The 144,179-nt window shown below is 41.7% G+C and overlaps 2 pseudogenes; both read left to right on the top strand.

Annotated features, from left to right (window-relative positions):
- The first annotated feature begins 35,508 nt into the window (after window positions 1–35,508).
- Window positions 35,509–117,753, top strand: LOC150047305 (elongation factor 1-beta pseudogene; annotated as a pseudogene).
- Window positions 117,754–120,353: 2,600 nt separating this feature from the next.
- Window positions 120,354–121,314, top strand: LOC150047304 (large ribosomal subunit protein uL18 pseudogene; annotated as a pseudogene).
- Window positions 121,315–144,179: the final 22,865 nt, after the last annotated feature.

Genomic DNA, 144,179 nt, shown 5'->3' with positions numbered 1-144,179 from the left:
TCGAAGACAGTTCAGGCAGGACAGTCTATGAGACATTTTTTTTGCTAGTCCTCAGGCTTGAAGTCAGGGCCTGGACACTGCCCTTGAGCTTTCTCAAGGCTAGTACTCTACCACTTGAACCACTGCACCCCTCCAACTTTTTCTGTGTATGTGGTACTGAGGAATTGAACCCAGGGCTTCATGCCTGCTAGATAAGTCCTCTACCACTAAGCCATGCTCCTGGTCCCTGTGAGACTTCTCTACAATTAACCACCAGAAAACCAGAAGTGGCAATGTGGCTCAAAGTGGTATAGCACTAGCCTTGAGCAAAAAAATTCAAGGACAGTACACAGGCTCCAAGTTCAAGTCCCACAACAGGCAAAAGGAAAAAAAGCCATGCAGAAAACACCTTTACAATGATCTATAAGAGTCTGCTTTGTGTCTCAAACTGCCCCATAAACACTGTATTCTTCTCACTTGTTCTCACTATTGAAGAATGAGGTTGTGTGGCCTGGTAGGAAAAAGAGTCTGTCTTATATTTCTTCCCACATTCTCTGTTCAAATGGGGCGAGGTCAGGATGAAAGAAAAGAGCTACCAAAAGGCTTTGATTCTGACGGTGTTCCAGCCAGGAACCCCCGGGCTGCTGAAACCCTTTATAAAAAGTCTGGGATGAGGGGTGTTCTGAATTACATAACATTATCCCATTCACAGCTCCATCTGCACTTTTTTTTGGTGAACTTAGGATCTGAGCACTATCCTTGAGTTGGCATCTATTCCTTGAGTCCCAGCTCAACTTTCAGCTTTTTGCTGGTTCATTGGAGGTAGGAGTCTCATGGACTATCTTGCCCAGGGTGTCTTTAAACTGTGATCCTCATAGCTCAGCCTCCTTAGTAATTCGGCTTGCAGGTATGGGTTGCCATTCCTCACTTTGCCTTTCTTTGCCTAAGTCTGGCTGCAGGTCTCCTGAAGGTAAGGACAGGAGCTGGATATTCAGGATGCTCCGGTGTTCCCAGTTCAGCCCCAGCTGAAGCTGGAATGATGGAAACTTCTAGTCCGTGTCTGACTCCAGAGCCTTCAGCCTGGCCCTTGCCGACTCCCACTGCTCTACCCCCCTTTTATTTGCTTCCTATATTTTCGCTCAGATGTGGTTTCATGTTTTCTTTCCAAGGCATAGTTTGCATGGAAGAATGCTTTCAGGGAGCTGAGGCCCTAATTGCCAAAGAACGGTTGCCAAAACATGTTATTTTGGCTCAGAACAGTACAGAGCAGGAGGCATTTTCCACCCATGAAAAAGAAAGACCCTTCCTCAGCAGCCCAAAGGCCAGAAGACATTGGTGCCCATGACCCTTCCCCTCCACAGGAGAAGGTGGCTCCACTCTAGTCCTCCCTTCCCTGCCTCCCTGAGTCTTCTTGGAGTCTGTGGGAGTGCCATGGGGAGGTTGGATTGTGAGTTTGACCCCTGGCTGGAGGCGCTGGGCTGAAATGAAGCTGCTGAGACTTGCCAGAAGCCTCTGTGCCTAGCCAGAGCTGCACACTAGAAAGTGTCTGCCAGCAAACTGCAAACACAAGCCGCCCAACAAGCACGGGAATTCCAAATAGAGACGAAGCTGGGGCCCTGAGGGGAAGGGGGTGGGGGGGAGATGGATGGAACTGATCAGTATGAGAGATAGATCGCTGCTAATTAAGTCCTGATCCCCTGGCTCCACTTGAAACGAATCAGGGAGGGATCAAGTTTTGAGAGCAGGTGCTAACTGGTTGGAGAAAAAAATAAATAAATAAAAAAGATCCATCACTTTAGAAAAAGATTTTTTTCCATGTAGTTTGGAAAAGAACACAACCCAGAGCCCAAGGCTTTTCTGAGAAAATTCACTACTGGCCAGAGCCATGAGCTCCCTATTTTGTCTTAGAACCTCAAGAAGCTGGTGCAAAACAACAGCAACAAAAAACTCTACTGCTACAACAAAGAACTACGTGCCTCGTGTGCACATTCCCTTCCCTCCCTCCTTCCTCTAGCTGCTGTGTTTTCCTCTCAAATGGACAATGGATTTCATTTAGAGGCAAGGAAATACTTTCTTGGCCATGCCAGAAGCAGTATCATTAGGGCCTCAGCAATATGGGATTTTTTGTGTGTGATTCCGATGCTGCCCCAAAGTGGACACCGCCACCTCATCCACACTACTTTCCCAGAAATCTCAGGAAACACATCTGTGTACACATGCATACATAAACTCAATGGTAAATATTTACTTGAAGGAAGAAGGTGTGAGGTCTGTGAGAATCGTGGATGCATGTGTGAAGAGGAAATATGTTCAAGTGAATAACCAAGTCCCTAAGGGGTTTGAAGGCTTGGTTCTGTTGGTAGAGTACTAGCCACCATCGAGAGGGAAAGCATCAGATACTGAATTCAAGCCCTGGTTTTGGAAAGGAAAGGGGGCAGGGGAAGGGAAGGAAGGAGTAGAGGGAGAACAGGAGGGAGGCAGAGGGACAGAAAGGAAGTAAGGAAGGGAGGGAGGAGAGAGAGAGAGAGATTCACAAGACAAATCCTTCTGCCATCTGGGGTGCTGTGGAGTGTTTGACCTGGTTTATCTCATTTCATTTTTATAGTGATCAAAGAAACAGTAAATCCGGTGACTAGCCAAAGACTGGAAGGCCACCCCAGCTCATCTTTATAAACAGGATGTGATTTAAAAATACCTTCTCTGTCTTCAGGCTCTACTACTGTGTGCATCGTAAATGCCTTACAAATACATTGAATGAGTGAGTGAAAGGAGTGAATGAATGAATGAGACTCAGGTGATCTATTCAGGACTAGTTCCACTGTCATCTGAGCAAATGGCCTCCTCATACATGCTCAGTCTACCATTGTGGAGAACTCCTGTGTTGGGGATGATATTTTTGTTGACTAAAAATGTTATTTGGAGGGTCTTCCTTTGATCTATGTAAAGAATGTTCTTAATCCTGACAGCCCTGGGCCTACATTTGGCACAGGTCTGTGAACCTGCAGGCAAGTTGGCTGAAGTTGTTGGCAGTGACTCCAGGAACCATTATCAACCTAATTTCCTTTTTCTTCTGACATGTAATCCTTTCCCTCTCCTCACACCCCATTCTTCCAACTCCTCTGGATAGTAGGAGCCTGCTTCCTTGAATCAAGTACTGAATTCGGGGCTTAAGCTTTCTCTGGAATGTATCCTGGGTTTATTGCTCTATTTATTAGTTTTATAGCAACTTCTTTGAGAACTTCTTTGTCTGTCTTTGGACTGTGCACATTATTCAACCCTAAACAAAGAATAGTTTAGAGCCTTGTTAGCACCTGACTGGCCTTGAAAGAGAGTTGAGAGCTAAATGTTTATATAGCATATAGATGTGTCTGGGAATCATTGTTTTACATATGTTTATGAAAAGAAGCTATAGATGGGGGCTAGGAAAGTAGCCGAGTGGTAGAGTGCCTGACTATCATGCACAAAGCCCTGGGTTCCATTTCTCTGCACCACATACACAGATAGACAGAAGTGGTGCTTCGGTTCAAGTGGTAGAGCACTAGCCTTGAGAAAGCCCAAAGACAGTGCCCATGCCCTGAGTTCAAACTCCAGGACTGGCAAAAAAAGCGATAGATGGTATGAAATGACATACCGCAAGTGTCATTAGTGAAAACACCCTCTTGGAGGTGCTCAAGGGAAGTTTTAATGGCTGGATTTGGGTCTAATGGAGGCTCTGGGTAGACTCCATTGTCCTTCTGGTTCATCTTGAGGCACTGATAAATTGTTCTGTGGCTCTCCTGTTGCTGTAATGAAGAAACAGGGCTGTCATTCAATTGAAAAGAAATATTGTGTGTCTGTCAGTACTAGACCTTGAACTCGGAGCCTGGACCCGGTCTGTTAGCTTCCACTCAAAGCTGGTGCTCTACCACGTGAACCACATCTCCACTTCTGGCTAATTGGTGAGAAGAGTTTCATGGATATTCCTGATATGGCTCGCTTTGAAGCATGGTTTTACATCTCAGCCTCCTGAGTTGCTAGGATTAGAGGTGTGAGCCACTAGGCACTTGGTTATAGTTATTATTGTTATTAAAGATATAACACAGGGCCAGGAGCATGGCTTAGTGGCAGAGTGCTTGACTAGCATGCATGAAGCCCTCTGTTGGATTCCTCAGTACCACATACACAGAAAAAGCTGGAAGTGGTACTGTGGCTCAAGTGGTATAGTGTTAGCTTTGAGAAAGCCCAAGAACAGTGCCCAGGCCTGAGTTTAAGCCCCTGTGAGATATATATATATATATATATATATATATATATATATATATATATATCTCACAGGCAAAGAGCAAGGATGAAAGGTGAATCTGAATCTGGATATTCACTGCCTCTTTACTATTTCCTGGAGTATGATTTTGCCATGTTGCTTATTAAACTCCTCTCTTGCTTTCAGCCCTGTGCATTCTTGTTCATGCACATAGATTGTCTCTACTCTGACAACTTTGCCCTTTACAAGTCTGCCTAAGCAATGTTAAGAGAACTGCGCATTTTACAAAATTGATGTAAGATTTGTTTAGAACCTCTGTTTAAAAAAAAAAAACCACAGGGGAGGAGTGCACATTGCATTTTTACAAGAGGCCCATTCAATAACACAGGATGTGGTGAAAATAAAACAGGATTGGGTGGGATGCAGGTTTAGGGTCTCAGGGGGCTGAAATCAAAGGGGTGCACAAACTATTCTGCATAAATCCTAGCTATCCACTTTGATAAATGAGATTATGGACTTGAAGGTCAATTAGATATTCTCAAGGCGAAATGCCAAGTTCTTGTTAATGTTTGTGCTGGACAGGATCTTAAAATAGTCTTCAGTGAGCTAATCAAATTGATGACCACATACAGTAGTGGGTAAGAGCTTAATACAATTTTATTACCTCCTATGGGCAAATATTTGTCATATGAGACACACCCACCCCTTCTAGAATAGTCTATTGTAAACAGCTGGCTCTCCTTTATAAGAGCTGGAGTCTTTATTATGTTTGGGAATGCTGAAACCAAAGGTTAAACAGCTTATTTGAATCTTGTCTTGCAGCCAGGAAAGCTCACCAGTTGATTTCCTCTTCATTTTCTTTCTCACCGACAATGCCCAAGGCATGTTCTAGAAAACTAACATTGGCAAATGTTCTATTCGCCTTTCCCAGTTTTATTTGCTGTGAAGACAAATGGTGGGTCTTGTAGAATTTCCCAGGTGGTTTCTGCAGACAAGTGTCCTTCTACCCTTTTCCTCCATCTTCCAAGTCTTACATCTCTCAAAGAAAGAAGAGTCACTTCTAAGATTTTTGCTGGCAGGATTTAAGCTTACAAGGCTTAAGTCTGCCTGCTTGGATGTCTTATGGAAATGTCATGAATTCCAAGCTTTATTTCAATTGAGTATATACAAGGTAGTTAATCTGACTCCTAATCTGTATTTGTCAGCCATGGGAAGTATTTGATTTTAATTATCTTCACTTGATATAAAAAGGGTCAGATAAGAAAACTGAGTATATTATCCTTATTAATAAATGCATATTCATGTTTGTATATTAGTTATATTAATAGTCATTTATAGAGTTATATTTTAGAGTTATTCTCATGGTCAAAATTGACTCACTCTACACCAAAATAAAACAATTTTGACCCCAAAATAAATAATCTGTGTGGCAATTTAGGGTTTACTAAGAAAGAAGGCCTCGTTGATTCACACGTAACTTCTAAAAATTACTCTGGCTTATTAATCATGCTTCAATTCTATCAAAGGAAACATGGCTTTATGCACTATTGTAATTGTCATTACACAATGTTCTCATACTTTTAGAGCCTCACACATTGTGCTACACAGACTATTGAATTTAAAAATCTAAATTGAAATAGGATCTTCTCCATCACTCTGAGCCCTCAGAACCCACCTAAGGAGGTAGGTATGATAAAATGTAGTAGGTGCTTTCACCTAAAAGGACAGGTGAGCCAGGGCAAAACAGAGGCAGGTACCCAGCAAAATTTGCTGGAAGTTTGTGCTGAGCTTTGGAAAGATGTGTAAATGTTCAATGCTGGAAAGGAGCTTTGCAGCAAGACAGAGCTGGATCCCGGTCTCCTTATTACTTTCCCTTACTGTGTCACTTTGAGACAGCCATTTTTATTATATGTGCCAAGTTTCCTTAGCTGTAAATTTGTAATACCTGCCTTGCAACAAAAATTCTGTGTTGAAAATGAACTATACAATTTGGGAGGTGAGTACGGGACAGAAAACTGAGAGAGAGAGCAAAGAAAGGAGTGACATTGTCCAAAAAGAAATGTAGTCTTTACCTGACTGTAATCCCTCTGGACGTTACTTTTATCATAACACTAAACAATTAAATATAAGAAATTAAATGGTAAAACAAGTTGTTTTTAAAAGAAAACAATTAAAAGGTTAAACAAATGGTCCCACGATGACTCCAGAATGTCTCAAAATAAAAGAAAAAAATTCTTAGCGCATATGAGAATATATAAAACGTCTTTGACCATGAGACATACTCTTCAGATGCTCTATCAGAGCACCAAATGTGCTTCTAGAAGACCTTCCTGATGATGATTAAACATGGCTGCTAAGGGGGGTGTGTGTGTGTGTGTGTGTGTGTGTGTGTGTGTGTGTGTGTGTGATCTGTTGTCACAAGTAGAACCAAGAAGATATTAGAGTTTGGACAATAAGAGTAGAGTTTATTTTTGTTGTTGTTGTTGAAATAAGAGTACAAGGTGAATGTCTTTGGTCCATGAGTATCGTTGCTCCAAGGTGTGTCTAGCCTATGTCCAGAAAGAAAGAGAAAGCGAGGTATGGTAAAGGTCTGGCATTACTATCACTATGGCAGCTGTTAGCGTGTAACCTAGAACACAGGTCAGTAAAAATAAACACATAGACAAATACACAAACAACCATGCCAGTTCTTCTTTTCCTAAAAGCAGTCATGTGTGTTAGGCTTAGAGATGGAAAAAGCCATTGACAATTCCCTACAGCGAATGCCTTGATGGCACTGAATGATGGTGGTTAAAGAAATGAATGTCCAAGCCAGGCACGATGGTTCACACTTGTTATCCTACTTACTCGGAAGGCTGAGCACCACAGTTCAAAGTTATCCCAAGCCCAAAAGACTAGGAGACTCTTATCTCCAATTAACCAGTGAAAAAAATAGAAGTGGAGCTGTGAATCAAATGGTAGAGCACCAAGCTTGAGCCAAAAAGGGACAGGGCCAGCCCTGAATTCAAACTCCATTACTGGCACAATAAGAAGGGAGGAAGGAGGGAAGGAAGGAAGGGAGGAAGGAGGGAGGGAAGGAAAGAAGGAAGGAAGGAAGGAAGGAGGGAAGGAAGGAAAGGAGAGGAGGCCTTCTGTGTCCTGTCTTGCAGTCTTAGGAAAGCATTCCCTCTATTACATCAGTTTCTCTTTGCTCAGTGCCTTCTACTTCAAACTTTCCTGGCCCCTCGGGGGCTTCAATGACAAGAACACAACCTGTAGTTCCTTCCTACATGATAAACATGCCACAGGAACCTAGATTTCCAAGAATATCATTGGTTTAAAATCATTACAAGATAAGTAGGTTGAAGACAAAGGATACTGTTAGAGGTCTGGTCATGTTGTTATTGTTGTTGTTTTAAAATTGACTTAAGTTGTGGCCAGTTGAAAAACCTACTACATTCAGTACTTCTTATCTTTAAAAGAGGCTCTAGTTCTTTCATGTTCAATCCTTCAGACGATATTGAGGGTGGAAAAGAAGCCGAAAGCCTCAGCTGGTAGAAGAAAAGGGGAAAACCCACAAAGAAGCCAACCTGACACTGAGTAGTGTGAACTCCTTTGTTTTGGTGACTTAACATACCATGTCAGTTTCTGGCATGCTCATTTTCTGGCTTGCCTGAAGTAACAACAAATGCCAGTTACTCGAAGTACAGGAGCTATAAATGGTAACTGATAATATTATGCATATTTTTAATGACTTGAAAACTGTCTTTCAGGAAAACCGCCTCAGAGGCTGCAGCTGGAGTTCTGTAAAGTCAAGGAGTGATAAGATGAAGCTGGAGTCTGTGCTTTCTCATCTGCCCAAGTTTTTGGTACAGTGCTGGGCCATCTCTGGCCTTGCCTTTGAAACAGAAGTTTGAGGGAAGCCCCAGAGGGAGGGGGAAGGCTGGATTAGGTCTGAATGGCGGCCAGCCTTCAGCTGCAGCTGGTCTTGGCTTGTACCAACTGGATCTGATGGGAGATTTTTTGGCACAGAGCGCTGAGATGAACTCAGATCTGGAATAAAATCACTGACCCCTCTACTTGAAGATGAGCAGTAACCCAGTGAGTTTCCACCTCCAAATACAGCATCTAAGATCCCCAGAAGACTGACAAGGGAGAAGGTGGGGTTGGAGGCATGGCTCAGGTGGTAGAGTGCCAGCCAATGAGCAAAAGTGTCAGATACTGAGTTCAAGTCTCAGTCTCGGACAAAAAGATAAATAAACTGTACCAGTGAGGCCTTGCTGCTTGTTAATCTCACAAAGTATTATCCTTATTGGGTTTCTCCAGAGTGTAGAAATATATACTTCCTTCAACAGCAGAGGCTTATAGAAGCACAGAAAGCCCAAATCTGTGAGCTGAAAGTGAACAGAAAACACTAGAACTCTCTGTCCTGGACCAACCCAGGAAACCTGATTTCCTTAACATATTTAGCCTGGATTGAGGTGACATTAATCAAAACAACTGGCAGATATGGTCTGTTTCTCTGTGCCTACCTGTGACACAGTAACATTCAAGACACATGAGAATAATGAGTCACAGTAGCAGCTATAATCATGATGTCATTGGATGCATTTCCTAGCCTTATTTCTTTTTAATAAATTCATTTTCATGTGTATATACACATATGGGGAGAGGGGTCATTTTTCCAGTCCCACAGGAAGGGAGACGGGTTCCTGGGGCTTGAACTCAGGGTCTGGACACTGTCCTTGGACACATTTTGCTCAAGGCTAGTACTCTGCCACTTGAGCACCACTTCTGGCTTTTTCTGAGTTTGTGGTACCAAGGAATTGAACCCAGAGCTTCATGCATACTAGGTGAGCATTCTACCACTAGGCTATGCTCCCAGTCCCATGGGAGGGGTCTATTTTTATTGCTCACAATTATACGAACAGGTTTTAATGCTGCTTTTGTCACTTCTGAAACAATGAAGACATTTGGATTTGTATTATATTCCATCATAAGAATGCATCATAATTTTTCACCCATTTTTGGCTCTAGTCAACTCAGCTTAGCAGAAGCAGAGTAAGAAATAAAGTTATGCCAGTTGCTGGTGGTTCACACCTGCAATCCTAATTACTCAAGAGGCTGAGATCTAAGGATCAATGGTTTGGAGCTAGCTCACTCAGGGTAGTCCATGAGACTCCAGTTAACCACCAAAAAAAAAAAAAGGAAGAAGAAGAAAAGAAAGAAAAGAAAAAGCCAGAAGTGGAGTGGTGGCTCAAGGGCTCAAGAAGTAAAGAAGTAGTCTTGAGCAAAAAAAGCTCAGGGTTAGTGTCTAGGATCTAAGTTCAAGCCACAGAAACCCCTCTCCCCATCTCAGGAACCCCGACACATACAAAGAAAAGAGAAAAGGAAGGTTGTCTAGTCCATGGTAAGGTAAAACATGACATAAACTAGTATCATTCCAGATAGAATGTAGTAACTGGAAAAATCAATTCTAGAGTGACTGTATAGGTTTCTAAAGACAGACTGTCTCTGTCTGAGACCTATGGCTTCATAGGAGAGGTGGTTATTTGATCTGTATACACGAGAGCCGTAAGCTGGGCACAGTGGTTCATGCCTGTAATTCTAGCTACTCAGGAAGCTGAGATCTAAGATTGAGGTTCAAAGCCAGCCCGGGCACTAAAGTCTGTGAGACTCTTATTTTCAATTAACCACCAGAAAACCGGAAGTGGTACTATGGCTCAAGGGGTAGGGCCTTGAGCTGAATAGCTCAGGAACAGTGCGTAGGCCAAGAGTTCAAGTCGCACAACTGACAAAAAAATAAAAGAGAGAGAGAGAGAGAGACAGACAGACAGACAGACATAAGTGATGCTGACTGACATTATTTCAAGTATTGACCATGTACAACTCTTAACTAATCATTTAATATGTTTTGTTTCATTTATTCTTTAAAACCTTTCCTGTTTTTGCTTAACATTTATAATATAATATTTCCCTCACATTCAAGGAATTCATTTTATTGGGCACTGGTGGCTTATGCTTGTAATCCTAGCTAATTAGGAGGCTGTGATCTGAAGATCTCTGATCTCAAAACCAGATCTCAGGAAGTGGCACTGTAGCTCAAAAGGTAGAGTGCTAGCCTTAAGCTGAAGAGCTCAGGGACAGTGCCTAGGCCCAGAGTTCAAGCCCCATGACTTACCAAAGAAAAAAAAATGCCAGATCTCAGATCTCTGAAGATCTCAGAACTAGTCTGAGCAGACAAATTGAAAATACTCTTTTCTCCAGTTCACCAGCACTAAGCTTGAAGGGGAGGTGTGGATTGAGTAAGCCAGCCTTGAGCAACAAAGCTAAAGTACAAGACAGTGAGTTCAAGACCTAGTACTGACATTAAGCACAGAGAGAGAAAAAAGAGAGATATATGTGAATTATACTCTACCATTAAAAATCATTATTTATTGATCAGATTCTTTTAAATTGCAAATCCAATCTAACAGAGGGAAAACCAGGTGATGACCTTGATTATAAGTCATTTTCACTCCCACATCACAGATAAGGAAACCAAGATCAAAGATCATCTTGTCTGTGTTTGGCTAGGATTTGGCATGCAAAGAGTAGGAATAGAGGCTGGATGGGCCATGAGAGCCAAGGGAGCCAATTTGCCAAAATGAGTCGGCTCCCAGAATGCATCACTAGCCACGTGACTACACAGTGTCAGCATGAGTCTGCTCCTTGGGGGTACATTTCGTTAGGAAGAGCCAGCTGGAGAAGACAGAAAATAACTACCTTTCACAGTGGCTCTTTCATGTGGCTCCTTAAACAAGCATCTGTGCTACCCATTGCAAAGAAGTATGGATCTCAAAACTTCTGGGTGACCGTTTCTCTCCTAACGGCTCCTTGAAGATCAAAGACCACCAGCCATATGAGCATCAAGCCCATGTTGACTAAATGACTTCTATAGAGGTAAATGATTGCGGTGGGGAGGGACAGCAGAAATATATTCACACATATAAAGTTAAAAAAAAACATTTAATTCACTTCTAGGTCTCACAGTGTAGTATATAATCTGTCATTAAAAAAAAAGAAAAACAAAAACACTGGTCTAACTAAACTATGACGACAGAGTGATTCTCATTATCAACTTAAGACAATAAAAGTATCATTCTGAAGCTGGGCACCGGTGCCTTATGCTTTTCATTCTGACTACTTGGGAGGCTGAGATCTGAGGATCAGGGAAGTCTGAAACTCTTCGGCTCCAATTCAGCAGCAAAAACATGTGTAAGGGAAGGTATCGTTCCAGTGTTAAAGCACTTGTCTTGAAGGAAAAAGCTAAGGGATGACAGGCCCTGAGTTCAAGCCTCAGTACCAGCGCGCTTGCTCGCACACACACACACACACACACACACACACACACACACACACACACAGAGCATGGTTTTGCAGACGTATCTAAAGATTCTCCCAGCTCCTTCCTGCCTTCTTGCATCACACATGCTCAGTCCATAAGACAAAGGCCTTCTTCCCTCCTTTGGTCACAGGTTGAACCCAGGGGAGTCGCCCACTAGAGGCAGCAGCCTTGGCTAGTTAGAATGGGTGCAGTGGGTCTCTGAAGTCAAACCCTGCAGTTATCTCCCCTCCCTGCACCAGGAGGGCTAAAAACAAGCCCATGGCCTGCAGCTGTCTCCATTTAAGCCAGCAGCAGGCCTTTGAAGATCTCCCCTCCCACCCTGGAGAAGCGAGCTAGAATAGAACCAAGTTGGGTTCTCATGAAATCATTTGAGAGCCTGATAAACATCTTTCCCCCTTGATGGCAAGAGGTGGTGGGGTGGGGAGGGAACAAAAATAGCGTATAGGAGTCATTGATGACAGCAGTGAGAGGGAAGGGGAGAAAGACGGGGAAGGTGGGGGTCTCACAATTTCCAGTGGAGGCTGTTAAAACGACACAACTCAGTTCTAGGCCTCACAGTGTAATATAAATCTGTCATTAAAAAAAATATCTCAGCATTCTGGAGACTAAGAAATGAGGATGGGGAGTTGGAGGCTAGTAAGACCTTGCCTCAGAAAGAAAGAAATGGCTGGGCGCGGTGGCTCACACCTGTAATCCTAACTGTTCAAGAGGCTGACATCTAAGGATCTTGGTTCAAAGCCAGCCTGGCACTAATGTCCACAAGACTCTTATCTCCAACTAACCACCTGAAAACTGGAAGTGGTGCTGTGGCTCAAGGAGTAGGTGGTAGCCCTGAGCTGAAGAGCTCAGGGACAGTACCCAGGTCCAGAGTTCAAGTCCCATGACTGACAAAAATAAATAAATAAATAAAAAGAAAATAGCCAAGCACTTTCATCCTAGCTGCTCTTGAGGTTTAGATCTGAGGATTATGCTTCGAAGCCAGCCTTGGGAGACTCTTATCTCCAATTAACTAGCCCAAAAGCTGAAAGTGAAGGTATAGCTCAAGTGGTAGAGTACCAGTCTTGAGAGAAAAGGCTAAGCAAGAACATGAAACCTTGAGTTTAAGCCCAAGATATGGGCACCAAATAAAATAAGATAGAATAAACAACAGCAACAACAAAAAAAAAGAATAATTTTACAGGATGTCCTGTGGGGCCTCTTCCAGGCAACTTTTCCCACGTCTTCTATGTGTTGGCGCAGGTGGGAGAGGCCCAGCTGAGCTGCAGTCTTCATGCTGCTGCAAAGGCTCATGAGATAGTGTGGCAGCCGTTGAGGCCCTCAGCCTTGCCTGGGCTGTGGTTTGCAACTTCCTCCCCATGTCTTTATCACTTGATGAGTGCGTAGGTTTGTTTTACCCCTACAATGTGAACTGTGGGACACATTTCTGCCACCTCTTCTCCCTCTCCCAGGCCTCCTTTTTTAAAAAAAAGAAAGACCTGTCATTTTACAGGCTCACACCTGTAATCCTAATTACTCAGGAAGCTGAGATCTGAAGATCGTGGTTTGATGCCAGCCCAAGCAGAAAAGTCCCTGAGAGTCATCTTCAATTACCCACCCAAAATAAAAAAAAATTTAAAAGCCAGAAGTAGAGCTGGGGCTCAGGTGACAGAGCATTAACTAGCTTTGGTCACAAAACACTCAAGGAAAGCAGCGCGCGCGCGCACACACACACACACACACACACACACACACACACACACACACACACACACACCTGCCTGGAAGGAAAAGGGCACTGCCTGTATACAAACCTCCAAAGTATTTCATGCAGCACCTCTTCCTTCCAGATAGATTTCTCTGAGGCTGTAAGGTCCACACCCACGAGCATGGGCACTTGGCTTCTGCAAAGCAATTTTGTGTGACAAACAAAAATCTCAGCACAAGGGTCAGATGGGGAATCAGAGAGTGGGCAAGCTCAGGCACTCTTGCTTTTACTGACCAGCTATCCAGCTTGGTGATCTACTCTTGAAGCCAACTTCCTAGAGGAACCATGCAACCAAGCACAAGTGACCTCTTGCACAAACAACAAAAAAGCTGAGGATAGTTGGAAAGCCCATGTAAGACCAGTTACAAATTGCTGTCAGGCCTGGGTGTGTAGCTGGCAGTCAGAAATGGAGCCTCAGGTTGTTTGCTTGCTGAGGAAAAAAAGGGAAGAGCCCTGTTGCTCCCACTAGATGGGCCCTGGAAGAATTCCTGGTATGAGAATGGTCTGCCTGCCTTGCCCAGCCCCTGCGTGTGCAGACACCCTGTGACTAGCTCCTTGGTGGCCTGGGAAATTACATAAAGGGCTGGAACATTTGCAGTCTTTGTGAAGGGTAAATTTCATCTTCCTTCTGCCACCAAAGCAGTGGCAATTGTGGTTCTGAGATTGGAGGCTTCAAAATAAATAGGCTAATGCTTGTTGGCCATTGCATCGCCTTGAACAAGATACCATCAGTTCTGGTCAGAAACTAGGTTTCTAGCTTGTGGATTACCCAGATCTTTACTTTGTCCTGCTATACTCTGGAAGAATTGATAAAAGGAGAGGGCATTTAAACTGGTGATTTAGTGCTTCCTACAAAAGGTTTGGCAGCAGAAACGATTCGCGCCACTGACCAAAACTAAATTTTCCAATTCTGTCTATAAGTGGCTCTGCCCACCTTGAAGAGAAGTGTGAAAGTTGTGAGTCTGGGCCAGTCCTGCCCCAGATCTCCCCATTTCTTTCAGCTAAAACCACTGGAGGGCCAGAATAGTATGAAATCTGTTCCTTTTTGGCTTTTTTTTTTGCCTTAAAGCTCTGGACAGCATGAGGCACTGATGAAATCTTTTGCCACGAAGTGTGTCACAGACTTCACAAAAATAATCTTCAGAATTAAGAAATACTTGGAGGCCAGGTGCCTGTGGTCTTGCCTATATTTCTAGCTACTAGAGAGGTACCGAGTCAGAGCATTATGCTCAAGACCATGGTGAGTAAAAAGTTTCAAAGACACCACCTCAATGAAGTTTAGCGTGGTAGTTTGAAGCCTGTCATCCCATCTATCGTGGGAAGTGTAAATAAGAGAATTACTGTCCAGGGTAGTCTAGAGCTGGTGGGAAATGAGACCTTGTCTCAAAAATAAGCAGAACAAAAAGGGCAAGAGGCATAGCTCAAATGAGAGAGTACCTTACTAACAAGCATAAAGTGCTTTACCACCAAAAAGGAAGTACTTTGATGATCAGGAACTCCCAGGAAAAACAATTGAGCATTTGCTATTTTTTTTTTGCCAGTCCTGGGCTTGAGCTCAGGGCCTGAGCACTGTCCTTGGGCTTTCTCAAGGCTAGAGCTCTACCACTTGAGCCACAGCACCACTTTTGGCTTTTTCTATGTATGTGGTATGGAGGAATCGAATCCAGGTCTTCATGCATGCTAGGCAAACACTCTACCACTGGGCCAAACTTCCGGCCCCATGATACCTTTTTATAAGTAAGAAAATGAGTATAATTCTTGTCAAACTTTGTTATCCCCTCCCTTGTTTTCTCCTGCTCTCCCTCCCCCTCAAGTTGTAAAGTTTAACTGTGACATAGTGTCTTGTGAGGGTCACTGTTGAATGGGTTCTCCCTTCGTCTTTTGTTTCACCATTTCTGCGATTTCCTTTCCTATCCCCAAATCAGGTAAACATATACAAGCAAAGAGTACCAAATAATAAACAGTGACAACAGGGGGGTAAACTAAAGAGGGAAAATGAAAGAAAAAAAAGAAATAATTGCATTCAGTATATTTTTAAAAATCCTCTATTTCCCCTAACCTGTAGTTCATTGATTAGCATCATCTTATATGGTCATATATATCTAGCTATTGGTCTCTTGTGATCCTTTGCCAGAACTCTCCTAGACATATAGTGCATTATTTACCATAGCCAAGATATATAATCAACCCAGATGTCCTTCAGTGGATGAATGGATGGAGAAGATGTGGTATTTGTATACAATAGAATTCTGTACTTCCATCAGAAAGAAGGACATCACTCCATTCAGAAGGAAATGGAAAACATCATATTAAGTGAAATAAGCCAGACCCAAAGAAACATAGGCTCCATGGTTTCCCTCATTTGAAATAATTAGAAGTTGAAATGGTTATGAGTTGGTTTCTTGGGAGAGCTGACATGAAAACTGTATGTCACTTGTGAGATTCTTTATTGTAATGCTGAAAAGCACCTCCAGGCACAGTGCAGCTTTCGCAGGTTCACCTCTCCAGATCTCTCAATTATCCATCCACTTGAGTTCCATTAGCCAGGCTAATGTAAAATTTGGATATGAATTCTAGATTCTCCACTTCCTGCCTATTGTTTCTCTTTTCTAAGGTATGGTTGCCTCATTCCTAAAGTTGAGACAAATACATTTATCACAGCTCATTGAGAAGGGTGATTAGATAAAGCTGATCATGTGTTTAATAACATTGTTAGACTTATAAACTCCCTCACCCAGCAAGTGTCATCTATCCCTTTTTGTCCCCAATTATTTCATATCCAAGATCATTTAAGAAAATGATCAATGCAATGACTGTATCTTTGTTTTTTTTTTTAAATTATCAGAGGTATAAGTCTGTTGTTGAACCAGCCCATCTCAATCTGAGTGGAAAGCAATGGAGATTGGCTATAAATTCATCCAGTAACCTGGGTCTGCACCTGTAATGGAAGCAGAGACTAGACAGGTGACATAGAAGCAGATGGTTTTCTTTGAGCATGGTTGCTGTACGATTTGGCAAAAATTCAGAGTAGGTCGACCGGGTTACCCAGGGGTGAGGAGTGTGGATTTAGAGTAAGAAACTAACCCTTAGGGAAAAAAAGGTGTGGGAGATAGGGCTTATTCATAGGACAAAAACTGCCAGAATCTAATAATGGGAGAATTTGGAATCAGCCAAGACAGATCAATCCTGACATTGTAGGATATCCAAATTCAAATGCACATAGGAAATGAAGGGAATATGGTTTTATATTAGTATGTCAAAAAAAATGGACTAGAGATTCTCCTTGATTTGGCTGTGTGTCCCTGATAGGTTGGATAAAAAGAACCTAAATCTAGATCTAGAAAGAAGATGCTTTGTTAGCACATCCTGAGACAACTGAGCTTGTGGGTTGATGAGCCACGTAGGGAAGAGACAGGAAACCAAAGCATGTGGAAAAATGCTGAAGAAACTGCGGGTGGGGTGAGGGGCGTGGTTAGCCTTAAAAAATAAAAAGAAACAACGCATGTACTAGTTATCTCCAAACGCATGAAAAGAAAGTGCATCCGTTGGGTCTGGTGCATACAACAACAGAGTCGGGCTAACTTCTGGGGGGGGAGGTTCTGGGACAACATGTGGAATTGTCGGAAGACAGAAATCCAGGTGGAGAAAGCATGCCGAGCCAAGTTAGGTTGTTGGCAGCAGAAGGTAGAGCTGTGGTTCCACCACAAGAACCAACTAGCCAGGATGCCACCCTGGCATGGCATCTTCCACATACTTGTGGTGGGCCTTTCTCTGCTTCCACAAATAGCCTTGGGCAGTGTCTCCCCACTCCCATATTAAAAACCCCACTCCAAGCTTCCAGTTGGCTCTGAGATTATGCCAGTGACTGTCAGAAAATGAGCAGTAAGGATATCCAGTCCCTTCTAGTCTCCATCATGAGAAGCAGGGCCCTGCTTCCTTGGTGACATGTGGGAGCCAGCATCCTGGGTAGATATAAACAAATAAGATCAAAAAGGCAAAGCCAGCAAACATGTGTACACACCAAGGAAGCAATGTGAGATCACACGAGTAAGACTCTAAGAGGTAAGAAAAAGATTAGTGGAATTAGGAGGCAGATCTCTGTTTGATATGCATATGTATAATTATATACATGTATATGCATATTATATTTGAGATAGCCTTGTGCAGTTATTGTTGTTCTAGTACAAGGACTTGAACTCTTAGCCTTGCACTGTTTCTTAGCTTTCAAGACTGGCATTCTACTACTTTGGCCTCCTCTCAACTTCAGTTTGCTTGTTAGTCGGGGATAAGAATCTTTCCAGACAGATACTAGTAGCTCATGCCTATAATTGTAGCTATTCAAGAGGCTGAGAACTGAAGATTGAGGTGCAAAGGCAACCCTGGTAGGGAAGTTCATAAAACTTGGAAAAGACTCAGAAAAAAAATCATTTTAAATGAAGTAAGCCAGACCCAAAGAAACATAAGCTCCATAGTTTCCCTCATTTGCAATAATTACTGCACATCTAGGATTCTTCTAGCAAAGGACCACAATAACTCAAAAGCTATGTACATGTAGCCATATAGGATGAAGCTAAGCGAAATGAACTCCAGAGTTGGAAACAAGAGGTTTATCTTTGTGATGGTTGTTCTTAAAGTACTTGTATTTTTTTACTTTTTCCAAAATAAAAGTCCACATCTAAGCCACGCACCAACTATAGATGTGGCACCTTGTGATTATTACTTAGTTCCTCCCTCCAAAAAACTGGCAGAATGGTGTGCAGGGGCAGTAGAGGGGAGGGAAAAGGTTTCTATGGTTCTGCAAGTCCTTCCCCCAGCTGGGAAGGACCCCACTGTAGCTAATGTCATCTGGTGCCCAGGAATCCCTGGTGTCTGACCATTCCTCTGTTGACTTCCATTTAATGTTCATGGGTCAACTTCTTCTCTAGCACCCATTACATATCTACAGCTACATTCCTTCGAAAATTGAATTCATCTTACCATATCTCTGGAACAGAGACATTCCTTCCAATGTCAGTCCTGAAGACTAGGCAAAACATGATTTCTAGCTATGAAGTCAACTCACGAAGGGATGGTAGGAGAGAAGGAGGAGAAAGGGGAGAGATAAAGAGATGGACAGAGAGAAACTGGAAGAGAAGGGAAGGAGGGAGGGAAGGAGAAAAGACAGAGAAACAGAGACAGGCCTAGAGAGAGAGCAGAAGGGAGGGGAGAAGAGGGGAAAGGAAAGAAGGGAGAAAGGGAGGTAGGAATGGAAGGTAGGAAGAAGGCAGGGGGAAGAGAGAGAATAAGGTTTGCTGCAGGACAGTATCAGTGTTCAGATGGGCTGCAGAGACTGGAGTGAGTGGAAAAAAGAAATTGTACAATAATCTGAATTCCAGAGATGAATGTCACATCTATGAAGCCTTCCCCAGGTAAGAAGGCCATGTCTTCCTTCCAGGGCTCTTATCCTGTGCTAGAAGAGAAAGCAATAATAAAGAAGCACCCAAGCAAGGTTATTAGTGTGGGTAATTACTATAATCATTGGGGTTTTATTTAGATTCACACGGTACCTTCAGAAAGGGAATTTTAAATCAGTTGAATGGCTAGGCATGCCTTCTGTGCGCATTTTTAGACTGCCCAAGTTTTCTATGTTTTCCCATATTTACCATTTTCTGTTAAGAAAATGCCTTCCTTGAAACGTTGACTGTTAAGGAAATTGATCTCTCCTTCCTGTCTCCACAGGAACGTAGGTGATTAGCCACAGAGCCCTGCTTTGATTAGTGCACTGCATCAGATACTCAGCTACACAGAGGCCATTTGAATAGAACTGTGGAATAATCTCCAGAAGAAAAAAGCCAGCTCTTGAGGGAACAGTGGCAGTGCATTGTGTTGAGTTAAACACACGGGCCAGAGGAAGGTAAGCCATTAACAACAGCAGTGAGACAGGGTCTGTGGTGGTTGAAATCAGCCTAATGGAAGTTTTGTAATGAATGGTCACCATTACGTCCTGGCTAAAGACCCTGTATGTCTGAGTATCTTTGTTTGGTTAGAAGCAAGAGTCATTTAAACCTTTAAACATAAACATGATAAGGAATGCCAAGTACAGAAAACTGAGAATAATATCTACCAGTTATATGGAATGTTCCACATACCTGATTTGATATGGATTGATTTCTCAACACCACCCTGTAAAGAAATACCATTGGGATCTTTATTGCAGGGAAAGACACAGAAAATTAAGTAGCTTGCATAAGATAATGCAAGTAGTAATAAACAGGAGTGCTGGGCTGAGAACACAGAAGATTCTTTGGCCTCTTTGAGGTGGTGGGTGGACTCTGAGCTCCCCTTACTTGACCTTGACCCTTCCTATTTAGCTCTATAAAATACCTTGGGCTTTATTTATCTTTTGTTGTTATTGTTAGTTGTGCTGGTCCTGGGCCTTGAACTCAGGTCCTGGGTGCTGTCCCTGAGATCTTTTGCTCAAAGCTACCACTCTACCACCACAGTTCTACTTTCAACTTATTTTGGTGATTTAATTGGAGATAAGAGTCTCACTGACTTTCCTACCCAGGCTGGCTTTGAACCTAGATCCTATCTCAGGCCCCTAAGTAGCTAGAATTATAGGCCCCAGGCTCTGGGGCTTTGTACAACACAGCTCAGAAAGCTATTTATCCAGTTCAACTCTCTCTTTTTAAGGATGTGGAACTTAAAATCTAGAACGATCTGGCCTAAACTGTTACCATTAAGAAAAAGATGGCCTTTATAGCTATTGTTATCCTCAGGTAAAAGACCCATCTGACTCTCTCCTTGGCTTTTAGGCAGATTAAAAAAAACACAAAAAACCCATAGCAGGCACTGGTAGCTCATGCTAACTTCTTAGGAGGCTGAAATCTGAGGTTCTCCATTCAAAGACAACCCAGGCAGAAAAGTTCATGAGACTCATCTCCAGTTAACCACCAGAAAAGTGGAAGTGGTGCTATGGCTCAAAGTGGTATACCACTAGGCTTGAACAAAAGAGCTCAGAGATATCACCCCGGCCCCAAGTTCAAGCCCCACAACCAACAAAAGAACTTTAAAAAGCCAAAAGTGTAGGTGTGGCTCAAGAAAAAGACTAGCCTTAAGCAAAAAAGCCAACCAAGAACACAAAGCCCTCAGTTTAAGTCCCAGTACACACACACACACACACCCCACAGTAGTGTGCCATTACACAGAGAGGTCAGAGATTTTATGCATTTCAGAATGCACACTGGAAGGATCACTGGGAGACTTTATAGATTTTTTACCCGATTCTGTTTCAATTCTTCTTTTCAATGAAAAGCCATACGCTTCCAAACAGAAAGGATGTATTTAAATATGGAGGTCAAGGGAAAGTTGATCCAAGTGACTGCACTACGTGTTAAACCCAAGTGTTTAGCAGGCTGGTTTTGCCTGGGTGTGACAAAGCAGAGAAAGTAAACGGTGCCACAGTTATGGCCGGTAGAATGAGAAGTATAGGGCTTCTATTCCACCTTCCTGACAGAATGGTTCAATATGCACACTAACCCTGAATCTTACTATCTGAACATTCATGATCTGCATTTTTTAGATTTCTAAGTTATACGATGCTATATTATCAATGTTGACCTTTGTCTTATTCGCAGTCTTTTTGGTGTGTGTGTGTGTGTGTGTGTGTGTGTGTGTGTGTGTGTGTGTGTGTGTGTGTTTCACTCTTGCTTGACTTTTTCTTTTGCTTAAAGTGAATGCTTTACCACTTGAGCCACAACTCCACTTCTAGCTTTTTGATGGCTAATTAGAGACAAGAGTCTCATAGACTTTTCTATCCAGGCTGGTTTCAAATTGGGATTTTCAGAAATAAGCCGGTGTAAGCCACCAATGATATTCTAGGATTACATAACATCAAATCTTATTTAACAAGGTTCAGTAGTTCCACCTTTAATCCATTATTACAGTCATGATGCTCTTCTAAGAAACACAAATTGTTTATCCTTGAATTGGTGATTCTTAATTTCAAGAGGACTATAAGCATGTGAAAAATTAGATATTTGAAGTTGAAAGGGAAGGAAAATAAGTTTTGTCTTGAATATTTCTTAAATTTAGCTTAGACCAAACTGTGCTTTTGTTTTTTCCCTTTTAATGAATCATTATTATAAAGTAGACAATTTGGTGTAATGTTCCCTTTTACTGACAAAAATAAGCAAGTGGACCTCAGATGACTCCACGTAGGAGAAATATTCTCACAGAGGAAAACAAGGTACATTTCACTGCCCAGTGAAATACAGGCTGTATTTGTAATTCTGTGTGGCTCATGAATGATGCTATAACTGTGTAAATGGTCTTTGGAAAAAAGATTTCCCACCCTTGCTGGATAATGTGACTGCAAATCCTCTCACATGCACAAACACCACAGCATTCTCCTGTGATCAATGTACTTTGGTATTAATCTAGAACTTCTTTGTTGCTATCCAATTTCAAAACATTACAATTAGGTATCTTTGAATAAAAAAGAAACAAGGATTCATAAGGTGTTCATCAGGGCTTTTAAAGCCATGACTAGGTACTTGTTCAAGGTACATGGGTAACATGATTCTAGTTCAAGTAGAGAGGGTACAATAGTCCCATTGGAAGTTGTACTTGTATGAAATGGGAAATTTGTTTGGGGATTTTCGGGTGGGTAGTGTGTGAGTGTGTGTGTGTGTGTGTGTGTGTGTGTGTGTGTGTGTGTGTGCCAGTCCTAGGGCTTGAACTCCAAGCCTAGTACTTTATCACTTAAGCCACAGGCTGGCTTCGAACTGTGATCCTCAGAGCTCAGCCTCTGGAGTACCTAAGATTCCCTGCATGAGCCACTGGTACCTGGCGTGGAGGATTTGTAAGAAGCTTCATTTTGTTCTTTTTGTGGTGGTGGTGGTGGTTGTTTGTTTTCCTTTTTCAAAATAAATTTTCAGCGCAATCGCTTTAGAACGGGGCAGTGGGGAGGCAAAGTCGGGTTAACAGATTGACCATAGAAAGTTCAACAGGATCTCTCTGCAAGGCGAGAGGGGGCGTGTGGCTTGCCCAGGTGGTCCTGCGCCTCCACCCTGCTCGGCCTGTTTTGCAGGGGTTTGTGGTGTGTGTTCACCAACACTGGCGGCTGACGATGGCTCTTTCTTGGCACACGCTCTGCTCTGGGAAGTCCGCAGTGTTTTACAAAGAGCAGGTGGGTCCAGAACGCCCAGCACTGCAGGGCAGATTGCACAGCTGTGAGAGGGGGAATTTCCCCTCTCAGGATCGGCACTGCTTTGAAAATGAATTCCTCATTAAAACGGAAGGATTTCCGAAAGAGTGGAGGAGCGAACCACAGGGCTTGATTGGGTTTCAAATTAACTCTTAGCGTTCAGCTTTCATTCATCCTTAAGGAGACCAGTCTCTGCTTCTTTCCAGAGTAACACAAATAACCCTTGACATCTTTTCCAGGACAGTGAAGTGCTGGCTCACTTAATGCCTCTACATCTGCTTTTCATTCTGCCTACATCTTGCTGCTAAAGAAGCCTGGCAGAGAGGGGCCCTTGCTGGAGTTCAGGTACTACTAAACAAAATCTCTGGTCAGGTTCCATATTTACAGAAAGGAAGAAAGAAAGAAAGAAAGAAAGAAAGAAAGAAAGAAAGAAAGAAAGAAAGAAAGAAAGAAAGAAAGAAAGAAAGGAAGGAAGAAAGAACAGGTTCCATATTTATAAGAAGGAAAGGAGGGAAGGAGGGAAGGAAGGAAGGAAGGAAGGAAGGAAGGAAGGAAGGAAGGAAGGGAGGAAGGGAGGGAGGGAGGGAGGGGACTTGATTTCCCCTGGATGAAGGGTCTTTACTTCTGGGTGACTTGAGAAAAAGAAAAGGGTGACATGCCCGTTTCTTCTCTGTGTCTCCCCTTCTGCCTGGATCTTGGTCACCCTCGCCCCTTCTTGAGCAGTTTAAAAAAAATGGCCTCCCTTCTGCTCTTGGTGCTGGGAATGTAGAGCCCTTTACTATCTATTGAAAGTGTCCTCCATAAACCCCATAAACAATTAAAGGCATAGCCCACTGGCCCTAAGAGAGCTTTCTGGCTACTTAAGTGAAGTCCTCTAATCCTTTTCTACAGCAAGCCAGCCTGGAACAAGTGAGCCCGAGCGCTGGGACCATTCATCTGCCCTTGCTTCTCTCACAGTACTTTGATCTTCGGCCGTCATTACAGCTCATTTCAGCGTTGAGGATGATCTGAATTCATGAGCTCTTCCCTTCCTAATAAGTGTCATTCAGAGCCATCCTCTGGAGCCATCACTGCTCACAGGAAACCGGTTCAAACCACACACACACACACACACACACACACACACACACACACACACACACACGAGAGAGAATAATGGGTGAGCCTCACACACAAGTGAAAATGGAGGTTTTATTAGCCTGGTGAACCTCTGAATGAAGTGCTTCATTAAACAGAGGAGTCTCATTTTCAGGGGCACCCACCAGTTGCCACACTGAGATTTAATAAGTATGATTATTTCATCCCCCCCGCCTTCTCCACACACGGAAATCCTGAGGTAGAAAAGGGATGACTGCAAATGTTCAGTTGAGTCAGGGCTAGAGTTTATCTGGGGCTGACTGGTGCATGGATTTGGTGAACCATTGATATATAGATATATATAATAAAATATAAATATATAAAATGTAATGAATATATATAATAAAATGTAAATAAAATAAAAATATATACACACATTAGTGGTTCTTTAGACTTTTAAAGATATATATATATACATATACACATTTGTATATTTGTTTGATTGATAGGAGTAGAGTATGCTATTCAAAATAAAATCAGGTCCCCTCCACCCTTCTTTTGTCATTTCCTTTAAAACCAAGGCAGTTTATCTGGATTCAAATAATAGTCTTCTATCTTCTAAGGCTTTCAAGCAAAGGGCTGAATGGGTACTTAGAAGGTGAGAATCAGCATCACATTGAATGGCACAAGGCAGGCACATATACCACCGTGGGGCACCAAAGCTACCGCCTGATCCATAGTGGCCTTTGCTATAATTATGTTTTGTGTTGGCATTAATCTGGTGAAGGCACTATTAAAGTCTTAGTGATCACAAAAGAAAGCCCATCCTGTTAAGTGCAAGGATTGAGTGTATACTATGGCAAGTTTTAGTGCAGGCCTTAATAGTGCATTCTGCAACAAGGCAAAAATAAAGGAGAGGAAAAAGTAGTTGGGGTTCCTATAAGGTGCTTTAAAAATTTTTTTAATTTAATTTAATTTTTTGGTAGTTATAGGGGTTGAACTCCAGGCCTGGGAGCTGTCTCTGAGCTCTATTTGCTCAAGGCTAGCAGTCTAACATGTTGAGCCATAGTGGTGCCACTTCTAGTTTTCTGGTAGTTCAATGGAAATAAAAGTCTCATGGACTTTTCTGCCTGGGCTCGTTTCCAATGGAGATCCTCAGATCTCAGTCTTTTGAATAGCTGGGATTATAGATGAGAGCCACTGGCAGGCAGCTAATGGTTCTTCTTGACTCTTGGTTCACTCTCCACCTCCACCTTTCTCAATTCTCACAGTTCACCCATATCACCCGCAGTCACAATCTCTCCCCTCTCTCCCACCCCAAAATGAAACAGTGGGTGCTTGGTGTTCCTGAAAGATGCCTGTTCTTGCTCCTCTAGTGGAAGGAGGGGCAAGCAGACCAGGGAAGGGAGACGGGAGCCTCCCGACAGAGCACCTGGGTGCACAGGGACTTTGCAGATTTCAATGCAGAAAGCTCTGGAATCTTTCCGTGAGACCACATGACTGAAAGGGCTCCCTATCACCTCTCCTGTCCATCCACCCAACACAAGAGGCTTAAAATTTAAATTAATGGCACAAAGGAATGCTTCAAGATCCCTTTCACTGAACCTTTCAATTAAGACTATTGATGAGATTTTAGATTTCCTTACCACATTACAACAACTAAAGATCACTAATGTGATTTTTTTTTTGCTCTTTCCCTCTCTCAAGTTGGCTCAGCTTGCTGTTTTTAATTTTTGGCTGCTGCGTAAGCGAGTATGGATGCCTCGCTGCTGCTGGAACAGACCCAAAACCACCAGATGCTCCAACTCTCCACATCTCCCAGGCCACAGACCGGAAGCCACCACCTCTGGGCCTCTTGTCGCTTACTTCCTGCTCAGTAGGCCAAGATCTACACAGCCTTGTACTATATGTCAAAAGTGGAAACAATTTCCCTTTTGACAGCTGCTTTAAGAGACATTTGGGTATCTTTCCTGACAAATCACTGGACCAAATTGTTGTGTCTCTGTAAGTCTTAACAATGTGACTGCTTGTAGCAACTCTTGTTTTCTCTAAATTCTTGTCCTTGAAAAGCAAAGACTCAGAAATAAGGGGGCCACTCACAGCAAGTATTAGACCACGACCTCAGAGCATAATCAGTGGAGTTGGTCCTGAGTAAAAAGCCAGCTCACTTTGGGTGTAGTGGTTCATGCCTGAATTCTCAGCTATGTGAGGAGGCATAGATAGAACGTTCATATTCCAAAACTATTTCTGGAGGGAAAGCACAAGAATGTTTCTAAAACAAAATCTAACAAACAAACCCCACAAAGCATGGAGAGGATAGTTCAAGTGAAAGTGCCTACCTAGAAGGTCTTGAGTTCAAGCCCAATACTACTTTAAAAAATCAAAATTAATCTAATTGTTTAGCAGTTACTCCATGGTCTAAATGTTATACAGTTTATAACATGAATGATTCCCAATTGCTCTTCTATTTTTGCTACGTAACCTTGGTATATTATACCTGAATAATTCAAATTGGTCACAAGCTGAGAAGGGTTTGGGGGCAGCGGGACTAATAAGCTTACGTGTTTGTAACTTGTGATGTTGTTCATAGTCTATAGGCCTTTTTAATCTCCCCTAGTTAGTTTTGGCTCTATCACCTCTAAAGTGATGAACACAATTTACCATTAATTTCCTCCCCTTCTGTTGACTTTTATAGATGCAGAGTCTCAGAGGTAAGGTGGGTGGGTATTATTATTGCTATCTTAGAGATAAGCTATAGCAGAGCACATCAGCTTAGCCAAGTCTCCTACCTTTATATGAGGGTTCAAGATAACAAGGATGTCAGCTCCACTGCCAGGTGGGCCTACTGAATTGTGAATATTAGTAAATATGTATGTAGAATTACTATTATTATATTAGCATTGTAAATGAGGAGATTGAGTCAGAGGGTTTGAGGGACTTCCATAAGAAAGGCCACAAAAGGTTAGACTCACTTCCTAGCTTTTTTGTTTCTCCTCATGTGTCAGTACTGGGGTTTGAACCTAGGGCATTGGTGCTGTTCCTTAGTGTTTAGCTCAAGACTGGCACTCTACCACTTGAGCCACAGCTCCACCTACAGCTTTTTACTGTTTAACTGGAAATAAGAATCTCACCCATTTTCTTGTCTGGGACTGTCTTCCAACCGTGATTCTCAGCTAGATCTCAAGTAGCTAGGATTATAGGCATGCATTACCAGTGCCCGGCCTAGCTTTTGAGTTCTCTCCCTAGCAAGAGCTCTGATTTCTTTTCCAAATGCAAATATGAATTTCCTCTGAGCATCGTTGTTATTCAAGTAAGTATTTTCCCTCCAAAAATAATGCCTATATTAAAGCATTAGAATCAATTCTAGAAGCAACCAAGTAAAGAACTGACAGGATTCACCCAAATCCTGAACCAAACATAAATCACACATACGAAGAAGGAACTCATGGTAGTACAAGGGCAATATTTAGTTGGGTACAAATAAAGTAATTTTAGCCAGGACATCCAGGCCAATGCAACTCCAGTTTCTCTCAAACACTCTACCATTTGGAAACAAATGAGCAGCCAGATTTGCCAGTGTGTATGTCTGCACTTCCAGAACCGTCCTTCTAGCTGGACTCATCAATCAAGGCCCAGATTTATTTTTCCACTCAGTGTTTGTTCTGTTCATTAATTATATTCATATCTGCGTCTTTGAAGTTATGGAGACTATTGGGAAATGTAAAAGCAAGCTGTATTGATTTCAGTCTTAATACCCTTCCATCTTTATTTCCTTCATCTAGGAACTCTGGTCTGTTGAGTGACATGTGGTGCTGGGGATAGTATGTCAGGCATGGAGTAAGGCATTATCAACAGAGCCCAGGCGCCTCCAGATCTGCAGTCTCTCTTTGGTGAGAGGGTTTAGATTTAGAATGTCTGGATTGTATTCTACTAAAATCTCCAGAGCCTTTCCTTTCAAAATCAATTTCAGTTGTCAAAAAAAAAAGGCATGGGGGAGGGGTGTTGGTGAGTCACTTTGAAATCATATAGCTTATTATTATCATCATTTTTTAAAGCTTATTACTATAATTTTTCCCCCAAGGGAGCTGAGTTGATTTATAACCCCAGCCTTCTTATCTCAACATGTGGTTGAGTTCAGAAAGGAATTGAAATTGGGGGATTTTTTTCCCCCTTCAGGGAAAACTGTTAGAACATCCCCTAACCAGTTTTTAGGTTTCTTTTTTAAGTGTAGCAGGAACTATTTTTTTAGCCCTTTGCACTTAATTGGTTTTGGTCATGGGGCTTGAACTCTGGGCCTAGGTGCTGTCCCTGAGCTCTTCAGCTCAAGGCTAATGCACTACCACTTGAGCCACAGAGCCACTTCCAGTTTTCTGGTGGTTATTTGGAGATAAGAGTTTCAGGAACTTTCATGCTCAAGCTGGCTTTGAACTGTGATCCTCAGATCTCAGCCTCCCAAGTAGGATTACAGGCACGAGCCACTCGCACCCAGCTTGCACTTAATTTTTTAAAATGCTCTCCTCAAATTTATGGATTTTCCCTGAGGAAATAAAAATTTGGAAGCAAAGGCCTACCTGACTGAGTGGCCAGGATTCACATTCTGATTTGTCCACTGTCATTTCCCAGGCAACCTTAATACTGTCTGGCTCATGACAGGTGGTCAGTAAGCATTAGGCAAATAAATGAATGAATGAGGAGAATAACAATTGTAAAAAAATGAGCCAGGGGCCTGGGGATGGGCAGACAAAATTGGGTTCAGATGATGACTTTCTACAGTAGAGAATGATAAAAGAGTTGATATTGATCAAGATGCATTGTATTCACAAACAGATCTGTTGAACTGAAACCCCTTTGTACAACTACTTAAAGATAACAATTTTTTTTTTGCCAGTCCTGGGCTTGAGCTCAGAGCTTGAACTCTGTCCTTGGACTTTCTCAAGGCTAGCACTCTACCACTTAAGCCTCAGCACCACTTCCCGCTTTTTGCTATGTATGTGGAGTACCGAGGAATCGAACGCAGGTCTTCGTGCACGCTAGGCAAGCACTCTACCACTAGGCCAAACTCCCGGCCCCCAAAGATAACAATTTTTTAAAAATGGCGGGGGGGCAGCGAGAGCATGACCTAATGGTAGAGTGCTTGCCGAGCATGCATGAAGACCTGAGTTTGATTCCTTGGTATTACATACATAGAAAAGCCAAAAGTGGTGCTGTGGCTCAAGTGGTAGAGTGCTAGCCTTGAGGAAAATTCCCAAGGATAGTGCTCAGGTCCTGAGTTCAAGCCCTAGGACTGGCAAAAAAAAATGGACCAGTACTGGTTGTTCACACCTATAATCCTAGCTACTGAGAAGGTCTGAGGAGTACAGTTTGAAGCTAACCCAGGCATGAAAGTCCATGAGACTCTTATCTCCAATCACTACCAAAAAGGCTAAGGTTAAAGCTGTGATTTACATGGCAGCATGCTAGCCTTGAGACAAAAAAAAAAAAAAATTCAAGGACAGTGCCAAGACCTTGAGTGAAAGCCCCCCCACAGCAACACACACACACACACACACACACACACACACACACACACACACACACACACACAATGGCCTTTTACTCATGAGCTTGATGCCTGCCTTCCTCAGCTTGTTCATTTGCAAAGTCCCCGTCTATTAACTAGTCTGAAAGCAGTGCCCCTGCTTGAAACTGTTGTGACCTGGAGTCAATCTGGTGGGCTTTGGGGAAGCTATTTCTCAATACATGATTTCCATTATTCTTGTGAATCCCCTAAATTTGGGTTTGCAGGCGTTCTGGAGTTCAAATAGTAGGCGTTCATGAAGCAGAGCCTGTCTTCCCAAACCATTCATCATATAAACACCTAGGGAAGTGACCTCAGTCTCTGGAAGATGTTCCTGTCCCTATCAATGTCTCTGTTAATGGTAGAAGCAACTTCTTGGGTATCTGGGCCAGATTCCTACAGGCTTGTGTCACATCCTCTCAGGCACGGTGAAGGAGGTGGAAAAACTGTTCTCGGCTTGGATGACTGACGACCTACGACCATTGCATGTGAGCCTTCAAAAACACATTGCTCTTATTATTCCCAGAAAACATTCCTTTATTTTCTCAGTGCAGAAATCTCCTGCTAACATGGTTGTCTAAAAGCTCAAGCTGCATAAATATGAGATGGTCTGAGTTTGTTCTTTCCCTTACACAGGGTGCTACTGTTGCAGAAAGGAAGTTCCAGGAGTAACGATTGCCCTGGATGACTCTAATGTGGCCAGCAGAACAGTCTAATGCAAAGTAGGCTTGGAAAAGACTTTTGGCTGAAACCTGGGAGCTGCCATTTCCAGCTGGCTTGTGTGTTGGTCCCAGCCATATCCTGCTTCTCATCAATGCCAATGGCTAATCTCCCAGAAGTAGGCAGATCTTTTCTTGAGCTCCCTTTCTTTCTCCTACCTCTGAGGCCCTACAGGAGAGAGGTATGAAAAAACCCAAAGACTGTTTGATGGAAAAACCACAGCACTGTACATCCTGGAGATACCAATCGAATAAAGAAGGGTCTAGTGATGTGTATATAGGACCAAATGCTGAAAAGAGCAAAGGAGAGGTTCGTAAATGGATGAGGAATGCAGGATATAGGGTAAACATACATGGGTCAAATCTAGCAAGTAGGGCAAATCTTTGAGAGACTGTCAGCTATTACCCAATCCAAGTTGAGTAGGATTCAAGTGTAGAATTCAAGTCTAGTGTGGTTATCTTTCATTTTTAGGGAGGCAATAATGTATTCTTTATTGCCTTAATCTCTGAAGTAGTAATAGATAGTAAAGTTATTGTTATTATTATTATTATTGGCTTTTGTAGGTGTGTGTTTACCAATTCAGGCACTTAACTTTAGGACCTGGTCACTATCCTTGAGATTTTGTGATAGCATGCTATCACTTAAGTCACAGATTCACTTCTGGGTTTTTTGTGTTGTTGTTGTTGTTTGTTTTTGCATTTAATTGGAGATAAGAACCTTACAGACTTTCTTGCCGGGGTTGGCTTCCAAAGCTGATCCTCAGATTGAGATCTCAGCTTCCAAGAGTAGCTAGGATTACAGGCATGAGCCACTCATGTCTAGCCAAAGTCCTTGTTTTTAAATGGCATGTCAACTAAAGACAACATATGTAAAGGCCTTCAGATTTCTCTGAGATAAAAAGTTACAGCTAACTTATTGAATACTTGCAATGAACCCGCCATGATGTCAGGCATCAGCACCTAGAAAACTGTAAAAGAAATAGATCCTATTTTTGAATGCTTCGAGGGAAAAAGAGAACAGAGAGAGAAGAAATGATAAATGCTGGAACAGAGCTGGTAGACACAGACCAAAGTCCACAGCGAGAAAAAAGATTGACTTAGATTGTACAGTTGGAGGTCAGAAATCAAGAGCACTGTTTGCCCTGCTTCAGAGAGCTGGGAGAAGGACACTCAGGAAGGAGAGAAGAGCTTTACCTGAAGGGGCCTGCCCAGTGCATCTGGAAAACCAAAGAGTGGTTGGGCTGCTGGGACACAAGACAAGACCATCGGGGTGATGCTGAATATCCTTCACTTTCCGGTACAGTGCAGTCCCTACATCCTGCACTAACCTGTGCAACCTGACATTTCTGAGTCTCAGGTTGATGCTGGAATGGAAGAACAGATTTCCATTCACCTCCAACACACATTATGGAATGTGAGAGCTGAGGCTCTGTGGAAGACAGAAGGTTGGCTGGGGAAAGGTACACCATGGGTACCCTGGGCTTTAGTTGCGCTCATCTGCAGCTGTTCTGTCTCTCCCCACATCTGCACCTCTCATCCCATTGTAACTGCATCCACCCAACATCTGGGTGCATCAATATCTACCCAGGGCCTCCAGCTGTTGAATAAATTGAAGGGCAACAGACCTCACCAGTGGCTGAGATGTTCACGTTTCCTTCCAGTTTCTTTTAAAGCACATAGTTGCCAGATTCATAGTAGATATCCTAATAATCTGTGTGCATGGTTCCATTTTAAGGATCTCGTCTAGTGATGTGTTTGTTTTAAAAAGATTACCTTTATCCTCATAGTTGTGTAGGGACTTGAGCATGAGACTGATTCTATTAGACATAATTTGCCTTTCTTCCACACAAGCTATGACCATACAAGTTACCTATGGATGGTGGCTAATCATCTCTTACTGGTGCGATGATTTGAACCCCAGTTCTATGATGTTCATTTGTCTCTTCACACTTGCCTACTACAGCCAGAATTTTTACAGAGACTAAAAACAGTCATATAAGGAAAACACTTAGTAGTAACACGAATTGAATTCACTATTATTACTGCTAATATCATTTATTTTTACTGGCATCAAGTTTATTGAGAATAGTTCCTTCAGAATTATATCTACAGCCAGTCCGTGTCTCTCTGTAAGCTCTACATTTGAAACATGTAATTTTTGAAGGGGGATGGAATAGATTTTTTTCTTTAAAGGTTAAAAAATATCATTTCAGTTGCCAGATATTCATAGGTTTTCAATCTTATTCTTTTCTTTTGTCCCCTTTGTATTAACTGCTATGTGTAATTCTAGAATTTATCCTCAGATTGGTTAGAATAGGTTTTCCTCTCTAGATTGAAGTAATAATAATCTCATTTGCCCCAACTCCAAAGCCCTTTGAAGTTAAACATTGAGGGAAAGAATGGCAGGGCCACTCAGCAGAGATTAGATCTCGTTTTAAACACTCGCTGCTCTGAGAATAATTTCCTTAATTAATATTCACAAGATATCATGCACTTGAGACCATATTTTCATGTAACCTACTTGCATGTAATTGTTCACTGAGGCCCCTCTGTGCGTTTGTATCTTCCCTTTGTGTCAGTATTCAACAAAATCATTTCCATCTAAAAGCAGGACTGGAGGGCCTGAAGGAGCATGGGGTCTCTCCTTCTGTGTGGAATCGAGCACACGTGGGCTTTCATCTCATTTCTAAAGTTAATATTGTTCTGTGCTTACTCCTATTCTTAACTCAGCACACATGGCTTTCATACGCCCTCTCTTTGGACTCAAGCCCTGGTTATATTCAAGGGCTGCCCTCTTGACAGTCTCATGTTCCATGAAAAGCACTGATCAGAGATCCTGCACTTTCAACTGGCCAGAGTTGCCAAGCGTGAAAGAGTCACATTGGAGACAGTATCAGAGTGGATCAATGTCTATCAGGCCAGTGATTGATCAACTAGTGCAGTCACCTGAAATGACCGTCAATTGATTTGTCTAAAGGTCAGTAGGGAGAACTAAAATGGCTTGGAAAGGAATCTTTCTGCACGTTGAACTTCAACACCGTGGCAGGTTTATATATTTCTCTGAGTAAACTGAAAAACTTAAAAGGCTAGCTTTGAGACCCACTTTAAAAAATTTATATAAATTGGCTAATTGCTTAGGATCTCCAGTCCGTGACTTTTCTACAACACTGACAAGCAATGTCTTTTGTTGTAAAATAAGCCCTTCTCCTCCCACTTCACTGACAGAAAACCCTTTAGGGTTTTTGCGGGGTTGTTTTTGGCTTGTTTTGTTTTTGCATCATTTTTGAAGTAGTTGACAACAATTCTACCATCAAACAATTGAATACTGAGTTAAATTATGCTTAGTATTGTACAGTTGAAGAACACACACCTCCTTATATATGTTATGGTATATATATGTATATATCTTTACATGTGATAGATTGTATGGTATAATTGTATACATGCCATTTGTTATGGTTTGAATATGAAATGCACCCCTCCTCTGCCCGGCAACAGGATCATGTGTTAGAATGCTTCTTCTAGCTGGTAGCACTATTTTGGGAGGCTCTGGAAACTTTAGAAGGTGAGACTTAACTGGAGAAAGGAGGGGCCTGAATGTTATATATGGTTCCTGAGCCCTTTATCTATCGCTCTGCTTCCTGTCCACCATGGGATAAACAGCTCTCTGTAGCGATGATGTTGTGTCTCCCTAGAAACCCAGAATCAGTGAAGGCAAGAACAGTGAACTGAAATCTCTGAAACTCTGAGCTAAAACAAACACTTCCTTCTTTTACTTGTTTATGTCTGGCATTCTGTCATGGTAATAAAGAAGATAACTAGCATACACATTCACACAATACATACATACATACATACATACATACATACATACATACATACATACTGATACTTCACTCAAATTTAAAAGTTGCCTCTATAAGCAATTCTGTTTAGAAGATGCAAAGGACAAGCTAGAGACTGGGGAGGAAAAGTTTTCAAACTACACAGCCAACAAAAAAAGATCAGCATACATACAAAGAACTCTTAACACTCAACAGTTAAAGCCCAATTAGAAGTAGTCGAAAATTCTGAAGAGCTATTTATTGAGGAGGATCTGCACACACTTCAGTGGCACACGGACACATAAATAAGCTGTTCCACATACTTTGTCATTAAGGGAAATATACACAAAAACACAGAATGGCCACCTGAAAGGATCTTGTGCATGTGGAAAGGGTGTCTTTTGACGGTAAGAGGCTGGTTGCAATGCTCTCCAGCAAGATGGGACTCTTGGAGAAACAGAGTTCACAAGTTCTGTCTGTGTTCATACAACATGCGTGTACATCTATAATTATCTAAAATAAAAAAAAATCTTGCTAGGAGTCCGCACATGTGAGGTTGTACATGCCACATTAGCACCAAAAATTCTGGAGGACCACATGCCCAGCTTTAATGCCAACTGAAATAAAGAACTGTCTGACATATCTTTTTCAATATGAACATGCATTACTTTTCTAATCAAAAGGAGACAAGTTAAGAGAACTTTAAAGACAAATAACAGTATATTTCTTATTACATCGAGCGTATTTTTTTTTTTGCCAATCCTGGGCTTGAGCTCAGGGCCTGAGCACTGTCCTTGGACTTTCTCAAGGCTAGAGCTCTACCACTTGAGCCTCAGCACCATTCCTGGCTTTTTTCTATGTATGCGGTACCGAGGAATCAAACCCGGGTCTTCATGCATGCTAGCCAAGCACTCTACCACTAGGCCAAACTCCCAGCCCCGAGCATATCTTTTCTACAATTCTCCGTGGAATGTGAGTGGGATGTTTCTTCAGTATATAACAAAGGTATATTTCTGTCTAGGAAGTGTATTAAGAAGAAGCTTTGCTTTTTATGTTGCATTCAGGAAATATATTAAATTCAGTCTTTCATAGGAGGAAACCTCTCGGCTTGGTCTTTCTAAAGAGAAACTCACTCCAAAGCCTTTGGCTCACAAGATCTATGCCCGATACAAGGTTAATTGTATTCTACCATGTGCTTTTCAGGTAGTTATCCCCATCTCTCACACAAAGTGCAGAAAATGACGTGACAGAGAATGACACCCTTCCACTTGTCTATTGGTGGCAGTAGAGTAGAAACCACACAGCAATCCAATCATCCTCCATGTGCCAAGTGACACTGTGCCCAGCTACCTTTGCCCAAAAACTGCCACTCAGAATGATCCAGCTGAATTGTTCTGGAATGAACCTATAACCAAGCCATTACACCAGAGTGACCTGCCATCAAAGAAGTACATTCTAACTGGGGCAAAAAGATGGAGGAAACCCTGGAGAATGGGATTGGCAGTGATCAGGGGGCAGAAGAAAGGGACAGGCCCATGCAAAGGTGCAGAGGCTCCGCCATGAGTGAGAGGAGGCACATCACCCTGCTATCTAGGTGTGGTTTTCCTTAGCAACTATTCTGCCAGCCCCCAAATGCCAACCTGCCAATGCAGGCCAGGGAAGGCATTTTCCAGTTCTTCTTGAATGAAGTTGGCTCACTGTCTGTCTATGGAACTTTCTTCTTTGCAACGGAGTGTTCTGAAAAGTATTTTGGGGACAAACACTCAGCAAGGTGGCAGCTAAGGCACTTGGGCACTCAACAGAGGGCTCCAGAGCATGCAAGGGGTGGTTGCAGAGGAACCAAGAGTATGGCGAGGCACAGCACCTCTTTTAGGACTAGCATGGAAGACCCCAGCCCACCATGTGACAGAGCAGGCCTTCCCCAGATACCTGGATGCAATACCTTACCCAGGGCAGTCACCTCAAAGGTATGTTTTTACCATTAAGTACTAGATACTGTGTAAGTCATCATCTCCTTCAATCCTTCAATCACACTATGAATGAGGTACTCCAGTGAAACCCACTTTAGAGATTCAGAAACACTAAGGCTCGGGAAATAATTTGTCCAAGGTTGCATAGCCCTTGAGGGGCAGAAACCTGCGAGACCATTTGCCTAACTGTTGTTGGGAGGAAAACCATCCCTGCTGTCAAGTGAATCCCTTTCCCCTCCACTTCCCCCCCACTCTGCTCCCCTTCTTCTCCTGTCCCCTCCTCTCCCCTCCCCTCCTTCCTTTCTTTCTCCTTGCCTAGGGCAAGAAGGGCTGCCAGTCCTAAAGTGAGAAGGACACTGCCACCTCTGTCATTTGCCAGTTGGATCTGGGTTTGAGGAGTGGTTTTAGAGTGTGAGGTGAGAACCAAAGACCTCAAAGCCGAATGAGAACCCCAACTCCTGGGAAACCGTGTGGGAGAGAGCTGGGGACCAGTCGCCCCTGCACAGCTTCCTCTTAGGAAATTCTGCTCCTGGAGCACCGTGTTATTATGGCTCTTGTCATGGCACCGGTTGTGCAGAAGTCGAGGCTGACTTGTCTCAACTGACTCTTGGGTTGTGTCCAGGCTGCATCCAGGTGAAGGAATTGGGCCCGGCTTCATGGCGGGGGACCCCTGGCCCCTGCTCTAACCTGGGCAAGGGAGATCCACACTGGGCTCCGGCAGTGTCTCTGTGAACCTCCCAAGCCTCCCCCAGGCCCCAGGGTGCCTGGCCACCCTGCCCTGCTCCGCCCCTCCAGCTCCCCAGCAAGAGCGGACGCTGTGCCAGCCGTGCCAACCAGGCCAGCCCTCCCCACTCACTGCCAAGAGTCAGCACAGCCTGTCCACACACGCGCTGTGCACTCCGCCACACGCTACGACTCAGCCGTGCACAACCCAGACCACACACTGCGCATACACTCCACACACATGTGCACACACCAGACAACACACACCGTGTCCTCATGCACACCACACACTGCTCAGACACACCACACAAACCCCTGTGCCTCACACGACATATCACACACACACAGGCATGGAAGCTGTAGCCACAGCCCGCTTGGGTCCCCACATATTTAGAGGAAGAGCCACAGACAATCCCCCCAGGTGGATATTTTCCTCTTCCTGGCTTCCTTGTGGCCTCATTGCTGGATCCATTAATTACAGTGCTGGAGAAACAGAACATCAGCTCCCACCCACCCTCACCCTTAAGTATCAACACTGAGAATCTATTTATGAACACAAGATCTGAGGTATGGTGGTGGTGTGGCTGTGCAGCCAGGCGCATTGGCAGCCAGCCCGTGAACCGAGGCTGCTGCTTTTATGTGGTGGGAAGTTACGCCTCTCAGCTCAGCCCTTCCCCTTAGCTTTACCTGCAGAGAGCACATGTGTGTGATGCTTGAACCTGCAACACACCCAGTGGGGGACCACAGAGAAGGGGCAGGGGGATGAGGTGGGCAGGGAGAGAGAAGCGATCTTCCAGTGGTTGCATTGTTCTTGAGTCAAGTGGGAGAAATTGCCTGTCCAGAGACTAAGAGCCATGACCATCTTCCATGGATGTTTTCAGAACCATTCTTTTGTTGTTGTTGTTTGTGGGATTTGGACTCAGGGTTGAGTGCTATCTCTGAGCTTCTTCTCTCTCAAGGCTTCCACTTTAAGCCACAGGGCCACTTGCCGTTTCCTGGTGGTTCATTGGAGATAAGTCTCACAGACTTTCCTGCCCACACTAGCGTGGAATCTTGAGCCTCAGATCCTCAGGTTACAGGTGTGAGCCACCCACACCTGTCTTTACTTTTTGTTCAGTGTCATCAGTGTATTCAAGCCAGGAATGTCAGGAGTTTCTGCCTTCATCCAGTGTGCAGTCCAGAGGTGGTAGCTCTCATAAACTACCTCTACTGGCGCCCATCCCTTTAGAAGTAAATGAGGAGGGTGAGTCAAATGGTCTCTCATGTATAGCCTCAGCCAATAAGATGCCTCAGGAAATGATTGACAAGGCTCGGGACCTACTGGGTTGTGGCTGACCCCTTATTGTCCATCTGTGCCAGGATTCCCTCAAGTCTGAAACATCCCCACGAGTCTTCACAAATGTCCCTGGATTTGATTTCTCTGGATGGGGAACATCCTCCCTGACAGGCCAATTCGGAACTGCAGGAGAATGGATCTGAATGGTACAAGTATTTGTTATGGTTGGTTCAGAATCTAAAAGCCATTAGCTTTCATTTGAGGCCAAGTCCTGACACTGCGATAAAGCTTACAGTCAGGTGCTGGTGTCTCCTGCCTGTAACCCTAGCAACTCAAGAGGCTGAGATCTGAAGACTGTGGTTCAAAGCTAGCCCAGACAGGAAGGAAAGTCCATGCAACTCATCTCCAGTGAGCCACCAGAAAGCCGGAAGTGGTGGGGCCGTGGTTCAAAGTGATAGAACCCTAGCCTTGAACAGAAAAGTTCAAGGACAGTGTACAAACCCCACAATCTCCCACCCTCCCCGGCCTTATACATACACATACAAAAACTTACACAACACAACAGCTTCAAATTGCCAGTAGTATGAAAGTAGCTGGGAACAGCCATGTTCTGGTTGCTGAAGGATCTTTGAGGCTATGGAGGAGAAAGCCAGCATGCTGGATAGACAGAGTAAGATTGTGTGTGTGTGGTGTGTGTGTGGGGGGGGGGGGATCAGGTCAATATTCATTGTTGCCTCATGGCGTGAAAGGGGATCCCTGACCGCTCTCAGGGTGGGCTGGCTTACATTCAGTTCTGGAGTACTTGAGAGTTTTGCTTGGTGACTCTGGCTCCTCTGAAACTAAGTTTGTCTCTTGATAAGCCATTTCATTTCATTTTAATTCATGCTTTTTTCCCCTCCAGCCTGCCTCGTCAGCATTAATATTAGGTTTCAACCTAATTGCTGAGTATGGGGGAGGTACCCAAATAAATGCCCCAGTATGAAGCCAGCCTGATGGCTATTAAATGTCTTGTGAAGGAACTTGGCCAGAAACTCATAGAAGAAGGTTCCTATAGTGTGGCTCAGGCTGTGGTTACATTTCTCAATGCAGCCTCCCAAGAATTGTAGGGCGGGCTGAATCGTCTTGCTTCCTGAGGGCGTTATAAGAACCGTTCACCCCTGATTTCAAGGAAAAATTCAGGAAGTATGTGGTTCGAGGAGAAAGGAGCCTCAATGGGTTTTTTGTTGTTATTTTGCAAGGGATCTTGATGTGAATGCAAAAAAACTGCCCACATGATGAATAACAGCATTCATTTCCTAGTTTGGTGAGCCTGGCTGAGGGAGTCTGCCTTCCACCGGCCTCCGAAGACCTCTCTAGGCCTCCCTAGGCCTCAGGCTACCCTTTGGCTCCACAGCCACTTTTCCTGTCAAGAAGGCTGGATGGTGTGAGCCTTAGGGGCTGAGTACACACTAGGCCAAGCCTTTCCTCTGATCCATGCTCCCAGGCTGGCTCCTTTTGGCCTTGGGCCATTTTCCTAGCTGCTTCACCTCAGTTTCTCTATCTATAAAATGGGGATAATGGTGTTTACTTACTTACCTCATGAGTATTACAGGAATTAATTACTGTTTGTAAAGGACTTTGAAGATGAAAAGCCAGAGCGGCGTCATCATCATTATGAAATTTTCCATGGCTACTGGCCAGGTTCTACCAGGCAAGCCAACGTTTCTACCTGGTTCAAGATAGGACCCCCAGGTGAAATGTTCATGCCCAACCCTAATGGCCCTTATGTGCTCTCCCTCTCTCTCTCCCTTACACACACACACACACACAGTATCTGAAGGTGAGAATAGAAGTCATTTTTACCTAGGAGAGAGTCCTTCCTTTTTCTGGGAGCGCAGCAGTGAGAAGGTGGGGCGTTGTATGTGTATGTATAAAGCCCCTCCCCTCGGGTGTCTGTCATGAATGTGATTTAGCAGAACAGCATAGCCATTTCAGCCACATGCTTCTGAAGCATAGCCCAGATGCAAATGGTGCCTCCTTATGGGGACCTTTTGTCTTTTCTCTCCTCTGTTTCTCTCTGTTCCCTGACCTTCCCTAAGACAAAAGGCCTTTACCTTCCATGAGGAACCATGGGATGCACATCACATTGCAGATTTAAAGTCTCTTAAGATGTGTTAGATCTTCCCTCTGTGTCAGTGAATGTGATCTGACCTTTTTGAAGGCAGAAAATGAGGTTTTTAATGTTATTTGTGGACTCTGATGGTGTCTTTTGGCTTCTTATGGGAATCTTTTTTGATGTTCTTCATCTGTTATCTGATTAAACAATGGCATGTACATCAGGTTGTATTTGTTCTTGGGGCTCAGTATGGAGAGTGTCTAGGGCAAAATTGCTGCTTAGAGATGAATCTACAAAGAGGAAAAAATTGGTCGCATCAGAATCTATATCTGACCACTGTGAATAATTTCTTCAAAAGTCCTAACTTTCAGGCCGGGCACTGATGGTTCACATCTGTATTCCAAGCTAATCAAGAGGCTGAGATCTGAGGGTCCCCGTTTAAAAGCAGCCCAAGGAAGCCAAATCCAAGACTCTTATCTCGAATTAACTGGCAGAGTTGGAAGTGGAGGTAAGACTCAAGAAGTAGAGTGCCAGCCTTGGGCAAACAACATCAACAACAACAATCACACACACACACACACACACACACACACACACACACACGCACGCACGCACGCACGCACGCACGCACGCACGCAAAGTAGCCAGGTGCTGGTGGCTCAAGCCTGTAATCCTAGCTATTCAGGAAGCTGAGGTTTGTGGTTCAAAGCCAGGCAGGAAAGTCTGCGAGACCCTTTTCTCCAAGAAAGTGGCATTACGGCCAGTTGTGAGTGATAAAGCTCAGGGACAGCATCTAGGCCATGAGTTCAAGCCCTGTGACCTGACCAAAAAAAGTGCTAAATTAGAGCACACAGCCCTGAATTCAAGCCCTAATACCAGCACCACACAGACCAAAACAATCTTAAGATTTGAATGCGGCATATTCAAACTATGCTTAGATCCTATACTGCTAGGAAAGAATAAGAAGCAACCTCCCTAATTCCAAAAGATGACATTTATGATTACATTGTATGTATACTAATCCAGATACTTCCCTTCCTAGTACAGCACAGTAGTTGTGTCTCAGACGCTGATACCAGCATGAAGACCACTACAGGACAAGGGCACCAGTTAGGTGACAGGCTAACTCAGGTTATTTGTTCAAACAAAGGATGCAAAGCCAACCCATTTCATGATAGAGTATGTTCCCAAGCTAAAGGGGGAAAATCAGAATATAGTCAATCAAACATGACTTTTAAATAGAAATAGTAAAGTAGAAAGACACGTCCCTGGTTCCAGGTGGAGTGGAGAATTTATCATGACAGTAAGTTCTGTTCATTATTTTAAGAGTTGAACAAGAAAGGCCCAGTATTGTGGCCCACACCTGTAATCCTAACTACTTAGAGGTGGAGATAGGGAAGATTGTGATTCAAGGACAATATGGGTAAAAGGTTAGGGATATTTCCATCTCAATCAATAAACTTGCATGAGGGAGTACATTACTAACCTCAGGTATGTGAAACACCATAGGTAGGAGCCCAGAAAAAAAAAAAACAAGAGGCCACATCTGAAATATAACTAAAGCCTATGTTGCTGGGAATATGATTCAAGTGGTAGGGTATTTAACCTAGGAAGATCAAGATCTTGAGTTCAAATCCCAGGACTGCCAAAGAAAAAACAATGATGAGGAAACTGTCTATCATCCTTCTGTCTGGAGATAATCACCATCCAGAATGAAGTACAGAACATAAGTAACCTCTTTTGTACCTACAATAAGCTCAAAACCTAGGTATATAAGGTCATATAGGATGAGGCTAAATGAAGGAATCTCTAGGATATGGAAACAAGAGCTTTATCTTGTGTGATTATTGTTCTTAAAGTACTATGTTATTTCTCTTCTCTTTTGTTGCCCTTTGGTTAATCTCATATTGTTACTGTATCTGACTTTGTTACCTGGTACATTGTATATACGTTTATTTGTTTATTTGAAATAGGAAAAGGAAGGGGGAAAACAAGATGATTGGGAGGGGATGGAGGGAGGGAAATGGGAACAAAAACATGAGAAGGGGTATCAATGTATGAGAAGTAATGCACGTACTACCTGGTGGATATAACTGTAACCCCTCTATACAACACTCCAACAATAAAAAGAAAACTCTTCTGTATTCATAAAGTGAATTTACATTGTATAGATTAATGTAATTACAAATGAGAGAAACCATTATGTCTTTGCCTATATCTTTCTAATGTTTTAATTTCCTGTCCATGTTCTTCTTAACTCTTATGTTCCTACTGGAAATTCATTTTAATCATTAGTAAAGTGCTTTTATTCTCACCATTAATTTTTTAGATATAGACTTTTGTTTAGACATAGATTTGTTCCCCAAATACTTTTATAAGTCATCATTTTAGTTTGAATTACAAGAAAGAAACATTTAAACTTTGTATAGCCATACCTACAACTCTTTTGGTTGGTGTTTTGCTGTCATTTTTAGAAAACTTCCCATTCTACCAAATTATGAAAACATTCACCAAATCTTAGCCTTCAAAATATCACCTGTGTGTACATACAATCATATTCCATGAAAAAATCATTTGTGTATGTCTCTAGGGACATAAGAAATGAGGATCAATAATTTTAATAGACCTTCGGGGTTATTGATCTGCCATGGAACTTTTTCTTCACTTCCATTCCCCTCCCCCTTTCTTTTTTCTCAGTGTATAGAAACAGAGTTGAGGTACTCAGACTGACCTCCATTTCATTGGCTCTCTTTCCTTCCACTCCATGTCTCTCAGGAAGATGCAAAACTAATTTCCTATTGGCACGTTTTTGGTTTGGCCCTCTTTGCTGAACCACCCATCAGTCAACACCTTCAAGATCTCCCTGAACTCTGAACTTGTCCAGACCTTTCTTTGACTCCTGAATCTGGAAACTGGAAATGTGTCTCTCCTTGGCCACACTTAAGAGCTTCACAAAGCCTTCCTGGAGCTCTGTGTCTTGGTGCCAGATTTCAAACTTGCCTCCTGCTTTCTAGCTGAGGGATCTTGAGCAACTCCTTTCATCTCTCTGGGCCTCAGTTTCCCCATGTATAAAATGGGATTAATAATCACCTTCCTGAGCTACTTCACAACATTATTGTAAGGATCAAATGAGATCAGGGTCATAAAAGGGCTTAGTAAGCTGTAAAGCAATAGCAAAACATAAGGTGTTATTATTTCCCTTTTATTTGACATTGTAAAGAGTTGAATAGGAATATGGTGTGTGAGTGTACAGTAATAAGGATCATTTTCTAAAGTAACATGCCACACTATAAACATCCAAATAACTGCAATCCTTTCCATGGAGCTCATTAGAAGCCACAAACTAGCCTGTGCTATTATACTGGCTTGAAATGTATTTTAGGTCACTTTGTCTTTGGGATAATCCAAACATTCTCTCTTGTGCTATTATTCACCGACCTAAACTTTGCTTCCCACACTTCCTATTCAGAGGACTGGAGGGAAGAGAGGTGATGGAAGACAGGGCAGGGAGAATGCTGGAAATGAGGGTAGCTGGGAGATAGAGCTATTTTATATGATCACACTAAACTTGGAGATTCTAATTTCAAATGGCATGTAGAAGGTCTTTCACTTGAGTCATGTTCCATCTACCACCTCCTGTCTCTTTTACCTGAGTTTAATTTTCGGGGAAGGACTCACACTTTTTCCCCAGAGCTGGCCTTAGACTGTAATCTTCCTCCATCTCCAATGTAGCTTGAATTATAGGAATATAATCTTATCATACCAAGCCTGCTAGGAGTATCTGTTCAGAGTTCTTTGTAGGAAAGAGATTGGTTTGAGCACATTTATGGCATGCTTGCTTCCAGACCACCTGTAGAGTACAGAAATCCACAGGATGTGAGTTTGACTCTGCTGAAATCTGTTCTGTCTCATCAAATACACACACACACACACACACACACACACACACACACACACACACACACACACCCCAAACATGGGTTTGGGTTCTGACTTTACAAAAATAATTCAAGGACTAAGTTGGGCCTGTGTTTTATTTAGCTTTCTATTGGGAAATTGAAAGCAATCATTTTTAGTGTTCCCTTCCCCTTGACAACACTAGAAATCCATCAGTCTCTCAGTATTTAGCCCTACAACTTTGAGCAAGTTCTTTATCTTGTGGTTGAAGTTCATATAAGAAGCATTTTGGACGCCAGACAGAGAAATACATGCCTATAATCCCAACTGTGGAGGAGACAGATGGAAAGACACAGATTGGAGACCAGCCTGGGGCAAGGTTAGTGAGACCCTATCTCATGAATAAACTGGGTATGGAGCTACGCAGCTACAATATCAGTTCCTCAGGAGGTAGAGACAGGAGAATTAAAGTTTGAGGCTGGCCCTGGCTGCAAAAATAAGATTCTACTTGAAAAAATAAGGAAAAGAAAAATAGCTGAAAGCATGACTCAAGTGCTGGGCTCCAGTACTAATCCTATTCATTTCCCCACACAACTCTACCACCAAAAAAAGTGTGTGTGTGTGTGTGTGTGTGTGTGTGTGTTGGTGGTACTCAGGCTTGAACTCAGGACTTGGGCATTGTTCCTTGGCTATTATGCTCAATGCTAGTGTTCTACCACTTGAGCCACAGTTCTACTTCCAGCTTTTGGGTGGTCTATTGGAAATTAAGTTTCATGGACTTATGCTGCCTGGGCTGGCTTTGAACCAGGATCCTCAGATCTCAGTTTCCTTAGTAGCTAGGATTACAAGCATAAGCCACTAATGCCCAGACTGGTAAATTCAGCTGTGTGAGCAGTCTTCTCAGACCCTCCTCTTGATTCTGCCTCGTCAGCAGCAATCTACCCATTCTTTATTTTTGAAATCCCTTTAGAGTTACTATAGAAGCCGAGCACACATCAGTTCCCAAGAGTGGTCAGAGGAAATGGTACCACTCCTGAGCAGGAACCTGGGGGTCAGAATCTACCATGTCACTTGCTGAGTGTGCTCAGTATTTGTGCTGGGTGTTAGCGTCCATGCAGAACTGAGGCATCTGGGCTGCCAGGGCAACAGTAAGCAGGGCGTTGAAAGGGAATAGCCTGATCCAGAGGTAGAGAATCCTCAAGGGGACCTCTAAGATCAGGAGGTAAAGCAAGGCTGCTCTCTTTGCCCACCCCTGCCAATATCCTGCTGGAAAGTTCAGCCAGTGCAATAAAGCAAGAAAAAGAAATAAAAGGCACAGGAAGCAAAACTGTCCCTATTTGTTGATGTCTGTGCAAAAAAAAAATCCCAAAGAATACAAAAATAAATCCCCTAACTAGGTGATAGTTTGAGCAAAGATTGCAGAATACAGCTGCAGAAACTGTGTTAAAGAAAGCATATTTCTATTGTAATGTGTCAATTAAAGATTGCAAAGATATGGGGCTGGGAGTTTGGCCTAGTGGTAGAGTGCTTGCCTAGCATGCACGAAGACCCAGGTTCGATTCCTTGGTACCACATACATGGAAAAAAGCCGGAAGTGGTGCTGAGGCTCAAGTGGTAGAGCTCTAGCCTTGAAAAAGTCCAAGGACAGTGCTCAGGCCCTGAGTTCAAGCCCAGGACTGGCAAAAAAAAGATTGCAAAGATAAACAAGTGAACAAACAAATACATCAATTCTATGCACTACCGCTTCTTGTATCCATGGCTCTGCATCTGTAGGTGTGGCCAACCAAGGATGAAAAACATGTTGTGACATATTTGAACACAAACAAACTTTGTTTTTAGTTAACAACATTTTCTAAGCAATGCAATGTACAACTATTTACAATGCCAAATGAGTTTTGACATTGTGTGTGTAACCTTCAGATAATTGAAAATATGTAAGAGGATATGTGGAGGTTATATGAAAACACAGTGACATTGTGCAAAAAGAGTTTGAATATCTGTAGATTTCCACAAGTGCTAGCAGTTCTGGAACAAGAGTCCTATACTGTACAGTGCCCTATATTGAAGGATCTCTGTTCTGCATAAAACTTCAAAATTTGAAATTAAAATAGAAACCCATAGAATAATTAATATAGGAGGCAGAGATTCATGTCAATGGAAGAGTTCTTGCTTTGTAAGTGCAAGGGTGTGAGCACTCGAGAAAAAAAAAAGATATACTTAGCTATAAATCTGTCAATGTATTATATATATGGAGTCTATATCTATATATGTTGAAAACAACATCACAAAAATAAATCAATGAAGCCTGCATAATGGAGATGATTGCAAGGTTCAAGACTATGAAAAAGACAATTCTCCCAATCTTGATCTGTAGATTCCAACCCAAAATCTCAGCAGAATTTTTTTTACAGATCAAAAACTGATATCAAGCCAGGCGTGGTGGCTCATGCCTGTAATTCTAGCAACTCAGGAGAGTGAGATCTGAAGATCAAGGTTCAAAGCCAGTCTGGATACAAAAGGACCTGAGACTCATCTCTAATTAACCTCTAAAAAAACAGGAAGTGAGGCTTGGCTCAAGGGTAGAGTGGTAGCCTTGAGCTGAAGAGCTCAGGATGATGCCAGGCCCAGTTCAAGCTCCATGACACACACACATGCACACACACACACACACACACACACACACACACACACACCACTGTTTTCAATGTAGACACAGACTCACACAAACACGTGCACACACATATGGAAAGGCAAAGGGCTTACTTTAGCCAAAACAACTCTGAAAATGATCAACATAGTCAGAGAGACCTGATGTTAAGAATTATTATTAAAGCTACAATATTTAAAACAATATGGAATTTACAAAAAAATATGAACATGTGGATCAATGAAAAAGACTAGAAAGCCAACAAATAACTGATTCACATAAATGTAGTCTATTTACTTTTAACAGAGGTGTAGAAACAATCTAGTAGAGGATATGCTTTTTAAACAAATGATGCTGGATGATCAGACATTCATTTTCTATGTAATAGACTTGGACTTATACCTCAGACAAAACATACATTAACTCGAAATGTACCACTGACCTAAATGTTAAAAACTATAGTTTCCAGAAGGGAAAAAAAATCTCTGTGACTTTGGGTTAGACAGTTTTTATAGCTACACTATCAAGAGCACAAATCACAAAAGGAAAAAATGGTTAATTGGTGTTTAAAACTTACTCTTTGAATACTTATTCTGTGAACACTGTTAGGAAAATGAAAAAAAAATAAGCCATACATCTGGAGAGAATAGTTGAAAGTGACACATCTGCTAAGGGCTTATTAGAATGTATAAGGACATGACAACTCTGAAAACAAACAACTAATTAGAAGATAAACAAGGTTAGGGATGCAGCGGTAATGGTTCTGGGTCTAGGTTCTATCCCATGCATGGAGGGAAGGAAGGAAGAAGGAAGGAAGACCAAAGATCTTATTAGACATTACATTAAAGAAAAATAAGAATACTAAAAGATGATAAATATCATGGCATTAGGAATAGGCAAATTAAAGCAGCAATCAGATGTTCTTATATATCTATAAAATGGCTAACTTCTAAAACACTGATTGTATCATGTGCTGGTAAAGATTGTGTGACAATAGAAACTCTTAATAGCTAGTGGGAATGTAAAATAGTACAACCAATTGGGAAGTCACTATTGCATAATAGTAAACAGCCTTACTTCCTACAGGTCTCTGAAGTCACTGTCCGAATCCTTTTCCTACTGATCTTAAAATGTATGTCCAGGGGCCGGGAGTTTGGCCTAGTGGTTAAAGTGCTTGCCTAGCATGCATGAAGACCCGGGTTCGATTCCTCGGTTCCACATATAGAAAAAAGCCAGAAGTGGTGCTGAGGCTCAAGTGGTAGAGCTCTAGCCTTGAGAAAGTCTAAGGACAGTGCTCAGGCCCTGAGCTCAAGCCCAGGACTGGCAAAAACAAAATGTATATCCATATAATAGCTATATTCAAAAGTTTATAGCTGCTTTAGCCATAATTAGCAACACTGGAGTAAGCAAGAGGTCTTCCAGGAAGTGAACGAATGAACAAAGCACAGTATATCCAAACAATGGCATATTATACAGTTTTTTTAATACAGAAGAATGAGCTATTATCTCACATACTAAAGGGGATGAATTCTAGACACATTGTATAAGAGAAAAAAACCAGAATGAAAAGACTACCCACTGTATGATTCAATTCATACAACATTCTGAAAAAGGTATACATTTGAAAGACAGAAAACAGACACATGGTTACAAAGAATGTATGGAGATGGAAGTATTTGATTAGAAGAATCACTGGGAGTTTTTAAGGTGACCAGATTTATGGTTTCTGCAGTGGGATACATGGCTTTATTTAATTGTCAAATCCCAGAGAAATTCACATACAATGCAGGCAAATTAAAAAAATAGGATCAAATGTGCAGAAATGTTAAGAGATCTTATGATAGAATGGACTCTGATTAAAGAATATAGTCAGAGGGCTGGTAGTGTGGCGTAAGGGTAGAGTGCATGCCTAGCAGGCACAAAGCCCTGGATTCAATTCCTTGATACTACATAAACAGAAAAGGCCAGAAGTGGTACTATGGCTCAAGTGGTAGAGCACTAGCCCTAAGAAAGCTCACAGACAGTACCCAGGCTCTGAAATCAAGCCCCAGAACTGGTCCAAAAAAAAAAGAAGAAAGAAGAGAAGAATATAGTCAGAGCTGGGTGCTGGTGGCTTATGCGTATAATCCTAGCTACTCAGGAGGATGAGATATGAAGATTGCAGTTCAAAGCCAGCATGGGTAGAAAAGTCCATGAGGCACTTCTCTTATTTCCACTAAACTACCAAAAAAAAAAATGGAAATGGAGCTGTGAATCAAGTGCTAGTCTTGAACAAAAAGAAGCGCAGGGACAGCACCTAGGCCTCAGTTCAAGCCCCAGTTTTGACACACACATACCCCAAAAAAGAAGAGTAGAAATTCCTTTAGTTGGGTTCACAGTCTATTTATCTGTTGGATCTTGTTAACATTTGGCAGGGGGGGAGGGGATATACCTTGATTTACATAACATATCAGAGGTGAAGAGTTTAAGAGTTCTCGGATAAAATGAGGAAAAAGCAACTGCTTTATTACTTCATGGAGGAAGGAAAAGGGGTTGGATTCCTGTTCTAGCAGAGTCACTGTATGGTGTAAATCCAAAAGGCTCTCTGCACGTTGTGTCTCTGTGGGTAGAGCCCTTGGAATTGTGCAGTGCACAGATAGCACAGCCATGTGTGATAGCTCTGATTCCCTGCATCAGTGTGTACAAACAAGCTATTTTGTAATAAGACTTAGGCTAAGTGGTTTGCCCCATATCACACTGTGAAGAGCAGTTGCAAATCCAAGTAAGAGAAAATACTTTGCATTTGTAACTTATTGTTGATTATTTTATTTAGAAATAATTATTTTTCATCTATCTGATGGGTTTCCTTGCATCAATAAATTATTATATCTTTCCAGGCTCTGATGGTTCATGTCTGTAATCCTAGCTTCTCAAGAGGCTGAGATCTGAGGTGGAGATTCAAAGCCAGCCCAACAGACAAATGTAAGAGATTCCTATCTTCAATGAAAGCAAAAGGCAGGACACAAAAATGTGGATTAAGTGGTGGAGCTCTAGCCTTGAGCAAAAAAAAGTGGAATGTCAGCAAGAGCCTTGAGTTCAAGCTCCAGTACTGGCACTGGCTTACACACACACACACACACACACACACACGCACACACACACACACATGCACACACACACACACACACACACACACACACACACACGAAATCTTGCTCACAGTTTGCCCAGAAATTGTTATTCTCTCAATCAGAAAAGAATCTCATCTCTCCACTGCCAGCTCTTCCCTTCCTTGTTCTGACCTCCAAAAGCAAAAAGAATTCCTTTCGCCTCGAACACATTTCCAACAGAATGCTTTGTTATCCATCTTCTCCATCCTCACCCCCCCCCATCATTTTTAATCTAACCTAGCAAGATTATAGGAGGGATTGGAAGCATGGCTCACATTGAACAAAAGCATCAGATACCCAAGTTCCAATCTGGGACCAAAAAAACCCAAAACATTTATCTGAAAGGAAAACTGCAAAAGCAGGGAGATTCTCTGAAAAGAAGGGTCCTAAAGAAAAGCCTGCCCCCCTTCTCCCTCTTCACTGAGCTTTTCATCAATAGGTAGTTTAAAATGAACCAAAGAAACAAATGAGTGAGCTTTTAACCTTTGCTGTGTTTGAAAATGTCTTGCTTGGAACAGGGCTGGTATTCAAGACCTGGCCATCAGGAAAGCTGTGTTTTCTTTTGCTTCTCCTTGGGTCTGAATGGTAGCAACATGAAAGTAAGTTAATCCTTTACAAGTGGTCTCCTTTGACAGGCCTTTCCTTGACCTGGTGCCCCAGGAAGTGGAAAGTCAGTCACGGGAACCCCACTAAGTTCTATTGATGAAATATCTCTTAACAACCAAACGACATAGATGACAACTTAGTGGGCAGAAAAGCGACGGGGATGGGTGGGGTTGGGAGAGATTGGGGAGAACCATGAAAGGGGTGGCATTGATCAGAGGTATTGTACTCATGCTGACATGTTGAATTGAAACCCTTTTGTGCAGCTACTTAAGAATAATTTTTTTAAAGAAATGTAAAAAGCATTTTAAAAATAGAAAAAAAAAATTCACCAAGTCAGAACTGGCTGTCTGCCCTCCACATAACTTCACTGACAGCCAAAGGTTATCTGTAAGGAACTAGGAAAGGAAGCGCATTTGCAAACATCACCAGAACTGCATACACAACATCTTAAGGTGTTTGATCCTTTTATGAACTGTTGACAGCTCTTTGCCATTGAAGTGTATGTGAGAGTTGCTCGCCAAGGAAAATGGAAAAAGCAGGACCCAAAGACTTGACCAGGTTGTTCTTACGAGCTGGTTGGACCACAAGACACAGGATAGCCAGGGAGAAGGACTGGCCCGAAAGCATGGAGAGCTCAGGCACCTAGGTCAGGAGTTATAAACAAACCTAGGGAGCCCATCCAAGTATGTTAGTTGGAGTGCAGTATGTACTCTTTCCAGTATCATCTACCTTCAAGGAATTGAGCAGACCTCATTCCCAGAGCATTCAGAGAAGCACACAGTAGGTGAAGGTTATTGCTTACCCCTGAGCTGTCTTCACCCAGTAAATGGATTTGAATTTCTTAACGGCCATGACAGCTATTTCATAAAGGTCGTACTTCTGCACAGACTGGGACATTTTTATGTTGCCCAGGCCTGGATATCTTTCCCTAGCTCCTGCTGGGTTTATCTGTCTGTACCTCATAAAGTTTTCATGACCTGGGTCTCATATGAGAACCTTCCTTACTGCTTCCCATACTGGAGAGGCTCTGGATTGTGGCTTCTATCTGAGGGTCTGTCACTGGAATCAAGTTCACTTAAAATGCTTAAAAATGAATATGTCAGAGACATGTTTGCTGCCACCCCTAGTGTATAGGTTTTTTTTAATTTTTTATTGTAATTAATAAAAGGGTTACATGATATTTGATAGTGTATAGTTTATAGTTGCAAATCAATAAGAATACAAAGGTATCATCACAAATGTGGAGAAAAGCATCTCTTCCTGACGCCTTTACTCTTCATCTTGGTCTTGATCACTACCTCCTCACTCACCTTCTATAGCAGGCTTGGAATTCCTCCTGCAGCTTAGTTCTCGAATGAGGCTCTGCATTTCTAACTTGAGTTCCCTCCACAGATGGGCCTGGGGTCCTCATGGTTGTTTGGGCCTGTGTCTACTTGTAACTGCCTCATGCACCGATATGAATCACACCTGCTTTGAATGGCTGTCTCCGGGTCCTTATTTTTATCTTATAGTTCTATACAACATTGAGGCTGAATGTTGAAACTTGGTATGTTGAAACTCAGTGTGTTTCAACTTGGTGTGATTCTGTGAGTATTAATAGTTTAAAAAAACATATTATAAATGGCATATAGGTTCTATACATAGCCAAACAACAGCACCATTAATCAATGAATTCCTTCCTTTTTCCTCCCTTCCACCCTCCTTCCTTCCTTCCTCCTGCCTTCCTTCCTTCCTTCCTTCCTTCCTTCCTTCCTTCCTTCCTTCCTTCCTTCCTTCCTTCCTCCTTCCCTTCCTTCCTTCCCTTCTTCCTTCTGCTCCAGTACTAAGCCTTGCACTCAAGGGCTCACACTTTCTCTTGTTTTATTTTTGCTAATGATTGGCATTCTACCACTTGAGCCACACCTCCACTTGTGGCTTTTTACTGGTTACTTGGAGATCATCTCACTGGCTTTTTTGCATGAGCTGGCTTTGAACTTGGGTCCTCCAGGTCTCAGCCTCCTGAGATAGGTAGGATTATAGGCATGTACCACCATTGCCTGGCCAGTAGAGAACCTTCTTAAAGGCTGAGAGTTCACCAGACATTCACAATCTGGCGAAGGGTCCATGAACTTGACATCTTCCTGTCTACATGCCCGTGTTGCAACATCTCACCACACTCAACCAGCATGGAATCGCTTACAGAAGCCTAATTTCCCTCTGAAACAATCTTCTGGGGAAGGAAAAAAAACTCAATTATTTCTTTCACTTTATTCAATAGACCTCAAATTATGTCTCTTTTTTTTGTAAAAAAAATAAGTTTGACTTATTTTTATGTTAAATGACTTGACCATGTCTTTTAAGTTACTGTGGAGTTTCTGCACTTTGAAGTTGAGTTTGGGATTTTTTTTCCTTTTGGTTCCCCTTTAGGATATGACTGACTGTTACATTGTCTTGAGAACTGGGGACAAACCAGATCAGAGACACAGAACAAGTGGCACTCAGGGACATGATTTCTCAATGACAACTCCCATGTGAGTTTATAGCATTTCTCTTTTACTTGTGTTTGTGTCTTGTTGTTTTTGTTGTGGTCTGGACTGGGTTTAAGAGAAAAAAAAGTATAAATGAAAAAATAATAGTAAATCCAGATGGGAAATGTGTCTTTTGAAATTGATATAGGTGTGTGTGTGTGTGTGTGTGTGTGTGTGTGTGTGTGTGTGTGTGTGAGATCAAGAGGCATTCTAGATTAAATGTTTCTTCAAAAATACAAATAACGCCAGGCCTGGTGGCACATGCCTTTAATTGCAGCTATTCAGGAGGTAAGACTGGGGAAGACCATAGTTTGAAGTCAGCCTGGGAAAAATATTAGCAGAAATCCATCTCAGCAAACGAATTAGGCATGAGAGCATCCATCCGTAATTATAAGGGGCATATGAAGGAGGGAAAAAAAGAAAAACACTAAGACCCCATAAAAACAAAGCAACAACAACAAAAGAAAAACACTGAAGCAAAACAGGACTGGAGAAATACAGCACATGGTAAACAGATGGTACCACCAAAGAAAAAAAACTGATAAGAAAAAGTAAAGTTAGTTTTCAGAGTGTCAGCTTTTACCTCCAGGTCTTTGATCCATTTGGAGTTAATTCTGGTGCAGGGTGACAAAGAAGGATCCAACTTTAGTTTTCTGCAGGTGCTTAACCAGTTCTGCCAGCACCACTTGTTGAAGAGGCTGTCTTTCTTCCATTCTATTTTTTTTGGCTTCCTTGTCAAAGATTAGGTGGCCATAGGTCTGTAGTTTAATATCTGGGTCTTCAGTTCTATTCCATTGGTCTTCAGACCTGTTCTTGTGCCAGTACCAACCTGTTTTGATAATTATTGCTCTGTAATAGAGTCTAAAGTTTGGTATTGAAATTCCTCCAGCGCTGTTCTTTCTGCTAAGAAGTGTTTTTGCTATACGGGGTCTTTTATTATTCCATATGAAATTTTGGATTGCCTCTTCTATTTCTTTAAAGAATGACATTGGGATATTGATGGGTATTGCATTGAATTTGTAGATAGCCCTTGGCAAGATTGTCATTTTCACGATGTTGATTCTTCCAACCAGGAGCATGGGAGGTTTTTCCATTTCCTCAGTTCTGCTTTAATTTCCTTTTTCAGGGTTTTAAAGTTTTCATCAAAAAGGTCCTTTACATTCTTAGTTAAGCTCATTCCTAGGTACTTTATTTTCTTTGAGGCTATTGCAAAAGGAGTTGCTTTCCTGATTGTTGCCTCATTCCTCTCACTGTTGGTGTAGAGGAAGGCAGTTGATTTTTTAAGGGTTAATTTTATACCCTGCTACCCTTCCAAAGTTTTGAATCAGCTCAAGGAGCTTGGAAGTAGAGTCTATAGGATTCTTTAAATACAGGATCATGTCATCTGCAAAGAGGGAAAGTTTTACTTCCTCGTTCCCTATTTGGATCCCCTCTAGATGTCCCTCAGTTGATGAGTGGATCAACAAGATGTGGTATTTGTACACAATGGAATTCTATGCTACTGTCAGAAAGAATGACAATTGCCCCATTTGTTAGGAAATGGAAAGGCTTAGAAAAAATCATATTAAGTGAAGTAAGCCAGACTCAAAGGAACTTAGGCTCAATGGTTTCCCTTATTTGTCATAATCAGTAGAAACCTTGGGCTCTCCTAGCAGAGATTTGCAATAGAGCAAATTCTTGATACAAAAGGCCATATAGTAGGACGCTAAATGAAAGGATCTCTAGGATATAGAAACATAAGCCATATAATGAATGATTGTTGTCCTTAATGTACTATGTTATCTCTTATCTCTTTTGCTGTCCCTTGGTTATCTCATATTGTTACAGTATCTCACTTTGTTACCTGATATATCGGATATATTTGCATTTGGTTATTTAAAATTGGATAGGGAACAGGGGAAATCAAGATGAGGGGTAGGGGTGGGGGGGGGGAGGGAAATGGGGACCAAGACATGTGAAAGGGTATCAATGTATGGGAATTAATGCACCATCTATCTGGCAAATATCATGTAACCCTTCTATTAATTACAATAAAAATATATGAAAAAAGATTTAAAAAAAAGAAAAAGTAAAGTTAGAAGGAAAATCATTTATCATTTACTGCTGACACCCAGCCTTATGGATCTAACAGTTAAAAAGCTTCTTTATGAAATTGTATCTTTTCTGTTAGACATATGATGACTTTGGCAGGCATTTAATTTGGAGTTTTTGCATTGTAGAACCTAATTTGGTATAAGAGAAAGCCTGTTATGATTGCCCACAAATAAGAACATGGGGGTTAGCAGATCTGAGGTCAGGCCTAACATTAGCTGTTGACCTTCAACAAGTAACTTTCTCTTCCTGGTTTACATACAGGCCTATATCAGGTTTCAGGGACCCTCCTTATCCTCCGCTCCTGACCCCATCCAAGCACTGGATGGGGACTCCTGTTGGTGAGTCTGCTGAGCCAAACACACAAACATGTTGCAGTTCTCAGTTCAAGCAGAGCTTGTTAATAAATCTCTCAACAACCATGAGCATTTAATTATTAAAACTATGAACTGATTGACATGACTTCACAGATGAGACAGGCATCTAGGTGGTATCTAGGAGTTTTCTACTGGTATACTAGTTCCTGCTCACCCACCCCCACCCTCACAAGCAGGTGTTGAACATCATATTCCATTTCCATCTTGGGACTTTCCTAGTCAGACCTGGCAGAAAGTTAATAACTACTTGTGCTGAATGACAGAATTCATGGGGCCAACCACAACTTGAGAAGAAGGCAAGACTTGGATTTTTCTAAGATTATTTTCCCTTTGGAAGAATGAAGAGTTCTCTGAAAAATTCACTTTTCCATGTTTTAATTGAATCTGAGAAAACATATCTGTCAGGAATTTGCTATCCCCAATATACTGTATTGCATAGATTTGAGTTCCTATTTATTTTTTTGTGCCCATACTGGGACTTGAACTCATTCTTGCTCAACTTTTTCTCTTAAGGCTGATGCTCTACTGCTTGAGCCACAACCCCCCTTGAGGCTTTTTGCTGGATAATTGGAGATAAGCGTCTTGGGGAGTTTTCTGTCCAGGCTGTCTTCAAAGAGTGACCTTTAGATCTCAGTCCTCTGAGTAACTAAGACTACAGGTGAGAGCTACCAGTACTTAGCTAGTATTCAGTTTGAGACATAATGTCTTTCCTGACTCCTTTGTTTTTACCTTCTTTCTGGGGAACAGAACAGGACATAAAACAAAGTCTGCAGTGCTGAGGATCAGAAAGCACTGACTGAATTATGCAGTGGCAAAGACCTACAGATCCTTGGGCTACTGAGTAGCTGGATTTCTCTCTCTCTCTCTCTCTCTCTCTCTCTCTCTCTCTCTCTCTCTCTCTCTCTCTCTCTCTCTCTCACACACACACACACACACACACACACACACACACACACACACACACACCTTTCTCCCACTTTCCCGAAAGAACCATGTCAAAGTGCATTGGCAAGGATGGGTAGTTTTCCCGACTGTGCCACCAGCCAAGATGGGAGTAACTGAGTCAGAGGCCAGAAGAGCCAAGAGAAAAGGGACAGAAGCTGGGTGCATGAGCCATCTGACTGAAGTGATAGTGTATTAGGCCTGTAAGCAGGAAAAGGCAAGCAGGTGAACAGAAATGTAAACATTGGTGGAGTTTGCAGCCTTCAGGAGGGCTGGGAACGAAAAGCTGGGAGTCTGCTAAAAGAAAGGGTGGCTTTGATGTGGGGCAGATTTGCAACAAATGACAGCAGGGTGGCCATGTCTTGTGGATGCCAACAGGCTTATTCCAAGGCCACATAATAGGGCACTCTTGGGTAAAGCAAAAAGGGAAGAACCCCCAGAATTTTCAAATTGAAGAAGGCATCATTAAAGAAGTTAAAAATTTTTTTTTTGATATGCCAGTACTGGAGCTTGAACTCAGGGCCTGGGCACTGTCCTTTACCTTTCCCCACTTAAAACTGATGCTCTGTATGTCACTTGAAATATGATGTAAAAATCAATGTTAACAAATTCTTTAATAAAAGAAATTGATGCTCTGCCATTTGAAGCACACCTCCATTTCTAGCTTTTTGGTTGTTAATCAGAGTTGTTTTTTGTTTTTTTGTCAGCCCTGGGGCTTAAACTCAGGGCCTGAGAACTGTCCTTGGGCTTTCTCAAGGCTAGAGCTCTACCACTTGAGCCACAACACCATTTCTGGCTTTTCCTATGTATGTAGTACCAAGGAATCGAATCCAGCTACTCGCGCATGCTAGGCAAGCACTCTACCACAAAGCCATGCCCTGGTCAGTTCTATGGATTTCTATGCTAGCTTCAAACCACAATCCTTAGCTCTCATCCTCCTGAAATAGCTAAGAATCTAGGCATGAGCCACTAGTGCCCAACCAACCATTAGCAATTGTGCAACCTATGGGCCTCAAATGCCTTCAGTGAGTATGGAGCTCGAATGACTGACAATCACCCTGGGTGTGACATGGGCAAGGAATCTGGAAGGTGCCACTCTCTCCCTGGGATACAGGTTGTCCTTCCCTACTCACTGACGTCTTAGTCTGGGTCTCATATTCACCCTTTACAACCTCAGGGGAGGATAGCCAGTCATCTTAATCTATACTATCCTGTGGAGAAGAAGGAAAGACATATGACTGTGGAGTTGAAAAGGATCTTGGAATGAGTCCTCTGGTCCTCATTCCATATCTGCCTGAGTTCTACCAAAGCTTTGTGGATGAGGGGAAAAGAGCCCAGCAATTGGGATTCATAAAAGACAGGGGTTTTATTGTGATGTATCTTTACACACTATTTCTGTGACCTCAGGAAAATCATTAGGGCTTTCTATACTTCAGTTTCATATTTGGAGATGCCCTGTCCTGAAAAATCCATTAAAATGTAATTTACAATAACCAAAATGGTAGTGCTTACAGCAGCATGAAATCTTGGATTCCTGGTTTTGTTTGTTTGCTTGTCTGTATGGCTGGTTGGTTAGTTTTCTTTTGGTGCCCGTCCTAACTTGAACTTCAAGCCTGGATGCTGTCCCTGAATTTATGTGCCCAAGGCACTAGTGCTCTACCGCTTGAGCACTTTTTTTCTTTTCTTTTCTTTTCTTTTCTTTCTTTCTTTCTTTTTTTTTTTTTTTTTTGTGGGTCATGGGGCTTGAACTGGGCCTGGGCGTGGTCTCTGAGCTCTTCAGCTCAAGGGTACCATCTACCCTTGAGCCAAGCCCCACTTCCTGTTTTTCAGAGGTTAATTGGAGAATAAGAGTCTCAGGTCCTCTTGTACTGGGCTGGCTTTGAACCTTGATCCTTACACCTCAGCCTCCTGAATAGCTAGGATTACAGGCATGAGCCACTGCTCAGAACCCCCAAACTCTTGCTTGGCTTTTTGTTCAAGGTTGGCTAGTGCTCTACCACTTGAACCATACTTCTAGTTCCTATAGACTTATTTGTACCAATGAAGCAGAAAGATTCCCCTTTCCAGCCGACACTTCACATATAGATTGGAGTTTTGATATGTGGTTTTCTTTCCTTGCCCTCTAATGAAGCAATGTTTGTCTGCACATTGTCTATAATGCCTAGCCAGCCCCATAAATCATGCACTCTTAGTTTCCCTGCATGGGGGTACAAGGGAACTTCAGGTTGCCTGGGAGTGCGCAGGTTAGTGCAGGCATAGCGGGACATTTATGGTGTAAGAAGGGAGTGCTCAGAGGCATCACTTCCTGTCATGGCCTCCTCCCCTCTCGTTCTGCTCTCTGCCACATGGCACTAGAGAAAGGCCATCTCCCCACTAATCCTAGCATCAAATCCTACCTGGCACAGGACAATGTTAACCCTTTTATTTTACTCTTCAAATTCTACCCAGACACTAAGTGTGATTTATTTGATGTTTCCTTCTTGCTTAACTTCCTCTTTTAGAAAACCAAGACACTGAAGAAGGTCTCAGATGTTCTTGTGGAGAAAGATTTTCTTTGGTTCATGATGAAAGGAATCATCTCTTAAATCTTGGTGTCTCTGAGTCAAATCACAGTGTTTTACAACACTGATGTAACTCTATCATTGAATTGCTCCACCTCAGGAGCAAAAGGCCTGAGGATACCTGAGTTGTTAAGCTGTTGGAATCCTAAAAATTCTTACCATTCAACTAACTGAGTTGAACTAACTGGTTAGAATTTTGTTGTTATAATAGTAACTCTTAAAAAAAATGTCAACAAGTGCTCCCCTCTCGTCTTCTTTTTCTATCATCCTGGCCTCTGCCGCAGGTCTGGCTTCCTATCATTGCTCATTTACGTGTTGGGGGACTTCTAGAAACTTCTTATGGCTACGGTTCTATAAGAAACAGTAAACAGACTTTCCATCTTTGGATGAAGAATCCCAGGGAAGAGCTTGGCTTGAGCCAGTGGGGTCTCAGGCTGACCACTGGCTGGACCCAGTGATTACATGCATGACACATTAGGGGTGGTTGTAGGAGCTCTGGGTGATGAGGAACTGTTGAAGGCTAACAAAAGTGGGTGGCAGGTGCCATTACCCAGAGGACAGAAAGATCTGGTCAACCCTAAATCATAGTCATACAGTGAAACAAGTATGGAACTCATCTCTCACTGTGAAGCAGAGATCTCAGAGGGCTGAGAGGAAGAGTATCTAGTACAGACTGAGTTGCAGGAAGGTCTAAGTCCTTTGAGCACACAACCCCAGCTCACCTTAACCTGGGGCCAATGGTTTGCAGGGTATCTTATAGTTTAAAGGAACATAGAAAATTGCTTTGGACATTGTTTACCATAGCCAAGATGTGGAATCAACCCAGATGCCCCTCAGTGAATGAATGGATTTAAAAAATGTGGTACAGATACACAATGGAAATCTATGTTTCTATCAGGAAGGATGATAGTGTTCCATTTGTAAAAGAAATGGAAAGATTTGGGGAAAAATACATTAAGTGAAGTAAGCTAGACCCGAAGAAATGTAAGCTGCATGGTTTCCCTCATTTTTTGTAATTGGAATGGTAAAAGAAAAAAATACACTTGGACATGATAAATTTTACGGTATTCTAGACATTCATCCAAATGTGGATATTTTTAGGAGAGGATCACAAAGACTTAATAGCTATGTGCATATGATCATACAAAATGATATTTATCAACATGAACTCCAAGAAATGGAAACAAGAGGGGGTTATGTTGTTGTTGTTGTTGTTTGGGGTTTTTTCTCCTTTGTTGCTATTTTTGTTTTCTGTACTTTTTGTCTTTTATGTGAGTTTATCTGTTTGGGGGAAGGTTAGGGGAGCACAGAAATGGTAGGACAAAGAGTAAACAAGCTGAGAGCCTTTGGCTCTTTGGTGCTAGCTACTCAGGAGAGGCTGAAATCTGAAGATTGCAGTTCAAAGACAGTCTGGGCATTAAAAACAGTGAGACTCTTATCTCCAGTTAACTACCAGGAAATCAGAAGTGGCTCTATGGCTCAAGTAGTAGGTAGAATGCTAGCCTTGAGCTAAAGAGCTCAGCGACAACACCCAGGCCCAGAGTTCAAGCCCCATGATGGAGAAAAAAATGGGGGGGGTGGCAAACAAACGCAGCAGTGATACTAGACACTATGTTGAAAATGAGCTTTACAACCTGTGGAGAGGGTTTGGAAGGGAAAACTGGGAAGAGGTGACACTATTCCGTAATAAGTGTACTCATTATCTGATTTATGCAACTGTAACCCCTCTGTACATCACCCTTACAACAATAATTTTAAAACATTTATAAAGAAATTGCTTTGGTTAGGATTTGATTTAATTTCTGGTTAAATTTTTCATCTAAAATACACAATTGGTAGATTTTTACTTCCTGCCAATTCCCAGTGTGGCACGAGTTATCAAAGACACACTATAACTATTGGCATGATTAAACAATCACCCCCAACTTACCTTACCCGCAAAAAGATGGCCAGCTGAGTAATAGTGGCAATTACTTTGCTAAGAAGAATTTATAAAAGGACCTTGGCTCCAGAACACAATAGAGAACGAGGTATAGTGGCTCACACTTGCAATCCCAGCTACTCAAATGTCATACATGGGGGGGGAGGGGCAAGTTCAAGATCAGCCTAGGCAAAACGTTGAGACTCCTCCATCTCAACAAAAAACCTGATTGTGGAGGCAAATGTCTATATACAGCTACTAGAGGAGCATCAGTGGAAGGATTGTAGTGCAAGGCTGGCCTGGGGAAGAAAACATGAAACCCTATCTGAAAAATAACAAAAGTGTAGAGGGGCTACAGGAATGTTTGAACTAACAGAGTGCCTCTCTAGCAAATAGGAGAACCTGAGTTAGAAAAAGTGCAATATCACACACACACACACACCCTATAAATTAAAAATAAAAACAGAATATAGAATAGAAAGTTGAATGAATCATTTAAATGTTCAATTTTAAATATTTTAAATTAGGTAATAATAAAAAAAAAACATTTACAAACAAGGCCTCACCTCTACAGACCAGAGGCCTCTCTTCTGCAGGCCAGGTTGTAAACCCATCCTTTTATGATCCTAAAGACAGGAACAAATGGCAAGCAATGCCAACCCTTGTCCTTTCACTCTGTGGTCAAATAGTTGGCAAAGGGGAAGCCACTACAAGGAAGAGGAGATAATAAGCAAGGGAAGACATGTCTGTAAAACTGAGAATATATCAAAATGGTAGTATGGGGATGAGAAATAGGAGTTGAGAAGGGTTCATAAAGGGGGATGTCCTCCCCTTCCCTCCCCTGCTGCTTCTTTTTAAATATATTTTATTGTAATTATTAGAAGGGTTACATTATATTCACCAGATAGAAGCCCCTGCTGCTTCTTTACTTGTCCTGTGGGTCTCTTCTATTTGAGGGTTCATGACCAGAAAGCAGAGATTGAATCAGGCACGGGCTGTCATACATTCCTTGAAGCAGTTCATGCGTTCATGGACAATGTCCCATCACAGCCTTTTAAGTCCGATACCAGACCCTGTGTGACACTTGATAAGGAGAACACACCCATTCATGACTCAGGCCATGGCTGACCACTCCTCAAACAGCCGCCACCGCCACCTGTCTTTGTGTTGATATAGTTGTGTCATAAAATACGATGCTGTCTTTGCTCCCGTCCCTTAGTTCTCATGGCACACAGTCCTGTCTAGTCTGCAGGTGCAGGGCCTTTGTGCTATCTGCCTGACCTGTGGTTGAGAAGGACAAGGGCAATCTGGAATTGGTGATACCCCCTTAGCTTTAGGGTATCTTGTTTACAAGTTTTATGTTTTGTGTTGTGCCTGTCCTGGGGTTTGAACTCAGAGCCAGAGTACTGTCCCTGAACTTCTTTTGCTCATGGCTGGTGCTCTTACCTGTCGAGCCACAGCTCCACATCTGGTTCTTTGGTGGTTAGAAATAGTGTCACCCACTTTTCTGTCCAGGCTGTTCATCAAACCTCAATCCTGAGGTCTCAGCCTCCTGAGTAGCTAGGATGTGAGCCACTGGCACTGGGCTAGAAGTTTTATTGCATGGAATAGGAGTGGCGCAGGAGTTGGGAAAGGGGGAAAGTGAGCCTCAAGGTCTCAAGCTGAGCCTGAGAGGGGTCCAGCCCCCAACCCTGCTGGGTGATAGCTGGATATTATTAGCAATTGCAGGAGAGTCAGAGACGGGTGTGAAATGGAACCAGGGGCCCCATCCAGATCCAGTGAACAAATATCTTCTAGTGTCTAGTAATGGCTCACACGTGTCACACACCACAGAGAAGCCGGAAGGAAAACTGCTCTGGAAGGAAACCAGAGCTGCTGCTTGTCAGAGAAGAGGCCACAGTGCAGAAGGGAAGCCGTGGGGTCCGGGAGCACCTGCCACCCACCGGCTAGGTTGGCATCCATCATGGAAACTTGCCTCCTATCCTCAGAGGTGAATTTCCATAAACCACTGCTGCTGGACTAGAAATCACCTGGTGTGCTTTCTACTCTGGAGAGGCTTAGATATTGTTGCTAAAAATTGATAAATCTTCCATTTGAGGGTATAAAATCACACACATTTCTAATACACATCTGGATTGCCCCTGGACTTCTTTTTATTGTTATTAATCTCTTTAGGTAGTTTTACACAGAAGTTGCCATTTAGTAAAGAAGTTTATGAATATGGTGCATCTAAATCAATGTCACCCCCCTTTCCACATTTTCACCCTTCCCTCCTCTACCCACCCCTTCCCTCACTCTTCTTAATGTTGTAGGCTATCCATCGCATATATTATGCTTTAGCAATTTCTTTTTGCCCCAGTACTGGGGGTGGGGATGTTAAATCCAAGGGCCTATACTTGGTAACAATTCCTCTTTCTACCAATTGAGCCATGCCTCCCTCCAAGCATTTGGTTTTTTTGTGTGTTTGTTTTGTTTTGTTTTTTGCCAGTCCTGGGCTTGAGCTCAGGGCTTGAGCACTGTTCTTGGGCTTTTCTCAAGGTTAGCACTCTGCCACTTGAGCCACAGCACCACTTCCAGCCTTTTTCTATGTATGTGGTACCGAGGAATCGAACCTGGGTCTTCATGAATGCTAGGCAGGCACTCTACCACTAGGCCAAATTCCTGGCCCCTCCAAGCATTTGTTTTTGTTTTGAGGTATGGTTTTTCTATCTGTGCTTGAGCTGAACTTGAACTTGTGATCCTCCCATTAGGTTCACTGGAATTACAGGCATGAACCACCATACCATTCCAATCCTGAAACAATTTCTTATGACAAAGGGCCTTCAAAAATATGTATGTGAATTTCCTACAGTCCCACTCTAAGTCCCTAGTGATCATTAACATTATTATGTTGGTGATTATCAAAATATCTGAGCAATTTCATTGCTTGTTTTCACAAACTGGTTTGCTCTGCTATAGCCCCATCTCCTAGGTACTAGCAACACATTGGAAAATATATTCTAAACATTTCTAGTAGCTATTTCTAGGCTGGGATGGAGATTACAAGAGACTCTTAATTTCCCTTTGTCTTTCTGCAAGTCCTTTGTGTTTCCATGATACACAAACATATATAGTTTAGTGCTTGCTCTAAGTTAGGTTTGTGCTGTCTTTTCAGAATATCTTCACCACAGGCCTATCAGAGAAGCCCAAGCATCGCCTTACTTCACACATAAAAAATTGAAGTCAAAAGCATTTAACTAAATTTTCCTTGGGACTCTATATGGTGGGTCAGAATTCAAATCTATGTTTGAAATCTCATTTAAGCATTTGCATTAGCTGGGCACTGGTGACCCACACCTGTAACTTTAGCTACTGAAGGGGCTGAGATTTGAGGATCATGGTTTGAAACCAGCCTAAGCAGGAAAGTCCATAAGATTCTTTCTTTTTTTTTATTGTCAGGTAGTAGGAGCATTAGTTCTCACACATTGATACCCCTTCTCATGCTTTTGTCCCCATTTCCCTCCCCCACCTTCTCCCAATCATCTTGTTTCCCCCCCTTCCCTTTCCCATTTCAAATAAACAAATAAACGGACTTACAATATACCAGGTAACAAAGTCAGATACAGTAACAATATGGGATTAACCAAAGGGCAAAAAAAAAAGAGAAGAAAAATAACAAAGTACATTAAGAACAATAATCACACAAGATAAAGCTCTTGTTTCCATATCCTAGAGATTCATTAGCCTCATCTTATATGTATCTAGGTTTTGAGCTATTGTAATCCTCTGCTAGGAGAGCCCTAGATGTGTACTAATTATTACAAATGAGGGGAACCATTGACCCTATGTTCCTTTGGGTCTGGCATACTTCACTTAATATGATTTTTTCCAGGTCTTTCTATTTCCTTACAAATGGAGTGATGTCATTCTTTTGGATGGCAGCATAGAATTCTATTATGTATGATGTTTATTGCAGCATTATTTACCATAGTGAAGATATGGAACCAACTCAGATGCCCCTCAGTAGGTGATTGGATCAAGAAGATGTGATAATATACACAATGGAATTCTATGCTGCCATCAGAAAGTCCATGAGATTCTTATCTCTAATAAATTACTCAAAAAACCAGGCTAGAAGTGGAGCTGTGGCTCAAGTGGTAGAGCCTTGATTTAAAAAAAAATAAAATCTGGGGCCAGGAGTTTGGCCTAGTGGTAGAGTGGTTGCCTAGCATGCATGAAGGCCCAGGTTCGATTCCTTGGTACCTCATACATAGAAAAAAGCTGGAAGTGGTGCTGTGGCTCAAGTGGTAGAGCTCTAGTCTTGAGAAAAGTCCAAGGACAGTGCTCAGGCCCTGCATTCAAGCCCCACAACAGGCATAATAATAATAATAATAATAATAATAATAATAATAATAATGGTACAAAGGCAAAACAAAAATAAAAAGTAATAAAACTTTGCATTATTAATGTCAGGGTTCAACTTTATTTCATTCATTGTCAAACACACACCACTATTAAGCTAGAGGTATAGCTCAAACAGTATAGTACTTGCCTAGCAACCCTGTGTCTCTGAGTTCAAAGTGCAAATAAATAATAAACAACCCACAACTACATCAGCCTGCAACGTTCATGACACATATTAAATGGATTCCTCCATTCACAGGCCCTTCAAGTAAAGTTATAGCTGACTGAGAAAAAACAAGAGAGATTTATATTTAAATTGGGACTCACCATTTAAAATCAGCTTTTAAAAATGTTATTTAATCATCATATGTCTACTTTATGAAATTCAGAAATCCATTAGAAAAAAAGAATTAGGAAATAGGCTTAGACATTCGTCAAATACTGAAAATAAATCTTTAGAAAATGACAATGTAAATTGTTTTGCCTTTTTCTTTCTTTTTTTGGGGGGGCGGTTGCAGAAGAAAAATCTGCAGAAGATTAAACCACAGTTTTGAAATAAAGGAAGAGCTGTGGTGTGGTTAGTAGGAACAGCTGTTCTCCAATTGCCAACCACATCTGGAATATTAAGTTCAGTGCTGGGTACCACATTTTAGGAGAGAGCTTGATCAACTCGGGTGTGTCAGATGCAAATGAACAGGATAAGGTATCCCTAGGAACGGTGACATAAGAGTCACAGTTGGAGAAGCTCTGACTGTTCCAGGAACAAAAGGCACTGGGTTCAAACCCAGAAACCTCAGTCATGTTGCAGAGAGCTCAAACTAAGTAGGGATACTCACCGAGGCCTGCTCAAGTACAAAGAAGAATGTCCAATTTATAAATTATTGAGAGAGTTTCGTCGGTCAAATTTAGAAACATGAGAGGCCTCTCTCTCTTTTTCTTTTTGAATGGATTCATATCCTGATTTCACGTTCTCTTTTGTTCACATGTTTCTGTGGTATCATCTTGTACAAAATGGTTTCAATTACACTTATCCATTTATACATACAATCCTGCCTAGCCAAGGTATATCTTAAAGTAGATATCTTCCTGCCTCAGCTTCCCAAATATCAAGATTACAGATGCTCCCACTAAGTGTGGCAAGACAAACATAGTTGTTGCTATTGTTTTTTGCTTTTAAGATAGGGGTCACCACATAGCCCAGGTTGACCTTGAACTGCAGATTTTCCTTCCTCTGCCATTTGGGTGCTGGTATTACAAGTGTAGACAGCTCTATCTGGCTTGCAGGGTAACTTTTTTAAGGAGATGATTTGAAATCATCTTTTTTATTGGAACCCGGATACACCTATATAAACTTTTATTTCTCTCCTGCCACAGACATTTATTCTTTTGTTCAATAAACATGTCTCCAAGACTATATGACATCACACTGCTGTCTGATCAAATGCATTCCTTCTTCATAATGAATTTATTTGACACCACTTGTAGAAATGTATTTGCAAATGAGTGGATAACTTTTCAAGTCGATGACATATCGACTTGAACAGATAGCACAGATCTCGAACTGTTCTTGGCTTTAAAAAATAGTATATGTGACCTGAGTAAGTAAAGTTACTGGTTCCTGAACTTGAGTCCCTCTATCAGTAAAAGGGATATAATAACTCTTACCTCATGGCTCTTGTGGGAAATAATGAGTTAATGTTTGCTCAGTTCTTTGAGGTCCTTAGATGAAAGGTGTTCATAAACACTAAGTATCATTATAAACATTTAATAACCCAATCTATACTAATTCTAGCCAGTGTCCTATGAAACAAAAGCTGTTCCAGGCCACAGAAAAGCATTAAAAGGCTGGTTCACAAGTGTCTCTGATGACACAAGCTAGAATTACCAAGACACCCTCATGCCTTGTTGTTCCCCCAAAACTGGCAGTCCTGTGGATTTAAACGGATCCTTAACTATAGGTTCCAGGATTGCCTTTTGCTGTCCTCTAACTTAGTATTATCACATCTGGATCTCAGCATTTTCATATCACTTCCTTTTGTCCTACATTCCCAATGGAACCTTCTCAATACAGGTGCTAACCAGGGTAGTTTTTGCTTTTCTTGGAAGTGTGGTCAGATCACTGGCTACCATAGTGAAATCGGATTGCTTTGCTTATTGTTTTCTTAAGCACTCATAGCTCACAACTTCAATATCCTGCCTGTCTCTCCTTCCCACTCTACCCTTGAGTGTATCTGCAAAGGCAGAAATTTCTGAGGACTTAGAAAAACAGGGGTCCTTCTTTGATTGTAAGCAACAAACTGAAGAGAAAAGCCTTTAGATAAAAGGAAAGATAAATACAGAAAAGGACCAATGATAAGCTACTGACCAGCTCAGAATCATCACCTGCTTTTTATACATCTGGAAAGAAGAGTTCTTCACAAGGAAAAGAAAATTACTTAAAGGGGAAAAAAGGGTGTTTATGATCAGGCATGTCATAAAAGTAGCATGACTGGTCAATAAATATGAGAGAGGGTATCATACAAATTTAACTTGACAACAAAGAAAGAGACATCTTAGGGTGCTGAAGATTTTTATGGAGAGATTATCAGATGTGGGGGATTGCTCTTCCTACAGTGAATGTACATATGGATATGACTTCTGGAGAATAATTTGTCTTGTGAAGCTAAAATAGATATAGCTAACTACAACCAACATATATAGGCACACACACATACAGACATACAGACAAGAACATTTCTAGTACCACCCATCTATAATGGTGAGAAATGACCTGAACTTTTATCAGAACAAAGCCAATAAATAAATGGTGATGTGTTCATTTAATGCTATGTACAACCCACTGGGGAAACTGTACTCACTAGAGCCACAAATCATAATGTACTAGATTCATACATGTATATCACATATACATGTAAATCATACATGTATATTGTATTATACATGATTCACTAGAGCTACAAATCATAAAGTCATAATGGAAAGCTTTCCAAAGAGAACATGATGTGAGGGCAAAATAAAGCAGTGGAAGAATATAGGAAAATCTTGTTTGCAGAATGCTTGAAAATATTCAAAAGAAAAAGAGCGATATTCACAGGACAATATGTTGGGAAATTAAGTTTATAACTTGGAAGGGGACTGAGGGAGGGAAAGTGGGAGAAAAACATGGAAGGGGTAAAAATGTTCAAGAAGTAATGTACTCACTACCTTAGGAATGTAAGTGTAACCACTCTGTACATCACCCTGACAATACAATATAATTTTTAAAAAGAGATATAAACAAAAGCATAGTAAAATGAAACCAGATTTGAATGCCAGTGCTTCCAGGCCTTGGTGGCTTGTGTCTGTAAACCTAGCTACTCAGGAGGCTAAGATCTGAGGATCCTAGTTAAAAGCCAGCCCAGGCAGAAAAGTCCACAAGACTCATCTCTCACCATCAAGAAGCTAAAAATGACACTGTGGCTCAAATGGTATAGCACCAGCCTTGAGTGGAAAAGCTAAGGGACCATGCCTAGTTCTTCAGTTCAAGCCTCAGTACCAGCACTCTCACACATACAAACACACACACACACACACACACACACACACACACACACACACACACACACGCATGCACAGACACACTAATAGAAAATTTATTTTTATGTCAAATGCTTTTATTCTGGCAGTGGTGGGGGATGGTAGTGAGCAGTGCTGGTTCTAGGTTTTCAACTCTGGAGCTCACATCTACTCTATTTGCTTATTTGCCTAGTGCTTTACCAGTTGAGCCATGCCTACAGACTAGCATTTTGCTGGTTAATGGGAGATGGAGTCAGGCTTTTCTGCCTAGGCTGGCTTTGAATTGTGATCCTTCTGTGCTCAGCTTCCTGCCTAGCTAAGATTACAGGTGTCAGCCCCCAGCACCCAGCTTATCCCAAGTCTAAATCTAGCATGCATTTTTTTTTCCAAGTAGAGCCCACACCAATTTGGATGCTAAATTGTCATTAGAAATATTTAATCTCTATTTAGATTTTTATAAAATGTATCACAGTAAACATAGATTTACAGAACAAGCTTGCTCTGACCTTGCTTATCAGTTTTCTGATAACTGACTAAAATATTTCCTTGTAAATTTAGATCTAAATGAATGGAAGTGAAATAAAATTTTGAAATATAGTTCTTCAATCTCACTTGCCACATTTTACTATCATCATGGGCAGATCAGGTTAAATCCATAGCCGGGGGCCAGGAGTTTGGCCTGGTGGTACAGTGCTTGCCTAGCACGCACGAAGACCCAGGTTTGATTCCTCGGTACCACATACATAGAAAAAAGCCAGAAGTGATGCTGAGGCTCAACTGGTAGAGCTCTAGCCTTGAGAAAGTCCAAGGACAGTGCTCAGGCCCTGAGCTCAAGCCCAGGACTGACAAAAAAAAAAATCCATAGGCAGAACTATTTTGTACGCCCTACTTTTTCTCTTGAGGTTCCTCCTTTCATCAGATTGAAATTACTCTTTTTTTCTTTTCAGGGATTAAAAAAAAATTATTGTCGGGATAACATGTAGAGGGGTTACAGTTACACTCTTCACATTTCTCGCACATTGAGATCGAAATTACTCTTAGAGCCGCCCAAAGCAGTCTTGCTGGATCAGATTGTCTCCACAGATCCATTTGCAATGAACAACAAATAGGAATCAGCAAGGGTCAAGGTCATGCAATGACAGGAGGCATCTCTGATATCTAAGCTCAGCCACTTCCTTTCTAGACCTCTCCACTGTCTCTTGTACTCGGTGTCCCATACACAGCGCTGGAGATTACCCGAGGCTCCTCACCCCTGGGTTGACTGTGTGGAGCATATGGTTTGAATTAGGTTTCTACAGGACACAGTGTACACCATTCATCTCCACTAAAACACTAGCTCCTTTCCGAGTATAGCGTTCCGTGCCAGCAGAGACGCCTTGGTCACTTCTGGGTTGGACAATTAACCCTAAGAATCCTAAGAACTCAGGGGAGGAGAAATATACAGAGCCTTGTAGAGGAGAAATTATAGAACAGGGGGTTTCATGATGGCCTGGCATGCTGCAGATGGGCAGGAAGAGGACATTGGAGTTTCTGAACTCAGTGAGGGCCTGTGGATTTACTTAGATACCACTGGGGCCGATTGGCAGAAGAGTAGGGCTCTTTGAAGAGACCATCTTAGAACCAGAATGTCAAACTGACCAGATCCTGCCACAAAGCAATTGTGCCTGTCTCCCTAATCCCAGAAAGCCTTAGGAGCCACAGCAACCAGAGGCTAAAATAGAAGCAGGGTTGACTGTGTGGGTGGGTGTGTGGTATGTGCTTGTGTACCGATGCTGGGGCTTGAACTCAGGGCCAGAACATGTCCTTGAGCTGTTTTGTTTAAGGCTAGTGCCCTACCACTTGAGCCACAGCTCCATTTATGGGGTTTTGGGGGGGTAGTTAATTGGAGATCAGAGTCTCATGAGTTTTCCTGCTCAGGCTAGCTTCGAACTACCACCCTCAGATCTCAGCCTCCTGGCTAGCTAGGATAACAAGTGTAAGCCATTGGCACCTGACATTGTTCTTTTTTTTTAATGATTGGTTATCAGACTCTATCATACACGAAAATATTCTCTTTATTGCGCTTAATGTCAGGTTATGCACACAACACATCTATTCACTCACACTTGTGTGCGCGTTCACACACAGACACATACACACACAATATATATGTGTATATATATATATATATATATATACACAAAGACATTGCACAGTTCCTTAAGAAAAAATGACAGTAACAAAGCCTTTGAAAGTATTGATAATTAATAAGCTAAGGCAGTAGCAATTAATATGGATAGAGATGGGTGCCTCCTGTTTCTCAGAGCCATAGCTCATTTAAAATACTCACCCTGTAATTTATGGGTGATATTTAATACCTCAGTGACCATAAACCTCAATGTTTTATTACCACTGCTTAGCATACGTTTGATGTGCTGCCCAGCTCTACACAATCCAAAACAAATTACTTTCAGGAAGCTGGATATTATATAAATGCAGGCAAGTCATAAATAATGCACAGGAGGGCTATTTTGCTGTGGGTTCTGACATGCCACATTGAGGTTCTGGGAGTGCGAGACTCCCGGGTGTCTCTCTGGGCCTGGGTAAGGGGTAAGAGGACCGTCCATCTGAGGAACAGCCGTCAGGTGGGGTGGGAACATGAACTTCCAGGCGCTGACTGACACCAATGTGTAAAACTGTAGCGGAGGCAGACATAAATCAAACAAGAACCCTTTAGGAAGTCATGGACTCCTTAACACGCTACAGATGTGCAAAGAACAGATCTTCCATTCATGTCTTTGGTGGGCCCTTCCTAGTCCTCTTGTCTGCTGTGACGTGGGCAGAGGCTTACTTCCGGTCACATTTTCTATCACAGCTGCTGAAAGCTCAGCAGTGTTTCTGGGACCCCTGAACCCCCACACCTGCTGTCTTTGAAGATGAGATAATCTCCTAATTCATTGAAGAAAAGGAGGTCAGAAAATAAGAACTCCTCCAAGTCCCACTCCAATGTATGCCTAACAGTGTCCTTATTGCACCAATTCTGCCATTATCATGAAGAAAACCAGATTTTCTTGTTCTGTTTTGTTTTGTTTGTCTTATATGCTGGTCTTGGCCACTGCCCCTTTGGTTTTCCACTCAAAGTTGACACTCTACCACTTAAGCCACACCTTTCACTTCCCTTGGGTTGGTGTTTATTGGAGATAAGTGGTACATGGACTTACCTGTCTAGGTAGGCTTTGATCCTTAAATTTCAGCCTCCTGAGTAGACAGGATTACAGGTATGAGCCACCAGCACCCAGTAGAACCATCTTTTCCAAAGGTGAAACCTGTGTCTCAGGTCACATTCCATTGCTCACCTTCCAGTCCCATGACCTTCAAGATGTCTCCCAGAATCCTTGAGTTCTTTCCCTGCCACTTCCCAATCAAATATGCTGGATTCAACAAATCAACAAGTAAGCAAAAGAAAAATCTTACCCATGCCCATTATACTTATTTCCTTCTAAAGATGTTACTTTTTTCCTTCTCTCTCTGCCCCAGAGCCATCTTGTCAAGGTTTTGTCCTCAATGACGTCCTAGGATGTTTCTAGTAGTTTCTCTCAGCACACATCCTCCTTGTAGGTTTTGTCTTAAGAGACTTTCTGGAGTGGGATACCATGGATTATTCTTCTCAACTCCACCCTTGGAAACTCCAGGACCATAACCCGGCCATCTCAACTCATGTCCTTTAGAGTTTTTCTTTCTGTCCCTTTATCTGCCACTGCTGCTTCTTTCCTTCATCTTCTCTGTGGATTTTTCCTGGATCTCCCTGGTTCTTCACCAATGTCAAGTGGTCACTCCACGTCCTGTCCCTCAACTCCAGTCAGTTCTCTAGCCTCTGCTGGTCACCCACTAAACAGCACCCACTGTCCGCCATAGGGCAGCCTTCCAAAATGCAGGCTATAGTAAAGAAGAGGGTATTTGCAAAAACAGTTGGTAATCACAAGGCAGAAAATGCATCTGTACAGTGGAGAGATATGACCAAGTGATCAAATATAACATCATTAGTTATCTTGTACTTGTTGATTAAATGAAATGCCACGCAGCATTGTTCATGGATTGTTTTTTTAAACAGTGTAACTTGAAAATAATTAATTCTATAGACCCCCAGCTTACAGTCTATATAAAGAATCCTAGAGGAACAAGTTAAAAGATATTTCAAACCATCAGATAAACCATCACTGCGTAATTTCTATAAGGTAACTGTGTCTTATGACCTCTAAAGGACAGCAAAAGACAACGTGTGTGTGTGTGTGTGTGTCTGTCTGTCTGTCTGTCTGTCTTGGGGCTTGAAGTCAAGGCCTGGGTACTGTCCTTGAGATTGTTTTTGGTTTTTGTTTTGTTTTGCTAATCCTGGGGCTTAAACTCAGGGCCTGAGTACTGTCCTTGGACTTGCTCAAGGTTAGCGCTCTACCACTTGAGCCACAATATCACCTCTGGCTTTTTCTTTTCTTTTTTCTTTTATTTTTTATTACTGAGGTACTGTATAGAGGGGCTACAGTTACAGTCACCAGATGGTAGTTGCATTACTTCTCACACATTGCTACCCTTTCCCATGTTTTTGTCCCCATTTCCCTCCCCACACCCTCTCCCAATCATCTTGTTTTCCCCCTTCCCTTCCTATTTCAAATAAACGTATATACAATATACTAGGTAACAAAGTCAGATACAGTAACAATATGAGATTAACCAAAGGGCAACAAAGGAGAAGAGAAATAACATAGTACATTAAGAACAACAATTATACAAGATGAAACTCTTGTTTTCATATCCTAGAGATCCTTTCATTTAGCCTCATCCTATATAACCTTATGTATCTAGGTTTTGCTCTATTATAATCCTCTGCTAGAAGAGTCCTAGATGGGTACTAATTATTACAAATGAGGGAAACCATTGAGCATCTGGCTTTTTTATATATGTGGTACTGCGGAATCAAACCCGGGTCTTCATGCGTGCTAGGCAAGCACTCTACCACCAGGCCAAACTCCGGGCTCCACCTTGAGAATTTTTTGTGTGTGCTCAAGGCTAGCACTGTACCATTTGAGCCACAGCTTCGCTTCAGGCTGTTTTGGTGTTTAATGGACATAAGAGTCTCACAGACTGTCCTGGCTGGGCTGGCTTTGAATTGTCATCCTCAGACCTCAGACCTCCTGAGTAGCTAGGATTACAGGCATGTGTGCCAGTGCCCAGCTAACCACCATCATTTTTTAAACATGGAGAATGCTATGGAATGAAAGCACTAAGGCTACAACAGCAGGTTGAAACTTGATTGAATCTTCCCTTCAACATCTAAGCACAGACTTTAAACTATGTAACATTAGAAACATGATATATTTTTTCTTAAGTGTGATAGTAGTGTTGTGTTTTTTGAAAGAAAATGTTCTTATTCTTGAGAGATGCATGCTGAACTATCTGAAGAATTTATGTGGGACTTACAAATTACTTTTAAATTTATCAACTAAAAATAAAAATCTCTAGCTTAGGAGCCCATTGCTCATACTTGTAATTCTAGCTTCTCGGGAGGCTGAGATCTGAAGATCATGGTTCAAAGCCAGCCCAATCAGGAAAGTCTATGAGATTCTTATCTCCAATGACCCACCAGAAAAATGGAAGTGGAGCTGTGGCGCAAGTGGTAGGGAACTAGTCTTGAGTAAAAAGGCAAAGAGACAACACCTAGGTCTTAAGTTCAAGCCCAAGTACTGGCAAAAAATGTTAAAAGGCATTTGTTAATCAAGTCAGTGCTCTCTTATTCCATCCTCCTGCTCCCCAAACCAAGTTCTCAGGTCAGAGAACTATCCCTTAGGGCTGGCACTCTACTGGAGCCACATCTCCACTTCTGACTGTTCGATGGTTAGTTGGACATTAGAGTCTCAAAGATTTGTCTTCCAGGGCTGTCTTTGAATCTTAATCCTCAGGTCTCAGCCTCCTGAGCAGCTTAGATTCCAGGTGAGAGCCAGTACTGCCTGCTCCAGTTCTATTTTGTGCAATGAGGGGCACATATATTCAGTACTAAATAATTTCATTTCAGCAGTGGAGACCCTGTATGATTATCCTCATATCATGTCAAAGTTTTATGCCTCTCTGCTTCCCATGGATTCCAATTTACAGGACTCCAAGGAGTGGTTTTGGTCATTTCTTGGTAATTTCCTTCAGCCTCTTCCATGATGTTCTCCTTAATCTTGTCACTCTAGGGAATTCTCTGAATGACCACAATCAAAGTGGACATAAAATTCTGTCATTTGTCTCCAGATTGACCTTGTGTAACTCCACTTACCACTTAGCACGTCTCAGGCAAGCTAAATTGTTTCCATTTCAATCGCAGTGTGATTTGGATGAAAATTAAAGCCACTTGAACTTATAAAAGACTGGAACCACCTTTTGTTTAAAACAAAAACATTTACACTCTCTTTCCTATAATATTTTTGTATGAAAATGTGTGCGGCAAGAAATTACAAAGACTTCTCTAATCTTTACCCAAACCTACAGGCCTCAATACTGGACTAAAAGAAAAAAAATCAGTAGTCCCACAAGAATTCTAAAGCTTCTAGTTTACAATCAGGCTAGAAATGATACTAGGAAAATACTTTGGTATGACATGATTTGTAAAACCTCTTTTAATGGCATTAAACATTTCAGAAAGCCACACTTTAAAAAGTTAACTGTATCGATTAGATTTCCATAAATTGGAGCAGTGGTTGGGTGAAAGATTTGAATTGTTCTTTATTTAACTTGAAACAATTCTCCTCTCCTGACTATTCATGGAAATGCTTAGAAAGATGGTCAAGAATAGCCTCATTGACAAGTGATATATAAATACCTACTTCAAATGACTTTTTTTGTGCCTGACCTAGGGTTTGAGCTCAGGGACTGCTTGCTGGGTGTTTTTCCTGAGCTTCTTTTTTTTTTCCCCCAAGGCTAGTGCTCTATCACTTGAACCACGGGTCCACCACTGCTGGGGTTTTTTTTTGGGGGGGGGGGACATGTTGTTAATTGGAAATAAGAGTCTCAAGATTGAGCCAGGTGCCAGTGGCTCGCACCTATAATCGTAGCTACTTAGGAGGCTGAGACCTGAGGATCATGATTTGAAGCCAGCCTTGACAGAAAAGTCCATGTGACTCTTATCTCCAATAAACTACTCAAAAAAGCCAGAACTGGTGCTGTGGCTCAAGTGATTAAATGCTAGCCTTGCTCACAGAGAAGCTTGGGGACAGAGCCCAGGCTCCTGAGTTCAAGCCACAGGACTGGCACAGAGAGCGAGAGCAAGACAGAGAGAGACAGAGAGAGACAGAGTCTCAGGCTTTCCTGCCATGGCTGGCTTCAAACCACAATCCTCAGACATCATTCTCTTGAGTAGTTAAGATTATAGGCATGAGCTGCTGGCACCTGGTTTATTTCAAATTATTTTAAAACAACTTTTCCTACATTTGCAATTCCTTCCTTTCCTTCTCTTTTTCTGTATGTATGCGTGCACAAATGTCTGTGTGTAAAAAAATCTATACATATATTTAATAAACTTTGAATGCCCTGAAAGTTCTATTGAACAAAGTCCTATTATTAGTTAGCTGCAAATCAAAATCTGGCCATTTAGAAGTAAGAAAATCTGTCTCCTAACAGCTGGATAGGCCCCATACAAGTTTGAGGAAGTATTCAGACCACCCAAAAGCAACCAGTATGCCAATATATTTTGAATATGAATATAAAGTCAATGTTAGCTTTCCCATAATTTTGGTTAAGTATAATATACAGTAAGAAGCCCAGGAAAAGCATAGGCACTTTCAGAAATTTGCTTTGATGATATTAAATAGCAGACAAAGAGATCAGACTCTGTTCCAACATAGACAATTACATATTCTACTTCTCTCAAGTCAGATTTAACTATGCAGAATGTGGGTAAGGCATCGGTCATTCTCTAGGCACTGACAGAACACAATGGGAAGGCCTCCACAGCTAGGTCACAGCATTTGTGACACAAAGAATTTATATGAATTTTTAAAAGAAAGAAACTGAAGAGGCCAAGTGAGGTGGCTCATTACCTACTCAGGAGGCAGAAGTAGGAGGATCTTGGTTGGAGGCTGACCAAGCACAAAGCACAAATCTATCTGAAAAAATAACCTAAAACAAAAAGAACAGGAGGTATGACTTACATGGTACTTACATAGTTTCTGCCTAGCAACTTTAAGACACTGAGTTTCAACCACAGTAACACACGCATACCTGCGTGCATGGGCTTGGCACCAATGTCCTTAACCCATTTCTAAGAGAAGAGTTCTAAGAATCTGTGAGGACTCTCCCAATTGTTTTTGTTGGTCATGGGACTTGAACTCTGTGCCTGGGAGCTGTCCTTGAACTCTTCAGCTCAAGGCTCTTGCTCTACCACTAGAGCCACAGGTTACTTCTAGATTTCTGGTAGTTAATTAGAGATAAGAGTCTCATGGAGGGCCGGGAGTTTGGCCTAGTGGTTGAGTGCTTGCCTTGCATGCATAAGGACCCGGGTTCGATTCCTTGGTACCACATACATAGAAAAAAGCCAGAAATGGTGCTGAGGCTCAAGTGGTAGAGCTCTAGCCTTGAGAAAGTCCAAGGACAGTGTTCAGGCCCTGAGCTCAAGCCCAGAACTGGCAAAAAAAAAAAAGAGTCTCATGGATTTTCATTCCTGGGCTGGCTTTGAACTGTAATCCTCAGATCTCAGCCTCCTGAGTAGCTAGGATTACAGGCGTAAGCCACCACGCCCAGCTTAACTCTCCCAATTTTTAAATGCTAACATCTAAATAATGTTTTAAAAATTGCCAGGTGCTAGTAGCTCATGCCCTTAATCTAGCTACTCAGGATGCTGAGAGCTGAGGATCAAGGTTTAAAGCCAGCCTGGGCAGGAAAGTCCATGTGAGAAACGGTGATCTCCACTTAAGCACCCAAAATGCCTGAAGCTGTGCCTCAAGTGGCAGAGCTCTAGCCTTGAGCAAAGAAAGCTCAGGAATAGTGCCTAGGCCCTGCATTTAAGCTCCAGGACTGGCACACACATTCATCTCTATGGAAAATAAAGCATGCAACTTATGGGTAGGGATGGGAAGGGAAACTGGAGGGAGGGGGAGTGTGGAGAGGGGAACCAAAGAAGAAGTGTCATTGTCCAAAAAGAAATGTACTCATTGCCTGACTTGTGAAATGGTAACTCCCTGTAAAATGCCCTAATAATAATGATAAAATTATATTAAAAAATTAATTTGTAGGCAAGCCAAACAAAACTGTTTATGAGCCGCCAGACTGTCATCTCTGTTTCTGTGAGCTGAGACCTTCTATGGGAAACTCAGGATCAGGGTCAGGGAGGGGCAGCATGCACTATTAGAGTGCAAGCCCAAAGCGTACAGTGAAACCTTAGCAACTGCTCACATCCTTCCCAGCTGTGTTCAGAATCCCACACACGTGTTCATTTCCATTCCTTACATGACCATATGAGCTGTGCTTCTGGAGAGCCAGCTACCTGCCACAATCCATCCTTCAGTTCAAATATTTCCTGTTGATCTCAAAGCCCAATAGAACATTATTAAAATAAGATATACACACACACATCACATACTGGAGCTTGATATTAGGGACTGAGAGCTGTCCTTTCATTTATTTATTTATTTATTTATGTATTTATTTATTTGCCACAGCTCCACTTCTTTTTGCAGGTTAATTGGACATAAGAGTCTTATAGATATTTCTGCCTGAACTGGCTTCAAACCTTGATCCTCTGGGCTCAGCCTCCTAAGTAACTAAGATTACAGGGATGGACCACCAGCACCTGGCTCAAGACATATGCTTTTAAAGTGTAGGTTTCCACCACTACTATCCATTATCTATTGCTTATATGTTAGGATAGCTATCTAGTTTTCATTTTTCCAACATGAGATATTAACGCCTTTAAGGGAAAAAAAAAACCATGGTCTGGTCTTTACCTAACACTAGAACTACTGTTTCTCTTCCATAGAAGAAACTTGCAGCCGCAGCAAGCATTCACCACAAATGACCTTCCTGAGCATATCAAGCATAGCTGATGACTGACATGACTCAAATCAAAACTTGGTTCTGGGTTTAGGCCTCACTGAATGGTTTAGTAGGTGAGACCTGAAAAGTACAAAGTCTAAAGCCTTTCACAGACATCTAGCACCAAAACAGATGTGAAAAATTGCCATTGTTTTAAAGAGAATGTATTTATAGACCTAAGACAGAAGACCACAGTGCAAGCAATATATAACCCAGCAACCTGTACCCATTATCTTTTTTTAAAAATGACCAGTGTACCAACCTCTAATTGTCCATTATTCAAAATGCCCTTGGCCGAGGCCTCCCAGAAAGGGTGAACAGCATTTCTCACCATACTCTCGTGAACATATTTGCTCTTTGCATATGAATTTGCTCTTTGCATATGAGCAAAGAGGCAGATGGCTTCAGATTAGAGTTATAGGGGACCACTCAGAGACCTTCAGGTTACTATATCTGGGACATTAGTCCTGGTTTGTTCCTAGGCTACACAGATAGACTTCCTGAATATGTATCTCTAATTTGCATCTTGTGAAATGAAGTCTTTATTCCTCTAGAGAAGGAATGCTCTTTATTTTATTCTTTTATTTTTATGTTTTCCTTGGGAGAAAGATGGCATCTAAACCTCTCTCTTTTTTTCTGGCCTGGGGCTTGAATTTGGGGTGTGGATGCATCCCTGGGCCCCTATGTGTCCAAGGCTCTACCACTTGAGCTACAGAGCAACTTCTTTTCCTGAGTAGTTTATTGGAGATAAGAGTCTCACAGACTTGTCTGCCTGGGCTGGCTTCAAGCTTCCATCCTTAGATCTTAGCACCTGGAGTAGCTAGGATGAGCCACTTACAGGCATGAGCCACCAGCATCAGGCTCCTGTATTTTTTCATTGGACAAATACATTGGGTAATGAGGATTCAAACCAAGCCAGTGAATCTCTGAAGGAGCTGACATTCAGGCAACTGTCACAGGGTCATTATGTCTGTGTTTTATAGAAGCCCTCATGGGGGTTTTGGTCTTAACTGAGAAGTTTAGTGGGATAATTCATTGTTGGCAATTAGCCATGAAAAGACCAGTGCACTATATCATGCCATGTGACATAGTACCATGGCTTAGCATATGGACATGCCAGCATCTGGACCTCCTCTGGAGTCCTAAAAGGGAGCTGGATTTTAAGGGATGCCTTCTGATCCTTGGAATCTTGAGATGGAATTGGGATTGAATCTTGGGCAGGCTGCTATGTCAGAGATGAGGGACTAGATACAATGAGAATCTGGTAAAAGCCAGTAAGTTATCTTAGGAATTGATTAAAAATTTGCAGTGAGTCCTTCTGTGTAAATTTTCATGAACTTCTTCGTGGTAATTAGTTTCATGGAATGTTGCCAAATGGCATATTCTTCCTACCCTGAGTCCCTTTCTAAGCACTCCTGGGAATGTCTGAAATATGAGATAAGCATTCTTAACCCAAAGTTTTATTAAAAACTTTAATTAACACAAATGCCAAATGACACACTCATTGCCATTAAGTAGGTAGACTACATGTAAATCTGTGAACCACTGAGTGATTTTAAAGCCATTTCCCTCAGCAAACCACAGCTTTCTTTCTCTTCCTGAGCTTGTGGGAGAGCCCTTGGGATGTATGCTGCCACCTTCAGCAACCCAGCCTCTCAGATCACCACTGCACACGGAACTTAATCTTAGTCAAGAATCCCCTCTCTGCTCTGTGTCAAATTCTCCCTTTTCCAGGAGTCCCACCCTGCATTCCCCTGAGATTCAGAGATCTCCTTCACTCTGCTTCTGGAGAGCCACAGGCTGCATTGGAACTTGTCTAACCTTGCCTCTGCCCAAGAAAAGCACACTGATGGGTGAAGTGGCTCACGCCTGTAATCGTAACTACTCAGAAGGCTTGTGACCTGAGGATTGTGGGTCAAAGCCAGCCTCATCAGGAAAGTCCCTGAGATGCTTATCTTCAATTAAATGCCAAATGATAGCTCAAATGATACAGTGCCAGTGTTGAGGGAAAAAGCTAAAGGATAGTGCCCCGGCCTTGAGTTCAGGCCTTACAATTGGCACAGAAAAAGAAAGAAAGTAAGAGAAAGAGAGAGGGAGGGAGGGAGAGAAGAAGGAAGGAAAGACCTATTATAGTACCTGGCACACAATAGAGCCTTCATTATTTACAGAATGAAGAAATAAAGATATTTGTCTGTTTCCATTTTCACTTTTCTGCTTTTAAAAACTCTTCTGGTTGTTCTCTTCCATATCCAGTAGGTCCACTAAGGATTGCTATGTTCCCTCAGCCCCTTAGCTCTAGATTACGTCTTATATTAAAATCATTTTGGGGGGGTTGTTTTATTGTGTTTTGTAATTCAACAGAGAGAAAGACAAGTGATCACTTTAGGAATGAGGAAAGAGGAACACACAATGCCAATTGCATTTTATGTAACAAAATATACAGTACTATGTACCTAACACTATGATAAACATTTTATTATTTTTTTTTATTTTACCAACAACCTTGAATGAAAATCGTATCAGGAGAAGTCTCTTTACTGCTTATTCTTGATACTTTAAAAGTTATTTTTATAAGAACATCGAATTATTTCTGGAGTCTCCTCTGTTCTTTAATTTATAGGTTAGTTTTCTTTTTTTTCTTTTTAATTTTTTATTGTAATTAATAAAAGGATTACATGATATTTGCCAGATAGAAGGTGCATTAATTCACATACATTGATACCCTTTCACATATCTTGGTACCCATTACCCTCCCCCTCACCCCCCACCTGTCTTGGTTTTCCCCCCTTCCCTATCAAATTTCAAAAAACCGAATACAAATAAATTCAATATATCAGATAACAAAGTGAGATACTGTAACAATATGAGATACATCCCAGTCACCAGCCTGCCAGTGCCTTGCTCAAACCTCTAATCCTAGCAACCCAGGAGACAGATCGAAGAATCCTGGCTTGAAGGTAGCCCCGGCAGACAATCTGAGTAAGTCTTATCCAAAAATCTGGAAGTAGAGGTGTGACTCAAAGTGGTAGACTACCAGCCTTGAACAGAAGAGACAAGTGAGAAAACAATGCCCTGAGTTCAATCCCTAGCATCGCTGCGCCCCCCCCCCTCAAAAAAGAAAAAAATGTCCTGGTTTTTCAACATAGGACATACAGAGTAACTAACTGGAGTTTTAGATTGTAGTAAAATGAATGATAAAGTCCCTATACCTTTGGATTGATGATTAGCAGGAAATAGAAACATATTTACAAAAGCTCATTAAAGGAACTAGAGAAAGTGAGAATGAAGAAAGCTAGGAAAGAAAGGAAGTGGTTAGAGAGAAATCAGTAGAGCTCGGAGCACTGTGTGAGCTAGATCTACTGCCACGAAAGTGTTGCTTAGCAAAGGAAGGCAAATACAGAGACGAACAGCTCACTTTGCCTGTGATCCTCTGCTAGGTTGTTTGACTGAACTGAGCATAGCTGACAGTGGCTAGATTTCCATACATCTTTGATGGAGTCAGCTGAGGGTGGCTGGCCCAGAAAGATGCAACCTGGAGGAACTCTGTGACTGTTCCTCGTGTGCCAACAGACTAACTTGGTTTTGTTTTTGTGGAAGTAGCTGACATCTGAGAGAGTGAGGGAGGGAGGATAAAGAGACAGCAGAGGCATCCACAACCTGGTGGAGTGTGGTACAGGGTTATTTATGCCTATTGGCTAAAGCAAGTTTCAAGACCAAACTAGACACAGGAGATGGGAAAATACCCTTCCTTCCTCCCTCCCTCCCTCCCTCCCTCCCTCCCTCCCTCCCTCCTTCCTTCCTTCCTTCCTTCCTTCCTTCCTTCCCATTTTTGCCCACTCTACCACTTGAGCCACAGCTCCACTTCCAGCTTTTCGGTGGCTAGTTACAGATAAAAGTCTCAGAATTTTTCTGCCTCGGCTGACTTTGGACTATAATTCTGAGAGCTCAGCCTCCTGAGGAGTTAGGATTGCAGGCATGAGTTTACCTATATCTTGCAGAGCAAATACTTTAAAGCTCCTGCAAGTGTAGAATAAGTCGAACAATCAGACAGTCTTCTTCAGGTGCTGGCAATAAGAGGCTAGGTAGTATACACAAAAGTTGGAAGGGAAGGTGGATATGGCAGGCATGAGAAACATCTCATGACTACTGCCAGCCACAGCACTGTCTGTCTGCTAAAGCTTCCAGTGCAGCTGAATGAGAGGACTGAGGGTCAGGGGGTATTAACCCCAGCTTTACCTATGTCCAAATCTACCAACTTTTCTGACCATCATCTCCTTAGGTGCCTGGTGAATGTTTTTTTGAAGGACAGGTTAAGATCTGTCTCAAGATATCTTTGTTTCCATTCATTCCCTGCCCTGCCCAAATTTTGAAAGAATCATCATCCTTGGAAATATGTGTTTCAAATGGTCTTCAGGGTTTGCCTGTCCTGAGGCTCTGAGTTCGAAGCTCAGTACTAAAAATAAATAAATTGATTAAAAAAATTGATCTTCTGGCTGGGAATTTGGCCTAGTGGTAGAGTGCTTGCCTAGCATGCATGAAGACCCGGGTTCGATTCCTCAGTACTATATACATAGAAAAAAGCCAGAAATGGTGCTGAAGCTCAAGTGGTAAAGCTCCAGCCTTGAGAAAAGTCCAAGGACAGGGCTCAGGCCCTGAGCTCAAGCCCAGGACTGGCAAAAAAAAAAAAAAAGATCTTCTGCCATAGTTCAGATGAGTGACATGGTAGGGAGATGCTGTGGCACTTGAGAAGACAGTCTCATGAGAAATCCTTGGAGAACAGAGAGCATGGCATGTCCTCAGAGGGACTCTTGAGACTCTCATCCAGCTTCTCTTCTGCTGCTTTCCCTATGATGGCCTGCCTTTAATGCTCAAAGCAAAAGGAGCCTCTTGGATTTAAGTGTGAATCTCCAGAGCCATGCACCAAATAACTTTTTTCTCTTTGTCAGTCAATCGGTTCATTACAGGGAAGAAAGGAAGGAAGGAAGGAAGGAAGGAAGGAAGGAAGGAAGGAAGGAAGGAGGGAGGGAGGGAGGGAGGGAGGGAGGGAGGGAAGGAGGGAGGGAGGGAGGGAAGGAGGGAAGGAAGGAGGGAGGGAAGGAGGGAAGGAGGGCAGGAACTTTCAAAAAGCATCATAAAATAAGGAAGAGCACAGTAAGCAATCCCATGTGGCACTTTTCTCCCGGAAGCTGGGCCAGCACTATCCACATGCTTTCAGAGATAGCTGCTCCCTCCCATGTGCAAGCAGCACTGAATGTGCACACTCTGCAGGCTGCACACACTCGCCGTGTGCTCTTCTCTGAGGCCTCACCCTCCTCAGCCCTCTGGAAGACGGCCAGACAATGCTTATCTTGTTTTTCCTTCACTGATGACCTTTCATGATGGATAACAGTTTGATGAAATCATAATGTTAAAATGGAATTCCTTTTGTCTTTGAAGTCTGTGTTTCAGACTTTTGGCTCCTTTACCAAAAGCAAAGGGTCACCCTGGATAAGAATGCAGGGGACAAAAGAGATGCAAACTGTTCCAGCTATGAGGAGAGGGTAAGATCCCATCACCTAGCACTTTCTCAGATGTGCCTAAACTCACTTAGTTCATTGTTAACCCAGAGGCTTTGTTTGCCTCCACAGACCTGAGCAGTGTGTCTGGAGACACTAATGTGGCTTTCACTGGAGGACGAGGAAAAGCTGTTTCCACAGTCTGAACACCTGCAGGAAGCCTGGAGTCGGTGGCTCATGCCTGTCCTCCTAGCTTCTTAGGGGACTGAGAAGAGAGGATTGAAATTTGAAGCCAATGTAGGCAGGACAGTCTCTGAGACTTTTATTTGCCATTAACCAGCAAAATCCCATTTGTACAGCTGTGGCTTAAGTGGTAGAGTGCCAAGCCTTGAGTAAATAAAGCTAAGAGACAGCACCCAGGCCCTGAGTTCAAGCTCCAAATCAGCACCAAAACAAAAACAAACAACAACAAAGCTTCCACAAGACTTGAGGTTATTTGGGCCATTCTATGCCTGTAGATAGGATGAGACATGCCTTTACTAAGGGGTTAGGTGATTACTAGGGGCCTGATAATGAGTCTGTGAGGAAACTATGTTTCTTTGATTCCAGTAAAACCCTTCTTACTATTCAATAATAATAATAATAATAATAATAATAATAATAATAATCCTTTTGTTTGATAAAGGAATCATTTTTCCACAAAGGCTTTTTTTTTTCCAAATTGGTTTTTCAGCCCTCTTATGGGGTTTTTCCTGGTAGCTCTAATAGTTTAATGCAATTCTACTTTTTAAAAAATTGGTTTCAAAAGCTCCATAAAGATGCTCTATCCCCTCCACCATGCCCTTTCTTCACAGCTCCACTGATGCTCAGAATGTTTGTATCCATAAATAAACCTGCCTTCTCCATGATTGGAGATGAGACAATGTGCACACATGCTGGGAAGAGATGATACGGGAATGTTACATTCACACAGACACACTGACAATAGACGCAGTTCTTTCCAGTAAGTTTTTATTAAGAAAGGTGCACGTGGGGTCTTCTAAGGAAAAGGAAACAGCCGAAGCAGCTGTCATTCTTTGAGAGCACTGTAGACTTTTGGAACATCCGTCCTGTGTTTTTTGGAATTTCCCATAATATCTGTGCTAAACAACAACAACACTGGTTTCCAGAAATCCACTTTGCGGGACAGTCTGGCATGCTGTGTACTGTGGAGGCTGGACAGATGGCCACTTGGGAAAAGCTCCTTGAGAAAGGACATCGTTGGTAATGAAATCATCCATTGAAGAGAGGCAAGGTGCTAATGGAATTTCCAGGAGTCTAGCTCCAAGCCCCACGGGTCACTTGCCTCCTCCCATGCTGCAGCTGCATTTGCAAGGCTTTCATAGAAACAATGCCATGGTACTATTTGGGCAAGCCTGCCTGCAACCTACCCTTCATCAGGGGATAATTTTTCTGCCCATGGTAAATCCTGTTGTGTACCTGTGGAAAGATCGGATGAGACCATGTTGTTGTCACAGTCGTATTCTAATGTGGACTCTTTGATTCTGCGAACACTCAACCAACTTTTCATTCTGTTGAAATTTCCTACCAGGCTCTTCAAATATACCACAGCCATTTCTCTGTGGAGACAAACCCATGGGTCTTACGCATTGATGTGGTCCTTTTAAAAATTATAAATAATTCTCTCTGATACATCACTCTCTGAGATCAGAGGATTAATGCAACGGAGAAAGGACAAAAATAAACTCAAGTTTTTGAATACACAGTTGGAGCGCCTGACCTAGTTCACACAATGGTCCCTCATAACTTTTCTGTAAGTTTAAGAAAGAGGATTTCATGACAGTAGGGTGAGGCAGGAAAGCTGGAGCTTTTGAAAGTTTCCAGACATAGTAGTTTTTAACCTCAGAATATTGGGATCATCTAAGGAAAAGTTTTAAATCCCCAGGTCTGCATGGTATCCTCAGGAAACTCTGTGTTAGGGAACTCTGTGTTAGACCCTGGACATTACTATCTTTTAAAAGTTTATCTGGCTGATTGGAACAACAGGACTGAGATCTTTATATGCATGTATGCCAGGCACCCATGTCTCACATCTGTAATCCTAGCTATTCAGGAAGTTGAGATCTGAAAATTATGGTTCAAAATCAGCCACATCTGAGAAATTGTTATTTCCAAATAACAAGCAAAAGGCCAGAGTGGGGAGATTGCTCAAGTGGTAGAGCCTCAACCTTGAGGGAGAAAAATCTAAGTAAGAGCACAAGGCCCTCATTTGAGTTCAACATAAACAAGAGGATTCACTGAGAGACGGACTTGAGATTCAAAGGTACATTTGCTATCTCTTTGTAATGTGGATGCACATTTCAGCTAGCTACCCATGTAAGGTAGACCAATAATGAATTGTGGAGAACATAGAAGCAGGAGGGTGTCACCAGGAAGCCAGTGGGTTTCGGGAGAGGTGTTTTTGAGGCGTTTAGGGTGAGCATGAGGTTGCCTAGAGATGGAAAACCAGAGGGCAAAAATGGTCCAGATGGAGATAATTTTAATACCCAAATCAAGAGAAGATAGGAGATTAGAACTAGGTAGAGGATGAAAATTGTGCCATTTCACATAAACCTAGGCACAGAAGTGCTTGCAGGAATAAGAAGCAAAGCTAGGCACCCTTGACTCATACCTATAACCCTAACTACTCAGTAGACTGAGATCTGAGAACCATGGCTGGAAGCCTGCCTGACAGGAAAGTCCCTGAGACTCTTTATTTCCAGTTAATTACCAAAATTCTGAAAGTAAAGCTGTGGCTCAAGTGGTAGAGTCCTAGCCTTGAGTGAAAAACAACTCAGCAAATGTGCTCAGGTCCTACATTCAAGCTTCAGAACCAGCACCCATTCCCCTACCTCCACCCCACCTCCCCCAAAAAGAAGAAGCAAATAACTAAAGCAAGTCAAGTTGGGCTGAATAAACTCAATAAGACAATGCCTCAAGTCGGTTATTAAGAGAGAAGAATGGAGATCTGGAAGGAGGAAGACACATTTCATCCAGCTCCAGGCCAAAGCTGGTACAGCCGGACAGAATGGTGAGTCCTTGTGCTTAGGACAGCTTCTGACACCCCTTTCTGAGAGTACAGGTGAGGTGCTTCACCTAGATGCTCCAGGAGTGATCCAGGCCTTAAAAAAAAGTCCTATTCTTTGTTCCAGTCTTGCCCACTCTCTTCACCAAGCCATCACTTCGGGTGCTGGAGATTATAGAAATGACAACACTTTCTCTGTCTGTGATTGCTTGAAGGGTTGATCTTTAATGCCCCCAATACCCAAGCTTCTGCTATATGCATTCCTATTAATATAATAGAAATCAGTGAACTACATACAACTTATGTAAAAGCTATTATGAAAATGTAGAAGGCACAAGGAAAGTTTAGTTCTTATTAAAAGAAAAGCTGAAGAGAGATGTGTATGATGAAGAAGGTATGAAATGGTAAAGATGTATTCACAGATGAATGAAACAGAGGAGAAAAAATCTAGTAGCAAGATTGTGAACATATGGGAATTTCAGACATGATAAATGTAGGTGTTTCTAGTCAGTGCTAAAACAAGCAAAAAAACAAAACAAAACAAAACAAAAAAACAACGAAGGGTAGTTGAAGAGTTATCCCAATGGACTATCCAACTGCAGAAACCTAGTTTCTCTGGTCAACCGCTGTGGGCAAGGAGAGAAAATACTGTCCTGAAATGCCAGCAACGTCATTAAGTCCCTGCACCAGTCTGTGATGTTACTGAAATGGGAGACGCAAGCTGTACAGTCAGTGTGAGATATGGATATGATTGCCAGATATGGTGGGACATCACTGTAATCCCAGTTCTTGGGAGGCCAAAGCTAGAGGATCACTAGTTCAGGGTGAGCCTGGGCTATGCAGTATAACTCTTCAAAAATAAACGTTTGAAAAAAAAACAGGAGGAGAAGGAAGAAAAGGGGGAACAGATAAGGGGAAGGAAAAGGAAGAAGGAGGGGAAGAAGGAAACAGAGATATGATAAGTCTGAGATACCACTAATTATGGTACCAAGGACTGAGCTCAAGAAGGCTGATTTTAGAAGAGTACTCAGGAAAAAAAAATGTACAATTTCCCTGTGACAAACATCCTTATGACACCAGAAATATTAGGATTGCTTATTCTAAGGTTTCGTTGATAATTTCTGGTAATATATGCATATATATAAAATCTATCTCTATTTTGCATACACTTGTTATTATATTATATAAATATATACATATATGTTTATATATAATCTATATGTATATACCAGGTATCAGCAAAGTACTTGCAGGCAAAGTTTGAGCCTGGTCTTGTTTAGGGGAAAATTAAGTTCATTGGCACTTAAGAGTACTCATTTGTTAACATGAGCGGCAGGGGTAGGGGGGAGGGAAATGGAGACCACGACATGAGAAAGGGTATCAATGTATGTGAAGTAATGCATCTTCTGTCTGGTCAATATAATGTAACCCTTCTATTCATTACAATAAATATATATGAAAAGAGTATTCATTTGTTATGTGCGACTAGTCAATGGATGCTTTTGCTCCATCATGACGGAATTCATTAGCTGCAAAAAAAGAAGCTGGAATAGAGATTCCCTCCTTGAACATTTGTTTGTTAAACTTGTCATTTAAAATATGATGTAAAAATCAACATTAATAAAAAAATTTAAAAAAAAAGAAGCTGGATAGAGACCAGATATTTCAAGCACTAACATCATAATAGGACAAGAAAAAGATCAGTGTAACTTAAGAGATGGAGCCCTGGGTCTAGAAATGACCTCTAGCCTGGGAGTTTGACCTAGTGCTAGAGTGCTTGCCTAGCATGCAAAAAGACCCAGGTTCAATTCCTCAGTATCACGTACATTAAAAAAAAAAGCTTGAAATGGTGCTGTGGCTCAAGTGGTAGAGCTCTAGCCTTGGGAAAGTCCAAGAACAGTGCTCAGACCCCGAGTTCAAGCCCCAGGACTGGCAGAAAGAAAGAAAGAAAGAAAGAAAGAAAGAAAGAAAGAAAGAAAGAAAGAAAGAAAGAAAGAAAGAAAGAAAGAAAGAAAGAGAAAGAGAGAGAGAAAGAAAGAAAGAAAGAAAAGAAAGAAAGAAAAAGTCATTTGATCTCTAGAATTCAATCTGTGTCTATTAACTCACTGGCTAGGGACAAACTTAGCTTACTGTCCCTAGACCTCAGTTTCTTGATTTCTAATAATAACATTAAAATCAGGTCCTTTCCTGTTCTAAAGAGTAGAATTCAAGAATGACTCCAGTAAGTTCAAAAGTAGGAATCAATGAGAAATGCATTCCATGGCATTATATTTCAATCTGAAAGATGTACCTTCTTATTTTCAAGGAACAATACTATTTTGTAAGGACTATTCATTGAGGAAAAAGCAAAGATAAGGATTTAGAAGGATGAAAAATAAAATTGCATTCATCATTTTTTCAAAGCATTTAACTCTTGACACAAATCAGTGATTTGACTGTTTGCCATGGAGAGACAATTGCATGTATTTGCATTTTTTTCAATGTGTGAGAATTTAATTTTTTAGAACCTGCTGTGTTTTTCAGACCTTTTAACTAATAGGCTTTTATCACCTTATGATTGCTTAATTTGCTCCTAATTGCTTTATGACAATACAATTTATTTTGATCACCTCTATCTTGCAGTTTTATTTTCTAATGAAGGGCTGAGGAGTTTATGTGTGTAACTATGCATCAGCTTTAATTTTTCAATTCTCTTTTCTTCCTTCTGATAGAGGCACAAGTGAAGAATTACACTAAGCCAGGTGTAGATGGCTCATGCCTGTAATCCTAGCTGCACAGGAGGCTGAGATTTGAGGATCAAAGTCCAAATCCAGTCTGGACAGAAAAGTGAACACCTTATCTCCAACTAACCAGCAAAAAGCCAAAAGTGGAGGTATGGCTCAATTAGCAGAGCAACAACCTTGAAGGCAAAAGTCAAGGGACAAGGTCCAAGCCCTTAGGTTAAGCCCAAGTTGCTAGCACCCAGGTTTTCCTAGATGGCAAAATCTCTACACACACTAAGTCCAATCTTACACTAGCCTGGGCTGTGTGCACACTTGCCACTAAGGCCTTTCAGGGATGTCCCTGTGGTACCTCGAGACTGTCTACACATGCACATTTTGCATATGAAGGGAGAAGGCTGGTCATCTAGAGGTGCAGAGCCCCCTTTTACACCCTTGTAATTTGTACTGTACGTCTCCATACACAATGTATGTTTGATTATTTTAATTCTGATTAAGTAGAAGAGTTCATTAGTTTGAAAACAACCTGAATAACTTCAGAGCTGATTTCCCCCCTTTGTCAAATTCTATAGTTACCATTTCTGACAAACCATCAGATCAGAATGAACAAGGGCTGAGGATGTAGCCTGATGGTAGAGCTCTAGCTCAGCCTGGAAAAGACCCCCCAGCTTCCACCTCCAACACTGAGAAAAATGAAAAAGCTCTAAGCATAAATACCTTCTGGATTTACTCAGCAGAGATCAGCTTGAATGCAGCTTGCACCTGTAGTACTAACAATAGCAACCTTCAAGGCACAGAAAATAAGTAAAAAAATCACAGAAAGTGAAACCCAGTAAGACAGGGTCAGCATTGAACAGGACAAAACCACCCGCATCCCTCTAAAACAGATAGCAACCCATGGCTTGTCTCCATAAACAGCTACCATGTCTTGAAAGTCTACTTTGTGTCAATTACTTTATATACCATTTCATTCCTTTTTTTCAGTGATAGGCTTTAGTGTCATCTCTAGACTGCATTGACTGAGGGGACATAAATGATATGTGGTAGAGCCAGGAATTCCACTCTTAAATTTATTAGCTCATTGGATCCAATAGCAACTCTGTAAAAATGACACAGCTGTTGTCACACTCTCTCGGACTAAGGAATAAGAGTCCTATGGGTGACTGGTTAAAAAAAAATGGATGGATTTCTGAGCCTGGATTCTTCAGAGAAATACTGTCTTTACCAATACCTGTAATGGAATCAGTCTAGAAAAAGGCATGCCATGCTGAACCCAATATCCATGCTTCACTCTTGGCCCTAGCCCAGTGGCTTCACCTCTTCAGACTTGTGGGACAGTGGCAAGTCCCTGTGATTCCTTCTAGACCTGAGCAAAATAACTCTATAGAATGCCCAGATGCAAAGATGTTCTTGCAGGTATTAGGGAAATCATGTCCATTGGTGTGGCCTAAATCACAACCAAGTCCCCAGTACAGTTCTGAGCGTCAGGTAGGTGTGAACCATCCTGTGACCCATATACCATCAGAACCCTCAGGTGACATAAGAAACCAAAGCCAGGAGCTTCATCAAGCTTTTTTGCGGATGAGTACCAGGACTGGGGTTTTGATTCCAGAGGTATTCACAGCTTTCTCTGTGAATCCACTCTGGCTGTAGTTTTGTGTAGAAAGGATACTGAAAACCCTCACCGTCAACTTTACAGGGTTTCTGCACAATCCATCTTATGAATGCTTTTAGTTGATGATGTTGAAATCCTGTTTACAAAACCGCTCAGTCACGTAACTGATGAAATCGTCTCCGACTCCATCAAATGCATGCAAGTTCTCAGGCGCCAATAAAATGATTTCAACCACTTTCACCACTTCAGCTGAGCCAAATTTCATGAGCGTGATCTCAGGGTCGTATGAAAGATATCTTGGTGAAGAGGCAATAAAGTCACCGAGTTGCTGAAAAGAAGTGAATTGCCTATTTCCTGAGAACGACATAGCCTTTCAAATATTCCTGCTTTGTAGATCTGTGGTTGACGACTAGCGAAATGCAGTACCAGATACCACATGAAAACAAAACTCGACGACCGATGTTGGGTTTCTAGAAGAAGGTGGCGTTATCAGTCAGAAATGATAAATAATGCAGAGAAAGCCTTTAGATTCTAATCCTTCAGCCATAGGTGTAAATTTGAAGCAGCAAAATTTGAAGCAGCCTGTCCCCCCACCGATAGTCTAATGGAGCCATGAGGATGATGAGATGGGCTTAGGGCCATCCCTGTGTGTTACCCCAAGTCCCTGAACCCACAAGTCACCTCTGTGCCTTCTCTCCCTGCCCCAAGGCAACCTTCAATTTCAGAAGGGCTCAGAATCAAACAGAAAGCAATTAGTGTGGCGGAACCTTGAAAAGAAACCAATAGCCCAAATCTAGAGGATTGCTTTTTTTTTTTTTTTCAGTAAGCCAGGATTTCCTTATTTGCAGAGAGAAACAACAAGAACAATTAAAAGTTTCAAATCATGTATAATTACTTTCAAGTTGGGTTTGGTGAAACATAAATAAATTTCATATCAGAGCTTTAGCCCAAGTCCGGAGCAGTTTGTTTGTTTTAGAGAAGGGCTGCTTTCATCTTTGGAGAGGATGTCATAAAAGCATATTTTTTTAAAAAATTACCATTGGCACCCAGTTTCCTATTTGATTACATTTTGGCTCACTGCCCTGCCAGTAATACATGGCTCCTATCTCAGTGACTCTAATTGGACAATAATCACATGTACCACTTACCTTCTCCCAACACCCCCCCCCACAAGACTGTAACAGTCAAATCTTGGAAGCCACAAGGAGTAGCTCAAATTATTTAAGAAAGTCGGTACTTTCCATTTTAATTTTCCTCAGGCAAATTCACCAGACCTCCCTGGAAACAGCGACACCAAGGTGCTAGCAGCTAGAAGCACCACATAGCAATTACAAGCTGAGAACTAAATGCCATAATTAACCAGACATACACTTTAATCTAAAACAAGTCAAAAATGTTGCTGGATCAAGAAAAAAGTAAAGAGAAACTCCATAATTATAATAAATTGGTGTAAGGTGGATGTGTTTCTTTTCAACTGATCAAATGAGGAAGATGTGTCTCTACACTGCTGTGGTCAAGTGTGTTACAATCCCATTGAACTACATAAAGGGATCCCTTGAATACATAACCATGTCCATTGTACACTCAAACCTAAAGGATGGACACTTTTCAATGGATCTGCTGCACACCAATTTCAAATGGATTTTTAAATAGGATTACAGATCCTTTTCATTGGCACTATTCTGACTGGATAGATAGATATAAAATAGTATAAGAGGGATAAAGAAAAGGAAGGATGGAGAGAAAGGAGGAGATGAAAGGAGAGAAGGAAAAGAGAGGAGGGGGGAAATGTGAGAAGTAGGGAGAAGAAAAAGAGAGAGATCTCTTCCAGGATCTGGGAAATGAAACAATTGGAAATAGATGAATATGCAAAGATATCATGGTAAGATGTAGCAAAGTTAAATTATCTTCCTAAGCCCAGGCACTCCAAGTCTTTCTGGTGCAGTTTGATCCACTAGTTTGAGGTTGACAAATGAAAACACTGGGTCATTCTGGAGACCCGTTACAAATAGCTCTTCTGGCTCCATTAATCTCTTTGTTTCCAGTTCTAATCACAATAAAATTTCTTTTTTAGACAGAAAAACAGGAAAGAACATATAGTCTAAATCTTCAGCTGAAAAAGAAGAGCCATGAGAATTGTTTCTCTCTCCTTCAACCTTGCTATAGATGTTTCTATGTGTGCTTCATAGGCTCAAAGTAAAGTCAACAGATGAGAAAACAGGTGATGATGATGATGATGATGATGATGATGATGATGACAACGACAACAACGACCATGATGATTGTGATGATGGCAGTTAAGATCTGCTCTGTATTTGTGTGTGTGTGTGTGTGTGTGTGTGTGTGTGTGTGTGTGTGTGCATGTGCCAGTATTGGGGATTGAACTCGGCCTTGGTCACTGTCCCTCCCAGCTCTACTTTCAGATTTTTAATAGTTAATTGGAAATAAGTGTCTCACAGACTTTCCTGCCCAGGTTCGCTTTGAACTTCCATTCTCAAATATTAGCCTCCTGAGTAGCTAGGTTCCAGGACTGAGCTACCAGCACCCAGATTGTTCTGTACTTCTTATGAGTCAGAACCTTTGTGCTTATTCTCCTACCATCCCTAAGAGGGGCTACAGAGCATTTTCAGAGGAAGGTAACTTGCCTGAGCTCATATGGCTGGAATATGCTGGTGGAGCCATGACTAAATTGGACAATGTATTGGTTCTGCCTGGCACTGCTGGCTCACGCCTGTAATTCTAACTACTTAGGAGGCTGAGGTCTGAGGATCATGGTTCAAAGCCAGCCAGGGCAGGAAAGCTCATGAAATTCTTACTACCAATAAAGCACCAAAAAGCTAGAACTGCGGCTCAAGTGGTAGAACTCCAACTGAACAAAAAGCTCAAGGACAGAGACCAGGCCCTGAATTCAAGCCCCCAGACTAGCACATATATACATACACACACACACACACACACACACACACACACACACACACACACACACCACACACACAAAATTAGTGTTTTCTTAACATCTTTGTGTCTCTCAGGCCCTTTATATCTGCTGTTCTCTTCAAATATGCCCTTTTTCTTGACAATTCTATAATCCAATAAGAGAAGGCTTTCCATCTGGCTAGTTCTCTAAGCTGGACCATCTACACCCCACACTATCCTCAACCTGATTGGTGTGTATAGCTTGTAACGTTATTGAAACGAGCCAATCTCCTTCTCCCATGGGAATCTCCCATGGTTATCTCGCCTTGTTGGTACTACCTGATCTGCCTCCCGCAGCCTGATCTGCTTCTGTTGTGTCCGTGGATAAATCTCCATACCTATCTGACACTCAATATCCTCCTCCCCAGCCAGTGAATATATGTGACTAAGAAACTGCTTTCTCCTTAATCTGCGAGGAGCTGGCTTTGTAGGTTAAGACTTTTCCTTTTCCTTAAGGTAGAGGATCCCCTTCCAGTGTGTGTGACAATTGAAATGGCAGCCCAACACTCTCAACCAGCTGCACCAGGAGCACCAGATACTGTTTTCAAACAAACAAGGTCACTTCCTTGGGAAGATCTGGTATGAAGCCAGGGAACTCCACAGCCAGTGGTGACCTCCCTGCTCTCATGAGGAGAAAGAAGCTACTAGAATATAGAAAACATGGTTCTTTCTCCTGGGTGGGCCTTCAGACATTACTCACATGGGTGATGGAGGGACTGGATCAACTAAATTGAACCCCAGGTGTGTGCAAAGCTGTGAGCAAAGCGAAATCTTGGAAAGCTGCACAGTGATAAGAGAATGCTGCAGGTACAAGCATCTGGCATTCACTAGCTGAGTGAGGTTGCTAAGACCTTAACAGTTAACTAGGTGTCAGTAATTCATGCCTGTAATTCTAACTACTCAGGAGGCTGACATCTTAGGATCAAGGTCCCAAGGAAAGTCGACGTGACTCTTATTTCCAATGAACTACAGAAAAGCCAGAAATGGCTCAAGTACTAGAGCACCAACCTTAAGAGACAAAGCTAAGGGACAGAGCATCCAGGCCCTGATTTCAAGCCCCAGTGTTGACACCAAAAATAGTCTCAGTCTCTGCATTTATAAGATAGACAAGGCAATGTACAAGGCTCATAGGATGATGAATGCCGATAATAAATGTCAGGGCACTTGGCACAGAGTTGAGGACACAATTAAAAGAAACCAAGAGATCCTTTGACCTTTCTTTTGTTCTGAGTTTTGCCTAAGGCTGGATCCGTGGATGAGCAGAGACTGGAGAATTAATCCAAATTAAGACAGGCATGGGGCAAGTGCCTCAAAGTCTGAAAGACAACGTTCTTCCTATCATGAGTCTTAGCCAATATCTATGTCACATATCTTTTTCCAAAAATAAAACTTTGGGGGCTAGTGGAGTTGTTTGTGCTCTGTTTTGTTTGCTGATGGTATTTTTGATAGTTATTTTATTTGTGGGTTCTACTGGCATTTGTAAGTTTGGGGGAGGGATGGTTTGAAACAGCATCTGGATGACTCATATCGCCTCTCTTAACTTGTTCTACCTTTTCTGTGAAAAGGTAACTGAGAAAAACCACATTCTTCCAGACCTCCATTTTCTAATTATTGGTTCAGATATGCTATAGATTCAATGCCATCTCTCTATTGCTGTGTGAACCTTATAGAGAATTCTTTCTCTATAGCATGGTCATGTCCATTTAGACTATTTGGTCTCTGGAGTTTCTGGCCAGGCCTCAATGTTCCAGTGATTTCTGGTGAAATAATTATCCCACAAGCAATAATGCCCTTAATCACTCCCATTTCCTATCTTGGTCAGGATCTTCAACCTATTTCAGGCTAAATGAATGAGACTTTTGCTTAATCTCATCTTGTTCAGAGTTTCAGTGAAGGTTCAAATTCCCCTGGAAGAAGTTTCTAGATGGGCTGCTTGCTTTTAATAGCTACGGAGATATGCTAGGCACTTGAAGATCACTCACATTTTTGAGGGTCTGGGGAAGGCAGGTTGTAGAGCAAAGCACACCTGTCCTCTGCTGCTTTGGAAGAAGGTAGCTCTACAGATGACACCTCAAAACAACCCAGGATCAAGCCATCCTTCGAATGGGGCAACCTTCATGAAGCAGCCTCCAGACAGAGGGTGCCTCTCGCCTGCCAGTTTCTCTCAGTAGTTCTTTGGCTGTCAACTGGAGGAGCCAGCATGTCCCAGAATGTTCCAGGTATCCTCCCTGAAGTACTTCTCCGTCCTCTCCTGTCTTGTCATTTCCTCACAGCAGCTATAGAACCAAAGCAGGCCAAATATCCAACACTAACACCAGAGACTCTCAAAGCCCAGGCAACCGAGAGATTACGTGAGCTGCAAGCACAAAGCCTCGCATTACTCAATTAGCTTGGCACGGGTTAAAAGCCTTTAGTTTTACTCAACAAACATTAAACAGTCCTTTCCTTGCTTTCCCTGCTTTTTCCTCCCCACCCCCCACACCCAGTCGCTGCCCTTAGCCCCTCCTCACCCCAGTCTCAAACCCCAGTTGTTTGTAATCACTATCCTGTCTTTCTTCTTGCTAAGATTTTTTTGTTTTGGTTTGGTTTTGGTCTTTCACCAAGATATATTTTTGTTTCTTGGAAAAACAAAGGCAGAGTTTGTCTAATCAACACATCAGTCCACTTCGCTTCAGAGCCAACCTTGCTTCTGGAAGACCTCGTGGACCCCGACTGCCTTATGAAATGTGCCAACAAGTCTTTTGTTGGTTAGGGTTTAAAATAGCCTGGTTATTCCTGGTAAGGTCTGTCACGGGCTTGGTCCCATAGGTCTTCCCAGATCACTTTGTTTTTTCACTCTGAGTCCCTGAAAATCTCCCCAAGTATCCACGCTTTCATCCCTTGTGTTAGCACATGACCTTTTACTGAATGGATTATGAGTAACTGTATTTTGTGGCTCCATCCTTAGTGGTATATCACAGTCTATGCCGACTCTCAGCTCCCTACCGCCCAGCTGCCACCAGCCTGGCCCTGCTGACCAACACATGAAATTTAGAGTGCCATGTACCAGAGGCTCACAACTGCAATCCCAACTACTCAGGAAGCTGAGATCTGAGCATCACAGTTTGAAGCCAGCCTGGACAGGAATATCTGTAGAGACTCTTATCTCCAATGACCCCCCCTCCAGAAAACCAGAAGAGGCACTGTTGCTCAAAGTGGTAGAGCACTAGCCTTAAGAGAAAAACACAGGGGTAGTGCCCAAACCCTGAGTTCAAGCCCCACAACCAACAAAATCAAATAATCGTAGAGCAAGGAAAAGAGAATAATAAACATGTAATTATTTCAGCGGTACTTGGGATTATACATATGATTTGCTTTTGTGCTAGTACTAGGGTTTGTATTCAGGGCCAGGGCATATGTTGGTAAAAATCAGACTTTGGTGTGTGTGTGTGTGTGTGCATTTCCTTACTGTTATATATTTCCTTACTGTAGAGAAGTTTATATATTTCCTTACTATAGAGGAATATGTACATTTCCTTACTATTACAGAAGTATATATATTTAACACATGATGTGTGTTACCTTACAGAAGAGGCTTTGTTTTCAGCCAGAGGCTATTTGGATCTTTATAACCTCATTTCTGGGACATACAAAATTATGGCTACAGGTAAAATCCAGAAAAGATGACAGGAACCAATAAGAAGCATCCATATCTACCTGCCAAGTACCAAATGGCTTCTCAGAACTAAACAGCCACTGGCCAAATATTCTCCAGTCCTGATACACCTCATCCTCTGAGTTTATTTTAAAAAGTACTTTACTTGGTTTGAGAAGCCCTAAGAAATCCTAACACATAATTAAGTGCTTATCACTATTTAATTAAAGAGTCATCTTTTCCATTTCACTGATACGTCCCAGTTTCTTGTATGATCTAGTACATACTTACAGCTCGAAAGAGAAATTATTCGTGACTATTAATGCATGACCAGCCATTCATGAACCACTCCTTGAAGACACTTTTCTCCATTCAAAAGTCACTTGAGAGAAAGCTCTTTGACAAACTCTTCTCTCATCTGTTTGACTTTGTAAATTATTATCATAATCTTTAAGCAGTTTTACAAATGAGTTGCTGTTTAACAAAGCAGTTTATGAATACGATATATCATGATCAATATCATCTCTTTGTATTTGACTTTTAGCACCTAGCTTTCAATTTTGTTCACTTTAGGCTGTAAGTTTGTTGTAAATATTCTTCATTAAGCACATTAGTACTTCATATAAAAAGAATGCCATTAATTTGAGAGTAGTTTAGAAATATCCTGAACAAAATAGAGGAAAATGATTCTGTAATGGTTTGAAATGTATCTCCTTGTTTGGTTTGAAAATCAAAGGTTTTCTCAGAAGGATCCTATGACTATGCTTCTGATGTAAATTTATTTGATAGATTATGCCCTCATATTTGGACCTATATCCAAGCCATTTTACATGATTCTGACAAAATGTTTCCTACAATTCAAAACCTTCCTAACATCTGCTATTACATTTGATTATTTTGAAAACCGGTAGCTGAATTCTTCAAATAACAGCAACAAAATTGCTTCTATAGCAAAATACAATGGTTAGTGTCATATGTGTTTATTTTATTAGCTGTTTGTGTGTGTGTGTGTGTGTGTGTGTGTGTGTGTGTGTGTGTGTGTGTGTGTAGAATATACTGGATCTTGAACTCAAGTCCTAAAGCTCTCACTTGGCTTTTTCCACTCATGGTTGGTGTTCTGCCACTTGAGCCATACTTCCACCTCTGGCTTTTTGCTGGTTAATTGGAGATAGGAGTCTTCAGAATTTGTCTGGCCAGGCTGGCCTGAAGCTTTGATCCTCAAACCTCAGCCTCCTGAGGAGCTAGAATAATAGATATGAGTCATTAATGTTGGAGAGTTTTTTTGTTGTTTGGGTTTGGTTTTTAACATTCACTGAAGCTTAATAGAGATGAGAATAACAAAAGTATAGATGTGTGAACAAAGAGGTATCTTGACCACTATATGTTACTGTGGCTTTTATAAATCAATAAAATGAAGTCCTTGTGTCCTACTCAAATCTTAATAGAGCTACCAGCATCCAGATCTAAACTTTCTCTGAGTCCTCCCATATGCAATCTGAAGAACACCCTGTAATATTCTAAATGATTGTTTATGTGTATCTGTGTTTGTTGCTGAGTAATAAGCATGGTTATATTTATTCACTTGTAAAAATTTACCAAATTCTTATTACATGTCAATTACTGTTCTAGATGTTGGGTGCACAGCAATAAATAATAGGACGAAATCCCCAACTGTGTGGAGCTTGAACTAGTATGGATGCAAGAACAAAACAAGGAGGTGTCAAAACAAGGACAAAGAACAAAACAAGGAAAAGAAAATATAAGATATGTGAGATAGTAATGGTGGTGATGCATGAAAATAAAGTGGAGATGGTGAAAATCACTTTAGCAGAGGGTGTCACTTTTGACAGAATAGTCCAAGTATTTATCTCCAGTATGAAGGACCTTCCTGTGAGTAAAATAAAAAAAATTAGAAGAAAAACGTGTGTCAGTGGGGTTTACTTCTGTAATCGTTCTTAACTAGGAGGGTGAGAGTTAGAGATCCTGGTCCAAAGTCAGCTCAGGCAAGAAAGTCCATGAGACTCTTACCTCTGAAAAACTACTGAGAAAAAGCTGGAAGTGGTGCTGTGTCTTGCATAGTAGAGTACTACTTTTTTTTTGTCTGTTGTGCAGCTTGAATTCTGGACCTGGGTGCTGTCTCTGAGCATTTCAGCTACTACCCTACCCTTGAAGCCACAGCCCCACTTCCAGTTTTCTAATGGTTAATTGAAGCTAAGAGTCTCACAGTCTTTAGTGCCCAGGCTAGCTTTGAACCGTGATCCTCAGATCTCAGCTTGAGCAATAGTTTTAAGCAAACAAAGTTCAGAGTCAGCACCTGGGCCCAGAGTTGAAGCCCCAGGACTAGCAAAATATTAATTAATTATCACATAAATATAAGTAAAACAAATATAATTATTATAAAGTTTCTAGGTGACATTATTGTTCAATCATTTATATAAGTTATAGTTAATTCATCAATATCTACTATGTGGCAGGCATTATTACAATACATTGGTAAGATGCTTTGAATTGCATATAAAAATAAACCTGATTCAAAGTATCTTATTAATAAAGGAAATATGTGAGGCCAAAATAACTGAAAAGTGTATAGTGCCTCCAGCTAGACTTCAGCCATTGACTCCACCAGCCAAACTTGGAAGGCCATTTCTTTGTCATCAATTTCTCTGCTTTCATGGTCTCTACATCATCTCCTGCTGGTTCCAAGATGGCTGCCTGCTCTTCCTGGGCAAAGTTTCTTTGGCCCATATGTCTCAGAAAAATTCTAACATCCATTGTGACTGAAGCACTTTGTGTCCCAAGCAGTTTTTGATTGAATGCTATAACCAAAGGAAGAGATTCAAGCATATAATTAGCCCTGGGTCACAGCTGTGGCCATTTTCTCTGGAACCCAAGTATCAACAAGTGGACATAAGTTCTGTGGACATGGAAAAATTTAAGAATGGATGCCAACAATGTAGTGCCACTACCTCTAATTAAACATAAAAAAGATTGGCCTGGTCCTTTCAATGTATCTTCTAAATTTTCTAAATGCAGGCATGTAGTTTATCTTCTTGCCCATAATGTATGATTTATATATGCGTGTGTGTACATATATACATATATGTATGTACATAAATATATATTCAATAAGTTTCATTTATCTGTTAGCTAAAGCTTATACTGTATAGATGAAAGAAAGCAATGGATTTTAAGATGCCTCTGGCTCTACTTTGGACTAGAACGGGAAGATCTTCTCTAGCTAGGACCACTCAATACAGAACTGAGTCTAGACACCACAGAGTTGATTCTTTTGGACTTTCTTTAACACTGTTTAGAAAGACAGGGTTTGGGGCTGGCCCTTATACCTCATTAGACGAGAGGCAATGGAGAATTCCACTTTGTACTACCTTCGATCACTAGCAGTAAGTAGCCTTGCAGAGAAAATTCTAATTATGAAGGAGGCGGCGGTCAAGAGGAAGCTATAAAAACTGAGAATGGTGATAGAACTGGGAGGCAAGAAGCAAGTCAACAACGAAGTCAACAACAATCACTTGTGACAGAAGGGGCAGAGGAACTACCGGAAATGGTTGCAACAAATGGCGTGATTGTGGAAGAACACCAGGCAGGATGGGATGAAGAGCCCTAAGATCCTGCAGGGAGCTCTGCTTTCAACATATCCTCCATGTGAGTGCGGTCACATTGTCTTCAATGGCCACATAGTAAATGAGGAACTTAGGTTAATCAAACTATTAGTTTTATTGTTATTTAGAGAATGAACCTCAAAACCCACAAGTGGTTGCTCAACCTAAAACAAAACAAAACAATTGTATCTCCTGCTACTCCATAAATAATCATCACCCATGTGAAACTAAACAGGAAATGAAAGAACGTAGCTCATCTCTGGAGGGATGCACCAATGTGAATTGTCAGAGCAGCCATGACAACACTGACCTTGGCCAGATGCCCTTGTTGATTACTATGTCCCTGGGGATACAAAATAAGGTACAGTACTTGATGGGGATATGGTGTTTGGCACTTGAGCAAGCTGATTGGAATCCCTGTGGGTGGTAAACTGTTGTCTCGGAGCAACAAGTTTCAGCACTCAGTGTGGTATTTTTGTGTCATGTTCTCAGAGATGAAGCATGTTTCGGTGGTAATCTGTTCCCACGAAAGCATGCACAAATTGTTCCTCCTACAGGTATGTCCTTTGACTTTGATGGAGCAGGGAATACATTTTGTTTTGTGTAAGGCACTATAGAGATTTGATAAGCTCCTCCTTCCAATTAAGAACAGAAGTTGTCAGGTGTTGAGCGTTCTCTAGGTGTCAGATCCTATCCTAGGCTTTTTGCATGGATCCCATTGTCATATTCTTGCCCTTGCTTTGAATCTGAGTACGATGTCCTCATTGGTGGTAGTAGAGGTTCTTCTCCTCTCTTCCTCTCTTCCTCCTCCTCTTCCTTTCTTCTTTCTTTTCCCTTCTCCTCCTCCTTCTTCTTTTCTACATCCGCCTTCATTATTTTTCAAGCAAGGTCTCTCATCTATTCCTCTCTGGCCTATCCACAGTCTCCTTATATACACGTCCCACATAGCTAGGGTGAGAGCACATACCACCATGATCTGCTATTGATTAATATGGACTCTTTTCTTGACTTTCTTGGATGGGCCTTGAATTGAAATTCTCCTGATCTCTATCTACCTCCCAAGCAACTCAGGAATGAGTCCTCAGTACCTAGCCTATCCTTCATTTTCAACTGAAAACTTAGAGAGTTTAAGTGATTTTCTTGGTGTCATGTCACTCAGACATCTTGACATTGAGGTCTTTATAATTTAAAATCCACCAGAGTGGGAACAGGATATGTCACCTAAACGCTTGCCCCCAATGGAATTGCTATTTCTTTTGTTTTAGCCCTTGGATATTTGCCTGGAAGTGAGTGGGAGTCTGTCTTGACTCACTCACCTGTCATTCCACGGCTTTTGATGTCACTGATGAGTTGAAATGCCCCAATCTGAACTCTGGGTTCAGATATCCCATGCCTGAGGTATTGCTCCCTCTCAGACAGCAAGCTAACTCTGTCATTTGCTACGAATTCTTGATGGCTACTTTGTTTGGAATCAGGTTTATGCTTGCCTGAGGACTGAGAATTTGGAGTGTCTTGACTAATTCAGCTTTTGGTAAAATATTATCAGTGCATATTCGTCGAATTCTTGGCTTCTTAAATAATTTAGAATATCTAGAAAGGGTATGTCCCACTATGGGTAGAGTTATGGGTTATACTGAACAGTCCATTGGTGGAACACTAGAAGTCATTAATCTTATTCCAACTTTCAACTCTCGCTGTTTCCATTCCTCACACAGGGCTATTAGCCATTAGCCCCTTTTCATTTTATTGTCCATACATAGTTTCTATTGAATTTCATGCAGCCAATCAAAACCAATGAGGTAAATTATTGTGAAGAATTACCAAAATATAGCCATAGTATCCAGTAAAATTCCAAGTAAAGAATAGTAAATGAATTACTATACATAAAAATGTGTTTATGTACATATGTGACTTAGGAAATATAGTGGAAGAACTTGGAATATTGACTGCTCTACAGTTTTCTAAAGTACTATGCTTATATTTACTTCTTTAAAGCATCACTCTTATAAATTCAAGAAAAATGGACCTTTAAATTTGTAACTGAAGAGTATTAAATCTCTAGCTTTTGAATATTATCCTTAAAAAATCTATGGGTTGTCAAACATGAGTGACTTATGCCTGCAACCCTAGCTCCTCAGAAGGCTAACATCTGAGGATGGTGGTTCAGTCAGCTCAGGCCTGAAAGCCCAGGAAACTCTAATCTCCAATTAACCACCAAAAAACTGGAAGTTGAGCTATGACTCAAGTGGTGGAGAGGTAAATTTGAGCCCAAAAGCCCAGGGACAGTCCCAAGCCCTGAGTTCAAGCCCTAGGACTGGCACAAAAGCAAACAAACAAAAATACATTGTCCACACTGGCTTCAAATTCCTGGGCTTAAATGATTCTCCAGCCTCCTGAACAACTGGGACTACAGGTGTGTACTGCCAGAGTGATGCTAACAGACATCCTTAAATTGTTTGATGCCACTTGCTTCAAGAAATGGCATTCCAAGCATCCTAGTCCCGCCCCCCACCTCCAGCAGGCAGTCTTACCAGTCACCTTTCTGAGCTGCCTAGCACATGGAAGACCAGGGAGAGTTGTAAAATGCACACGTCTACCTGGTCTTTCATCCTGAAGGAAGCTACAGGACAGCTGTATGTCAATCTTGTGGATTCTACAGAGAAAAAACTACTGTAGATTCTTGGTCTTCATCAAAAAAATTCTGCTCAGCCTGAGTTTGATCATCATTGTTAATAGTAAAATATTAACGAATGCCTCGCTTCCTTCTTTGACAGCATTGTTTTAAGTTGAATCCTTCAACTTTGAAATTCTTCAAGGTTTATGAAAGGACTTGGATTCAACTTACCGAATCTCCCCTAAGTTGCTCTAAAATGAACATCTAAACATCAACGTTCACCAAACGCTTCATGCTTGTCTCTTTCTTCCTTTCTTCCTTTCTTAAGAGAAAATGTGAGAACAAAGACTACTTTATTCATGAAATTTCTTTTTTTTTTTTTGATGGGTGAGGGGGCTGGCTGGAAATCAGATTTGTGTTCTAAAGAGCAGCAGTAAAGTGAACATTTCTGCCTTCACAGAATGTCAGAGCACTCTGCCCGTGTTGGGTTGAAAGGTCTTAACCAGGAAGAAAAATGGATTATATGTCCTGATGCACATCACTTACTATTATGAGGAGCTATGCATGTACATAAATAACCTCCTCTCCTCTCAGATTACATAAATGCCCAGGTTCAAACACAAGAGCATGTAAATGGGTAATTCCTATACTGAAAATCAACTACTCACCAGACACTGGTGGCGCACATCTGTCATGCTAGCTACTCAAGAGGCTGAGATCTGAGAACTGTGGCTCAAAATCAGCTGAGGCAGGACAGCCCATGAGACTCTTCACCTTCAACAAACTACCAGAAAACAGGAAGTGATCCTGTGGCTTAAAGTGGTAAAGCATTAGCCTTGAGAGAAAAAAAAAAAAACAAAAAAAATAACTCAAAACTCAGCACCTAGGCTCTGAGTTCAAGCCCCACAATAGCCAAAGAAAACAATTAACTACTTGTGGGTAGGGATGGGAGGGAAAAACTGAGAGAGAGCAGGGAAAGGAAAACACTGTCCAAAAAGAAATGGACTCTTTACCTGACTTAGGTAACTGTAATCCATCTGTGCATCACCTTTATAATAGTAATAATAATAATAACAATAATAATAATAAATTAAAGGCAATTCACATTCCTTACTCCTTTTTACAATCTCTGACTCCACCTGAACCCCTCTCCCTTACTCTCTACTCTCTTCCACCTCCAAGAGATAATGTCACCTCCAGTTGCACCTCCAGTTTCTCCAGTTGCACCTCGAACAGTATGCGCCTGTCTGGGGATTCCTGGTTGTTGCATGGGTAACTGGAGAGTGGCCCATCTCAGGCTACTGGGCTTCACTCCTTTCAATAAAGAGACAAAGGAGAAGCCCAGAGTGGTGTTTACCCACCTCAGCTGGTGTTTGTCCCAGGTTTAATCGGGGTGGGGGTGGGGGGGGCTTTGTTATCATTAGACATTCCTGAACAATCAGAACATTCAAGCACCAGCACAGGAACTGAGAGATGCCGCTGGGGAGGGGGAGGGAAGCGGACCCGGGCCTGCCCCGACCTCGCCGCTTGAGCAGCACCATCTAGCGGCCAGTCCCGGTACGACTTGGGGAAGGAGCGCTGCCGTGGTCTTCAGTGGGAGAGGGGAAAGCCTGAGAGGCCGCCCAGAGTTTCCTCCCTGAGCTGGCTTTGAACCACAATCTTCAGATCAGCCAGGCGCCCCGTGGCTCAAGCTTGTAGTCCTAGTTACTCACTCAGGAGGAGGAGATCTGAGGATTATGGTTCAAAGCCAGCCCAGGAAGAAAACCCTGCGAGACTCAGATCTCAAGTGATAGAGCACTAGACTTAAGTGACAAAGGTAAGAGATAATGTCCAGGCCATGAGGTTAAGCCCCAGTACTGGCACAAAGAAGAAAAAGAATGTTTCTATACATGACTTGGATGAAGATCACTCTTTTTCTTTTTACTGTGCAAAGTTCTCATGAATAATTACAATGTGTAAAATTGTTGGAACAACTACCCACCACCTCATTAAATGGCCTGTCTCTTTCCTTCCTTTGTTTTTACATTCAAAGCAATCTCGTCTATGTGATAACCTAGCATCCACATCGCTAGCCGTGGAGATGATACTGGCACTCTGGTTTGAACTTGTAATATCTAATACAAGACCAGAGGAAGTGTCCTAATTCATACTGCTAGAATACAAAATACACATTTTTTAATATTTAATTCTAGATCCTAACACACTTCAATTTTTTCCTGAAATTAAGAGCTTAGGAAAGGTACAGATTAAAGAAAAGTTAACAAAAATGAGAAATGAGGCGGGAAAATGGCCCACGTTCTTAGACAACACTGAGACCCAAAGCCACAAGTTACCAATCCTGTTCCCTGAGCAACCCCAAAAAGGGTGTCAGTTCCTAATGTAGAGAGCATGGAACTGAAGTGTGTGCAGATGCCTTTGATCTCAAGAAACAAAGCCTCACCTTATCGAGGTAAGCAAGAGGACCGATCAAATAGATTAAGTAGAATATAAACGACAAGATTGTCTCTATGCTTCCCAATTCCATCCATCTTGCTAGGTACCTTTTCCTGGGTTGGCTGTCTTCCTGGCAACAGAGTACCTTTCAGAGTTCCAGTGTTTTCTATCATACCAGCATGGCCATTCCAACAGAAGAATGAGAATGATTCCTCTTTGACATACTCCTGAGGGCTCCACCTTTATAATAACTGCCTCTTCAAGGTCCCAGCTGCAAATCCAATGGCACTGAAGATTAAGTATGAGGTTTCAAAATGTAAAGTTCAGAGGGAAAACACAAATATTCCATCTGTAGCAGTAATTGTCTGGGTTTTGTCTGTGATTTCACAGTGCCTTCTTTTCCTCCAGATCCGAGCCACCCCACTCCCCTCTCACTGTAGCTACATGTCCAAGATGGCAGCATCCAGGAATCACCTCCTGCCTCAATGCTGCTACATGTATGAGTTTCCTACCCTTCCCTCTGAGCCATCCAGCACTGAAGCATCAGCTCCAGAGGAGATGACTTTCTCTTGACAGGACCAGAACAGCAACTCCAGCTACAAAAAGCACTGTTTCTCTAGGACACAGATCTCTTTACCTTCTGGGGTATGTGTACTATAACTTGAATGCCTCAAGACTGTTTACTTGTCTTCATGCATCAGATAGGAATAACTGTTTCAATTCAGTTTCCATTCCGTTTTTGGCAATAGGTGCTTAGCTGTCTCCCCCGTCTAGAAGGAAGTCTGTGGGTGTTCTATCATTTCAAGTGTCTCGAAGCAGCCAGTCATGGTCAATGTATGCTCACAGTTGCTCATGCAGGCCTGACAACAATCGAGCAGCCTGGACACCATTCACTTGGCTATTACTGGTCACTTCTCACGTTGGTGTTCCTAACTGCTAACCTTTGGAGTACCTGAGATTTCAGTCCTTAGGGATTTTCTCTACTGATTCTACATATCTCCTTTCAGGATCACTGTCTTCCTTGACTTAAAATGTCACCTGGTGAGCCCTGATGTTGGTGGCTCATGCCTGTAATCCTGTCTACTCAGGAGGCTGAGCTCTTAGGGTTGTGAAAGCCCATGAGACTCTGATGTCCAATTAACTAGCAAAAAGCTGGAAGTAGAGCTGTCGCTCACATTGGTAGAGTGTCAGCCTTGAGCACAAAAGCTCCAGAGACAGAACTGAGGCCCAGAATTCAAGCCCCATGATTGGTGCCAAAAAAAAAAAAAGTCACCTTGTAAACTGTTGTCTACCTCTAGCTTGAACTAACTTTCTAAACTCTAAGCATTCAGCTCTCGTTGAATGTCTAGCAAACATGTCAAGCTTGACATGTCCCAAGCTGAGCTTTCAATTGGCTGAATGTTTCCCCTACCTTGATGTTCAAGATGAATCATGACTTCTCTCTTCCAATTGTGGAAGTCATTCTTGAATTATCTCCATCTCACTCAACTTTAAGCCCATAAACAAGCTTTGGGATTCCATCCATCTGCTGGCCCTCTCACCTCTGCCAGCACACATATTCTGTACAAAAGGACTGTCCCTTTAACATGCGTCACACCCTCTCCCTTTTCTGTTCCCAACATTCAAAAACATCCCATCTCCTTTATGAAAACAAACTCCAACATCCTTTCCATTGTACCCTGGTCCAGACGGTCCCATGAGGTTTTTCTCCCTGCTGTTTCTCTGACTTACTCTGCTAGTCCCTCTTCAGTGAATTCAACTCCAGGCACTTCATCCAGCATAGTGCCAAAGGTCTAGGTGGCAAGCCTGGCATTCACAAAAGCCTTCACCCACCCTACTCCTTTATATATGGTCTTGTAGCCAGGCAGTGGTCACCCAAGCCTATAATCTTAGCTACTCAATAGACTGACATCTGAAGATTTCAGTTCAAAGCCAGTCTAGGCAAGAAAGCCTGTGAGACTTATTTCCCATTAATCATCAGAAAACCAGAAGTGATGCTATGGCCCAAAGTGATAGAACACTAGACTTGAGCAAAAAGAACTTAGAGACAGAGCCCAAACCCTGAGTTCAAGTCCCATGACCAACAAAAATAATAACTAGGTAGATAAATATGATAGAAAAACAGTGTTCTCTACCATGAAAGACTGACTTTTTTCTTCCCTCCACCCCAATTCTTCCTCCCTGTTCTTTTCCCCTCTCCTCTTTCTTTAATAGTACAGTATTATGAAGAGCCTGGCCACACACAGAGAATGTTACAGGAATAAAACCTGGAAAAGGGCACACAGTTATGAAACACTAAACTTCAATTTCTCTTTATTTTCCTCCTGGATTTTCTTCCCCCTCCAAGAAAACATGAACCTTGACAGATTTGTATTTCGTGTTATCTTCAGCTGTAAATGCCAGCTGAACCAACAGAGGGTCTTTCTCTGCTTCCTGCTTGCCCAGACATTTCCAAAGGAACTACTGTAAGAGAACAGTTCCCACCTCTTTAGTTTTATGGATACTTTAAAACCACCCCCCACCCCTCAAGGACACAGGTTAAATTAGAACAAAAGTCTCTGTATGTTGTAGAGCTTTGTATAAAGGAAATCAATTAACATCCGTTCTTCTGTGAGTGTTAAGAGAGAAAGAGGACAGAAAACACCTTGACACTACATGGATATTGCTTTTTACTTTTTTAAGTAGTGATTTAGAAGGAGTTCAAAGATTCATCCATTTCTCCAGATAGCCCCAACTTAAGAACTTCAGTGAGAATTTGGCCTAAGGATAGATTGCCACACCAGACATTGATTCAGTGAAAGCCAACCCATTTCAAGGTATCAGCCATTAATTTATTGACTGTAAATAGGAATTTTGCCCCAGGCCAGCATTCACAATTGGTCCCAGTTGAACTGAAATGGATTTCTACAAGTGGCTAGGGAAAGTAAATCTCTCTCTAAAATGTCTCTTCTTTGGGTCACTCTTTCTTCCTTTCTTTATCCACCCCCTCTGGCTTCATTCCATTAATAACTGAGCACTCAGAGAGCTTCATTAGCTGATGGCACACAAACAGCTGCTCAAAGGATTTACAACTGGATTGATGCTCAAGCTTCCAGTATAGACAATATACATCAGAAATGTCTAGGGAAGCCTATCACCTGCTTTTCAATTTTGACATTATTCCTTTTTCTTTCTTCATCCCATGTTAGTCATTAAGTATTCATTTAGTAAAAGAAGTGTCAGTATTCTTGCAGAGAGGATGCTTGCATTGGGTTAGGTCTTTGTTTGGGTGTATGCTTCCATGTAAGCCCAAAGAGGTTGTTATTTTTTATTCCTGTAAAACCTATCTAACATGCAAGACACAAAGGAAAGGACGAATATTAAATTTCTGTAGTGTTTTCCTAGATGCTGCCAGGCATAGCAGAAAACAAATGGCCATTTTGTATATCTGGAAGATGGTTTCGTGTTTTGCTAAGATTAAAGGGTAACTCTTCTCTATCTTTGGGGCACATCTTTAGATTATCTGTGGCATGTAGCTGAGTGCAATTGCCATTGGAAAACTTGAAGAGCCAACAGCTAGAAACCAGCCATTTCTTCGTAGGGAAACTAATAATTGTATGGTGGTAGGAGGCAGGGCCACGTAACCAGAACCGAGCATTTTTTTACTAGAGTAGCCAACAGCCAATCAAGCACCTATAAAGCACCTGCTCCAAATCATACAGGAACTCGCTACAGAAGTGGTAGCCTATTCTTGTACAGAGGATGGATACTTCAATAGATTCAAAGGAAGAGGTTGAGCTTGCAAAGCTAAGCTCATGCTTAACTTTGAAGACACACTTTTTTTTTTTTTTGCCAGTCTTGGGGCTAGAACTTGGGGCCTGGGCACTGTCCTTGGACACTTTTTGTTCAAGGCTAATGCTCTACCACTTGAGCCAGCTTTTTCTCAGAGTGTGGTACTGAGGAATTGAACCCAAGGCTTCATGCACGCTAGGCAAGCACTCTACCACTAGGTTACACTGCCGGCCCTGACACACACATTTTAATAACTCTATTTGTGTTTTGAAAGGCATGCACAAAACAATCCTGTATTGTTTCTATCTAAAAACAGAAGTATAGAAAAACACAGTTAACCAGGCTGGAGGTGGTGCTGTATACCTGTCACCCTAGATAGTCAAGAGGCAAGAGTAGGACTGTGGTCCAAGACAGGCTTGGGGGAAAGCATGAGACCCTATCTGAGAAATAGCTAAAGCAAAAAGTGCTTAGGGTAGGTTTCAAGTGGTAGAGTGCTTAGTAAGTACAAAGCACTGAGTTGAAACCCTAGTTCCAAGGGAAGAGAAGGGTGAGAAGGAAAGAGGAGAGGAGGAGAGAAGAGGAGGAAAGGGAGAGGGAAGAGAGGAAGGAGGGAAGGATGGAGGGAGGGAGGGAGAGAGGGAGGGAGGGAGCAGTGCTAAGGTGGACTTCTATAATCCACCAGAGAATGGGCAAACATGTGCCCACATTATTTACATAGTTCAAGTTTAAATAGTGGTTGTTTGAAGTGTTAAGTAACTGTTCTTGCATTGCTCTATTTAACTAAAGCCTCATATTGTTCTGAAAACCAGCTTTTTTTTTTCTTTCTTTCTCAGGGTTGCTTATATCTGAACTTGTGCTCTGGAATAGCAATCTGAAGAAGCAGGGTAAAGGAGCTGGAATTTGAACTAACGTTCATCCTAGGATGAAATAGTAACTTCTTCCCTCACTACCCCTCCTTGGATCCTGCCCCACCCACCCTGGGAGATAACGATTCAAGAATGCAAAACTCCTTAGTCACCTTTGCTTTGCCTCCTGGTCTCAAGGCTGGAGTCCTCACTTGCTCCAGTTAGAACATATTACTCCAGCTCACTAGTCCTGTTTTCTAAGCCTGGCTTCTATAGCCTTCCTTGGAGGTGGAGGGCTGGTGAGGGGTGAGGGGGGGTTATGGTCCCTGCTGGCTGGCTAGAGGAGGGAGAAGGACTCCAATGACTGATTTCAACAGAGAAAGGCAGCTGATTTTTTTTTTCTGAGTTGTTTCTTGGCCTCTTGAATTGAATTTTTAGGGTTCTCAGTCTTCAGAAGTCTCCCTCTCTCTCTCTGTTTCTCTGTTTTTGTGTCTCTGTCTATCTCGGTCTCTCTTTTCTCCCTTATCCTTTCTTTCCTTCTTCCATCATCTTTTTTTTTTCTTCTTGATTTTTGGGCCCTCTGTTTTTTACTCCCTATTTATTCTCCTTTCCAATTTCATTCTCCCCTTTCCTGTTCTCTTTATTTCCAGATGTTCTACCAAGTAAATTTTTGTGCTGGATAAATTTCAGGAAGACTACTCTTAATTTTTTTTTCTGAATTCAAAAAGTGAGGACCAGAAGGTAGATCCCTTTTAATGAAGCAGTCTACTTTTACCTTGCTTTTATGTTGCTCCTTTTCATCTCTTCATCAAGGACACCATATTCCATAAAGCCTCAGGGTATGATAAATAACTTACAAGGATGCAAGATTGAGCATCACTCTCTTGACAGGATAGCTCCACACTGATAGGTACTATCTGCCTTCTCTAAATCGTTTTCTGCAGGGTAAACCCAAGCACACCCAGAAACACAAAAACACACAAGGATAAAATGCGTAGTGGTGACTTATTGAGCAGAACTTGATTTCTTAAGAGGCGCATTTAAAAAAAAAAAAAAAGCACAAGCAAGTGCTCGGGCCTGTAATCCTAGCTACCTAGAAGGCTGAGATCCAAAGATGATGATTCAAAGCCAACTCAGGCAGAAAACTGGTGAGATTCTGATCTCCAACTAACCAGCAAGAAGCTGCAAGTGAAGCTGTGTTTCAAATGGTAAAGTGCCAGCTAAAGGAGATTGATACACACACACACACACACACACACACACACACACACACACACACACACACACACACATGAGCCTTCCATGGCAGTCAGTAAACAGTCCTTTAAGCAAGCTTGTATAGCCTTCTTGGTCCCTGAGAAGAAAGAGCAGTTCCATGAAGACTGGAAAAGGCACTGAATTGTATTGAATCAGAGCTGCCCAGCCTACTTAAGAAACATGTTTCCCCAACGTTTTCCCAAAGAAATGGAATTCCTTCAAGGGGCATTTCTCAGGTACTGAATCCTTCCTTTGAACTTGAGCCTTTTGGCATTTTCATTTGCATCTGCTTAAACCCAGCGCATGAGCGGCATTTATCAGTCTAGCCCTCATTGAGGCCATTTTTCTTTCCACATGATGAAAGGCAGCTTGTGATAAAATGATGAAATATATATATATATATATATATATATATATATATATATATGTGACAGGCTGTGTGACCTGTAGAAAACTCTGGAGCTTTGACAGAAACACAAAATCAAATTTCATCAGAAGTATTCTTTTGCTCTCTGGAACCTTTGATAAATCTCAAAAAAAAAAAAAATTCTTCAGTCCCAGAGAGGGCAACCATACACTTTGATTTCTGACTTTATCAGGTAATTGAGGTGGCAATTTTATTGATGAGTTTGTTCACTAGATCAGTGTGTTTATTTAATCTGCTTTTCTAGTCAAGTAACTTGACAGGACTTCATTTAAAAATGATTGTAGGGTCAATAACTGGGCTTCCCTTGGGTAGAGGCCAGAGGTTACAAAAGTCAACATCTTGTTACAAAGACTCCGTCCTGAGTATGATAAAGAGCCAATTAACGCTGGGAAAATTAGGAGTCAGAATGGCTTCTTCTTCCTGAATTACTACAATTGGCTTCTTTGCTGCACAATATCTAGATGGATGGTTCACACCAATGGAGAGATCAGAGCTTCACAGTTCAACGCCAACCTGGGCAGAAAAATCTGAGACTCCATTTTTTTTTGCCAGTCCCATGGCTTGAACTCAGGGCTTGCGCACTGTCCTAGGGCTTTCTCAATGATGGCGTTCCACCACTTGATCCACAGCACCACTTCCCACTTCTATGTATGTGGTACTGAGGAATTGAACCTGAGTCTTCAGGCATGCTAGGCAAGCACTTTAACCACTAGGCCAAACACCCGGCCCAAATCTGAGACTCTTATCTCCAGTGAACCACCAAAAAGCCAAAAATGGAGTTGAGACCCAAGCAGAAGAGTATTAGCCTTGACTCATAATCAACCAAAATAATAATAATAATAATAATAATAATAATAATAATAATAATAATAAAGTTAAGGGACATACAGCAAGAAGGCCTTGAGTTCAATACTGGCACAATAAAGATTTTTTTTAAAAAAAATTTAAAGACCAGTGATTTTTTTTTTCAGAAGCTAAATCCTATCATATCAACCGAGTATAAAACCTCAAAGTATTTCCCTATTGCTTTTGATAGAAGGAAGAAAAACCCATCCAACTAGATGAGTTCATCTAAGAATTCATTTTTTATCTGTTAAGACAAAGAAAACACTTTGTGTGTGTCAATTCTGGGACTTGAACTCAAGTTCTAGTTGCAATCAATATTATTCTGCCTGTGGTCTTGGGTGAAATGAGCTGATCTTGCTAATAATCAACCATTTGAGACCTACGCAACAGTTTTGGCCTACTCCATGTCAATCAGAGGGCCCTTTGCTAGTTCGTAAATCTCTCTCGCCAAGTAGAAAAGTCACCCATTTTCATCTCTCTTCTCTTTTCCCTCTCCTTTTCCCTTACTCCCCCTAGTGGACTTGCTTGCTAGTGTTGTTTCCTCACTTCCTCCCTCCTTTCTGTCCACCTAGCCCTCTCTAAGTTCTAGGACTTTACTTATCGAACCAGAAGAAGGTTGCTCATGCCCAGTGTTCAAGGACCCTCTTTGAACTATCCAGGCCCTCACTGGACTCCTTCACCCCTCAAAACTACCATCATTCTCTATCTCTAGAATAGGGATGGATTCCAGAAAACATCAGCAAAGCCTGGGGAACCACAGCTACGCTAATCCTCTCTGGGAATGGAGGCAAAAGACAAGTCCCAGAAGCAGACCACTTTGTCAGATACCCGGAACTCATGCCTACAACCCTAGTTAATCAGGAGGCTAATCTGAGGATAGTAGTTCAAAGCCAGCCAGGGCAGGAAAATCCTTGAGATGACAAAAACGTCCTGAAGAAAGAGATACCTTCTGCTCAAGTTACCCGAATAAGAAAGTGAACAGGGAAGGGCTTATGCTCAGATGTTACTGTACCCTAAAGGAACAACTTAGTTCCGGAACAGTAAATGATTCAAGAATAGAAACATAAACAAAAGGGGAAGCTGTGCTCTCTGCAGTAGTGACAGAGAAATATCCAGGATCCGTTATCATCCTTGGGAATGAATGGAGCTTCTGTCTTTTCCATTGGCACAGGGGTGCTGGCTCATCAGGTCTCTGGCCTGATGCAAACCCAACCTAGAGACACTCTTCAAACCCAACCCAGAGACACCAGCTTTTAGACTTATCTTTAGGTCTGCAGCTGGTGGCTTGTGCCTATAATTGTAGCTACTCTGAAGGCTGAGATCTGAGGATCATGATTCAAAACCAGCTCAGGCAGAAAAGTCCATGAGACTCTTATCTCCAATAAACTACTCAGAAAAAGCTGGAAGTAGCACTATGGCTCAAGTGACAGAGTGCAAGGCTTGAGCACAAAGAAGCTCAAAGACAGTGCCCAGGCCCCTGAGTTCAAGCCCTAGGATTGGCAAAAAAAAAGAAAGAAAGAGGGCCAGGAGTTTGGCCTAGTGGTAGAGTGCTTGCCTAGCATGCACGAAGACCAGGGTTCGATTCCTTGGTGCCACATACTTAGAAAAAGCCAGAAGTGGGGCTGAGGCTCAAGTGGTAGAGCTCTAGCCTTGAGAAAAATCCAAGAACAGTCCTCAGGCCCTGAGCTTAAGCCCAAGACTGGCAAAAAAGAAAGAAAGAAAGAAAGAAAGAAAGAAAGAAAGAAAGAAAGAAAGAAAGAAAGAAAGAAAGAAAGAAAGAAAGAAAGAAACACAGACAAGGAAAGGAAGAAAAGAAATCCTACAGAGCCTGGAACAATAGGACCCAATAGGTCAGGAAAGAAAAGAAAGAGATTGGTCATCTTTGGCCAACAGGGCTGAGGAGGGAGAAGCACTCAACCTCTTCAGAAGCTAATTCAGGACTTGCATTTATCTGAAAATACAGAAGAGCCTTTGTTATGTTCTTCATTTTTGTGGATATGGGGAGAAGAAAACAAGGAAACAAGCCATTATCTAGCTTCTACTGAGAGTGTACCCAGAAAAGAGATTGTTAGCTTCTTCACGTTTATCCGGTCATTACACAAGATTTCAGAGATAGCACATTTCATTTTTTTCCCTCCCTCCTTTACTTCCTCCCTTCTTCCTTCATTACTTTCTTCCTGTCTTTTCTTCCTTCTTTTCTCATCTCTTTCTTTTTTTCTTTCTTCTCTTCCTCTTTCTCTCTTTTACTTTCTCCCTTCTTTCCTCCTTTCCTTCCTCCCTTTCTTCCTTCCTTCCTCCCTCCCTCTCTCCTTCCCCCTCCCCACTCTCTTCTTTCTCTCTTTCTCTCTTTCTTTCTTTTTCTTTCCTTCCTTCTTCCTGTACTAAAGATTGATCCCAGAACTTCACACATGCCAATGCCAGGCATGCATTATTTGGGGCACACTTATCTTGGAGCTCATTACCTTTCTGCCTCCACTTCACCAGTAGCTGGAATTACATCATGTCCAGCTCAGAGACCTTTTGAACCAATTGTTTTGACTTACTGGTGAGGTTAGAGGGGAGGGGGGGAGGGAGAGAGGTAAAGCATGAAATAAACAACCATGACTAACCAGTGCGTTTAGCCTGAATGAATTCACTCTGCAAACATAGTTGTCATCAAAAGGGAGCTAATGCAAGATTCTCAAATGTGCTGCATGTCACAGCATACAACTACAAATCCAGGCTTTGTCTGCAAAGTCTTAATCAACTGTGTCTGGGGTGTAGCATTTGGTATGGTTGGATGACATGGAATGGTAGCCTCAGGTGTTTTCAGTTTTGATGAAAGCCGAAAGAATAAGCATTTTATTTATTGTGTTGTTGAAGGTGAATTTCTATAGTCCAAGGGAGTTTTCTTTTGCTGCTGTTATTTTTAATTCAAAGAACATGAAACACCAGAATACAGCTAGCTTTTAGAATAGGCCCAAATTCATATTCTAGTTCTATTCACATTAGCTACATGAGACCTCATTAATATGTCTTAAAAAGAGACTCTTCTTTGCTGGATGCTCGTGGCTCACATCTGTAATCCTAGCTACTCATAAGTCTGAGATCAGAGGATCTTGACTTTGAAATTATCCCTGGCAGGAAAGTCTGTGAGACTTGTATCTCCAACTAAACACACAAAAAAGCTGGAAGTGGAGCTGTGGCTCAAGTTGGTAGAGTGCCGGCCTTGAGCCAAAAACTATTGTACCCCGCCCCTTTTTTTTCCCTGCCTTAACACAAGGCAGGGGCTTGTCTCGCTCTTTCTCTTCACTGCTACCCAGCCCTTGGACACAACCGGGGCCATGGGTTTCGGAGATCTCAAGAGCCCTGCGGGCCTCCAGGTATGTGCCCTCGCAAGCAGATGTGGCAGTTTTTGAGGCAGTCTCCGGCCCGCCGCCTGCCGACTTATGTCACGCCCTACGTTGGTATAATCATATCAAATCCTGTGAAAAGGAAAAGGGCAGCCTGCCTGGAGTGAAGAAATCTTTGGGCAAGTATGGCCCTGCCAATGTGGAAGACACCACTGGAAGCGGAGCTGTGGAGAGTAAAGATGAAGATGACATTGACCTCTTTGGGTCTAATGAGGAGGAGGAAAGTGAAGAAGCAAAGAAGCTTCGGGAAGAACGTCTTGCACAGTATGAGTCAAAGAAAGCCAAAAAAACTGCACTTGTTGCCAAGTCTTCCATCTTACTAGACGTGAAACCCTGGGATGATGAGACAGATATGGCAAAATTGGAGGAGTGTGTCCGAAGCATTCAAGCAGATGGCTTAGTCTGGGGGTCCTCTAAACTGGTTCCAGTGGGATATGGAATTAAGAAGCTTCAAATACAGTGTGTAGTGGAAGATGATAAAGTAGGAACAGACATGCTGGAGGAACAGATCACTGCTTTTGAGGACTATGTGCAGTCCATGGACATGGCTGCTTTTAACAAAATCTAAAGTCTTCCCCAGATAATTGCATTGAAATAAAAGTTTGAAAGATGAAAAAAAGCCACTGTACATCACCTTTGTAATAACAATAAAAAATATTAAAAAAATAAAAGCTGGGGCGGGAGTTTGGCCTAGTGGTAGAGCGCTTGCCTAGCATGCACAAAGACCTGGGTTCGATTCCTCAGTACCACATACGTAGCAAAAAGCCAGAAGTGGTGCTGTGGCTCAAGTGGTAGAGCCCTAGCCTTGAGAAAATCCAGGGACAGTGCTCAAGCCCTGAGCCCAAGCCCTGGACTGGAAAAATAAATAAATAAATAAAAAATAAAAGCTACCTCAGTGAGGAACCAGAAGTGGACAAGCCAGAGGCACAGGAGCCTCCTTCAGCGCCACTAACCTGAGGGGCAGCCTGCTCTCGAGCCTGGGTACTGAGCCTGAGGCCTGAGCAACCAGGTGGTCATTCAGTATTCTGTATGTTGACTTCAAAATTGTTCAGCAAATAAAGATGATGTGATTCCTCGCCCCCCCCCAAAAGCTAAGGGACAGATCCTAAGTTCAAGCTCAGTAACAGTACCAAAGAAGGGTGAGAGAGTAAAAAGACAATAAACTATAAACAGTGAAGTAAGTGCAAGAGAGATTGGTACTAACAGACCCCTCCTTGTGGCTGATGCATAAAAAAGAAACATTTCCTTTCCAGTTTTCTCTCAGCTTAACTGGGAGGTGAAGGGAAGATGGTGCACATGTAATTATATCCATGTCTAGTCACTTTCCTCAACCAGACCACGGCTAGTTCCATAAAAGTCAGGAGATGCCCCGTTGCTGGTAAGACTAGAGTTCAGTTGAAGGGTTGACAGGCCTACAATGAATAGCTAAAGGTGTCTGCTTTAACAAATGTACACTTCTTGGGGGCTGGGAATGTGGCTTAGTGGTAGAGTGCTTGCCTAGCATGCATGAAGCCCTGGGTTTGATTCCTCAGTACCACATACACAGAAAAGGCTGAAAGTGGTGCTGTGGCTCATAGAGTGCTACCCTTGAGCAAAGGAAGCTCTGGGACAGTGTCCAGGCCCTGAGTTCAAGCCCCAAGCTCAGCAAAAGTAAACAAACAACAAACAATATACACTTCTATTCGTACAGGTGGTCTGTGTTTCTTCTTAGTCTTCATAAAGGTAAAAGCACTGCCATGGAGAACATTTTGCATCTCAGAAAAGCTAGGGTAAGCACTTGGGACAATTTCCCCAGCCTAGAGTTTATGCAGGCTATGCACAGGCTGGCTTCAAGTGCCTACCTACCCCTCTCCCTTCTCCTCACCTCCTTCCCTCCTTCTTTCCCTTCCCCTCCTCTCCTTTCCCCTCACCTCCTCTTCTTTCCCATTCTCTTCACTGAAAAGTGACCATTCCCTCTTCTCCCCTTTCCTCTCCCCTCCCCCCTTCCCCTCCCCTTTCCTCTCCTTTCCTCCCTTCTTGTGAAGAACAGGACATGATCTTGCCATGTGCCCAGGCATAAGAGGATATTCAGATTCTCCTAAGAAAGGAAAGTAACAGAATATCCTAGTGAAAATCGGAAGGGAGGGAGGAATGGTTGCCCACGGTGAAGGAAGCAGATTCCCCACTCTGTGTTAGTAGAGCCCCCAAAGGTTGAGACCTGGTGTGGAGACACTGGCTGGCCCATAGTGAGATGGAAGAAAGCACTGTGGCTCCTCCAGACCACTCCCCTGGGGCTCAGTCCAAGTTCCTGCAGCAGGGGAACCAGTGAAATTGGAAGTGTAAATGTTACCCCCCTGGGGCCTAGACTCTCTGTGGTCACCAAACCGCAAATGCCAGGCCGGCCCACCCAGGAGCTTCAGAGTGCTTCTGAGAGGACTGGCTCCCCTCACCTGGCAGGCCACTCAGGAATGGGGTGCTGACAGAACCTCAGGCAGTGCAGGACTGGGGTAGGGGGAACCTGGGGGAATCAGTTTGTGTGTGCGAAGGTGCACACACAAACGTAGAAGCTTTCCTACAGCAAAGACTGTATCCAGCGTGCACTGTCTGCACAGAGTAAGAGTAGCTGGTAAGCCATATATGCTCGGGAATCAACTGACTGCATTCATTAGAACAGGGTATTCTGGGAATTCGTCATAAAGTATAGTTATCTAGAATGAGGTGATTTGGAACTGTTTGGATAACATTCAATGCATATTCTTACTGTCAGATTCGGAGTACTTCTGTTTTTCCAAATGATTGGTTGATTATAAGCAAACTGACACACAAGTAGATAGCTAAAACCAGAGGTCATTAGTTCCTTTTGCCAATATTAAGATCTGAACTAACTAAATCTCTTGTTATATGTTTCTCAGATAATTTTATGTTAAGGGAAGATATTAATAGAAACCGTTTTCAAAGCTTCTCAGTCTAACACTTGGGTGCTTTGACAAGTATGTTATTTTTGAATCTGAAAAACATAACTCATTGTCACACATTATGACCAATTCCTTCTGCATAATATTGTTCAATCCTGTGTTTGTAACCTCTAATCTACTTCAGTAGAGAAATAGAATTGACCTGATGTATTCATTTGAACTGACTCAGTAAGAAGAAAAGCCACAGGATTCAATATTGGCTAAAATAGTTTAATAATTATTTTTGAGGAAATGCCAGTTAAAAAACATAGGAAAGTCTCTAATCTGCAGGATGGGGTTTGTTAAAGTTGTCAAGAATAAGGCCTACTTTAAGAGATACCAAGTGAAATTTAGAATTTAGAAGACGTTGAGAGGGCAAAACTGAGTACTATGCTCAGAAACGCTTGGTGATCCAAGACAAAAATAAGTACAACACACCCAAATACAGGATGATAGTTCATGTAACCAACAGAGATATTATTTGTCAAATTGCTTACACACACATAGAAGGAGACATGATCGTGTGTGCAGCATATGCGCACGAACTACCCAGGTACAGTGTGAAAGTAGGCCTCACCAATTATGCAGCTGCTTATTGCACTGGCCTGCTGCTGGCCCGCAGCCTTCTCAATAGGTTTGGGATGCACAGGATCTACGAAGGAGTGGAGGTGACTGGTGATGAATACAACGTGGAGAGCATTGATGGTGCCTTCACCTGCTATTTGGATGCAGGCCTTGCCAGAACTACCACTGGCAATAGTCTTTGGTGCCCTGAAGGGAGCTGTGGATGGAGGCTTGTCTATCCCTCACAGAACCAAACGAGTCCCTGGGTATGATTCTGAGAGCAAGGAGTTCAATGCAGAAGTACATCGGAAGCACATCATGGGTCAGAATGTTGCAGATTATATGCGTTATCTAATGGAAGAGGATGAAGACTCGTACAAGAAGCAGTTCTCAGTACATAAAGAACAATGTAAGTCCAGACATGATGGAGGAGATGTACAAGAAGGCTCATGCTGCTATAAGAGAGAACCCAGTCTATGTGAAGAAGCCCAAAAGAGAAGTGAAGAAGAAGAGGTGGAATCGTCCCAAGATGTCCCTTGCTCAGAAGAAAGATCGGGTAGCTCAGAAGAAGGCAAGCTTCCTCAGAGCTCAGGAGCAGGCTGCTGAGAGTTAAACCAAGTGATTTCCTATGAAGATTTTTTTTCAAAAAGACAATAAACTTATTGACAAGCAACTAAAAAAAAAACATAGGAAATACAACTGGATTTCAATGTAGAGTTGATGTCTTTGAAAAAAAATTCCTCTAAATGAAAATCCATCTTTAAAACTGATACAAGGGGCTAGGAGCATGGCCTAGTGGTAAGAGTGCTTGCCTAGCATGTGTGAAGCAGCATGCATGAAGCCCTGGGTTCAATTCCTCAGTATCACATACACAGAAAAAGCCAGAAGCTGGAAGTGGTACGTGGCTCAAGTGGTAGAGCTCTAGCTTTGAGAATGCCCAAGGACAGTGCTCAGCCCTGAGTTCAAGCCCCAGGACTGGCAAAAAAAAAAAAAAACAACATAAGTATCTGAGTAAATCTCGTTATTGCAAAAGTTCTCCATAGTGAGAATTTAAATATCAAATATTCAAAGCAAGAAAAAAATAGCCAATTTTGGCTACTCACGTATCTAGGTGCATTACTTCTCACATATTAATACCTCTTCTCATGTTTTTTGCCCCCATTTCCCTCCCCCTATCCCTCCCAATCATTTTGTTGCCCCCCCAACCTTTCTAGATTTTATAGCTTTTTTTCTTTTGATGTATATTATTTCTTTTCTTTCTTTCTTTCTTTTTCTTTTTTTAAAAAAATTTTGTCAGTTATAAGGCTTGAACTCTGGGACTGGACATTGTCCCTAAGCTCTTCAGCTCAAGGCTACCACCCTACCCCTTGAGCCACAGCATCACCTCCTCTAGATTTTTTTTTTGCCAGTCCTGGGCTTGAGCTCAGGGCCTGAGCACTGTCCTTGGAGTTTTCTCAAGGCTAGAGCTCTACCACTTGAGCCTCGGCACCATTTCCAGCTTTTTTCTATGTATGTGGTACCAAGGAATCGAACCAGGGTCTTTATGCATGCTAGGCAAGCACTTTAACCACTAGGCCAAACTCCCGGCCCCTCCTCTAGATTTTTTGTTTGGGGTTTTTTTACTCTTTTGTGGAGTCTCACCTGGGGAAAGTCATTGTATTACTCAGGATCTCAGCTTGGGTGTGCAGTTTGATTTGTCAACATCCCTTTATGGTGAAAGCCACCAGCATCTCGCTAAGAAATAACACCTCTGCACATCACCTTTATAATAACAATTTCTTAAAAATTTAAAAAGATCCCAGCCAAGTGCTGGTGATTCATATCTATAATCCTAGCTATTTAGGAGGCTGAGCTCTGAGGATCACGACTTAAAGTCAACCTGGGCAAGAAAGTCAATGAGAAACTTATCTCCAATAAACCATCAGAAAACCATAAGTGGAGCTGTGGCTCAAAGTGGTAGAGAGCTAGCCTTAAGCAAAAGAGCTCAGGAACAGCACCCAGGACCCAAGTTCAAGCCCCATGACCATCACCACCAACAACAACAAAATAGAGATGCCTTCACGGGTATCTTTCAGGACAAACCTTCCAGACTTCCCTGGTCAGACTCAACGTCTTCTTTCTTTCATGGACAATTCTAACACTTCATTCTACTACTGTGCCAGTTACACAGACTGTCCCATAGTGTAAATAAGTAAATAATTATCTGCCCCCACATCTGTGCATGCCCACGAGTTGAGACTGTTTTTATTCACCTTTAGGACTTCCTCATGAAAGATATCTCCCACCTTGGCTGTAGCAAATCCCATGGCCTTATAAGATGCCCCGTTACTTGCTTCATTCTCTCTAAGAGGCCTACTACTCAGCTGCACACCAGCCTTCCTAAGGCTTTGACTCTCTATATTGATATTGCTCGTCTTAAATCCTCAGGAATCTGTACATGACCTAGAACAAAGGGCCCGGTTGAGCCCAACCTCAGTTGAGAGCATGCTTGGAGCAGTTCAGGTTAGGTTCATGTCCTGAGGTGGCTTGACCAGAGCTTCTTGAGGCCCTGGGAGGAGGTGGAGGTTCCTTCAGAGAGTAAAAATGATGCTTACAAGAGAATACCAGAGCTCTCTGGGGACTCCTCAGCCCTGAGAATCCCAGGCATGTTGAACAGTCTAAAGCTCATTTTAGGGACAATTTGCTTATGCTTATTTTATTTTTATAAAGCTCTATCATTGAGCTTTATCTATACCACTACCTTCAGCTGTTGAGCATCCATTTGTTGATCTGTAGAATGAGATATCTGTTATGAAAGTTGCCCTATAGCTGAGGCTGGTATGGAAATGAATAGACAGAACACTTTCCAGCACACTGAAGCATTCAGTGCTCAGTGGAAACCATGTATAGCTAGTGCCTCAAACTTAGGCCTGATTAGAGCCCTCTTTATCACACTGAACCCAATGGCTGGAAGACTCTGTCAAGACCTACACATCAATGTTCCCTCCCAAAAAGCTGCAAGGCACAGCCTGAGAGCATTAGGAAAGATCCAGAAGAAGATGATACTTAAATGTGGTGGGGATGGGGAGATGCTGTCAGCAAAAACAAGCCCATGAACATCCCCAGCTCTCAGTATTGCTCTGTCTTTACCAGGGCTTCTGAGCTAGGCCTTCATTTATGATCAAAACCTCTTTAAGCTCTATTATTTTAGCAAATTGTATTTTGCTTCCAAGGAACCTGGCTGCAGGCAGGATTTCAGTTTGATGACTACATAATGCCTAAACTGTTGACCAGTCCAAGTTTTTCCTTAGAAAACCAATCCAACAGAATTCTTTCATGTTATTTAACCACACCGGTTGATCCAAATTTTGTTTTTGTTTTGTTTTGTTTTGTTTTTACTTCCTTGCCAGTTGTTTTGGCATTGCTTATATGAAACCCAAATTAATTTTTTTCTCCCCTTGGTCACTTCTCATAAAATGTGAAATCTGAAAGTTCAGTCTTAACCACTTCATAAAATGGGTAGTCTTGTTCTTGACCTCATTAACAAAGCACTCTGCTTCTAACTCACACCAACCTGGGCGAGGAAGTAAACCAGACAGCCCAAATGACGACAGAGAGGAATGAAATAACCCCTCCTTGGGACAATGCCTTTTCCTGTTTCTGGAAGCTCCTCCTATTCCCACATTGGTTTTGACATCCGTTACTTTAGCAGGATCCTTTCTTCACATCAAAGTGGCCCTTGACCGGCTGTCAGGGAAAGACATAACCTTAGTTTGTACAGGAAAATGTTTTCATCCCAAAGGAAAAGGGGGAGGGGAACCCATATGTTTGGTTTCTATAGAATTGCCAGCCACTTTCTTCCTTTCTCATTTGATAATCATGTACATTAAAAGTATAGGTAGGCTTCACACCTGACTATGAGCTGAACATTTGGCTCTGAAACTTAAGCTGAAAACATTAAAAATGATAGTAATAAATTGCAGCTATTCCATCTTCATAAGAATATATCAAATCCCTGAGTCAGTTTTAGTGGAGGGTATTACAAACAATTTTTTTGAACTGCAGAACACATGAAAGACCATAAGCTGGACAGATATTTAAGGAGGAAAGGTCAAAGAATACCATGCATTCCCTCCCAGATGAGGCTATGTGGACTCTTCTTGGGTGGTCTGGATTGAAATCCAGTTGGGAACCTGTAAACAGATTCAGTGATGGTACAGCACGAAAGCTTTTCCAGCACTGTCCTCTGTGTCATTATCAAATGCACTTATTTAATACCTCATGTATCTTCTGTGTGGCAGATGTTTGAATAGGCCTGCCCTGCCTTTCTGAGGCCTACAGATACCCTGAGGGTGGGCGAGATGGATGGGGAGGATCAATAATGTAACTTTCCACGGGAGACAGAGCATGCTGGAGAATAGCTTTAGTCTTATAGTAGAAATGGGAAGCTGGGGGTAAAAAGTGAAGCTTAATAAAGAATTAACAGGTGGAATATGCAGAAAGCATTAGTTTAAAAAGTAATGCATTTTGAGATGGAGTGTAGATTTCACACAGGGCGAAAAATATTCTATTGCCCATTAGTTTATTTACTTGTTCATTCAGGATTTATTCACTGCTTCCTGGATGCCCCGATGTATAGGTGACACTGTGAATGAAAGCAAGCCAGGTTCCAGTGGCTCATGCCTATAATCCTAGCTACTCAGGAGGCTGAAATCTGAGGATCATGGTTCAAAGCCAGCCTTTCCAGGAAAGTCCATGAGACTGTTAGCAACATTAGCCACCAGGAAACCACAAATGGCACAGTGGCTTTAAAGTAGTAGAACACTAGCTTTGAGCAAAAGGGCACAGGGACAATGCCCAGGCCCTGTGCATACTTGTGCGCACGCACACACACACACACACACACACACACACACACACACACACACACACACACACATTAAGGAAGAAAAAGGGTGCAAGATAAAAGACAGTAGAGAACAGATTCCATATTCCACCATTGTCTTCAAAAAGGCCGTGTGACTACTTGGTCACTTCAGTGGGCCCTTTCATGCCTTCCCAGAAAGGAGAGCAAATTGAAGGACATTGGGAGGCTTTTGCTTTGTTTGAGTTCATTAATAATCAGATAAGATAATTAATGGATCCTATCTGATCCTGTAGTTAGCCTGGAAGGTGTTCAGAGATGAGGCTACTACAGCCTGGAGAATTGAAGGAATTTGTCAAGACTCAGCTAATAAGTAGCAGAGTTAACTCCAGGCTGGTTTGATATTAGGTTCATTAATTTTTTCTTCTTCTTCTTCTACTCCCTTCACTCTATGTTCAATTCTCCAAGAAAAAAAAACAATGTTGTATGTGAGGCCCCTGGCTGACTTCAGGACAAATATTCCCTCTGGGATTTTTGTTCAGCCTCTTCAGGAACAGAGCAGGATATTTTCCAAATAATAATCTCCTTTATTTCCTCCCTTGCTCACTCAAGGTCTTTAGTATTTCTACCATATTATTATAATCACAACCTGGTTTATAGTCCAGAATACATATTTCTTACCTGAAGAGCTTGATTTACTGTGACAATGTAATTAAAATCATAAGACCTGATGAATGGAACTATAAGATATTTATATGTATACAAAATATTGTGAAATAAAGTCAAGAGCTGTGCATCTATTTTTATCATTCTGATGCAAAACTAGAGAGTACCTGACTATTTATAAAGTGATTTCCTTACACATTTTCTTTCCATCCTGTAATTCTTACTCCCCTGATAATCTCTCTATATCTAAGGAACAGGAAACAAGACGTTGTGTCACCTGCATTTACTAATTATAGTGTGAGCCTTGGTGTTTTGCTAAAAATGTTATCTTTCCAACAGTTAACTCTCCCTTTCCCTTATGATCAGTAACAATTTGAAGTCAAATATCTTTGTGGCAAGTGATCTTATTTTACAATCCTATGGCAGAAAAGTAAATTGATTTGGGTGTCTTTAGTTTGGGACTTATTTTTGTTTTGTTGTGTTTGGAGACAAGGCCATTATATGGTCCAGGCTGGCCTCAGTTTTTTGGTCATCTTCCCTCAGACTCCTGAAGGCTAGGATTATAGACATACTGCCTAAAATGCCAGGGCATTGGATTATAGACATACTGCCTAAAATGCCAGGGCATTTATTCTCATTCCTTTCCATTTGGGGTAGAAATGCTTCAGAACAGTCTTGACTTCTACCACTGGAAGTTTTCTCAAGTTATCCTATCTGAAGTTATCTTGGGCCTGGGCCCAAGAGAGACAAACTCCAAGAAAGAGCAAGAGTTCCCTGGCTCTCACTGGCTCCATTTTGGGATTCTCTTTGGGGTCAGCCAATGATCTCCAGATGGGCTGTGTTCGTGTTTTCTATGTGAATTACCTGTCTACTGGGAGAAATGAAGGCCACTAGCTTAGACCACCCACAACTGACAGACAGTAATGACTCTGGTCAGGAATGGGGTGGCATGGGTCAACTCAGCTTAGAACAGAACGAGACCATAACAGCCCTTTAACAATTTCTTTTACTCCACCTATTTGTTCAACTAAAGACAAATGGAAAAGTCAAGGTGCCACATTCACATCTGGATAAGGGTTTGAGGAAATTTCCCTGGCAACAGAAAAAAAGAACTCTCTTGGTCATTATGGCTTCCTGAATCTGCCCAAGAGACCACAGCTGAGTGGGTGTGGGACAAGGCAGAACTGCTGGTTTATGAAGGTAGCCATCTGGTGAGTTAGAGGAAATTGGATAAATACAAGGTGTATATTATAGGCACAAAACTATTGCTGAAAAATTAGAAGTATATAACAAAAATGTCATGTATATAATTTTTTCTCATGATATAAATGTCGAGAAAAGATTTCTGTGTTCTGGATTTAGGCTCCTTGCAGAAAAAAAAGTAAAGTATCAGGTGACTATCCTGTCTTACCATTATTATACCTATATGAAGCTTAGATCAGCCGGAGTGCAATAATACACTTAAGAGTTGGTTTCCAGGGCTGGAAGTATGGCCTGGTGGTAGAGTGCTTGCCTAGCATGCACTAAGCTCTGGGTTCAATTCCTTGGTGCCACATACATAGAAAGAGCCAGAGGTGGCCTTATGACTCAAGTGGCTGAGCACTAGCCTTGAGCAAAAAGCATCCAAGGACAGTGCCCAGGCCCTGAGTTCAAGCCACCAGGCTGGCAAAAAAAGAAAACAAAAGAAAAAAGTTGGTTTCCTTAAAGTTCTTCTATTTAAAAAATGAGTGTAAGAGCCAGGTATCTTTGGCACTTGACTGATATCCTAGCTACTTCCAGATGCCCACAAATACCTCCTTTCTCCTCTCACACCTGAACTTGTAACTTTCTAGCCCTGTGTCCTACATAAAGGTAATTTTCACCTGAAGCATAACAGGCATAGGAGAAATCAAATTGAGATGGTTTCAATCACTTGCAGTACTTAAAATATTTATAATCCTTTCCATAGCCAAAGGCAGCAGGCTAATTATTTACCAAGCAAGTAGAAATGATGGCCCCAGGAATGTGGCAGAACCGATACATCAGTGGGGAAAGACTCGTAGTTAGCAGGAGTTCAAGGAATCCCCAATGCGTCTTCAAGTGGCTTTCTTTTAGCATCCCATAAGAACTGGACCATCGTGCTACAAATGACACATTTGCTACCAAAAAGATCAAAGGGTGTGTGTGGATTTCTCCAGCTAGTCCTCCAGTTGATTTTCAGAGCTGCTTTAATGAGCTGAGGCGAGAAAAATCTATGCTTTCTGTGTCTAGGGGGAGGGAGTCCCCACATGGAAAGGCTCTTTTAATTCCAGTACAGAGATTTAATGGAGGTGAGAGATTACAGGGACTCCCCCAAAGGATTTCACAGTTCCCAGCTGAAAAACTTTTTATTAAAAACGACAGTGATTTTTTATGAGGTTTACTAATTAGAAGACCAATTAAGACTTACTTTAAAACATTTCAAACAACATAACAGCATCTGGACTTCACATTGGAACTTCCTCTCATCTCATCCCTCCAATGTGATGGTTAATGATTTCATTATATTCCAGAATGCTCCCTGTGCATATACATTTACACCCATTGGTGCTGGCTGTGTAACTAGATACAGCAGTAGAGTCTGGCCAGCTCTTTACTGACATGCTCATTTCATGAAAGAGAAGTCTGGAGATGAAGATGCACAGGCTGATAGACAGGATAGCATTTGCTCAAGAATGGGGCTAATGTTCCCATTCTCTGATTTCCACATTACATCAGTTAGAACACCGCTTCTCTACATGGGGAACACTTAACCTGAGCACTCTGCAAGCCCCACCTCGGCCTTAGCCAGATCTGCCCTTTCATTAGCCTGTTGAGGCTGCCTCTGTTTCTTTTCTCCCATTCGCTCTTCTGTCTCTCCAGTCTCTCCATTGTCCTTACCTCACCATTACATGATTCAAGTCACCACCATCTCCCATTTGAACTGCTGAGCAGCCTCCCATCATCAGCTCTTTTCCCAATCCATTCCTCCATTCCATAAAAGAAAAAAGAAAAAGAATCTTCCCAAAGACACACATCCAACCCTATCCCCCACTTAACTACATCCTTGGGTTGTGCACACATACGTTGCACAAAGAGCCAAAATCAACTCTTTGTTTAAAGATACAACAGCCATTTCCTAGCCTGTAGCCACATTTCGAGTGTGTGTGTGTGTGTGTGTGTGTGTGTGTGTGTGTGTGTGTGTGTGTGTTGGGGAGGGCGATAAACTCAGGACCTCATGCTCTCAACCTAGTTTTCTGTCTTATGGCTTGTGCTCTACCACTTGAGCTCCAGTCCAGCTTTCTGATGGCTTAATTCATTTATCCTGAGTAACTGGAGTTATAGCTGTGAGCCACTGGTTCAGGGCATTCCCAATCTTATTTTTTCTTTCTTTCTTTCTTTCCTTCTTTCTTTCTTTTTCTTTCTTTCTTTCTTCCTTCCTTCCTTCCTTCCTTCCTTCCTTCCTTCCTTCCTTTCTTTCTTTCTTTCCTTCTTTCTTTTACTTTCTTTCTTTCTTCCTTCCTTCCTTCCTTCCTTCTTTTCTTCTTTCTTTCTTTCTTTCTTTCTTTCTTTCTTTCTTTCTTTTTTTGGCACTAGTCCCGAGTTTGGTGCCAAGGCTACAACTCTGCCACTTGAGCCACAATGACACTTCCAGCTTTTCTGGTGATTAATTGGAGATAAGAGTCCCCCAGACATTCCTCCCAGGCTAGATTTCTTTGTATGATGATCCTCAAATCTCAGCCTTGTGAGAAGCTAGGATTAGATCTTTTCTGGCATGACAAGTGCCTGGCTTCCCTAACCGTCTTTTACGACACACCTTATTATTCAAGCTTCAAATCTCAGGTCAAACACAACTTTGTCAAGATAATGTTTGCTTGGTGCCTCCACGATGGTGGGATTAATGTCTGTTGCCCCCCTGCCTATAGGCTGAACACAAGCCCATCTATTTTAATACCTAGTTTCCTCAGCAGTTAACCATGTGTGTGCCCAAAGGTAGGAACTCAAGTATTTGTGACAACTCATTTCCCAGTAAAGAGACTTAATGTGCTAATAAATAAAATACCAGTGCAAGAAGAGCTGGTGGACAGAGTTCCAACTGGGGGGGGGGGGGGGAGAGAGCATGTCCTCTGGCAAAGGAAAAAAAGGAAAGTAGGAGTAGGAGGTATTTTTTGTTTTGTTTTGTTTTGTTTGGGGGGGGGGACTTCAGAGACCACCCATACACCAAATGCTAGCTTTGGCAGGCCTCTCTGTTCAGCTTGGCCATGCCTGGATGGGCAGAAATGACATTAAACATATGGACAGAAATACTGGTTCTTCTCTTTTTTCAAGATGAAAAGATAACTTTTCAAAGGCTTTAAAAAAAATAGTAAGTTGAATAGATGAAATAAGCCAAAGCCATCAATAATTACTTTTCTGTCTTCTGGCGCCCTCTATTGACAATAAACTCAATTGTGTGAAATCCTAGCTACGTTTAAAGATCGGAGAGATGGAGGGCCCACAAATCCGTAACCATGGTGATTTCAAATCCCACTACTCTGCCATCAAAAGCATCATGTAGGGGTTCATGCATCTGAGCTATTTTGCCACATCTTTAAGCATCTTCATCTGGCCAGTGTCAGGCCTGAGAGAAAAATTGTGATAGAATTCCCAAGTCCCAAATAACAGCTAAAAGTAATTATCTTAAGACTGTCTAGGCAGGAAATGCTCTCTCCTCATACCTTTTAGATTATCTTTTTTTTCTTTTACCAGGTGAAAAAAAACCACAAACCGACAGGACAAAGTAAGGACAAGTAAATATAAAATATAATATTATTTAAATATTTTAATACCTTCCTAATATCTTGGACACCAACTAAGTTATATTAGTCTTTACAAACACGTGACTTTGTTCTCATAAAAATGGGGTTGGGAGTTTTGCCTAGTGGTAGAGTGCTTGCCTAGCATGCACGAAGACCTGGGTTCTATTCCTTGGTACCACATAGATAGAAAAAGCCAGAAGTGGTACTGTGACTCAAGTGGTAGAGCTCTAATCTTGAGAAAGCCAAAGGACAGAGTGCCAGCCCTGAGTTTAAGCCCCAGGACTGGCAAAAAAAATAATGGATCAGTAAAAATGGGTAAAATAGTTTTGCACAGAATTTTAATTAGAAGCACATTTGGGCTAGAAGCCTATTTGGAAGGGAAAATACAACTAGAAATTCAAAGCAAATAAAATGATAAGTATAAACCCAGCAAGCTTGGTGGCTCTCACTTGTGAAAGGCAGACATCAAGAGGATTGAAGTTCAAGGCCAGCCCAGACAAAACTTTAGTGAGATTCCTGCTTCCCTTTCCATCTCAGACAATAGGCAGTCATGGTAGAACATGCTTTTCATTTTAGCTATTGAGAAGCATAAATAGTAGGACCAAGCTTAGGTTAAAAAAATTATTTGAATGAGACATGTAAAACAGAACCATAAGCATCAAGGTCAGCCATTTAGTTTGTCAGTGGTTTAGCCAAGGAGTTCTCCATTTTCTTATGATGGATTGTTACATTAGCCTCTAAAACCCAAGTTTCACACATTTGAAAGGCAGTTTATGGGATGCTGAAGATCTGCCAGACTAGAACGGAAAAGCTAGGACTGGAGATTTCTCTGTAAAGACCTTGGGTTTTACAGTCAACCAGTCCTTTAATCTGTCACTTCCTCATGCTGTGACTTTGCGCACCTTCTGTCCAGAACGGGGAAACCTTCCTGTCAAGGGCCATTTGGACATCGATAACATTGATAACATTGATATGGGCCATTCACATGTATCAATGTAGAGAAGGCTATGGTCTGTTAAAAAGAAACATACATGAAACATACATGTTTATCCTTTCAAGTATCAAATGATGTATACAACCCTTCCACAGAACCTTTCCTAACTTCCTTTTCAGTCTCTGCTTCCTCATTTGTAAACTTCAGAGAGTAAAATGGAGATAAACTGCTCTGAAAATCACATGAAGTCACTACATCCCTGTGTCCACTATAGCACTGTGCAAATAGAAATATAATACAAGCCATATGCATCATTTAAATATCTCTTGTGGCCACCTTAAAAACAGTCAAAATGGAACATGGGGCATCATTTTGTAATTCTATTTGGCATAACTTTACAGATCCCAAACATTATCATTCTAAATACAGTCTCAAGATAAAAATCAATAACAAGATATGTTACAGTCTTATTTTTATCCTACCTTCAAAATTCAATATGCATTTTATAGCAGCAACACATCTCTCAATTCAGAAACTAAGTCTTTAATTCACAAACTAAGTCTTAGTGGTTCTATCACAGCAATAAATTGCCTTTAGTAAGAAAATGCATTGCTTCAGTTTTCAAATTAAAATTGAGTGAATTTTCAGATTCAGTTCCTTGGTCTCTCTCACCATGTCCCAAGTTTGATTAGTTCCATGAGTCATGAGCAGAAGCTGCCACATAGGAGAGCCAGCCAAAGCTGCTTCCGACAAATGCTGGTTCCTCAGCGGTCTCAATCCTGGTCTGTCAGCTACTAAAGGAGTCATTAACTTCTCTGCTTCTTCCTGTCCTCCTCTTTAAAATGAGTGCATTAATCCACAGATCTCCAAGAACCTTTCTTATAATTCATTATTTATTTCTTTTCTTAAAAATGTATTGTTATTATAAAAGTGATGCACAGAGGCTGGGAATTTGGCCTAGTGGTAGAGCACTTGCCTAGCATGCACGAAGACGGAGGTTCGATTCCTCAGTACCACATACATAGAAAAAAGCTAGAAATGGTGTTATGGCTCAAGTGGTAGAGCTCTAGCCTTGAGAAAGTCCAAGGACAGCACTCAGGCCCTGAGTTCAATTCCCAGGACTGGCAAAAAAAAAAGTGATGCACAGAAAGGTTACAATTGCATAAGTTGGGCAAACAGTACATTTCTTTTTGGATAATGTCCTCCTTTCTCTCCAGTCTTTCCCTTTCATTCCCACCCACAAGTTGTATAATTCATTTTCAACATGGTATCTAATGAGTATTACTGCTTTTCTTTTCTTGTCAGGGTAATATATAGAGGGGTTACAATTACATTCATCAAGTAATGGGTGCATTACTTCTCACATATTGAAACCCCTTCTCATGTTACCACTGCTTCTTTTTCTTTTGCACTTTTCCTTTTTGTTTGGGGGGTTTTTGTTGTTGTTGTTTTCTTATGTGTGCTACAAATCTCCAGGCTTTTCTGCTGGTTTCTTAGACATAATAATGTTATGGATTTTGTCTTCTGGGCTGACTTCAAATCTCATGCCTCAGACCTCAGCCTCTATAGTAGTTAGGACTACAGGAACAAGCCACAAGCTACTGACAATTTTATATTTCTAAACCTACACACACACACACACACACACACACACACACACACACACACACCACATGCATAGATGCATAGATACCTGTGGTTCCTAACATCCTACCTTCATTTCCAGAAAGGACAAGGTAAGCTCTCTGTTTATACCAATAGTAACAATTGTGTTCTACAACCTTTTATGGATTATCACATGTGTCTGAAGACTTAGGCAGAAGTTAGTTGTCCTGCCCTCAAAAGTTCCTGGTTGTCATCATGGCATTTCTTAAAACACATTGCTGAGGATCTACATTTGCACTAGGGAACAGCTGCTGTTGACCACTTACCATAAAGTTCCCCCAAAAGATTCCTTTCATTGAACAAATTCAATGACGAATGATTTGAAATTGCAATTGGCATCATCCCAGCCAAGTAACTGGTGGACTGAAACTTGTCTTTTTTCAACCTGTGCAGTAGGTTTTGTGTGAGCATAGCCTAGATATTTGAGCAGATAGTACATTGTTTTCACAAAATGAATGCTGGGAAGCCAAAATAAGTTTTGTTAGGGTTGGAGAGGGGGAATCAAGGCAGAGCGGAGCAGATAAACGGAGAGAGGAAGGGTGAGCCAATGGTCATTACATTCAGTGTGTATACATGAACATAGAACCAGTAACTGGAAGGGCTGAGTAGGGCTGGGAAAGATGGGGGAGAGAGCAATGGAAAGGGGGTGACGTTGACCAAGATGCATGATGCTTACAACTGCTTTGTAAACCCCTTTGTACAACTACTTCAACATAACTTAAAAAAACAAAGGCTAATAATCAAACCAAAAAAGAATCTGTGAGAAGTGTAAAAGGTGTTAAACTCATCTGTTGGTGACCTTTTGGAAGATGGCTTTATTTATTAGAAAAGAAAAAGTCAGTTTCAGGCCTTGGGACTCACCAGGGCCTCACTCCTGAGAATGGCAAGACCACTTGGCAACCTCTGCGGCTCAAGGTACCAGCCTGAGCATCGCGAGTCTGCACAGAGCAATTTTCTGTGGAAAGAAAGTGCTCAGAGTTCCTGCTGGCTTCATCAGCGGTATCTCTTTCAACTCACCTGATCTAAATGGTCCACAAAATCATCCATTTCCACCTCCACTGCTGAGACCCTTGAGTCAACCTCTTCCCTTTGGACTCTTTGCAAATTGGAAGTCATGCTGGTCCCATTTGCTAATGATGGCTACAGAGCTGCCCCACTCCAAATTCCTGCAATGGAGCACAAAGAGCTATAAATTTCACTAAACCCTGAAGGCATTTGGTTTCTTAAAATGCTGAAGTATTTACTTCTGCCCCATATAGAACTTATTTCCTTCCATGAAATGGAAGGACAACTCAAAAGAAAACATTTGATGAACTAGCTGGTTAAAAAAAAAAAGAAACAAAAAAAATAGAAATGATTAAAACAGAGGCAAAGAATCCACATATTGCTATTACCTTAATGATTAAAACCTGCAGCTCATTAATTTAATCTGACATTGAGCCCTTCAGTGGGTAGACAATTCATATGCAATGTCTTACTGCAGCTAAAGAGACTGTCCCATACGGAGCCTGGCTCCCTGTTTCTGTTATTACCGAGAAGCCATTGGTACAATCCAAAATGATTAAAGCAATAGAGATTGAATTGCAGACAAAGAACTTTAGGCTGGATCAGGGATGGGAAAGAAAACTCCAAGAAGCAGAAAACTCTAGGGAGTAACCGTCAAAACATTCAAGTTTCCATTTTATTTTTATTTTTTATTTTTTTCCCATTTTTTAAGCTGGAAAAGTCAACTTTCTAGTTTATAACATGGTAGGAAAAAACAACTGGCCTAATTAATTAATACATAATGCTTTTTGGCTGAGATGAATTCCTCCAGGGTTCTCTAAATGAAACTCTTAAAATCACATATGTATTGTGCACACAAAGCTCAGGGGTGTAGGAGCTAATGAAACAAAGATCCTCCCGCTCATTTTTCCCCATAGTTGATCCTTGTATGCAACAAGGAAAAACTCCTAATTATTGACACATTTATTAGCAGAATAGCATCAAAACATTTGATCAGGAAACACAAGAGACCAACAAAATTATCATCTCACAAAAATAAAAATAAAATAAATCTTCAGGTTTATTGTCTCCATATACTTAACCCACCCAAAGAAAATTGTCTCATTATAATTACTTACTCCTCTGCACAAAACAACCCAAATAATTCAAACCTCTTTTATCATGCCAGAAAGTCTTTTATGCTGCTAATGATTTGCATCTGCTTTTGGAAATCCACCTTAAATCATTTCTCAGTCATTAGTGAGCCTTGTTCTTTTGTTGAATAAGAGCTCATATTTTAATAGAAATGGTATCTGTAGGTTGCATAACCAGAATTCAGGTCCCTCTATTAGGCATCTTCTTTTCATTCCATTCATCCCAAGAGACATTCTTCATCTAACTCATGGCACTGAAAAGTGATTTAGTGAGAACCACAAATGTAAGACAATTTTTGGTGCCTCATGACAGTAAAGACTGGTTATATTGAGATCAAGGAATGCTCACTGGATGGGAAATTTTGTTCTGTTCATTCTTTCCATGGAGAAGTAACTGTAACCAATGCTACATGAATTTCCCTCCATGTGACCATAAATGTGTTCTTCTTAACTCAAAATAATCTTATCTTGAGGAATAAAACCATCAAGAAAACTCTTCAGCTGGGCCCCAATGGCTACTCAGGAGGCTGAAATCTGAGGATTGAGGGCAGCAAAGTCTATGATACTGTGATCTTCAATGAGCCATCCAAAAATCAGTAGTAGGGCTAGCTGTGGCCCAAAAGGTAGGGTGCTAGCCTTATTGAAAAGAAGCTGGAATGGAGCTGTGGTACAGTACTAGCCTTGAGCACAAAAGCTGAGGGACAGCACCCAGGCTCTGAGTTCAAACCCCAGTACCAGCACAAAAGAAAAAAGAGAAGAGAGAAAAGGAGGGAAAGAAGGAAGGAAGGAAGGAAGGAAGGAAGGAAGGAAGGAAGGAAGGAAGGAAGGAAGGAAGGAAGGGAGGGAGGGAGGGAGGGAGGGAGGGGAGGGAAGGGAAGGGAGGGGAAAGGTTTTCAGTGGACTGTGAAGTCCACTCTATGTGTTTATCTGGTGTATAGCCTCCAAGATAAAGAAACTAAATGTTGGTGTAACAATGAAAAGGTTTTAAGACTTTTGTTGGGGCCTATTTCTCTGGCTTGGTAGAGTGGGTGTTAGGATATTTATGTCATGTTTAAGACAATGATCATGCTATTTTAGATTAATGCTTTCAGTTAAACTCATTAAAGGTCATTCCTTACAACATCTATCTATCTATCTATCTATCTATCTATCTATCTATCTATCTATCTGTTATTGATGGCACTGGGGCTTGAACTTAGGACCTTACGTATTTTTGCTGTCTTTTGCTCACAGCTGAGCTCTGGCTCTACCACCTCCACTTTTGCCTTCTTCCTGGTTAATTAGATTTAAGAGTCTCATGGGGACTTTTCTACCTGGCTGCCTTTGAACTTTGATCTTCAGATCTCAGCCTCCTGAGTAGCTTGGGCTACAGGCATAAGTCACCAGTATCTAACTTATTAATATGTTTTGCAATGAATTTATTTTTTTCATGCTTCAATATTAGAACTTTTCATCTGGTGCTAACCAAAATAGTTCAATGAATGAAAAAAAATGTTTTCATGCTGACATAGTCATTGAAAGTATATCAATGAAACAACAGTCTCATTAAAGAACCTAGATAATGTAGCCCTGCAGGCTTTGATATGTCAGAAATGCCAAGGATGTTGTAGGTTTGTTCTCTTTTGTATGGACTTGCTTAGGAAGGTTTCTGGATATAAGATATTTTTACTGTCCTCAAATGGCCTGCTTCAAAAAGTGCTTGAAGCTATTTTGTGTCAGGAACTCAGAGCAAATTACTCTTTTTTTCATATATTTTTTATTGTAATTAATAGAAGGGTTACATTATATTTGCCAGATAGAAGGTGCATTAATTCACATACATTGATACCCTTTCTCATGTCTTAGTCCCCATTTCCCTCCCCCCACCCCCACCCCTCATCTTGTTTCCCCCCTTCCCTATCCAATTTCAAATAACCAAATGCAAATATATCCAATATATCAGATAACAAAGTGAGATACTGTAACAATATGAGATAACCAAGGGATAGCAAAAGAGATAAGAAATAACATAGTACATTAAGGACAACAATCACTCATTATATGGCTTTTGTTTCTATATCCTAGAGGTCCTTTCATTTAGTGTCATACTGTATGGCCTTATGTATCTAGGTTTTGCTCTATTGCAAATCTCTGCTAGGAGAGCCCAAGGTTTCTACTGATTATGACAAATGAGGGAAACCATTGAGCCTATGTTCCTTTGAGTCTGGCTTACTTCACTTAATATGATTTTTTCTAAGTCTTTCCATTTCCTAACAAATGGGGCGATGTCATTCTTTCTGACAGCAGCATAGAATTCCATTGTGTATAAATACCACATCTTGTTGATTCACTCATCAACTGAGGGACATCTGGGTTGGTTCCATATCTTTGCTATGGTAAATAGTGCTGCAATGAACATCATCGTGCTAGTGGATTTTGTATGTCCTTGTTTCTGGACAATTGGGTAAATGCCTAGTAGTGGAATTGCTGGGTCATAGGGGAGCTCTATGTTTAGTCTTTTGAGGAACTGCCATACTGCTTTCCATAGTGGTTGAACGAGTTTGCACTCCCACCAACAGTGTAGTAGTGATCCCTCCTGGCCACATTCCATTTTAAAACCATGAAAAAGGAAATTAAAGCAGAACTGAGGAAACGGAAAAACCTCCCATGCTCCTGGGTTGGAAGAATCAACATTGTGAAAATGACAATCTTGCCAAGGGCTATCTACAAATTCAGTGCAATACCCATCAATATCCCAATGTCATTCTTTAAAGAAATAGAAGAGGCAATCCAAAATTTCATATGGAATAATAAAAGACCCTGTATAGGGGCCGGGAGTTTGGCCTAGTGGTTGAGTGCTTGCCTAGCATGCACGAAGACCCGGGTTCGATTCCTCGGTACCACATACATAGAAAAAAGCCAGAAGTGGTGCTGAGGCTCAAGTGGTAGAGCTCTAGCCTTGAGAAAATCCAAGGACAGTGCTCAGGCCCTGAGCTCAAGCCCAGGACTGGCAAAAAAAAAAGACCCCGTATAGCAAAAACACTTCTTAGTAGAAAGAACAGCGCAGGAGGAATTTCAATACTAAACTTTAGACTCTATTACAGAGCTACAATTATCAAAACAGCTTGGTACTGGCACAAGAACAGGCCTGAAGACCAGTGGAATAGAACTGAGGACCTAGATATTAACCCACAGACCTATGGCCACCTAATCTTTGACAAGGGCACCAAAAAAATAGAATGGAAGAAAGACAGCCTCTTCAACAAGTGGTGCTGGAAGAACTGGTTAAGCACCTGCAGAAAACTAAAGTTGGATCCTTCTTTGTCACCATGCACTAGAATTAACTCCAAATGGACCAAAGACCTCAAGGTAAAAGACGACATACTGAAAACTTTATAAGAAGGAATTGGAGATACACTAGGTCTCCTTGGCACAGATCGAAACTTTCTCAATAAGGACCAAGAAACACAACAAATCAGAGAAAGACTGGATAAGTGGGACTGCATTAAACTGCAGAGCTTCTGTATGGCAAAGGACATAGCTATTAAATTAATTAGGAAGCCTACAGAATGGGAGAAGATCTTCACCAACCATACAACGGACAAAGGCCTCATATCTAAAATATATCAACAGCTCAAAAAATTGAACCACTCCAAAACTAAAAGTAACAACCATCCCATTAAAAGATGGGCCAAAGACTTAAAGAAATAAGGATGGCCTATAGACAGATGAAGAAATGCTCAACATCTCTGGTCATAAAAGAAATGCAAATCAAAACAACTCTAAGATTCCACCTCACTCCAGTTAGAATGGCCAGGATCAAGAAAACTAATAACAGCAAATTACTCTTATTTAACAAGTAGTTTCCAATTTGTGTTCCAAAAGACATCTGGATTCTACCACTGGGACTTATTGGGGGGAAAAAAGATTTTTCTGTTAGAGTGGGGGGGCAGGGTGGGGGGTGTGGCATGTCAGTAGGACTGGGACTTGAACTCAGGGTCTGGGCCTATCCCTGAGCTCACTTTTTGCTCAAGGCTAGCGCTCTACCACTTGACCCAGTTTCACTGTTTTTTTGGTTTGGATGTTAATCGGAAAGAAGAGTTTCCTGGACTTTCTTGCCTAGGCTGGCTTTGAACCTCAATTCTCAGATCTCAGACTAGTGAGTAGTGGGATTTCAGGCATCAGCCCTGATTATTTTTTCACTTGTCATAGTTTGAGGTTATTTGAAGACACATTTGTTCACCAAATTCTCTTATATTATATTGAATATAATTTTTAAATTCACTATTTCATGTGATGGTCCCTGTTAGTCTTCCCTCCAAAAAACTACCAGGCTTGTTTGAACATTTATTCTCTTTTCTTTTCTTTGTTTCTTCTCCTGGGCATTGTCCCTGAGGTTTTGTGCTTAAGACTACCACTCTGAGCTACAGTTCCACTTCCAGAAATTTCCTTAGGACAGAAGACCCAATACATGTCTAAACTTAATCCATGAAAGTATTGAGATGCTCTAAGGTACACTAAATATTGTCCCTTCAAACTGTACATTCAAATGCCTTCAGATAAGTTAAGCTTGTAGAAAGAAAACTGTTAAATTTTGCTGTGGTTGAAAACAGATGAAAAATCTACTATTTCCTACTCATAAGCAGGAAGGAAAACTTATATTGTTATCTTGTTAAAGTAATTGTCCTTTCAGATTTAAATTCCTGCTAATTTGAGTACGGATTAAACAAGACTGGCACTGGTGGCTCACTCCTTTGTAATCCTAGCTCCTTAGGAGGCTGAGATCTGAATATTGAGGTTCAAAGGCAGCCCCTGCAGGAAAGACCCTGTGAGATTCTTATCTCCAATAAACTAAAAAGGCCAGAAGTCGTGCTGTGGTTCAAACGGTAGAGCACTAGCTGTGGTTCAAACGGTAGAGCACTAGCCTTGAGCACAAAGAGATGCTCAACACCTCTTTGGCCCAGAGTTCAAGCCTTACAACCACCACCAACAACAACAATACAAAAGTTTCATGGAATTTATTGATCAGGTTGGCCTTGAACCAGGATCCTCAGATCTCAATCTCCTCACTAGCAAGGATTTCAGGTATGAGAATCAAAGGTTTTAAGCATATCAGCAGCCCATTCTTGTAGCTTGCCCATCTTAAGTGTCCCTTGAAGACACAGAGATTATTTTTTCCCATCCAATGCCCTAAATCTCTAAAGTCTGACATCTTCTTTTCCAATCACCTGCTTGTCAACCAACGACAGACAACAGTGTCTTTAACCTAACTTCAATCCTGAAAGCTGGAAGGAAATAAAAAATGTAACCCAGTTTCCTTTCTCTCTCTCTCTTGTCCTGTGTGACCCAAACCAGTGTTCAAAAGCACTTCTCATGAACAATTTGAAGCTGAAGCTATGTTTCCTTTTAAAAATGTTTTAAGCTATATATTTCTGTACACTTAAAACCCACACAAAACCCCATCAGAACATATATCTCATCCCTGAAGTGATGTCTCATTTGCTTTAACTTCCTAGCAGAGGTGTGATTTTTTTTCTCCAAGCTTTGCAAACTTTCCACAAGAACCTCCAGGATAAAAAGAAAACCACTCATTGTCCTATTGCACTAGTCTCCACCACAAAAGTTAAGTATAAAATTGAGAGAAGTACCAAAAAAAAAAAAAACCCTCAGACAAAACCCTTTGCAACTTTTATCTTCTTTAAAATATCACTACCCCAGAGCACAATAGCAAATAATTGATAGTTGATGTAGGGAAAAGTAACTTACAGGATGACAACCCTGCAGGGGCTTGACCTAGAAAGAAGGATAAAAGGAGCTGAGTGACACCACTTGCTCCATTTTAACACAATCCTAGGAGGTCGTTAGTTCTGCGACATGGCTAGTCTAATCCCTCCATAACTTCAAACATAGCACCAACATTTCTATTACTTGTGGTGGCTCTTACTCTTTCAAATGAGGATAAGCTAAAACTGGATCCATCTCACCTCCAGGTGGAAGGTGACATTCAAAATGTGTCTATCTGATCCATTTCTGGACTGAGGGTGAGCCTTTCACCAGCGTTTCCTGGGGAGAGCCTTCTAAGCACTGCCTTTCATGAGCTAAAGGAAGACACTTGCTCAGCCTGGATTTTCTCTTAAGCAGGGATTCAAAATAGCTACTTTGCAGGTTTCGATGAGGGTGAAACCAGGTGAATGTTTGAGAAGTCATTTAACTGAGGTGTTACATGTAGCTTCAATTGTTTTTATGTTATATGCATGGTTTTAAGTAGCTTCAATTATTCATTGGTGAAAACCCCAACGATTCTGAAAAAAAAAATAGCAATTCTGGAACAGATGGTGCCGCAAGAACTGTGTTCCACATAGGCTTGGCAGTGTGTAGTGCGTGGATCACTGTGGCAGGTGTGTGTGATCCTAACACCCAGCTCACTTCGAAAATGAACATCTGGGCCTGTTAATAAGCTGCTGCAGCTGCGAACAGTGCCTTGAATCGTTCCCGTGACACTGAGATGTTGCTACAAAGTCTTCTTTAAAAAATATTTTGAGCTGGATGCCAGTGGCTCATGCCTGTAATCCTAACTACTCAAGAGGCTGAGATCTGAGGATCGTGAGTTGAAGCCAACCCAGGCAGGAAAGTCTGTGACTCTTATCTCCCATAAACTACTCAGAAAAAGCCGGAAGTGGCTCTGTGGCTTAAATGGTAGAAAGCACCAAGAAGCTCAGAGACAGCGTTCAGGTCCTGAGCCCCATGACTGAACAATCAATCAACCAATCAAGAGAAAGAGAGAAATGTGTTTTTTACCTGTTATGTAGCTGTCCCCTCACTATACACCACATTTGTAATAGCAATTTAAATTTTTTTTAAATAGCAATTTTAAAAATTAAAAAAAAATGAAAAGGTCTTGTGGCTCGCCACCAGCTGTGAATGGGAGAGTTGAGGGAAATCATAGGTCCCTGAGTTCAAGCCCCAGAATCGGCAAAAGCAAAAAATAAAGTAAAACAAAACCCAAAAAAAAATATAAAACACACACACACACACCAACAGAAATGTTGAAATTCACATAACATAAATTAATTTCAAATAATATGAGCCAGTAATTTAATTTATACTGTTGCCTGAAAACTCTAACAGCTCAGGAAATTATAATGGATATCAAAAAGGAATGATGATAAGATCTGACACATTTTGGGGAACATGTGAATGTCCATTTTTAAATTTCATAAGCATGTTTTCATTTTCAAGTGCTATTAACAAATAAAACACAAATGAAGCAAAAGATCATGTTAGTTTACTTGAGCTTGCTAATACACCCACATGGAGATGTATTTCCTCAGAAACACCATTTTTTCTCTTACCAATCAGTCTGCTCAAAAATAGTAATTCAGCAGGGCACCAATTCCTCACACCTTTATTCCTAGCTACTTAGGAATCTGAGATCTGAAGATCTTGGTTTGAAACCAGCCCTGGCAAGAAAGTCTGTGAGACTCTCTTTTTTTTTTTTTTTTTTTTTTTTTTTGGTGTTGTTGTTTGGCTAGTCCTGGGGTTTGAACTCAGGCCTGAGCACTATCTTTGGATTTTTTTCCTCAAGGCTAGAGCTCTACCATTTGAGCCAAAGCACCACTTCTGGCTTTTCTATATATGTGGTACCAAGGAATTGAATGCGGGTGTTCGTACATGTTAGGCAAGTACTCTACCACTAGGCAAAACTCCCAGCCCAAGTCTGTGAGACTCTTATCTCCATTTATTCAGGGGGAAAAAAGAAAAAGCAGAAGTGGAGGTGTGGCATAAGTGGCAGAGCAATAGCATTTAGCAAAAAGCTAAGGAATTGCGCCCAAGTCCTGAGTTCCAACCTTACCACTGTCACCAAACACCAAAAAATAAAGATAAAACCCTAAACCAAGAAATGGGTATGCCAGGTGCTGGTGACTCAAACATGTAATCCTAGCTTCTAAGGAGGCTGAGATAATGTGGATCACAGTTCAAAACCACCCCAAACAAGAAAATCTGTGGTATTCTTTTTTTAACAGTGTTATAATTTCAACTTCATTTTCTGTCAATCAGCAAATCATGTGTCCCTCAGAACTCAATTTTATTTTACCTGTAACATGAGTTAACAGTGTGCACATCAACAATCCATAGATTGAATGAACATTTCACATAACAAGCACTCACTGAGGAGATACGAAATTCTTGGAAACTTTAGATATGGTGTTATTTTGGGATGATCAAGGAATTTTCAACATCATAAATATGCATTTCCTAGGCTTTATTTTGTGAATGATAATGTCTTCAGTTGTTAACAGGTTTTAAATGAAAGCTGAATTTTATAATCAAATAAGGTTAAGGAGATTGTGCTGCAGTTATAAAGTACACATTAACATACCATAATCATTAAAATCCTATCATTTGAAAATTATTTTTATTCAGTTGCTTACCAATCTTACTTTGTCATAGAATTATTTCTTCTTCTTAACTTTGCCAGTCCTGGGCTTGAACTCAGGCCCTGAGCACTGTCCTTGGGCTT

The sequence above is a fragment of the Megascapheus bottae genome, chromosome 23, assembly GCF_031878675.1.
Source record: "Megascapheus bottae isolate mThoBot1 chromosome 23, mThoBot2.hap1, whole genome shotgun sequence".
Lineage (NCBI taxonomy): Eukaryota > Metazoa > Chordata > Mammalia > Rodentia > Geomyidae > Megascapheus > Megascapheus bottae.
The sequence above is the reverse complement of the archived record's forward strand: the minus strand, read 5'-3'. Positions and strand labels throughout refer to the sequence as shown.